The sequence below is a fragment of the Mustela nivalis genome, assembly GCF_964662115.1.
Source record: "Mustela nivalis genome assembly, chromosome: 15".
NCBI classification, from domain to species: domain Eukaryota; kingdom Metazoa; phylum Chordata; class Mammalia; order Carnivora; family Mustelidae; genus Mustela; species Mustela nivalis.
The window spans coordinates 31,242,520-31,386,698 of record NC_139034.1 but is presented as its reverse complement, the minus strand read 5'-3'; the positions used below and the strand labels follow the sequence as shown (position 1 = coordinate 31,386,698).

At 38.6% G+C, this 144,179-nt stretch overlaps 2 protein-coding genes and 2 long non-coding RNA genes across 8 annotated transcripts in view; 2 read left to right on the top strand and 2 right to left on the bottom strand.

The window, feature by feature from the left end:
* The window catches only part of LOC309849253, a 323,232-nt gene extending 304,289 nt beyond the window's left edge, over positions 1–18,943 (bottom strand). For all 3 annotated transcript variants that reach the window (XR_014303616.1, XR_014303617.1, XR_014303618.1), the window contains exons 1-2: positions 18,846–18,943; positions 7,130–7,208 (exon numbers count right to left, since the gene is read on the bottom strand). This is a non-coding gene — a long non-coding RNA (uncharacterized lncRNA). The remainder of the gene's footprint in view (positions 1–7,129; positions 7,209–18,845) is intronic.
* A 39,807-nt stretch (positions 18,944–58,750) lies between these two features.
* Positions 58,751–125,273, bottom strand: SUCLA2 (succinate-CoA ligase ADP-forming subunit beta). Of its 3 annotated transcripts, XM_082701620.1 has the most exons (12): positions 125,155–125,273; positions 122,694–122,839; positions 107,426–107,606; positions 94,945–95,044; positions 94,374–94,536; positions 83,488–83,616; positions 80,489–80,627; positions 75,665–75,826; positions 75,428–75,570; positions 69,006–69,126; positions 68,243–68,331; positions 58,751–59,540 (listed from the first exon to the last, which is right to left on the bottom strand). In XM_082701620.1, exons 2-12 carry the CDS (start codon positions 122,808–122,810, stop codon positions 59,466–59,468), a joined length of 1,419 nt encoding a protein of 472 aa, XP_082557746.1. In that variant the 5' UTR covers positions 122,811–122,839; positions 125,155–125,273; the 3' UTR covers positions 58,751–59,465. The 3 variants fall into 3 exon arrangements, with proteins under 3 accessions (XP_082557746.1, XP_082557745.1, XP_082557747.1); XM_082701619.1 differs by lacking the exons at positions 122,694–122,839; positions 125,155–125,273 and adding an exon at positions 113,105–113,296; XM_082701621.1 differs by lacking the exons at positions 122,694–122,839; positions 125,155–125,273 and adding an exon at positions 113,052–113,221.
* Positions 81,115–82,056, top strand: LOC309849254. The gene is made up of 2 exons (XR_014303619.1): positions 81,115–81,245; positions 81,512–82,056. It is a non-coding gene; the product is annotated as an uncharacterized lncRNA (long non-coding RNA).
* A 259-nt stretch (positions 125,274–125,532) lies between the features above and the next one.
* NUDT15 (nudix hydrolase 15) lies at positions 125,533–135,101 on the top strand. Its single transcript, XM_082701622.1, has 3 exons — positions 125,533–125,730; positions 129,205–129,401; positions 134,719–135,101. Exons 1-3 carry the CDS (start codon positions 125,573–125,575, stop codon positions 134,877–134,879), a joined length of 516 nt encoding a protein of 171 aa, XP_082557748.1. The 5' UTR covers positions 125,533–125,572; the 3' UTR covers positions 134,880–135,101.
* Positions 135,102–144,179: the final 9,078 nt, after the last annotated feature.

Below are 144,179 nucleotides of genomic sequence, written 5' to 3'. Positions count from 1 at the left end.
GTGATGGTCGCTGCTGCCCAGTATTCCAGCATAGAAGGACAACAAATTCTGCACACTCAGACTCTCAAAGCACCACAAGGGATGCTTGTATGGGACTTAGACTAAGGTAAGATATTTTCTGAACCTTCAAGCAAGGTCTTAAGACAACATAAGCTCAAAGGAAGAAGAACCTGGTGTCTGGCTGATGGGAATACCATCACCACAGTGATCACTCACCATCTGGTAGGCCATGAGGACTCAGTGATTAGTGGTGGGGCACAAACAGTCTGGCACAAAGTGGGGATCCAGCCGTTAAAAGTTTCACTACTGATGAACTGGGATTGTGTACAGGAAAGGCTTTAGCAGGCCAGGTGTAGGAGGTAGAGGGATCTGAGATGTATAGAAAAAATAGTAGCCATAGGATAATGATCAATCAGCATGATTGGTGTTCTGGAGAAAGATGAACACCTGAAAGCCAAGCATGAAAGCCTGAGGGCCTCTTTGCCACACAGAAAGAAACTCTCATGTCCTATAACAGAAAAGTCTGAGAGCTAAACTTCAAAGATGATTAAGGCCCAAGCAAGGCAGGTCTGTTATGCCAGGGTCAGGCCCTCACTGTAAAAACCTGGGATCCTAAACATGGGATAGGGACATGAGGGTGGATGACCTTGATGATTTTCACACCCTAGACTAACCCTCTGAAAATACAGACTTAATCCCTTCCTCCCTTTTGGGAGCTACAACGCACTCCCCTACCCCCAGCCCTGGAGGACGATACAGAGGCCTCTCCCTGGCTAGGCAAAATGTACCTCTCTCAGTGCCCACATCCCTCCTGGCCAGAATTAGAGTAGGAATATAGGGGACTAGGTAAATAGGTGAGTCTTGGCCAAGATACAGCTTATATTATGTCCACTGAGTCCATGAACCCAAACAGGTGCTATTTCCCCAGTCCCAGAATATATATTTGGGATTGATATAGAATCAATTCTCATTTTTTGCAATAGTTGCCCTCTGCAAAGTCACTGCAGATGCTGAATTAGTGAATACTGAACAATCACTCCTCAGGGAAATATAGGACTAGGTTCCCACAAGTGTCTGGTCACAATATTTTCATCAAGCAATATATAACCTTGTTTTATGTGTGTTTCTGTTTAAAATATCTTATTTCCTATATACTTTTATTTCATTAACATTGAACTCACAGTCAATAGCACTGTAACTCATGCCCGAAGGAAACTTATCTAACACTCACTTTCTCTGTAAGAGACATCAAGTCTTCTTGCTCATAGGAACCCTACACAGCACTTCAACATTTCAGCACTTCACCTGGGGGGCATTTAAACAGCAGCCATCCCATAAAAGCACAACAATGCAAAAACGTGGTACTTTACAGACTACAAAAAGAACATTTACTTACAGTCTGAGACTTAAAACAAGAAGAGAGAACATCACCTTATCAACAGGCTGTGACCATGCCTGTTGGGTGACCTGAATTTTTTACAACTTTGTCAATGTCCAGTAATGACCATAAAAGCACCATAAGTATTGATTTTGGACTCAATAAATTTTAGCAAGTAGGTGAACTTACAAATATGGAATCCATGAATAATGAAGGTGGACTGTGCATCATTAACGAATGGCATTATCTTCACAACCAAAGTGTAACTTGGTTAGCTATGTATGCTAAAGCATACTTAGCTAACCCTGGTCTGAAGAAATCCCTGATTCTACACAGTTCTGCTCTGATTTGCATGGAGAAAGCATAGGGAGGTACCAACAGCTGGACCAGGTGCTTGCAAATCTAAACACTGCATGACGGTGAAGACTCTTTCACCAGTCCAGGTGTGCAAAACACCAGTCTGAGTGATGACTCTCCCATACACTCACCCCATCTAGTGAGAACTCACAACAGGATTTCTCTCTTTTTGCCTTCCCCTCATCACTTACAACAGTTAGAGCATGTGAAACACAGAGGGTTTTAATCTTGAGACAGGACTTCCACCCTAGGAGGATTAAGAACACAAGGAGTTGCCAAAGCTAACCTTGCATGTCTCCCAAGACAGGAGCATCAATCAAACATAACTGCAAAGGAGAACACTGTTTGATGCAGACAGGGAATTAAACCCAGGTACAGGAAGACCAGAAAATCTAACCTGGATCCTACCCAAAATATCTTGCTGAGAGAGACTAATTTTGACCTCCAAAGCATAAACTATTTATTATCTGGCCCTTTACAGAAACGGTTTGCCAGCCCCTATATTAGATTATGCAGTCAATGATTTGGTAAATGCATTCGTTTCTATCTAATCTAGAGAAGAGGGCCAGAAAGAGTTTGCTCTTTTTTTTTTTTTTTTAATGGATAAGAGGATACATTTACAGTTTTGCCCCAGGACTATGTTAAGTCTCCTGCCCTCTGTCATAATAAAAGCCAAAGAAATGTGGGTACCTTGCCAAAAATCACATTAACCCATAAAATCAATGATGCTATGTTGATCAAGCCAGATGAACAAGAGAAGACCAGCATAATATATGGATATGGACTCCTGGGCTTGAGAAAGAAACTCAATGAAGATTCAGGGGCAAACCAATTCCATAAATACTTCAGAGGTTTAACAATAAGGAGTGTGCTGAGTCATTCTTTCAAAATAACAGTCAAGATATTGGAGCACCTGGGTGGCTCAGTTCCTTAATCATCTGCCTTGGGCTCAGATCATGATCCCAGAGTCCTGGGATCCAGCCCCACAATGGGCTCCCTTCTCAGAGGGGAGTCTCCCCCCACCTCAGCTTGTGCTCTCTCTTTCAAATGAATAAAATCTTAAAAAAAATAGTCAAGTTATTGTTCTTTGTTCCCCCTTCCATGAAGAAAGAATACTTTGTGAGCAACTTCAGGGTTTGGAGGCAGTATATTCCAAATCTAGAGTTACTGCTCTAGCCTATATGCCAGATGAAAAAAAGTTGCTTTGGATGGAGCCTCAGGTGGCTCAAGCAGTCCTATCACTTGGGCCATATGACCTGGCAGATTTATGGTGATTGATATTTTAATGGTCAGACGAGGTGTCATATAGAATTCATGGCAAAATTTGGTGAGAAAAATCACAACTCAGTCCCTAGGGTTCTGAAACAAGATCATGTTATCTAAAGTGGAGAATCATAAACCTTTTCAAAAAACAACTTCTGGCAAGATACTGGGCCTTGTACTAGCATGGAACACAAATGGAAAAAATGGAAAACTTGGTAACTAGCATACCAAATGACCATATGGTCAGGATAACCATCATAAGATAAGTCCCGTTAGGCTGAACAAGCCCTTAGATAAGGCAAATCCAGCAACTGTCCAACTAGAGATAAAAATGTCATTAGGGATGGATGCCTGGTGGCTCAGTTGGTTAAGCATCTGCCTTCAGCTCAGATCAAGATCCCTGGGTCCTGCGTTCAACCCCCACATTAAGCTCCCTGCTCAGTGGGGAGCCTGCTTCTCTCTCTGCCTGCTGCTCCCCTTGCTTGTACTCTCTCTCTCAAATAAATAAACAAAATCTTCCCCAAAAATGTCATTAGGGAGTTATAAGTTAAAACCACAATAGATACCATTACATAATCAATGGACTGGCCAGAATCACAGACACTGAAAATACCAAGTTTTAGAAAGGATGTAGAAAATCTGAAACCCTCATATGTTGCTAGTGGCTATATAAAACAGCACAACCGCTCTGGAAAATTATTTTTTTTAAGGTTTTAGTTATTTATTTGTCAGAGAGAGGAAGAGCACAAGCAGGGGGAGCAGCAGGCAGAGGGAGGCAGGCTCCTACTGAGCAAGGAGCCCAATGCAGGATTCAATCCAAGGACCCTGGGATCATGACCTGAGCTGAAGGCAGATGCTTAACCAACTAAGCCACCCAGGTGTGCCAGGTTGGTGGTACTCTTTAAAAATTAAATATATACTTAAAATATAACTACTCATTGTTATAAAATATTTCTCTTAATCCCCAGTCATATTCCTAGTATAAAGAATACTCTACATGATATTAATGTAACTTTCTTAAATTTAGTGTTTGCATGTTTTTATCCTTTCTACCTTTAACCTATATGTTATCATATAAAAAATGGGCTTTTGGTAGAGAGCATATAATTGAGTCTAATTTTTTTTCCCAGTCTGATCATCTCTACCATTTAATTGAGAATTAGACCATTTATACTTAATGTAATTATCAATATCATTGGTTTTTAAATCTACCATATTGCTATTTATTCTGAGGGGTTTTTTTGTCCATTTTCTTTTCTGACTTCTAGCATTCATTGTTTATGCACCACACCCAGTGCTCCATGCAATACATGCCCTCATGTTACCCACCACCAGGCTCACCCAACCAACCCCTCATCCTCCTCCCCTCCAAAACCCTCAGATTGTTTCTCAGAGTCCACAGTCTCTCATAGTTTGTCTCCCCCTGTGATTTCCCCCAACTCACTTCTTCTCTCCAACTCCCAATGTCCTCCGTGTTATTCCTTATGCTCCACAAGTAAGTGAAACCATGATATTTAACTCTCTCTGCTTGATGTATTGTACTCAGCATAATCTCTTCCAGTCCCATCCATGTTGATACAAAAGTTGGGTATTCATCCTCTCTGAGGGAGGCATAATACTCCATTGTATATCCATTTATCTGTTAAAAGCATCTCGATTCTTTCCACAGTTTGGTGACTGTGATCATTGCTGCTATGAACATTGGGGTACACATGGCCCTTCTTTTCACTACATCAGTATCTTTGGGGCAAATACCTAGTAGTGCAATTACAGGGTCATAGGGAAGCTCTATTTTTAATTTCTTAAGGAATCTCCACACTGTTTTCCAAAGTGGCTGCACCAACTTGTATTCCCACCAACAGTGTAAGAGGGTTCCCTCTTCTCCACATCCTCTCCAACACATGTTGTTTACTGTCTTGTTAATTTTGGCCATTCTAACTGGTGTAAGGTTGTATCTCAATGCTGTTTTGATTTGAATCTCCCTGACAACTAATGGTGATGAACATTTATTCATGTGTCTGTTAGCCAATTGTATTTATTTTCTATTTATCTTAACTCTTCTTTGGCTATTATTTTCCTTCCTCTGGCTTAATAGAAGGGTTTTTTCCTTCTATATTTATGAGTCTATTTCTGGTTGTTTATTCACTTGGTTTTTTAGATTCCACATATAAGTAAAATCAGATAATGTTTCTTTTTCTATGTCTGACTTATTTCACTTAATACCCTTTAGGTCTCTCCGTGTTGTCACAGGTTTTTTGTTAAATTTGTTTGCTTTGGGGGATTCCTTTTTATCTCTACTATTGGCTAGTTATCTATTTCTCTTTGTTTTTGGTTTTTAATAGTAGGCTTAGGACTTAAAATATACATCTTTAACCTGTCATATTCTATTTTCAAATAATATTCCACTTCAAGTATAATGTAAGGTCCTAACAGCATTGCCCCATACATTTCACTTCTACATGTTATAAACTTCACAATTTATTTTTTACTTTAAACAGTTAGCCACAATTTTAAAGAATTTAAAAGTGAGGATAAAAGTTATTTACGTTCACCCAAATATTTACCATTTTCATATCTTTACTTTAATAGACCCAATTTTATATCTAGTATTATTTTTCTTCCCCTTAAGTCTTTAAAATTTCTTATAATTCTTGTCTGCTAGTAATAAATACTCTCAGCTTTTGTTTGAAAATATATTTATTTCATCGTCAAATTTTAAAGATACGTTCTTTGGTTATAAACTTTGAGGTTGACATTTATCTCCCTGAATTTTGAAGATGTTGTTCCATTGTCTTTTGGCTTTCATAATTCCCCAACAATCTGTTAATTTTTATTTTTTTTCTCTTTAGACAGAGTTTCCCCCCCCCCCTAAACTGCTTTTAAATTTTTCTCATCTGTGGTTTCAGGAAATTGATTTTAATGTGTTTTGGTATAATTTTCTTTGTGCTTATCATTTTTATACTTTAAATTTCTTAGATGTGTCAAGTTATAGTTTCATCAAATTTAAAATTTTTCATTCATCTTTTCTTCAAATCTTTCTTCTTCCCCATCCATCCCCTACCCTTCTTTCTAGGATTCCAAGTTTATGTATGTGCAAAAACTTGACACTGTTCTATAAGTTTTATAGGTCACTAAGGCTCAGTTATTTTTATTTTTCTTTGTTGTCATTGTTTTTCTCTCTGTACTTGAGGTTGGGTATTTTCAATTGTTATGTGTTTGTATTTACTGATATTATCTTAGACAATGTTTAATCTGCTACTAACACCAACCAGTAAACTTTTTATCTTAGATACCAAGTTCAGTTTTTCATCCCTACAAGTTTTTATTATCTTCCATTTCTCTTTTCACAATATTTATTTTTTAATATATTGATCATAGTTATAATAATAGCTGGATTTTTTACTCTTTCTGTCCATTAATTCAATCATCTCTGTCGTTTCTTACCCATTGTCCTGGTGGAGTTTTCTTCTTGTTGTGTATTACATTTTCCCATATCTTGCTATGTTTAGAATTTTTTCTTAGATCTTAGTGTTTTTTTTTATTAGACCTGAGTTTTACATTGTGAGAATTTGTATTTTGTCCTCTTCCTTTAGAGAGTATTGGTCTTTGTTCTGGAAGTTGATTAAGTTAATTACACTTTTTAGGCTTTTATTATTTTTAAGCTTTGTTAGGGCCAATCTAGAAGAGTCCTTACTTTACAGATAATTTATCATGCAAATAAGGTATGGTCCTTCTAGAATCTCTGTTGAATGGGCCAAGTAATCAACAAGGATTCTCCAATCTTGCTAGTCATAATTCAGAAGGCTCCCAGTACTGTATGTGGTTTGGAAACTCTTTAGTTAACAGCAACCTGGGCACTCTTTGCCCTACTTCATGGAATTTTGCTCTGTACATACCTATACATCTTAGTATACAGCAAAGACACAAGAGGACTCCATGCAAATATATAGTTATTTTTCTGCATAGTTCTCCAAACTCTAGCTTCCTTAGCCTTCGTCAACTCCAATCACTGTCTCCTGAACTCAGCAAAATCATCATAGCCTGCTTAGGAGCAATATACAACCACTCAGCTTTGTGATGGGGAAAGTAACTTCAGGCAAAGAACTACAGTGACCACAGTGTTTATCTCACCCATTTCCCATATTGCAAGAATCACAGCCTTCTGTCTCCTGGCTCTGTCTTCTGTCTCTTACAGTCTTCTGTCTAATGGCTGAAAATAAATGTTTTTGTTTTTTTAGTTTTTTCAATATTTGGGGAGATAGTATCAAATTCAGTTCCTCCATCATGGTCAGAAAAGAAAGTCTATGTGAGGTGCATTAATGGTTCAGTCAATTAATTGTTCAACTCTTTATTTCAGCTCAGACCATGATCTCAGGGTCAAGGGATCAAGCCCCATGTCATGCTCCATGCTCAGAGTGGAGTCTGCTTGGGATTCTCTCTCGCCCTCTGCTCCTATCCCCACTTGCTCTCGCTCTCTCTCTCAGTAAATAAATAAATAAATAAAATTTTTTTAAAAAGGAAATGAAGTATATGAATGTATTTTGATAAGTTATAACCTCCATTTGTGAATGCAAAGTTTCATGATTATTTTATTATGCATCATTTTCAACAAACATTCACCAAGCTTCAACTATATATAACAACACTGCAATGTACTATAGAGAACACAAAGAATCTAGGGGGAAGAGATTCCTTATGTACAGAGGAAGTCCCAACAGAATAATGTCAGACCTGTCCACAGAAACCTGGCAAGCCAGGAAGGGCGGGTAAGATGTATTCAGGGCACTAAATGAGAAGAACATGCAGCCAAGAATACTTTATCCAGCAAGACTGACATTCAGAATGGTTGGAGAGATAAAGAGCTTCCAAGACTGGCAAGGTTTAAAAGGGTATGTGACCACCAAGCCAGCACTACAAGAAATATTAACGGGGGTTCTATAAAAGAGAAAAAAGCGCAAGAATATCATTGAACAGAAATTTATGGAGACAGTCTATAGAAACAAAGATTTCACATGTAACATGATGTCAATAAAAACGTATCTCTCAATAATCACTCTCAGCATGAATGGCCTAAATGTACCCATAAAATGGCACAGGGTTGCAGATTGGATAAAACGACAGAACCCATTCATATGTTGTCAACAAGTGACCCATTTTGAACCTAAGGATACATCCAGACTGAAAGCGAAGGGATGGAGAAGCATCTTTCATGCCAATGGGCCTCAAAAGAAGGCTGGGGTAGCGATTCCCATATCAGATAAACTAGATTTTAAACTAAAGACTGTAGTCAGAGATACAGAAGGACACTACATCATTCTTAAAGGGTCTATCACCAAGAAGATCTAACAATTGTAAATATTTATGCCCCCAATATGGGAGCAGCCAACTACATAAGACAACTGTTAAGCAAGATAAAGAGTCATATTAATATGAATACATTAATAGTAGGGGATCTTAATACGCCACTCTCAGTAATAGACAGATCATCCAAGCAGAAAATCAATAGAGAAACAAAAAGAGCATTGAATGACACATTGGACCAGATGGACCTCATAGATATATACAGAACATTCCACCCTAAAACAACAGAATATTCATTCTTCTCAAGTGCACATGGAACCTTCTCCAGAATAAACCACATACTGGATCACAAATCAGGGCTCAACCAACACCACAAGACTGAGATTATTCCCTGAATATTCTCAGATCACAATGCTTTGAAACTGGAGCTCAATCACAAGAAAAAGTTTGGAAGGAATTCAAACACCTGGAAGCTAAAGACCACTTTGCTTAAGAATGCTTGATCGGCCAGGAAATCAAGGAAGAACTTAAACAATGCATGGAAACCAATGAGAATGAAGACACTTTGGTCCAAAACCTATGGGATAAGGCAAGGGCAGTCCTAAGGGGGAAATACATAGTCATCCAAGCCTCTCTCAAAAAAATTGAAAAATCCAGAATTCACCAGCTGTCTTTACACCTCAAAGAATTGGAGAATCAACAACAAATTAAGCCAACTCCACACACAAGAAGGGAAATAATCAAGATTAGAGCAGAGATCAATGAGATTGAAACAAAAGATATAGTAGAATGTATCAATGAAACTAGAAGCTGGTTTTTTGAAAGGATCAATAAGATAGATAAACCATTGGCCAAACTAATGCAAAAGAAAAGAGAGAAGACCCAAATTAATAAAATTATGAATGAAAAGGGAGAGATCACAATTAACACCAAGGAAATAGAAATAATCATTATTATTAATCAACAATTATATCATGAAATTATTATCAACAATCATATCAATATTATGAAATTATTATCAACAATTATATGCCAATAAGTTAAGCAACCTAGATGAAATGGATGCAATCCTGGAAAACTATAAACTTCCAAAACTGAATCAGGAAGAAACTGACAACCTGAAGAGACCAATATCTAGTAACGAGATTGAAGCAGTGATCAAAAACCTCCCAAAAAAACAAGAGCCCAGGACCTGATGGATTCTCTGGCGAATTCTACCAAACTTTCAAAGAAGAAATAATACCTATTATTTCTAATAGGTACCTAATAATTCCTAATAATATCTGAAGCTGTTTCAAAAAATTGAAGCAGAAGGAAAACTTCCAGACTCTTTTTATGAAGCCGGCATTACCCTGATCCCTAAACCAAGCAAAGACCCCACCAAAAAGGAGGATTTCAGACCAATATCCCTGATGAATATGGATGCCAAGATTCTCAACAAGATTCTAGCTAATAGGGTCCAACAGTACATTAAAAAGATTATCTACCATGACCAGGTGGGATTCATCCCTGGGTTGCAAGGGTGGTTTAACATTCGCAAATCAATCAATGTGACAGAAGAAATCAATAAGAGAAGAGAGAAGAACCACATGGTCCTCTCAATTGATGCAGAAAAAGCATTTGATAAAATCCAGCATCTGTTCCTGATTAAAACACTTCAAAGTATAAGGATAGATGGAACATTCCTCAACTTCAAAAACTCTATCTATGAAAAACCCACAGTGAATATCATCCTCAATGGGAAAATGCTGACAGCCTTCCCTTTGAGATCAGGAACACTACAATGATGCAACATAGTATTAGATGCCCTAGCAACAGCAATCAGACAACAAAGAGAAATAAAAGGTAATCCAAACTGGCAATGAAGAAGTCAAACTCTCTCTCTTCACAGATGACATGATACTTTATATGGAAAACCCAAAAGACTCCACGCCCAAACTACTAGAACTCATTCAGCAATTCAGTAATGTGGCAGGATACAAAATCAATGTACAGAAATCAGTTGCTTTCTTATACACTAACAATGAAAATACAGAAAGGGAAATTAGAAAATTGATTCCATTTACTATAGCACCAAGAACCATAAGATTAATAAGGCTAGAACTTGCATTTGATGAGATTCTAATCTCCTGGGGGTGACATACTGCACACTGGTGTCTAGGTAAAACATGTTAAGTATTATAACTTAAGTGTTAAAACAGTATAGAAAAAAGAAATAATATTAACAGGATTAAAGATGGATTCAAGGAAAAGGTGGCATGTGGGCTGATCCAGAAAAATGAGTAGAATTTCAATAAGAAGTCAGATCAACAGATAGTAGCATAGCAAGTGCTTGGAGGACAATGACTGGCGGGCAATGTAGCCAGGTCTTGGAGAGAAGAGGGAGAACAATTTAGGAGATGAGCCTAGATTAAAGAGTCTAGATAAAATCTAGATAGATAAAATCTTTGGATTTTAAAAGCTTTGGGCTACAAACATGTCAGTGATATATAAGGAGTGGCAAAGCAAGAATACTCATAATTTTAATATTAGATTCCTAAACCCTGATATTATCCACTCACCACTCTTCTCTCTTGACAGGTTCAATTAGCCAAACTGCTGCCCACCCTCCACTTATGCTTTTCATTTTTCTTAAACTTCCACCTCAGTCATTCTTGACAGGTGACTATTTCCATCAACAGTCTGCCAAAAAAACAGCCCATCCAGCTTGAGTCACTTCCCATGACAATGTCCTTGGTATGTTCATTCATTCATATATCATTCCATATTTAATTAGCAACTATTAAATTCCAGGCAGTATTATAGACATGCAGTAGATACAATAAAAATTAAGACTACCTTCATAGAATTTGTATTCGGTGGGGGAGACATAATAAACAAGCAAACAAACAAATAAGCAACAGAACTCTGTAATATGAGTAAACACGATATTACAACAGATAATAAGAATAATTGAGGCAACCAACATCAGGACATGCTCACCCGAGAGTTTGTTAGAAATGGAGAACCATCCTAAACATATTAGAGCAGATATTGTATTTCAGTGAAAAGCTAAGACAGACCTCCCTGGGCCTGCTGCATCTGCACTAGATCCCACACACAACTAACTAATATAGAAACAAAGGGGAGGAGAGGTTTGCAGACAAAACCTAGATCATGATCTTTGCTGTGAACAAACATGGGCCCGTAACTCAGGAGGGAGCCCAGAGCTAAAGCCGTAGATGTGGTAGCTAACATCTCTAAAATGAAGTCTGGTGCAGAATTTGTGATCTTGAGATCATAATATGGCTGTATCATTTTAAAAAGGAACTAGCAAACAAAATACTGGTAATTAAAGTCTTCAATCTGAAGAATCTTTTTTTAGGGAATTCCTGTGTCACCAAATGGGGGCTGTGATTTGGCAATCACAGGCAAATAGAACTTCTAACAGCAACTACTTGCAAAATGGATCTATACAGGAAGGAAAAAAGAAGAGGAAGAAAGGAAAGGAAGGAAAGAAGAAGGGAAGAAGGGAGGATGAAAGCTTAGAAAATCATTTATAATGCATGAAGAACAGCTGCCTTGATGCAAAAAAACGTATCAGAAAGAAAAAAGTCATACAGTTTATCTCTCTATTCATAACACCACTAAAGCAACTGCATCTACCTGTACAAAAAGACTCTTAAAAGAAAAGAAAGCTCCCCTTTAAGTAGAAAAGCTCTCTCTCTCTGGGTCTTGGTATCTTTCTCTGTTAGAATGGGAGCATCTTCTAAATCTGGAAACTATTAAATGTAATGGTACCATGTAGTATAATTATAAAGTGACCCTTGGTTATCAACCACCCAAGGGTGAGCAGCAAAATAAGGGGGAAAAGTTACGAAGACTTCCAGGACCTGTCTCAGCATCTAGCCAGGTGGGTGGAGGAGGGGGCACAGTTTAAAAATCTAAGCTTGTTTTTTTTTTTTTAAAGATTTTATTTATTTTATTTGACAGAGAGAGAGATCACAAGTAGGCAGAGAGGCAGAGGAGGAAGCAGGCTCCCTGCTGAGCAGAGAGCCCAATGTGGGGCTCGATCCCAGGACACTGGGATCGTGACCTGAGCCGAAGGCAGCGGCTTAATCCACTGAGCCACCCAGGCGCCCCTAAAAATCTAAGCTTGTAATCTAAATACAGAACTGCACTTCTGAAGGTGTAAATTTTTATTTATTAAATTCATAATATATGCTGATATAAAAATTTTAAAATTTCAAATGCAACAGAGTGAAAGACAGATCTCCTTCCCATCTCTGTGTCCCAGTAACCCTCTAGATTTTGTTTGTGAACTTCAGAAATAAACTCTACATCTGCAGCCAAATATGCATATGTGTGCATACTACGCTGGTAACACATTTTTTTTCTTAAGATTTTTATTTATTTATTTATTTGACAAAGAGAAAGAGAGATCACAAGTAAGCAGAGAGGTAGGTAGAGAGAGAGGGGGAAGCAGGCTCCCTGCTGAGCAGAAAGCCCAATGTGGGTCTTGATCCCAGGACCCTGAGACCATTACCTGATCCATCCAGGCACCCCAGTAACACATATTCTTAAAATGGAAATATACTACACAAATTGTTCCACACATAATTTTTTATTTCCCCTTAATATATTTTGACGTGTATTCCATATCTGTATATAAAGATCTACTCCATTTTAATGACTCTGTAATATTCCATTACACATTTGTAATATTTTATTGAACCCATCCCCTCTTAGTAGATATGTAACTCCTTTCAATATTCTCTACTATGCTGCAATGAAAGATTCCATATTTCAGTCATCTTATAGTTGTATAACTATAGGATAAAGTTCTAGAGGTGGCAAGTACCGGTCAAAAGGCACTCACATTTGTGAGTGCAATGCTTGCAAATGGGTCCCTATGGAGTTATCACTCCCACTATCACTCTGGAAGAATGTCTATTTCCCATGCTCCCTCTAATAGTGTTAGCAAACATTTTCATATCTTGCTGTTTAATAGGTAAAAAGTGATGTCCTAGTGATGTTTCCACTTGCATTCTCTTTTAGGAGTAAAGTTGGGCATTTATTCATATGTTTGAACCACTTCTACTTCCTCTACCTTAAACTATTAGTTTTTTACCTTTGCCCATTTTTCTATGGATTTGTTGCTCTTCTTTTGAATTATAGGAGTTCTTCATATACTAGGGACATCAGTAAGTCTAAGATAGGTATTACTGTGCAAAATGCTGTGCCAAAAAAAATCCAAATTTCTTTTTTCATTTGTTGTTTGTCTTTTGACTTTGATTATGTAAATTTTGGCTTACAGAAATTTTGTACTTTCATTTATTTAAATACGTGAATGATATTTCTCTTCAGCTTCTGGGTTTTGTGCCACCTTAAGTCTTTCCCACCATGATGAGTTTTTAAACATTCTTCCATAGTTTTTTTTTAATTTAGTTTTCATTTTTTTATTGAGGTATAATTGACATACAACATTCTGTTTCTTTCAGGTATATAACATGACTCAATATTTGTATATATTGTGAAATGATCACAATAAGTCTATTTAATATCCATCACCATACCTAGATACAGAATTATTTTTGTGACCAGAACTTTAAGACCTACTTTCTTAACAATTTTCAAATATACAATATAGTTTACTAATTATAGTTTCCATACCATACGTTAAATCCCTAGGATGTAATTAATCCCTATTTATCTTATACCTGATGGTTCTTTTTTCTCCCCCTACCACAACCCATCTTACCAATGTCCCCACAACTTTTTGCCTCAGGCAACCACCAATCTGTTCTCTAGATCTATGAATTTGGTTTCTTTTTCAGTACTTCTATGATTTCATTGACCAAGTTTAAATTGATCCATTGTGAAATTATTTTTAGTATAATGATGTGTTCCAACACCATTTGTTGGATTATCTACCTCATCTCCACTGATTAAAAATACTTACCTTTTCATATTATAAAAAGTAACAGTTAATATTTTCTTAATTTTATAAGTATTTTAGGATAAAAACTATATTTTCATGTCTTAAGACATTTCTTTATGGGACAATCCAACTGGAAGATATAACAATTGGAAATATTTATGCACTCAATATAGGAACATCCAAATACATAAAACAGTTAACAAAAAACTAAAAGGATAATTGATAATAGTAAATAATAGCCAGAGAACTTAACACCCAACTTACATCAATGGACAGATCATTTAAACAGAAAATCAACAAGGAAACAATGGCTTTGAATGACACACTGGACCAGATGGATTTAACAGTTACATTAAAAAAACTTCCTCTTAAAACAGCAAAACACACATTCTTTTGAGGTGGACATTAGACATTCTCCAGAACAGATCATACATTAGCCTATAAAACCCACATTCTTTTGAGGTGGACATTAGACATTCTCCAGAATAGATCATACATTAGCCTATAAAACCAGCCTCAACAAATTCAAGAAGTTCAAACTCATACCATACATCTTTTCTGACCACAGTACTATGAAACTAGAAGTCAGCCACAAGAAAAAAACTGGAAAGAACACAAATACATGGAGATTATATTACATGCTAATAAACAATGAGTGGGCCAACCAGTAAATCAAAAAGAAATTAAAAAGTATATGGAAACAAATTAAAGTGAAAACACAACAGTCTAAAACCTTTGAGATGCAGCAAAAGCAGTCCTAACAGGGAAATTTGAAGCAATAGAGACCTACCTCTAGAAGCAAGAAAAATCTCAAAAATCGACATAACCTTACGTCTAAAGGATCTAGAGAAAAGAGAACAACAAGTAAACCTAAAGCCAGCAGAAGGAAGGAAACAACAAGAATTAGAGAAGAAATAAATGATACAGAAACTAAAAAGCAACAGAAGAGATCAGGAGCTGGATTTAAAAAAAAAAAAATCAATAAAACTGACAAATGTCTAGCCATAATTATCAAGAAAAAAAGAAAAAGGACCCAAGTAAATAAATCACAAATGAGAGAAGAGAAATAACAGTCAACTTCACAGAAATACAATCAACCATAAGAGAATATTGTGAAAAACTATATGCCAACAAACTGGGCAGCCCAGAAGAAATAGGAAAATTCCTAGGAACAAATAAACTACCATAACTGAAGCAGGAACAGAAAATTTGAATAGACTGATAACCAGCAGAGAAATTGAGTCAGTAATCAAAAAATTCCCAAAAAGCAGAAGTCTAGGACAAGATGGCTTCACAAGTGAATTCTATCAAACATTTAAAGACGAGCTAATAGTTAATACCTATTCCTCCCAAACTTTCTCCAAAAATATATGAGGAAAGAAAACTTCTAAATTCATTCTATGAAGCCAGGATTACCCTGATACCAAAACCAGATAAAGATATCATCAAAGGGGCACCTGGGTGGCTCAGTGGGTTAAGCCTCTGCCCTCGGCTCAGGTCATGATCTCAGGGTCCTGGGATCAAGCCCCACATCGGGCTCTCTGCTCAGCGGGGAGCCTGCTTCCCCCTTTCTCTCTGCCTGCTGCTCTGCCACTTGTGATTTCTCTCTCCCTCTGTCAAATAAATAAATAAATAAATCTTAAAAAAAAAAAAAAGAGGATACCACCAAAAAAAAAAAAAACAAAAGAAATATAAACTACTATCTCTGGTGAACATATATCCAAAAATCCTCAATAAAATATTATCAAACAGAATCCAGTATTTTTTTTAAAAACCATCCACCACAATCAAGTGGGATTTATTCATGGGTTGCATGGGGGGTTTATATGTGCAAAACAACATGATACATCACATTAATAAAAGAAAGGTTAAGAACCATATGATCATTTAAATAGATACGGAAAAAGCATTTGAGAAGTACAACATCCATTCATGATAAAAACCCTCAATAAAGTTAGAAGGAACATACCTCAATGTATTAAAGGCCATATATGAAAAACCCACAGTTAATATCATTCTCAATGGGGCAAAACTGAGAGCTTTACTTCTATGGTAAGGAATAAGAAGGGTGTCCACTCTCACCACTTCAATTCAACATAATACTAGAAGCCCTAGCTACAGCAATCAGACAAAAAGATCATTCAGATCGGTAAATAAAAAGTGAAACTTTCACTATTTGTGGCTGACATGATACTATATCTAGAAAACCTGAAAGACTTCACCAAAAGCTGCTAGAATTGATAAATGAATTCAGCAAAGTCACAGTATAAAAAAAATCAATATACAGAAATATGTTGCATTTCTATGCACCAATAATGAAACAGCAGAAAGAGAAATTAAGAAACCATCCCATTTACAATTACACCAAAAATAATAAGATAACTAGGAATAAACCCAACCAAAGAAGTGAAAGACCTGTACTCTAAAAACTATAAAACATTGATGAAAAAAATTGAAGATGACACCAGGAAATGAAAAGACATTCCATGTTCCTGAATTGGAAGAAAAAATATTGTTCAAATGTCTATGCTACCCAAAGCTATCTACACATTTAATGCAATCCCTATCAAAATACCAACAGCATTTTTTACAGAACTTGAAAAAACAATTCTAAAATTTGTACGGAACCACAAAAGACTCCAAAAGCCAAAGCAACCTTGAAAAAGAAAAGCAAAGCTGGAGGCATCACAATACTGGTCTGCAAGCTCTATTCCAAAGCTGCTGTAATCAAAACAGTATGGTGCTGGCACAAAAACAGACAACACAGGTCAACAGAACAGAACAGAAAACCCAGAAATGGACCCACAACTATACAGTTAATTAAGCTTCAACAAAGCAGGAAAGAATATCCAATGGTAAAAGGATCGCCTCTTCCACAGATAATGTTGGAAAAACTGGAGAGCAACATTCAAAAGAAATTGGACTACTGGGATGCCTGGATGGCTCAGTTGGTTAAGTGGCTGCCTTTGGCTCAGGTTATGATCCCAGGGTCCTGGGACTGAGTCCCAAATCTGGCTCCTTGCTCAGCGGAGAGCCTGCTTCTCCCTCTGCTTGCTCTGCCTGCTGCTCCCCCTGCTTATGCTCTCTCGCTCTTGCTCTCTCTGACAAATAAATAAACAAAATCTTTTTTTTAAAACTCTGGACCACTTTCTTATGACACACACAAAAATAAAATTAAAATGTATTAAAGACTTAAATATGAGACCTAAAATGATAAAAATGCTAGAAGAGAACACAGGCAGTAACTTCTTTTGACATCATCCATAGCAACTTTTTTCTAGATAGGCCCCCTGAAGCAAGGGAAACAAAAGCAAAAATGAATTATTCTGACTACATCAAAATAAACAGTTTCTGCACAGCAAAGGAAACAGTCAACAAAACCAAAAGACAACTGACAGAATGGGAGAAGATATTTGCAAATGACATATCTGATAAAGGTTTAGTATCTAAAATATATTAAAAACTTACAAAATTCAACACTCAAAAGACAAATAATCCAATTAAAAATGGGCAGAAGACATGAATAGACATTTCTCCAAAGACGACACCCAGATGGCCAACAAACACATGAGAAGATGTTCATCATCAGGGAAATACAAATCAGAACCACAATGAGATATCACCTCACACCTCTCAGAATGGCTAAAATCAAAAATACAAGAAACAACAGGTGTTAAGGATGCCAAGAAAAAGGAACCCTTGTACACTGCTGGTGGGAATGCAAACTGGTACAGCCATTCTAGAAAACATTATGGAGGTTCCTCAAAAAGTTAGAAACAGAACTACCCTATGATCCAGCAATCATACTACAGGGTATCTACCCAAAGAATCAAAAAACACTAATTCAAATGAATACTTTCACGCCTATGTTTATAGCAGTATTATCTACAACAGCCAAGATATGGAAGTAGAGCTGGTGTCCATCAATTGATGAATAGATTTTTAAAAATAGGTGCTATATATGTAATGGAATATTACTCGGCTATAAAAAAGAGTGAGGGGCACCTGGGTGGCTCAGTCGGTTAAGCATCTGCCTTCGGCTCAGGTCATGATCCCAGAGTCCTGGGATCGAGGCCCTCATCAGGCTCCCTGCTCAGCAGGGAGTCTGCTTCTCCTTCTCCCACTCCCCCTACTTGTGTTCCTTGTCTCTCTCTCTCTGTCAAATTTAATTGAAATCTTGCCATTTGCAATGACATGGATGGAGCTAGAGAGTATAATGCTAAGCAAAATAAGCCAGTTGAAGACAACTACCAAACGGTCTCACTCATATGTGGAATTTAAGAAACAAACAAACAAACAAACAAAAGCAACAGGAAAAAGAGACACTAACCAAGAAACAGTCTCTTAACTATAGCAAACAAACCTAGGGTTACCAGAGAGGAGGTAAGTGAAGTGGGTTAAATAGGTGTTCGGAATTAAGGAGGTCACTTGTCATGATCACCAGATGATGTATGGAATTGTTGAGTCAGTACATTGTACACCTAAAACTAATACAACACCTTATATTAACTAACTGGAATTAAAATAAAAACTTTAAGAAAAAATTCAAGAAGATATTTCCTTATTACATTAAAACATGTAAACTATACCACAAAGTTCAATATCCCTAACTTGGCATTTCCTCACCTTTAAAATACACTAGGAACCTCAAACAGGAAAACTGGCCAAGATTTTTCTTAACTGTGAGAGGCCCCTAGGAAATAAGGCCAGTTACCTGGCAGCTCCATCTGTATACGATCCCCTAAATTCCGCCTTCCTCCAGAGACTTTCAAACAAAGATCAAGATGTTCATGTCACAAAGGCAATGGTGATGGTGATCTCAGAGCCAGTGATGGCATAGAGAGGACTGAAGGGGGCCATTAGAACACGTAACCTGCTTACTACTATGCCCAAGACTAGAAAGTCCTCAGAAGTCACTGACATAAGAAAGGAGAGAAGTTTCTGCCAAGCAAAAAAGAGCCTGACATAGAAAGCATTCTTCCCAGCTACCGGATGGGCAAGGGGAGAGCTGGGTCAGGGCAGCAGGGATGGCGGGCGAGTGGAGGGATGGTTAGGTAGACGGAGCTTTTTGTTTGTTTGGAGGCTGGTTGTGATTTGGGTTGTGATTTGGTTTTTTATTTTGCTGTTTGTTGCATGAAGTGGGTTCTGCACCTGAATGTCTCATTACCCTGAGTTGTTTTGATTGGATCCCAAGATGCTTTCCCCAGGGTATGTTTTGGGAAAGAGCTTAGAATAGTTACATTAGATCTAGTTCTGATTATTAAGTGACAAGGATAAGATAAGCTTGCTTTTTATTTTTTGCTCCCTTGAATCTGAAACAAGTTTACTGCAGAAATGGATGCAGATAAAAATATATTTAAGTGACTGGGACTTGGAATCGCCCACAGAAAAGGTTCTCCTATTTAACATCAGAACGCAAAACAAGAAGGATGTTGGTTTTTCTATAACTGATGTTCAGCTGAATTATGTCTGTTCCCCATGGGGGTAGGTGGGTGGAGAAAACAGGATAAATACTCCAGTCCCTCCACCCCCGGAGCAGTTAACATATATGAGACACCAGTGAACAAAACAGACAATGCCCTAACCTCCTCTAGCCTACAGTCTAGGGCCGCTTAGACCAGAGGCAGAGAGAAGAAATGCCTTTCATTTCACATAGCGTAATAACTAGAAGGGACATTAAAGAGTATACAACAGAATGGGCTCATTTTTATCAGTGAGAAAACTAGTACCATCCCAAAGTCATTCACGAGAATGATGAGGCTCCCTACTGAGTGCTCTTCTCACTTACTCCTCATCACAACCACATGTAGCAGACAACACAGTTACATCCATTTTCAGAAATTTTCAGAAAGGTTCAGTCAATAGGTCATCAATAAATAATTGATGAATGAATGAAGAATTCTAATGCACTTACTCTGCTGTTACAGTGTTGCTATGCTCTTTCCGCAGAAGCTCTCCCTGAGCTCTTCCCCACCAAACCTAGTCCTTTTCTGGGGCTCCCCGTCTCTGTAAATGACCCACGTGCAGCATCAGCACAAGGCAGAAACCGAGGGGGTCTCCTTAATGTCTCCCTCCCTCCACTTACCTTGAGAATCCTTCACCGGGTCCCATTGGCTTTAACTTCGAAGATTCTGATGAGCATTGGGCGTTACACACAACTAATGAATGGCCGAACACTACATCAAAAACTAATGATGATGTACTACCTGTTGTCTAATTGAACATAATAAAAATAAATAAATAAAATAATAAAGTCACCTAAGGACAAAAAATAAAAGGATGAAATAAAATAAATTAAATTCTCCTGAAGCCATCCACATCCTTCTACCCTCTCCAAACTGCTATCTGTCCTCTCCCCTCGTCCAAATTGCTATCATCTCTTACCTAATGACCACAGCTACCTCCTAACTGGGTCCTCACATACATTCTAGGTTCCCTTCAATATGCCTTCCTGTGCCTTCTGGCAAGAGTGACCTGTTCAAAAGACAAGTGTCTTCACTCTCTTCCTCTTCCTTTCCTTCCTAGACAGTTGGGGCCCACAGCCACTACACAGCTCGAGATCTAAGAAGGGGCCTAGATAGGAACCTCCAGGATGCCATATATACTAACAAGTACATAGGACCCAAACCAGCTGCACTCTGATCTCTAACCCACCAGACAGGGGATTAAATATCATGAATTTCAGTAGCAATGGAACCTGCTGTCAAGGGTCTCAGAGAAGAGATAGCAGAACCCAGCCAAGGAAGCAAAGTCTCTCCAGACCAGGTGTTTTTCAGGCTCAGCTCCCATGTCTTCCATAGCACCATGCCTTGGTTTTCGCTTCTTGCCCTTCCTGCTGAGCTCATTGAAGACAGTCTTACCATCATCTTTTCATTCATCACAGAGTCAACAAAGCCCACAGTAGGCAGCTACATCTGTCCTCTGCCCCGCCCCAAGCACAGATATTAGAAGACTATTGAGTAAAAGCTTACATAGTTTATATTCTCAAGGCCTTAGTCATAGGTGAGGGCTAGTGAAGGAGGCAATACACACACACTCTTTTACGTCTTCAAATACTAAAGGATTCTCTGGAGGAGTAAACAGTAAAATGACAACGCCTGCCTCAAGGAGTGGAACTGATGGGCTGGGAAACGGACATCATTCAGCTGAACATCCCTTACAGAAAAACCAACAGACTGTCCTGTGGCAAACTGCCAGCCAACATTTGCAACATTTGCATTGCAAAAATTAAGACAACTCTGGCTGGTTTAAGTGGGAAGGGAGATTGTTGGAAGGATGGTGGATGGCTTAGACTGCCCAAATCAGACTTGGGGGACTAAAAAGTCAAGGACAGTGTCCCCAGAAAATTCTACCTTCTTCGGTGAGAAGCAGGAAGGCAGGAAGGGAGAATCCTTTGCCTCAGAAAGAAAGAAGAATCCTCCAGCACTGCACAGGGGCTCAGGATCTAAGCAGCCAGGGTGAATTGCGGTTGGGTAACTATACTTGCACATATATATTCAAAAGCACTGAAGGCAAGAACTCAGGTATGTATACTAATGGGCATAGCAGCATTGTCCACAATAGGCAAAAAGTAGAAACAACCCAAATGTCCATTGCTAGGAGAATGGAGAAACAAAATGTGATGAATACATACCATGGAATATCATTCAATCTTAAAGAGAAATGAAATTCTGATACCTACTAGAATATGGATGGATCTTGAAGACCCACTAACTGAAATAAGTCACTCACAAAAGGACAAATACCGTATAACTCCGGTTTTATAAGTAGGCAAATTCTCAGAGACAGAAGGTAGAGTGGTGGTTCCAAGGGCTGGAGGGAGGAAGAGGAAATCATTCGCTAATGGGTACAGAGTTTTTGTTGGAGATGCTGAAAAAGCTGTGGGTATAGTTGGTGGTGATTATTACCCAACCTTGTGAATGTACTTTATGCCACTGAATTATATATTTAAAGATGGTTAAGATGATCGATATTATGTATTTTTCACCACAATAATAAAAAAAAATAAGGATTGAAAACACCCACAACACTCATTTTCCCCCATAGGTTCTTCTATGCATTTATATTCATGGGCATGTATTACCTATTTAAGGCAGATTTTTTAAATCAAGGGATTTATACAGTTATAGGATGTGCTTTCAACTATGCAAAAGTGAGTCTACTATATCTTAGAAATGGTAAATTATTGAGAAAAAAACTGCAAAAGCCAAAAACTGCATCTGTGTGTAAATATATTCATCAATGTAAATAAATTCACTCATTGCTGTTGCTCCCACAGACGCAAAGAACAGACTCTCTCCCTTTCTTCCCTCTCCTCAGAGCCCAACCCGTTTCCTGTCACACGCATCAAGAATTTCATAATTCTAGCAATCTCTCATCCAAAAAAAAAATTCTTGGCACAAGATTTATCACTCCCCAAATCATAATGCAAATTATATTTTTAATGCCTGGAGTATTAATTTGAGAATGTGAACAATAATTGCAGGACTGTCACAAAAAGACTTGAAGTCTTTTATTTTTTCTTCCTAAAATAGAGAACAATGGAGGATGTGGGAGCTGTGAACTGGCCTGGAGAGTGCAGACAGCCAAAATGGATTTCCAGTAGCATTCAGGTGATCCACAAAAGATCAGTTTAATCAGCCTCTATTTCTTGGCTGACACTTTGCACCACGATACCATAGTGTTCTTCCAACATAGTAGAAGTACGCAAGTCAAAATAACTTACCAACAAATCTTGGGAAGCCTGGTGTGTGCCCAGCACTGTAACTTCAAGTCTGTATTCTGCCAAATCTATGACGTCAAACAGAAAAGGGAAACTGTCCAGCTCTGCTGTGTCCCACGTTGAACTTCCCAAGAACACGAAACATGTTTTGTTCATCACCCAATACCTGACACACAGTAAGCCTAAAAGATGTTTGAAGGGATGCCTGAAGGAGGAGATGCCGACCCGGAGCACTTGTCTCCAAAGCTGGTATGGCAAATAAGCGATGGCCTCACCTCTATAGACTGACAGCGAGCCGGTCACCAGCCCAAGTCTAGCTGTGATCGGCTGAGCAGTGGTCAGGAAATTAGGGACTTCGCTCGTTCCAGAAGCACTGATTGAATGACTACTCTATTGCAGACACTGTACCAAACTCTGAGGATACAAAGGAAAAGGAGATGCTGCCCCTGCACTTTGGCCGCTTTGGTTGATGTCAGGCTAGAGGGGAGACCAACATGTCTGCTGACAATTACAGTGCAGAGTGGGAAGTGCTACCTACGCAGAAGGCAGCGGGAGCCCAGCAGAGGGAGCAATGATGGGGTGGGGGTGGGGGGAGGGCATGGAAGATCAGGAATTTCAAGCCAAGCCAGGACAGTCAGGCTGTGGTGGAGAAGGAAAGGCAGGAGGGATGCTCAGGAAGTGCCCAGAGAGCAGACCTGGAAGGGACATCACAGGGAAAGGGGGCTGGACAGGAAGGAGCCAGGAAGAGAGCTGGAAGAGTTAGAAAATGAAAAAGATAATGTTGCAGTGGGTAGGGGAAACTTGTCTTCTCTGTTTTCCCTGGAAGAACGCTAAAAGGAGGTTGGGCAGGTTGGCTGGCTGTTTGGTGGGTGGGGTAGCACATCAGCAGTGAGAGAAGGCTGGGGACTGTGGGAAGCTTTATTGGAGCCGAGAGGAGCATCTGTAAGAAGAAAGGAGTTAGACACCATTGTCATCCTGTCTTTGGCACAGCATTACTCTGTTACTCGGAGGTTTCTGACTGACTGTCCTCTATCCCCGCAGAAGCAGGTAGGGCCTGTAACTTCAGCCCACACTGGAACCAAAAGAGGTTGGGTTATGCAGGAAGGAGGTCAGGGTCCTCGATTCTTTTCTAATCCAGAATTTCCAGTTCTGCTTCTTGAATTCAGGTTCCTCATCTTCCAGGTGCGTGGAAGGATCACGTATCTAAAGCCCATGCCAGTCCTGAGAGTCTCTGACTCCTTGACTCAGGATCCATCCCAGTTAGAGAGATATATGGTGCTATGGGCTGAATTATGTCCTCCAAAATTCATATGTTGAAGCCCTAACTTAACACCTCAGAATGTGGCTGCATTTGGAGGCAGAGTCTTTAAAGAGATCATTAGGGCTGAACAAGTCAAATGAGCGGTCCTAATCCAGGCTGATTAATTATTTTGGGGGAGAGGAAATTTGGATGTACGAGAGATACGAGGAACACACAGATGCACAGAGAAAAGGCCACACGAGGCGATAGCAAGAAGGCTACTATATGCAACCGGAAGAGAGAGGCCTTGGGAGAACCCAAACCTGACACACCTTGACCTTCGACTTCCAGCCCTCAGAACTATGAGAAAATAAATTTCTGCTGCTTAAACCACCAGTCTGTGATATTTTACTACGGCAGCCCTAGCAAACTAATACATATGGCAACAGACCAACTTAAAAGGTTAAATTGTCCAGGAAGAGGGCTTCCTCAAGCAAAACAGCCTCTGGTTCTTTTGACATTCAGCCAGTTTGCCTGGGGCCCTGTGCCATGACTAATAAGATGCAATTCAATATAACAAGTGTTTACGGAATGCCAGCCATAAAGAGAGGCACTGGCAGTACACACCTAATTCTCCAAGGTCTTGGGATTAAGAGGGGATGGAGAAAGATCAATCAAAAATCTAACACCGGCCAAAAATATTAAATCTCTCCTTTCTCCATATGTGACCTCCATCTTCAAGAACTGATGGATTCTCCTCTCCTGGGGCTAGCCCAGTCTCTCCTACAGGTCGCCATCAGCCACAAGTAAGCATGAGAAGAAAGAAAAGTCTAGAAATCCACAGACTTGGATTAGCCATTGTTACAGAAGAGAAGCTGAAGCAGCTCCCAGAAAGGGACTCCTCTGTTCAAAGGGAGAAGACAATTGAGGGAGGGAAAGGATCTAGAAAACTTGCTGGCATTTGTGATCACTAAGGCAGAAATCTGCTGAATGGGAAAGAACGGGTTGAAAACATGTCCATGGTTTTCTCAGCTGTGCCTAGAAAAGTGTGTAAAAGAGAGAAATCTCACAGCTGAGCTCTTTCTTTGGATAAAAATATGTTAGAAAAGGGGCACCTGGGTGGCTCAGTCAGTTAAGTGTCTGCCTCCGGCTCAGGTCATGATCTCAGCTTCCTGGGATTGAGCCTCATATTGGACTCCCTGTTCAGCAGGGAATCTGCTTCTCCCTTTCCCTCTGCCTGCTTGTGCACTTGCTATCTGTCTCTCCCTGTCAAATAAATAAAATCTTAAAAAAAAAAAAAAAAAGCTGGTATGGAAGCAAAGAGGACTGGAAAGTGACAAGAAGGAAAAAAAGATCTGGAGCTTGTTTTATTTTTATAATTAATATCTGGCTGGAGATGAAGATCTTTGGAAGCCATCAACAACTTTTGAAAGAGAACACAGAGTCTAAATAGACAATCTCAGCATCTTCAAAAGCTAAGTTGCACACATCACCCTGAAGGATCCCAGCACATCCACTGCGAACCTAAGCTCCACCAAGATCTCAGAAAGGTGACCTCTGCCCATGAGAGCCCAGAGATCTCGCTTTTCAAGTGACGAAGTTCTTAGCTCAATTCCTGGACCCTGGTCCTTACAAAAGAGCAGAGCATGAAGATTCATGTTTCTAAATGTTCCTCTTGAAATTCTCTCTCTTTATATCCTTCCCCATCAGAGAAGGATGGGGCTATCCTTCAGAGTCCTCGCTCTTTTCTCAAGAAAAGCTAGCAATTGCTTCCGGGACCTGACTCCGCAGACTCCACCTTCACCTTCCCCTGCCCAACCCACCACCCATCCTGGGCCAGGATCTTGGACTAAGTCTTCAGAGTGCTCAGCAACCCTAAACCACACTGTACCCACCACCATCACTGCCCCGAAGCCCAAGGCAGGAAGGGTTCACCTGCCTAAAACTGGGCTAGGCAGCAACAACTGGTCACTTGGAGGCTCTGGGGACAATCATCTTAGAGAATCAGAAGCAGAGTCTGAGATTTGCATAAATGTGAAGCTGGTGTTTGCGGTCAAATGCTCTACCACTGAGGTATACCACCATGAAGCTGATGTTTGGACCTGAAAGAAACCTGATTGTTAAAGGAACGTAACGCAGATACCATGTGCTGTAGAAGGAAGAACACTGGACTAGGAGGCTCTGGGGTCTACCTTCATTGTTGCTATGTGACCTTGGACCAGGCACCTAACTTCTCTGGACCTCTGTTTTTATCACTAGAAGAAAGCAAGTATTAGAGCAATCTCTAAGGATTTTTCCAGCCCTAAAATTGTCATAGCTTTAGTTTCTTTGATCATTTTCATTAATATTCATAGAAAATAATCTTCAGCCCACATAAGGTCCTGACTCTTATCAATAGTAAGTTATTGGGGCGCCTGGGTGGCTCAGTGGGTTAAGCCTCTGCTTTGGGCTCAGGTCATGATCTCAGGGTCCTGGGATCAAGTCCCGCATCGGGCTCTCTGCTCAGCAGGGAGCCTGCTTCCCCCTCTCTCTCTGTCTGCCTCTCTGCCTACTTGTGATCTCTCTCTCTCTCTGTCAAATAAATAAATAAAATCTTTTAAAAAATAGTAGCTTATTAAAGTGTCACAGATTGGAAATACTATTTTCTGAATTTATAGTACATGTTTTTCATTCTTTTTGGGCTACCTTTCCTGTGTCAAAGGAGTCTCCCACCATATGAGGTATTATGGATTGAGCTATATCTCCCCTAACACTAAACTTTTAACCCTTAGTACCTTGGAATGTGGTCCTCTTTGGAAATAGGTTGTTGCAGATGTACTTAGTCAAAATGATGCCATACGGGAGTAGATCAGCTCCCATCCAATGTGACTGGTGTCCATATAAAAAGGGGGACTGTGACTCAGAGACACACACCCACAGAGAAGGCTGGGTGAGGCCTGGAGCGTGTTGTCCTATGCCCAGAACCCACCAGAAGCTGGGCGGGGCCCAAAATACATGCTCCCCTCTTGCCTTCAGAGGGAAGCCCTTGATCTCAGTCCTCCAGGCTCCAGAAGTGTGGACAGTAAATTCCTGTTGTGGACGGCACCAGAGCAGGGTTTTTATTAGGACAGTTCTAGCAAACAGAAGAGGTAAACCCACTTGCCAGTACAGTTAAGAATGCCAGCTGCTTACTTTCCCAGCCATGCCTGGGGTTGGGCAAGGATTTGTGATCTGGGTTCTACTGATGGGACACACCTGCACAGCTAGTGAGGCAGAGGCAGGAACTGGGAAATCCAATCAGATGGCACACGGTGGCAGTGGTGGCCATACCACACAGCTCCAAGGGGTAGTTACAAGGGCAGCTGGAGCAGCCAGCTGGACCCTGGAGCACCAGCGGTGACGGCCACACCTGAGAGCAAGGACACGGGAATCTCTGTAGCAGGAGCTCTGCAGCCTGGCTTAGGGGGTCCTCTGAGCCTGCTGGCCCTTCTAGGGCTTCCTAACTTATGCAGTACTTTCTCACAAATTTCCTTTCCAATTCAATTAACCAGAGGATGCTTCTGTTGCCAGCCTAAAACAGCTTAACCCAGAGTAGGTCCCTGGTATTTCTCAGTATTGAATAAACTCTGAATTAACAGAAGTGGTCATACATAAGCCACATATTTTTCTAAAATAGTTCAATATAATACACATATACTTGGTGAATATCCAAATAATAATTACTCCCATTTAATAAACATGGGCCACATACTCTGACCAAGCTCATTACCTGGTACCTCAACACAACAGTGCCCTGATCTAGCAGGCCCTCCTGACTTGCACAGATGGGGAAAGCCATGTTTGGAGACTTACCAAGCCATGGTGATAGCAGATGGCAAATACAAGAGTTGAACCCAGGCATTCTGACTATAATATGTGTGAACAGAACACTCTGGAACAATACCGTAAATACATTTTTTTAAATGAGATAGCAAGGAAAAAATGCAAAGTTTCTGATTCTGAATGAGTTACAGAACAATATTTAAAGTTTGCTTTGATGTCCATTTGTCTGGAAAAAGAGTCACATATGCCTTTTCCTAAAAGAAGAGAAATGAACTAGACACCTTCTGCTATTCTGGTAATGGCCTGAGGGAAATTGATGTAAATAGCTACATAACTTAAGGCACAAATTATTGAGGCAACAACCAAACTGGGAAATTAATTTATCTGATAAATTGTGTTGTATCAGCTTGACTTTATAAAACTAATTTCATTTTTTAAAGTGTTAGCCATTACAAATTCTGAGATACTTCGTAAAGCTTTCATTTGGCAAATGAGAACAGCTGGGAAAATAAATCTGTACAGTGAAGAAAGCTAAAATATCTTGTTCAAAAAAGAAATTACAATAGCTGTGAAAACCAAAGTATCAGAACATCGTCCATGTTCAAGTTCACCATCAGAATCAAAGCATTATTTATTATTTTTGAAAAAAATGTTGATAAGAAGCTCAGGGAACAGGTGACAATAAGAAATATCTGTTGTAGCTCCCAAAGCAAGGATTGGCTAGGTCAGTGGGACCCTGACTTCCTAATCTTAAGGAGAAGCTCTCAAGATTCACTGTGGGAACTAGGTACTTCCCTTTGTGTTCATGGAGAATCATACTAAGTTTCATTGATTGATCTGTTCCCACACTAAGATTGGAATTAAGTCATTGGAACTCTTTCTGGACTGTCCCGGAGAAGATACATCACTTCTCTGGGTCTTCACTGTCTCACACAGTGTAAGGACCACCTGCTTTATCCTGTCTGACCTTGACTGCTGTCAGGGGAGACTGGAGCTCCTGAAATCCTTGCAGGTTCTTCACAGACCTTCCAACAAGGCTCCATTTAGTGCCTAGTTATTCCCTTCCTATCCTTTCTCCAACTTCTGGACTCAGAAGTATCATGGAGAAGTTGAGGGTTCTGAGGCTTGCCAAGGCAAAGGCTTAAAGTTCAAGGTTCAAATGAGGTTCAGAGAAACTGTTGAACTGAAACTACTAAAGCTACATGTATGATTAGTCCATGATTTAGCAATTCTACCACTAAGTACATACCCATAAACAGTATGTGCATTTCTCTGCCAGAAGATGTATGTGCACAATGGATGAAACCTGGACCAGATCCAAATGTACATCAACAGTACAGAGCATAAACTACAGTATATTCATATATCATTACACAGCAATAAAAATAAACCACTTTCATACTCAACAATATAGATAGATATAGAATTGAATGATGAGGCTAGATACCAACACGTGTACTGTAGGATTCCATTTACATGAAGATCAAGAACAGATAACACAAATCTGTGGTGAAAGAGGTTGGAACAGGGGTTACTTCTGGGGAGAGGATAGATACTGCTTGGGAGGGAACATACAGGAACCTTCTGGAATGCTGTGAATGTCATAGATATTTGTCCTAACAGTGATTACATGAATATATACATAGGTAAAAATTCAAATAACTTTTATACTTTTATACATATATGCATACTTTTATACATATATTATCAAAAGTTTTAAGAGAGAGGTTTTTGAGAGTCAGGACTTCAGTCTCTTTTTTTTAAAGATTTTATTTATTTATTTGACAGAGAGAAATCACAAGTAGATGGAGAGGCAGGCAGAGAGAGAGAGAGGGAAGCAGGCTCCCTGCTGAGCAGAGAGCCCAATGCGGGACTTGATCCCAGGACCCTGAGATCATGACCTGAGCCGAAGGCAATGGCTTAACCCACTGAGCCACCCAGGCACCCAGGACTTCAGTCTTAAAGTGGAATATATGAGTATAGGAGATTTCAATGGGAAGTGCTCGGGTTGGAGCCTTCAGGCTTCAATGCTCAGCATTCAAGACAGCTCAAGATTCAGAGGGTAGAACTTAAATATCTGCAAGCAAATAAAGATAATCACTACCATCTTGTTAAGTACTTTCTAGGTGCCACACTCTAGACCAAGCATTTTGCAAACACGACCTCACTTAACATTTACAACTTTATAAGGTAGGTCCTGTTATTATCTCCCTTTTACTGAATAATGACATATCTCGCTCAAGGTCATGCTGCCCTGAGTGGGAAAGTCAGGACACTAACATAGATCTGTCCAGGATGAAGGGACAGAATGGTGTCAAGGTGGAAAAGAATGGTTTCCAGGCTCCTCCACTCTAAGTATTTACTTTTTTTGGTAAGAGACTAATCAAAACTTCAGAGACAGAAACTACTCTTCTCCCTTAGCCAACCAAGCAATCAACACGTTAAAGTGAAGAATGCTCTAAGGAAACAAATCAGGTCCAGGTGGAGTGGCTTCTGCTTTTGTCAGCCAGCACTCCTCCTCCCTTTTTTCTGGAACAGGAATAGAGAGTGACCTAGCAGGGGCCCAGGACTGTCTCTCCCTTGGGTACATGAAGGTCCAGTACTAACCCATGCAAGTGGAAGGAGGCAGACCCAGTCACTGAGCAAGAGCCAGAAGCTCCCATGGCCAAAGCCACAGGGCGACCTGCTCCCTGCCTTTCCCATACGTCTTGTGCCACTTTTCTTTCCCTTTTGTGAATTGCCCCAGGGTCTTTTCAATAAATCCTGTGTTAGGGTACCTGGGTGGTTCAGTCAGTTAAGCGACCAACTCTTAATTTCAACTCAGGTCATGATCTCGGTGGTGGGGTGGGGCACAGTCGAGCCTCAGAAATGGAGACTTTTGAGATTCTCTCTTGAGAATCTCTCTCAACCTCTCCATCTCCAACTAGTGTTTTCTCTAAATTAGTTAATTAATTCAATCTTTAAAAATAAATAAATGAATCCTGTGTTATTTAATAGGGTTCTTTGCTACAATAAAGGAGTCCAGAGATACCTGGGTGTCTCAGTGGGTTAAGCATTTGCATTTGGTTCAGGTCATGATCCCAGGACCCTGGGATAGAGCCTGCATCAGCAGGGAGCCTGCTTCTCCCTCTCTCTTTGCCCTCAACCTGCTTGTGCTGTCAAATAAATAAATAAAATCCTTTTAAATAAAAAAAAAGGAGCCCAATTTGAACCAGCTTGAGTGAAAAGAGGAATTCATCAGTAAGACCCATTGAGTCTCACAAAAATCAAAGATGGAAACACAACCTCCAGAAGAGAGCAACATCCTTGAGCCCTGTAGGGAAGGAACTTGGAGGTCTCTCCACATCACTCCCTCCATTTTCCCAGTACATCTCCTTCCCTAGTCCAGGCTACCACAGACCGGGCTCCTCGGCTCCTCTAGACACACTATGGCATGTGACCAGGATTTGTACATTCCATCTCATACACCCAACAGCAAGCTCATCTCTCACCCTTATTTCCAAAATCAAAACTCAAGGTCAAGGACTGATTGGCCAACTTAGATAAAAGGGCCCAGATGAGGCAAACATGGCAGGGGTTCAGGATCATATAGAAATGTGGCAACTCCTCCCATAATCATGTGGGCAGATGAGGGAAGAAGAAACTAGTGGAAAAAAGATGGTGGGTAACAATTTGATGGGTGTCCACCACATGGCCTCGCTTAAGCAAGCCTTTGACTATAGTGAAAGCATCAGCTTCAGAGTTAAAAGGACTAGCTCCACCATTTACCAGCTGTGTGATGCTGGGCAAGCCTCTGGCTTCTCACTTGCAAAGTGAGGGTAATAATACATACCTCATGGTGTCACTGAAAAGATCAAGCAAGGAAGAGTATACAAAGCACCTACAACACTACCTGACACAGAAGAGTGCAATGCTCCTAATTTTATTTTGAAATTGAAACAATCACAGGAGGACTAAGTGTGCCTTGCATATATACTGAATTGTTTTTGCTAACACGGAGATTTTCCCATGCCATGTAGCTTGCTAACTTACAGCATTTCACTGGGGTGTCTCGTGCTTTCAAAAAATTTTTTAACAAAATACAAATGTTCCTTCGTGCTTGCTGCAAAAAAGTGAAAGGCAAGAGGGTGCCATGGTACAAGCACCCAAGCTAAACCCTCTCGGTGAGGCAGATGGTGGTAACTTGTCTTAGGATGTTTGGATTTGTTCATAATGAGCAGTACTTGTGGAGAGTTATCAGTGAGAGCTATAAATAAGAAAGTTCTAAAGAGGCAAAAAAGCTGATGAGACTATGGGAGGACTTTCTAGTTGTCAGGAAAGGCAGGTGGGAAGTCCCTCTTTCCTTTTGTCTCTTTTCTTAGAGAAAGAGAACAAGGTACTATTTTAGGAAATCCATCTAGGCCTGATTTAACACCTTGAACAGTTGGCTTCATGCTATCAGCATCAAGGTGATATTTTCAAAACACAAAGACAACAATACTGGCTGTGATCACTAGGTCAAGGCTTTGGGAAAGTGTCTAGTTAAAAAAAAAAAAAAAAAAAAAAGCCCAGTCTCTTGAAGTTTATCCGTTTGACCTATCATGGTTTAGGATTCCCAGCCCAGGGAGCAAGTGACTTCTGGTTCCCTCCGGCATCTGAGAGAACACTCATTCCCTGAAGCAGAGCGAAGGTCAGAGAAACTGCCCATTTACAGTGCTTGCTGGCAGGCAGCGCTGTGTGTCTACAGCGTTCATATTTAGAGCAGCATTTTGTTTCTAGAAATTTATAAACAATAACCCATGCATCATTCACATCTTATATGGAATTATTGCTCCTCAGGTAAACAAAGAATTTATGTGTGACCTTAAATTTTAGAAAGGACTTGAGTCTTCTTTAAATTAAACCATTTTGTATTTTTTCATTTTTTATTTAAATTCAATTTAATGAACATATACCATATTGTTAGTTTTAAAGGTAGAATTCAGGGATTTATCTGTTGTATAAAACACCCCGTGCTCAGCACATTACATGGGATGCCCATCACCAGGTTACCCCATCCCCCCCCACCCACCTCCCCTCTAGAAATCCACAGTTTGTTTCCTAGCGTTAAGAGTCTCTTGCGGTTTGCCTCCCTCTCTGTTTTCCTCTTACTTTATTTTACCTTCCCCTAGCTTCATCTGCTTTGTGTCTGAAGTCCAACATATGAGTGAAATCCTCAGGCAAACAAAAAATTTATGTGCAACCTAAAATTTTAGAAAGGACTTGAGTCTTCTTTAAATTAAACCCATTTTATTTTTTTTAAGATTTTATTTATTTATTTGACAGAGAGAGAGATCACAAATAGGCAGAGAGACAGACAGAGAGAGAGATGAGGAGAAGCAGGCTCCCTGCTGAGCAGAGAGCCCAATGCGGGACTCGATCCCAGGACCCTGAGATCATGACCTGAGCCGAAGGCAGAGGCTTAACCCACTGAGCCACCCAGGCGCCCCTATTAAACCCATTTTAAATTGAAAAAGTTCTCTTTAGCAACATGAAAAATACAATATGCTCACATGAGAATCATGGTAAACCTCCCAGCAGAGGAAACCCCTTTACAACAGTCCTGCAAATGATCACCCAACCTCTCACTCAATACCTTGAGATGAGCTACTCCCCAGCTTGTGGCGTGTTCCTGCCATCATTTGCCTTGTTTATGTTTGTACTCATTGGTACTTATTAAGCTCTGCAGCAAAGCAGAATCAGCCTGTCTTTGAAACTAAAATATCCTTTCAGAGATAGGACAGTGGTCATCACGCCCACCTTTATCTTCTTTCAACCCAGCTAAACTTTGGGAATACTCTCAACAAGACATTTTTTCCCTGGCACATTAACTGAACTGAACAACATAGCACAAAATATGGAGGAATTTTTGGTTGTGGGCTATAGCTAATGGCTTCGAGGTGGCATGAACTTTCTTTGGACGCCACATCACATCATTGACTATTGCTTTAAAAACATCAGAAAATGAACTGCTGCTTTCTCTAAGATGTTTTTCATTTGCAATCTTATACATTATTTCTATTTTCTTTTAAAGCTACACTTACAGAAGTCGTTATAGGCCAGCACTGACCTTAAACCAAACTGATTGCAAAGGGGCCGATTGCTGATGCTGGTCAGCAGAAAGGTTACTAGAGGGCTTTTATAATAGTAAACTAAAAAAATGTCTTTAAAATTGGACATTCTCTAGGAGAAAGAGAAAGAATAAGAAATGATGTGGGCAGCAGTTTCCTACACTGGAGGAAGAATAATGAGCCATGAATAGAGGGAAAGTCACACAAAATTACCTTTTTTGTGTTAATTAGGTGACACACCATGACAAACACTGGATAAAATGAAAAAGAATGAAAAGCAACATGCCATTTCTGAACCTAACCCACTGATTAAAGGTGGGGGCAGCCCAGTCACCTGCTCACCCAGAAGATTTGCTGAAGGGGAGTTGCAGTTAGGCAAACTGGTTTTCTAATCAGCCTCTGGACAACATGGCTGACATAATGCTGTGAATGATGTACAGGGAGAACCGTGTTCCTAGAAATGGTCTCTAATTTTTAAAAAATCTCAAAACATTCTCATTCCTTTTATTTATTTTTCTTCGAATAGAGCTCAGCTACAGTTGGTGGAACAGGTAGGTAGCAGGATAAGAACCCCTCGCCAAGGAAGAATAACTGACAAAACATGAGCATATGGCATGAAAGTCAGAAAGACTGTTTTTACGTGATAGTCGGATATTGAGTACTTCCTAGTGATGATGTGATAACCAAATGCTTGTGCCCATCCTCACAAAATTTCTTGTGTTGAATCCTAACCCCCATTGTGATGGTGTTGGGAGGTGGGGATTTTAAAAGGTAATGAGGTCGTGAGGCTGAATGAGGTCATGAATAGCATTAGTGCCCTCATAAAAGAGGCACCACAGAGCCTCCTGACAAGTGAAGACACCAAAAGAGCTAGGAACCATGAAGTGAGCCCTCACCAGACCCCTGACTCTGCCAGCACCCTGATCTTGGACTTCCCAGCCTCTAGAACAGTGAGATATAAATGTGTGTTGTTTGAGCCACCCTGTCTGTGGAACTTTTGTTAGAGCAGTCCAAACTGACAAAGATACATGATAACCTAGTGCGCTATGGATATATTCCAGAAGAGAACCATGAGGCATGTGTTCTCACCAAAGCCACTCCCCTCAGAAATAAAGACAGAGTCTCTTGTATGGATTCTGATTAGTGTAACTTCACGTGAACTTCCTCAAATTTGGGAATACCTTTGCCCTCTCCCCACACACACTCAAAACCACTCACTGTTAAACTTTAATTATTCCCAGGACTGTTAAAGAAGAACATCTGTACCTGAGTGACTTCAAGAAGCATAACCCTAGAGCCCATTATTTGACATGGATACTAAGCATGAAGTACCTGCTCTACATCTGCTCTGAGAATTTCTGGGCCATCTTGGCAGTTACTGTCTTCTCCTACCATTTTCTGTCCCAAATATCACCACTCTGTCACTTTCTATCAGCTTTCAGTCACCTCCACTCTCCTCTGGGACTAATCTGGCTGTCTGCCTGTATCACAGAGCATTACCTGAAATTTTCTGTTCCTGCACAGACCCTATAATGTTAAACACAGGTATCCCTAGCTGTATTTCTAAAGCTATGGATTTTAACCCCAGCTGCACATCAGAATCACTTGGAAAGATTTTTAAAAATACAAATGCCAGGGGAGGAATTAAGAAGGCAGAGGAGTCGGGAGACCCTAAATTTGTCTTTTTCCTCGAATACATGTAGATGGTTACCAAATCATTCCAAACACCTAAAAAATCAATCAGAGATTTGAGAAAAGAAATGCTGAAGTCTAGAAGTAGAAAAGCAACCACTGTTTGGAAAGTAGGAGATGCAGGCACTTGAACCTGGTGTGACATACCTGAGGATACAGTGGTGGGGAGAGAGCCAACTTAAGGAGGATACTGCAACGTATTATAAGAAGCAGAGCACAAAATCAGAACTTTTAGAAGTCTGTTACGTTGGGGGATGTCCCTGGCTTAAAGGTACACAGGTGGTGAAGCAGGACAGAATCCCAGGTATAACAGGGATCCCTGGTATCACAAGAAGAATGGGTGGCTCCTGAGTGAGGCAGAGTTTCCGGGCACAAGAGCAGGAAAGCTGGCTGAGAGCAGGAATTCTAGGTACTGGCTCTCTGCTCTGTGTTGCCATTACCTGTGAACCACCGTGCATTCATGCAACCACTTTCCTGGGACAGGTCCAGCAAAAAATGCTTTTGCATGGTGAGCCCCCCTTTCTCCCTGACCCAGGGAGGAACAGTGCTAGTCCACACCACAGAAGTCCATAAAATTTGGAGTTTTGTAACTCAGTCATGTGCCAGAGATAAAAATGCTCAGTCACAGGCAGGGTGAACACAGGGTGAAAAGAAACTGAGAAGACAGGAATGATTGATTGCTTTTCTGTGAGCACTGAAGAGCAGGGGCAGGAGTTACCAGCTCTGGGGATAGCTAGCAGGGTGGAGCCATGTTCATGCCACCCATCAGTGCTGAAAGCCTTCAGAGAGCAAAACAGCACCACCTAGTGGAGTCTCGAGCCACATACACCAAGCCCTGCCTCCCTGTGCACTGGAGGCACATTGCCACTAGGGCAAGTGCAGCTAAAAATCACTGGAACAGGCCTTCCCCAAGAAGACCAGCACAAACAACTCACTCTCACCAAATTTACTGATCTTAAAGGGCTGTTAAGCTTCAGCTCTTGGGGAAAACAGTATATAGCATTCTTTGTATTTTTATTTTTTAGTCTTTTTTCAGTTATTTTCTTATTTTTTCAATTTTTTTATTTTTTAATGTTTATTTTTATATATACTTTATATTTTTTTATTTTTGTTTCCTTTAATTGCATTTTATACATGTGTGTATTTATGTATATATACATACATATATATATATGTATACATATATAAAATATATATAATGTGTATAATATATATATACATAAAATTTCCTTTCTTATTTTGGGATCTAGTTTCTTTTATTATTTTTAAAGATTTTATTTATTTATTTGTCAGAGAGAGAGAGAGAGAGAGCACAGGCAGACAGAGTAGCAGGCAGAGGCAGAGGGAGAAGCAGGCTCCCTGCCGAGCAAGGAGCCCGATGTGGAACTCTATTTCAGGACGCTGGCATCACAGCCCTAGCCGAAGGCAGTGGCTTAACCAACTGAGCCACTCAGGTGTCCCTGGGATCTAGTTTCTTTTAAAAAGCAGACCAAAACACACCCAAAATCTAGTTTCTTTCTTTCCCTGTTGTTGTTATTGGTAGTGGTGGTGGTTTTGTCATTTTTTTCTCTTCTTTTCTTCTTTCCTTCTCTAAACAAAATGATGAGATGGAGAAACTCACCCCAAAAAATAAATAGGGGTAATACTCACTGCTAGGGATTTAATCAATATGTATGTATGTAAATGTCTGAACTAAAATTTAAAACAATGATTATAAAGATACTACCTGGGCAAGCAAAAAAAAACCAGAAGACACTAGAGAATCCCTTACTGTAGAGATAAAAGAACTAAAATCTAGTCAGGCCAAAATTTAAAATTCTATTACCAATATGCAGACCCAAGTGGAGGCCATAAAAATGAGGACGGATGAATCATAAGAGGGAATAAGTGATATAGAAGATAAAATGATGGAAAATAAGGAAGAAAAGAAGTAGGAAAGAAAACTATTAGAACATGAAGGTAGACTCAGGGAACTCAGTGATTTCATAAAGTGAAATAATGTCCATATTTTCAGAGTCCCAGAAGATTAAGAGTGGGAAAAGGGGGCAGAAAGTTTATTTGAACAAATTGTATCTGAATACTTCCCTAATCTGGGGAAAGAAATAGGCATTCAAGTCTAGGAGGCACAGAGAAACCCCCTCAATATCAACAAAAATAGGTCAAACAACTTGATACATTTTACTGAAGCTTGCAAATTACAAAGTTAAACAGAAACTTCTGTAAGCAGCTTGAGACTAGAGGTCCTTAACCTAAACAGGTAAACACATAAGTAGGCTGGAAGCAGAACTGTCCACTGAGACATGGAAATCCAGAAAGGACTGACATGATATCTTCAATATGTTAAATAGGAAAAATATGCAGCCAAGAATACTTTATCCAGCAAGACTGCTATTCAGAATAGGAGAGATAAAGAGTTTCCAGGACAATTAAAAACTAAATGAATTTGTGAACACTAAACAAGCCCTGCAAGAAATAGTACAGAGGATCCTTTGAGTGGAGAGCAAGCCCACAAGTAACAAAGACCAGAAAGGTACAGAGAAAATATACAGGAACAGCAACTTTACAGGTAATACAATGGCACTAAATTAATATCTTTCAATAGTTATTCTAAATGTAAATGGACAAAATGCTCCAATTGAAAAACAAAGAGTATCAGACTGGATAAATAAAACAGACTCATCAATATACTGCTTATAAGAGAATCATTTTAGACACAAAAACACCACCAGATTGAAAGTGAGGGAGTGGAGAATGATTTATTATGCCAATGGACATCAAAAGAAAGCTGAGTAGACATCCTTATATCAGACTAACCATATTTTAAGCCAGAGACTGTAATAAAAAGGACACTATATCATAATAAAAGGGTTTATCCAACAAGAAGATGTGGGCACCTGGGTGGCTCAGTCAGTTAAACATCTGCCTTTGGCTCAGGTCATGATCCCAGGGTCCTGGGATGAAGTCCCACATTGGGCTCTCTCATCAGTGGGGAGTCTGATTCTCCTTCTACCCTTCCCCACTGCTCATGATCTCTCTCTCTATTTCACTCTCTCACTCTCAAGTAAATAAAATCTTTAAATAAATTAATAAATAACTATTGGCTTCCACCTGTAATTGAAAAAAAAATATGATATGATCTGACAATTATAAAAATGTATGCCCCTAACTTGAAAGCAGCCAAATGCATAAACCAAATAATAATAAAATTAAAGAAACTCATTGATACTAATACAATAATAGTAGGGGACTTTAACAGCCCACTCACAGCAATGGACAGATCACCTAAGCAGAAGATAACAGGAAAACAAGTGCTTTGAATAACACCTAAACCAGATGGACTTAATAGGTATATTCAGAGCATTTCATCCTAAAGCAGTAGACTACATATTCTTCTTAAGTACACAAAGAACATTCTCTAGAGCAGATCACATACTGGGTCACAAATCTGGTCTCAACCAAGACTGAGAGCATACCATGCATATTTCCAAAACACGATGCTATGAAACTTGAAATCAACCACAAGATAAAATTTGGAAGGACCACAAATACATGGAGGTTAAAGAATATCCTATTGAAGAATGAATGGTTCAAACAGGAAACTAAAGAATTAAAAAAAAAAAAAAAAGACATGGAATCAAAGGGCATCTGGGTGGCTCAGCCAGCTAAGCATCTGCTTTCAACTCAGGTTATGATCCCAGGGTCCTGGGATCATGTCCCACATCAGGCTGCTCGGTGGAGAACCTACTTCTCCTCCTCCCTCTGATGCTCCCCCCTGCTTGTGCTCTCTCCCTCACTCCATCTTTTTAAAATCTTTTAAAAAGGGATGCCTGGATGGCTCAGTAGGTTGAATGGCTGCCTTTGGCTCAGATAATGATCCGAGCATCCCAGGATCGTGTCCCACATCAGGCTCCTTGCTCGGCAGGGAGCCTGCTTCTCCCTCTGCCTCTACCTGCCACTCTGTCTGCCTGTGCTTGCTCTCTTTCTCTCTCCCTCTCTTTCTGACAAATAAACAAAGTCTTTAAAAAAAAAAACTTTTAAAAAAATGTATGGAAGAAGATGAAAATGAAAACATGACAGGCCAAAACCTTTGAGATGCAGTAAAAGTCATTATAGGAGGGAAGTATATAGCAATACAGGCTGTCCTCAAGATGCAAGAAAAGTCCCAAATACACAATGCAACATTACACCTAAAGGAGCTGGAAAAAGAACAGCAAATAAAGCCTAAATTCTGCAGGGAAGAGAAATAATAAAGATTGATTTCTACTCTAATGATATAGAAATTTTAAAAACTAGTAGAACAGGTCAACAAAACTAAGAGCTCATTCATTGAAAGAATAAGATTGATAGCTCCTAGCCAGACTTACGGAAAAGAAAAGATAAAATACCCAAATAAATAAAATCATGAATGAAAAAGGAGATCACAACCAACAATAAAGAAATTCAAATAATTATAAGGGAATTTATGAGCAATTATATGCCAACAAATAGGGCAATCTGGAGGAAATGAATACATTCCTAGAAACATAAAGTACCAAAACTGAATGAGGAATAAATAGAAAAGCTGAACAGACCCTTAACCAGCAAAGAAATTGAATCAATAATCAAAAATCTCCCAACAAACAAGAGTCCAGGGCCAGATGGCTTCCCAAACATTTAAAGAATTAATATTGATTCTTCTGAAACTGTTTCAAAAAATAGAAATGGAAGGAAAATTTCCAAACTTGTCCTATGAGATCAGCATCACCTTGATCCCAAAACCAAAGACACCATCAAAAAGGAGAATTACAGATCAATATCCCTGATGAACGTGGATACAAAAATTCTCAACAACATACTAGCTAATAGGATCCAAAAGTACATTAAAAGGATTAGTCACCATGACCCAGTGGAATTTATTCCTGGGCTACAGGGGCCATTCATATTCACAAATCAATCAACGTGATACACTACATTAATAAAAGAAAGGATAAAAATGATAGGATCCTCTCAATAGATGCAGAAAAAGCATTTGACAAAATACAGCATCCTTTCTTGATAAAAACCTGCCATCATGTAAGAAGAGAAAGAACATACCTCAACATCATAAAAGCCACATGTGAAAGATCCACAGTGAATATCATCCTCAATGGGGAAAAACTGAGAACTTTTCCCCTCAAGTGAGGAACACAGCAGGGATGTCCACTTTCACCACTGTTGTTCAAGTAGTCAAATAGTATTGGAAGTCCTAGCCTCAGTGATGGATAGGATAGGATTAGATAGGACAGGAAAGACAAGGAAGAGAAGGAAGAGAAGGGAGGGAGAGAGGGAGGGAAATAAAGAAGGAATAAAAGCATCCAAATCAGCAAAGAAGTCAATCTTTCATTCCTCACAGACAATATGATGCTCTATGTAGAAAATCCAAATGACTCCACCAAGAAATTGCTAGAACTGATACAAAAATTCAACAAAGTGGCAGTATATAAAATCAATATACAGAAGTCAGTTGCATTTCTATACACTAACAATGAAGCAGCAGAAATATAAAGGAATCGATCCCATTTACAATTGCACAAAAAAGGGGTGCCTGGGTGGCTCTGTGGGTTAAGCCTTGGCCTTCAACTTGAGTTATGATCTCAGGGTCCTGGGATTGAGCCCTGCATCAGGCTCTCTGCTTGGCGGGGAGCCTGCTTCCCCCCACCCCCACCCCCGCCTGCCTCTCTTCTACTTGTGATCTCTCTCTCTTTCTCTGGCAAATAAAAAAATAAAGTCTTTACCAAAATAATCGCACCAAAAACCATAGGATACCTAGGAATAAACTTAACTAAAGATCTGTAAACTTAACTGAAAGATCTGTACTCTGAAAACTATTGAACACTAATGAAAGAAATTGAGGAAGACACAAAAAAATGGAAAAACATTGCATGCTCATGAATTGGAAGAATATTGTTAAAATGTCCATGTTACCCAAAGCAGTCTACACATTCAATGCAATCCCTATCAAAATACCATCATCATTTTTCACAGAGCTGGAACAAACAATCCTAAAATTTGTATGGAACAATGGAAGACCCCAAATAAAGGAATGTTGAAAAGCATCATAATTCTAGACTTCAAACTATATTACAAAGCTATAATCATCAAGACATACGGTACTGGCACAAAAACACACAGAACAATGGAACAGAATAGAGATCCCAGAAATGGACCCTCAAGTCTATGGTCAAGTAATCTTCAACACAGCAGGAAGGAATATCTAATGGAGGGCGGGGGACAGTTTCTTCAACAAATGGTATTGGGAAAATTGGACAGCCCTATGCTGAAGAATAAAACTGAACCACTTTCTTATACCATACAAAAAAATGAACTCAAAATAGATGAAAGACCTGAATGTGAGACAGGAATCCATGAAAATCCTAGAGAAGAATGCAGGCAGCAATGTCTTTGACCTCAGTCACAGCAACTTCTTGCTTTGGAGACACCTCCAAAGGCAAGAGAAACAAAAGTAAAAATGAATTATTGGGACTTCCATCAGGATAAAAAGGCTTTGTACAGCAAAGGACACAATCTGCAAAACTAAAAGACAACCTATGGAATAGGAAAAGATATTTGCAAATGACATATTAGATAAAGGGATAGTATCCAAAATCTGTAAAGAACTTATCAACACCTCCCCCGCCAAAAAAACAAACAAACAAAAAAAAAAAAAATCCAGTCAAAAAATGGAGAGAAGGCATGAACAAACATTTCTCCAAAGAAGACATACAAATGGCCAACAGATGCAGCAAAAATTGCTCAATATCACTCATCATCAGTGCAATACAAATCAAAACCACGATGAGATACCACCTCACATCAGTCATAATGGCTAAAATGAACAAGTCCAGAAACAACAGATGTTGGCAAGTATATGGAGAAAGCAGAGCCTAAATACACTGTTGGTGAGAATGCAAACTGGTATGGCCACTCTGGAAAGCAGTGTGGATGTTCTTCAGAAAGTTAAAAATAGAACTACCTAGGACCCAGCAATTGTACTACCAGGTATTTATCCAAAGGATGTAAAAATCCTGATTGAAAGGGGTACATACAGTCCAATGTTTATAGCAGCAATGTCCACAATAGCTAAAATATGGAAAGAGCCCAAATGTCCACTAACTGATGAATAGATAAAAATGTAGTGTATGTATATGTGTGTGTGTAGATATATATGTATCTATATATACAAATATATAAAATGGAATATTATTCGTCCATCTAAAAGAATGACATATTGCCACTTGTGATGATGTGGATGGAACTAGAGGATATTATGCTAAGCAAAATAAATCAGAGAAGTATCTGTTCATATCTTCTGCCCATTTTTTATTATAGAGGGCATGGATTGCATGGAGCACTGGGTGTGATACAAAAACAATGAATACTGTTATGCTGAAAATAAATTTTTAAAAATTTTAAAAAAATAAATAAATCAGAGAAAGACAAATACCATATGGAATTTAATCATGTGGAATTTAAGAAGCAAACCAGATGAACATAGTAGAAATAAAAGAAAACTATAAAATAGGATAAAAATGGAGAGGGAGGCTAACAATAAGGGACTCTTAACTATAGGAAATCAACTGAGGATTGCCGGAGGGGAGTTGGGTGGAGGTAGGAGTAACTGGGTGATGGGCATTAAGGAGGGCACTTAATGTAATGAGCACTGGGTGTTATATACAACTGATGAATCCCTAAATTCTACCCCTAAAAGTAGTGATATAGGATATGTTAACTAAATTAAATTTTAAGATTTTATTTATTTATTTGACAGAGAGAGATCACAGGTGGGCAGAGAGGCAGGCAAAGAGAGAGAAGTTGGGGAAGCAGGCTCCCTGCTGAGCAGAGAGCCCAAAGCAGGCCTCGATCCCAGGTGCCTGAGATCATGACCTGAGTCAAAGGCAAAGACTTAACCCACTGAGCCACCCAGCTGCCCTGAATTGAATTTTAACAAAAAATTAAAAACCAAAAAAATAAAAATTAAAAAAAAGGCAAATACGAATGCCAAGACCTAAACCTCAGGAATTCTAATTTAATGGAGGGTATTGACACCAGTAATTCTTAAAAGCTTTTCAGATGACTCTAACATATAGCCAAGGTTAAGAATTACCATTTTACTTCTCCAACATACCCACAAGCTGTGATGTATAACATCAATAACTGCAGTTATTTATGGGGCATGAGAAGGAAGATTCTTAGAGATAGCTTCTAACAATGAGTCCTAGAACCCTTCAAGAATAAGGAGAATTGAACATTAAATGTCAGATAAAGACAAGCCTAAAATTCACATGGAAAAGGAAGCACACACGAATGCTTAAGAGAACAGGGACAGGAAAAGTTCTAAGGACTTTAAACCAGACATTAAAACATGCTACAGAGCTTCTATAATTAATGTATTATTGGCATACAAATAGACAAACAAATCAAGGGAATAGACTGGAAATAGATACAACTACATAAAATAAACAAAGCATATGAGAAGATATTTGCAAATGACATATCAGATAAAGAGCTAGTTTCTAAAATCTATAAAGAACTCTTCAGACTCAACACCCAAAAAAACAAATAACTCAATCAAGAAATGGGTAGAAGACATATACAGACATATCTCCAAAGAAGACTTCCAGATGGCTAAAGGGCACATGAAAATATTCAACATCACTCATCATCAGAGAGATGCAAATCCAAACTACAATGAGATATCACCTCGCACCTGTCAGAATAGCTAAAATCAACAACACAAGAAACAGTGGTTGGCAAGGATGCAGAGAAAAGAGAGCACTCTTACACTGCTTGTAGGAATGCAAACTGGTACAGCCACTCCAAAAAACAGTATGGAGTTTCCTCAAAAAGTTAAAAACAGAACTACCCTCCCATCTGGCAATTACACTACTAGGTATTTATCCAAAGAATACAAAAATACCAATTCAAAGGGATACATGCACCCCAATAGTTTATACTAACATTTTTATCGTAACCAAAATATGGAATTAGTCCAAGTGTCCATCAATTGATGAATGGAGAAAGATGTGGTCTATAGATATATGTATACATACACAATGAAATATCACTCAGCCATAAAAAAAAAAATGAAATCTTACCATATGCAGCAACATGGATGGAGCTAGAGAGTATTATGCTAAGCAAAATAAGTCAGTCAGAGAAAGACAAATACCATAATGATTTCACTTATATGTGGAATTTAAAAAATGAGCAAAGGAAAGAAGAAAAGAGAAAGAAACAGACTCTTAACTAGAGAGTGTTAACAAGCATGGTTATCAGAGTAGAGGTGGGTTAGGAGGATGGAAAAGTCGGTGATGTGAATTAAGGAGTGCGTTTGCTGTGATGAGCACGCAGGTATAGAACTGCTGAAGCGCTATAAGGTTCACCTGAAACTAATAGTGCACTGTATGTTAACTAACTGGAATTTAAATTTTTTTTTAAAAAGCAAAATGCAAAAAAACCCACACATTTAGTATGTCACCTTCTGGGTATTTTTTTTTTTTTAAGATTTTATTTATTTATCAGAGAGAGAGGGAGGGGAGAGAGCAAGCACAGGCAGACAGAATGGCAGGCAGAGGCAGAGGGAGAAGCAGGCTCCCCACCGAGCAAGGAGCCCAATGGGGGACTCGATCCCAGGACACTGGGATCATGACCTGAGCCAAAGGCAGCTGCTCAACCAACTGAGCCACCCAGGCGTATTTTTTAAATAAGAAAAATGCATATTTTCCCTCACTATTAATATCAGCAAAAAGTCAGAACTAGTAAGCCAGTAAGCAATGAAATTGGTTCCCTGCAAGGTGCAGGTGAGAAAGAAATATAAGACTCATGCTTCCAAGCATAATTTTTTGGTATAGTTTTTACTTTTGAAAGCATATTGATCTCTTGTTCAAAAAGAAACACTGAATCAATAATAACGGGAAGAGGAAAAAAAAAACCCAAAATTGAAAGCAAACTGAAACAAATGAATCTAATTGTATCTCAAATGAAAATTATAGCCACACTGAAGGGGAAAAAATAAACAAGGAATGCAGGTGATTTATGAACACAATCTAATAAAGTATTTGTCTATAACCCCTCAGTAGGGGGTAGGTTAGGATACCAGGTGAGGAAAAAGAAGTGCAAATAAATCCTAAACTCTTTCTAGTAGCTTTGCTTAATGGTAAGGGCAAAACAACAGGGGAATGATTTGGGATATATTATTAGACTCAGCAGAAGAGTAAATATGTTCATATTGTTGAAATACAGGATCCTCATTGTGAGGAGAGACATACAAATATTGATCTGGATTTGTAAAAGGGTTCTGCGAAATGCTCACCAATCATTCCTTTCTGTTGTCACCTTTAAGATGCACATTTTGTTGGGCTGCCTGTGCTTTTCATAAGTCACTTGATCTTGATGGTGTCATTAGACCTCTAAAATCTAAAGCTTTCATCTAAGCCTACACCTTCCCTGAGGTCCCCCAGGGCAGGGAGGCACTGCCCACCTTACCATACCATCACTTCTCCGCAGTTCCCTAACCAGAGCCTCATCACTGGGACAACTACATCCTAGTAAGAGCAGCAATTTTCCCCTCTAAGCTCTTAAAAATGGCAGAGACCTTAGTCATATCTGTATTCTCAGGTCCCACTAAAAAAATCTAGCACTTGATGAATGTTGGTTCAACTAAACTGAATTGCACCTCTTTTGCTGTAGGCCACCGAAATCCTTCTGTGGGAAGAAGCGTATAAATAAATCTGAAATATGAAATTCAGTGGGGAGTAGATGCTACCTCTCAGGAAAAGGAACAATCCTCGCAAATGCCCTTTTGTGGCGCAGCAGAAGATAAGGGAGGGACCTCTCACCGATAATGAACTAGCTGGTTTGACTTTCAGAAAACAAACCGCTGGTGCTGTCTTTCAGGGTGACTGAGATTTTCATGTGAGAAAAAGCAGCTGATTATTGGCTGCTTAATTACAGCATTCTTGGCAGAGAAATGGAAAAAGCAGTATAGTGAGCTCTGTTGACCTATGGTGATAGTTTACAGGAATATTAAAGCAGATTTTAAACACAAATCATAGTCTCTGTAAGTTATTTACTACCCAGACTTGTGTTCTTTGTTGATTAAATGTACAGCAGGAGTGAGCTGCCAGAGTCACTTTTAGCAAAAGACAGAAAAGATCTCTTACCCTTGCAAATTAATGCGTGAGATGCTCATTTAATTTTGCCACCTCTAAGGGGTTCATGCCTCGTTCCTTCTCACAAGGTCTGGTGTTCTTCCTACTCCTATGCAGTGTTAGCAGCTTTTGGGAAATGTGATTATAAAAGCACTATCCAATTTTACATTTGGTATCCATGTCCTTAACTAATACTCCAGCTTTGCTGTAGGTTACCAAGTATCATATTTTCCTTTGTGTGAGTTTTTCTCACCGCCTCCTAACTTTGGGCATAAAAATCTATTGCTGGAACAAATACATTTCAATTTGGAGGCTTGAGGAATGTATTTATCATCCCCCCGGGCCCCTACAGATTCAGACATACTTAGAAACTGCTCTCAGTTCCTGCCAGGGTCAGAGGATGCTTTAGCTCTGAAGTCACAGACCTTTCCAGTCTGGAAGATTCATGTCTGTTCATCAATGCAAGAGAAGAGCAAAAAGAAAGTTAAAGAATAGAGGGGAAAGGTAAGTCACCAGAAGGGAAGAGTAGAAAGGGGGCATGCGTACACAGGAGCTGCCCCTGCTCAGTCCTCCTAATAATCAGGTGGAGAATATTTCTGAACTGAATTTAGGGTTCTTCCCAAAACTTCTTTCAAATGATGGAATATCCTAAAGCCTAGCATCACTTCGACTTTAAAACCAGCAAGGAAGAGAGGAGCTATGTAGTGGTATGAAAAACATGGATTTTGATGTCTGAAGACCCAGTTCATGGAACAGTACTCTGACATCTTATTAAGCCACTCAGCCTTCTTAGAATCTCTGTTGTCCTCATCTGCTAAATGGGGATAACACTTGCCACCGATATTGCAGTGAGCCCCAAATGACTATGCATAGAAGAGTATTCTGGAAACTATACACTGAGCAACGGTTAAGTTTTCATTTCAACCATGGGTGGAGGGATGGTTACCATACCTGTATTTCAGGGATTCAGGGAACTAAAGAACAAATACAACAAGCAAGATCATGATGCCACTGATTTGTATTGTTAAGTCACGTCCACATTCTCATGTATCTCTGCATATTTCTACACATTTCCACACTCTGCATATTTCTACACCGAATAACAAAATGGGGAGCTTAAAAGGAACATGAGCATTTCTCAGATATTTGAAGGACAGCCTTGTGAAAGAGGGTTTAAACAGATCTAGAGCAGCTCAGCGATAGACCCTCACACTAGCAAATAAAAGCTACAGGGAAACAGATTTCAGTACAATATTGATATCAATACTGATATTCAGATATCAGTACAATAGAGATCTTTCAAGTATTTAGGACTATTTGAAAATGGGATGGCTCCCAGGAAGGGAGGGACCTCCCAGCTGGTGAAAATACTTAAGTTGAAGGGAACATAAGTGGGCAGGGACTCATATTGCTTTGTTCACTCTTGCCCTCACCAGTGACCAGAACAGTGCCTGACACACAGAAGAAACTCAGATGTGTTGAATAAAGGAATGAGCACATCCTGTGATCACTTTGACTCAAAGACTACAATTTTTTGATAGATGTTCAATAATAATTCTCAACTCTGCTGAGTTTAAGTCAGTTCAGCAGCTCAGCTGGGAGTTTCAAAAGCCATAATCATGTAAAGATTTTCTTCAGGTCAATTTCACAAACCCAGAAAGGCAGCTCCACATCTTCAAATGGCTACCAGCAAGACCTATCTCATCATTATACTTAAAAGTATAGGACGAAAAGCAGATAAAATAGTCAAGCCTACACAAGTCAACCAACAAAATCAAAGGGGATGTTATGTGATGTTATGCAGGTACAATTCCAAATGGCTCTGCAGTCAAGAATGCTCTCCTGCCCATCTCTCTAATACTCAGCACAGATCAGTGTCTGGTCTAATACTCAAAAACCATCTGCTGCATTCAGTTGAACTGAAATTTATATCTGACAACCACTAAACTGTCCTCTCTTTTCTCATTAGGTTCACATCCATTCTATGCTTATTCTTAGCTTGGTTTGATTTAATTGCATGTCCCGCTCCCCGGCTACCTTGTGAACACCATGAGAGATCGTGCCTCTTCTTTATCACCGTATAGACCAGGGCACCCCAGGACATTATATAGCACATAGAGGTGCTCGATTAATCTTTGTTGAATGAACCTTGATTAATATTTGTGGAGTGAACCAAATGAATACTGGAAGTAGATCCCTGAAATAATCATGTGGGTGAAGAATTCTGGAGTCACAGAATCTTTCAGTTAAAACAGACCTTAGCAAGCCTTTCAGTTACTTATTGTTAAGTATTCCCATTTAGACTGAACAATTTAAGAAGTGAAGCAATTTAATCTACATAAAATAACAGTAAATCCAATAGTGATATCAAGGATGTTTCTTTTTTTTAAGATTTTATTTATTTATTTGACAGAGAGAGATCACAAGTAGGCAGAGAGGCAGGCAGAGAGAGAGAGAGAGAGGAGGAAGCAGGCTCCCTGCTGAGCAGAGAGCCCAATGCAGGACTCAATCCCAGGACCCTGAGATCATGACCTGAGCCGAAGGCAGCGGCTTAACCCACTGAGCCACCCAGGCACCCAAGGATGTTTCTAATAAGGAGATTGAGACGTAAAGAAATAACCAGTTTTCATACAAAGAGAAAATAAATTGGTGAGGAATTAACAGGATAAAGAAAATGGATACTTGGGAGGTGTGATCAGTAAGGAATTTGAGCAGGATTTGGGCTGAGGTAGTAGATTAGTTGAAAAAAAAAGTAACAAGGTTTGTTTCTATAGCTTTCTTGGCTTTAAAGTTCCTATCTCCCATGATCAGGGCATCTTTTTACTTCTTAGTTCAGGGAGGGTCCCTTTCACATGGGAAATGAGTTTTCACTTTGGAGGGACAAAGGAAGGTCTGTATTTGCACTGGCTGTTTCTCAAGTAACTTTTATTTAAAATAATATGCCAAGGCAGCACATTCTGGGGCAGCCTGCCCTTCACCCCTGCAATGGTAATTGCCTGGCCTATGTTTAACTGCCATTAACCTCACAGGATTTCTGACACTGGGCAGCCCATTTCTCATTAAAATACTGAATTTTTAGCTATGTTGACTTGAGGAACAATGGATCTTTTTTATTTTTTTTTTAATAGAACTTGCTCATCTCAGAAATAACCTGGATTTCAATCAACCTTTCTTTCAATGAGGAAATTTCACAATAATGGACTTCATTCAAAGGGGCTTTCTTTTACAGGTCCCCTAAAGGACTGGCTTGCTAAACTCTGCCCAAGTAGGCAGGCTGAGTGACACGGCTAGAAGTCCAGTCACCTGGCACTGTTTCACGGGAAGTCAATTTTTAAATCTTCTCACTACACTGTGTCATCAACAATGATATTTCTATAAGATGGGCACTAGGCCAAATGCTGTACCATAAAAATAACATGTGTCTGTGGTAGCATTAATACTCAGCCAAGCAACTGATCTCAGTGTACAGTCAAGTACACCAGCACAGGCCTCAAGGAAAGAATTTAACCACAGGGGTGAACCCCAAGGAAAGGCACCATAACAAGCACCAGAGGTCAGGAATGCTGGGTCTGCCAGGAGAGGAGTCACATACAGCGCCCTGTCTGTTCAACGGTCTCCACAGGCGGAATGTTTCACACTGACTTCACACGGACTTAGGATACCAAACACATGAGAACCGACAGCCTGGGCAAGTTAAGTCTATGGTTTTGTGGTTTTTTTGTTGTTTTTTGTTTGTTTGTTTTGTTTTGTTTTTAAGATTTTATTTATTTATTTATTTGACAGACAGAGATCACAAGTAGGCAGAAAGGCAGGCAGAGAGAGAGGAGGAAGCAGGCTCCCTGCTGAGCAAAGAGCCCAATGCGGGGCTCGATCCCCAACACCCTGAGATCATGACCTGAGCTGAAGGCAGAGGCTTAACCCATTGAGCCACCCAGGTGCCCCAAGTCTATGGTTTTTAAAAGGTCAACTCATAATGAAAAGGCTCTCACAAGCTGAAAAAATGGTCCTTGTCAGTTGAATCACACTTTATCAGAAAGCCATGACCAATTTGTTCAAACTGCTCCTCTGGTTATACTCTTCAGTATCCCTCCCAGAGTAAATGTCAGTTCGCAAACTCACTCCCAAACACAGAGGGACAAGGAGAGCCTGAAGAAAGGGGCAGGCCACTCCAGACTCTCAATAAGCAAGAGAACTTACTTCCGAGGCTCATCTTGGGCAGCTGAGAGCCAAGTAGATGTCCACATCCACCCGCCAGGATCTTGCAAGTTGACCTAGAGGCCTGCGCTGGTTTCGGTCCCAGTATGTTGTACCGATAGTCTCGACTTCACGCTGCGCTCTCGAGGTGGCGTCCTTGAAAATGGCTCCGGCTGTGGGAAGGGCCGGTGGGCAGAAGGTGCGTTTCAAGAATGGGGAGCAGGTGAGGAGCTTCTGATTGCCTGGTTCTAGGTCAGAGGTCAACCGGTGATCACCTGCTCTGCATTCATAACTCAAGCTCGAACTAACACCAAAATTAAGCCTTTCAAAGTAATGAAAACCAGAAACTATAAATATCAGTACACTTGATTATATTAAAAATTATATTTGTAAATAAATACTGTATGATTCCACTTATATGAGGCATCTAAAATAGTCAAAGTCGGGGCATCCGAGTGGCTCAGTTGGTTAAGTGTTTGCCTTTGGCTCAGGTCGTGATCCCAGAGTCCTGGGATCCAGCCCCATGTCGGGCTCCCTGCTCCATGGAAAGCCTATGGCTCCCTCTCCTACTGCCTGCACTCTCCCTGCTTGTGCTTCCTCTCTCTCTCATTCTGTCAAACAAACAAAATCTTAAAAAAAAAAAAAAATAGTCAATGCCCTAGAAACAGAGATTAGAATGGTGGTTACCAGGGACTGGGGGAGGGGAAAATAAAGAGTTGCTATTCAATGGGTATAAAGTGTCAGTTATGCAAGATGGGTAAGTTTAAGACATCTGCTGTACAACACCATGCTTATAGTAAACAATACTGTATGTACAATTTAGAATTTGTTAAGAGGCTAGATCTCATGTTATATGTTCTTAACATGATTTTTAGAAATCATGTAAGATAAAATATGTAATATATAATAGACAAATGGCTAATCTCAAATATGCAAAAACTTCTTAAGTATCAATTAGAATGAAGTCAATAGAAAAATAGTCAAAGAACACGGAAATGTAAGCTACACACATGTGCTCCTGCGCAAATGACTAGTAAACAGATGAAACCTCATCAGTGTTAAACAGGGAAGACATGTCTTTGGCCCACTGCAATTATCAATGCATTGTTGTCAAAGACATGGAAAACTGTCAGACACTGTGAGAGGGAAACTAACCAGGACAGACTTGCTGCAAAGCAGCTGCTCAGCGACTGCCATGAAAATGTTAAGTGTAGTTATGCTTTGACACAGCTAATCCACCTCAAGGTGCTTATCCAAAAGACAATTTATGCAAATGGGCATTTACCTCTTTTATTTAGAATGTTAAAAATGTAGCCAACAAATGTCAATAGTGTAAGACTTGGTATGTAAAACAATGGTGCATACATTCTCTTGTGTGTGCAGTCATTAAAAATGATGTAGACCTATACTGGACACAATAGAAGAATGCCTAAGTGTTTACTGAAGAATAGAACGGTATCTAGAGTTCGACCCCACTTACATAGAGGGATATTCATATATCTGGGCACATATGCTCATGCATAGAGAAGACTGGAAGAATATTACCAAACTGTTAACAGTTGTTATCTCTGGGTTGTGGGGCTGCAAATGAATCTTCCTTGTCTTGGTACTTCCTGTATCAATGAGGTTTTTACAGTGAGTATATATCATTTTCACTGAAACAAAGGCCTCTTTTTCTAAAGGCTAGTTTCATCAAACACGTCAGAAACAGAAGAAAAAGATGCTTTTCTGTTTTTAGAACTCACCATAGGAATAATCCTGAACCATTCAAGGTTTGTCTAGAGTTCCCTTATTATGAAATGACCATCTCATCACCCTGGAACTGTCAACCTGAACAGTGGGACTGCAAGGTTTCAACCAGTGATCAGTCATCTCCTACCAAAGACACTGATGATGTAAATTAGCAACATACAAACCAGACATGAAGCTCAGGCCATGCCTGGCCCTCTCCCTGCATACCCCAATTTGCTCAACTGATTTTCTGTATCAGCACTGACTGGACTCCGGGACACACACCGGTCTGTGGCTTTGTTGACTGATGGCAACTGGCTCACAATTTTACAAAGCTGTGAGTACCATCATATTGACTAGAAACTATTCAATGCTGAGCCTCTCAACAATGGATGTTTGTTTATACCCTACTTCCAATTTTTATATTCACATTCTCATAATTGGATGTGATGGAGCTTTTCTCCATCCTACTCAAAATGTGATCTGTGGACTGATGCTGATCCGATCCACAAATAGTTCACAAATCTGCAAGAGTTAAGCAGATATTTAAGAGTAAGCATTTAGAAACTTTTATAGCAATTTGAAACTTTATGCTGTTGAATAAAAACAAAAGTATTGGAGCTCATATTTTGTACACTTTTTTAAAAAAGCTATTTCTTGTCATTGTTTTGGTTGTATTTTATACAAGGATTAGTCCATGGCAGATTACAAAATTTTAAATTTCTAATTTTTACAAAATGGCCCTTCACTTCAGTTTGAGATAAATTGGCTTTCGTAACTAATAAACAGTAGTGTGGATATATTAGTATATCAAGTTTCCTCTTGCCGCCATAACAAATTACCACCAACTCAGCAGCCTAAAACAATACAAATTCATTATCTCACAGTTCTGTGGATCAGAGGTCCAGATAGGCCTGTCTGCTTTCTCTGCTCAGAGTCAAGTGAAACCAAAATCAAGGCATCAGCCGGCTTTGCTGTCATAAGGAGGCTCTAGAAGGAAGCCAATCCAAATGCATCCAATTGTTTGCAACACCTAGTTCCTTTTGGCTGTAGGACTGAGATCTCCATTTCCTCACTGCCTGTCTGCTGAGGGCTGCCCTCAGTTAAAGGCCTCTCTGTGATTCTTCCACATGAACTTCTGCATCTCAGAAGCAGCAGCAATAGTATATTGAATTCTCCTCATGTTGTAATCTCTCAGCTTCCCCTCTGGCCACCTCTCTCTTGCCTCCACTTGGGAGAATGTTCTCTGCTTTTAAGGATTCATGTGATTAGACTGGGCCTTGCTATAATAGTATTTGTCCTTCCAAAATTCATACACTGAAACCTGATGCCCAATGTGTTTAATAGTAGGAAGTGGTGCCTTTGGGAGATGCTCAGATCTAGAGGGTGGAGCCCTCACGATTGGGATTAGTGCTCTTACAAGAGACCCCAGGGAGCTCCCTACCTCTTCTACAAGGTGAGGACACAGCGCCTGTCAACCAGGAAACAGGCTCTCACCAGACACTGCATCCACCAGTGTCTTGAGATCTTAAGAATTCCCAGCCTCCAGAACCGTGTGAAATCAATTTCTGTTGCTTATAAACCACCAGTCTACAGTATTTTGTTACAGAAGCCCAAACAGATCAAAACAGGCCTATGGGGATAATCCAGAATCATCTCCCTATTTTAAGATCTCCATAGCTTTATCACATCTGCAAAGTCTTTTGGACATGTAATGTGACATATGCATTGTTTCCAGGGAGCAGGTGTGGGTATCTGTGAAGGGGCCATTATCCTGCCTAACAGACAGGGTAAGGTGAATGAGTGCTCACATAATCTGCTTGTTCATGTAGGGAACCTAAAGGCTAAAGCCAAAGGCATGAAAACAATAATGATGGAAATGACAGAGGTGATGTGGGAAGTAACAAAATGGATCTCTGGGAAGTAACAAAATGGATCCTGGTAGGGCCAGCCCATCCATTTTCATGTCCCAGGATAGCTGCTTACGGATGAAGTTTGCTGCTGACTGCACAGCCAGTGAGAGTATCCCGAGAAGGAAGTCAAGTGGGGGTGGCACCCATGGTGGGGCTCCCACCCCACTAACCATGAAGAGGAGGCAACGTACAGGAAAACAACAATGTACACACAAGATTGGAAGAAATGAAAAATAGAAGCTGGTTACTTGTAAAGAAATAAAAGTTGTTCACAGTCTAATCTTGTGAGGCAAGTCATGAATAACAAAGATGCTCAAATTTCCTCAAAGTGGAAAAAGAAGCTGACAGAGCTAGATTTTTGAAAAAGAGAACAAAGACTGCCATTGCTTCAATGCTGAGAACATTCAGACAGGGGGCAAAACCCTGGCACCCGAGGACTCTGTAGCTTCATTATCTCAAGTCCCTCTGGGTCACCACAGCCCTCCCTTTCTCCACTCCTCTCTCTGGCTGTCACTTCAGACACCAACTTTTAAAAAATTATTATTTTATTCTTTCACTTTCACCTCTTCATTTTAAATCACACTTCAGACAAAAACTGATTTACCAACCTTTTGCCTTTCCTCATTTTATAGTGCAAACCTCTAAATCTTATTTTGATTTTTTACCACCACACAATAAATCACACAAATCTGAAAATTGATTTTTCCACAGGTCCTATCTTACCTCATTACGTTTCAACAGGACAAAAGAACGTGACTATAATTGTAGCACACCTGCTAATATTTATGCCCGTTATCTTAAAATTTCTTTAAATAGAATTATTTGCCAGACAGAAACAACTCACCAAAATATTTTAAAAATATTGACTGCTTCAATGTCCTGCTGGGGTTACTGGAGCTTCAATGTCCTGCTGGGGTTACTGGAGTCGTACAACCTGCCTGCCTGCCTTCATTTGCGCTTTCCTTCCTTCTTTCTTTTCTTATTTTTTCTTTTTATTTTTCACTCCCTCCCTTTGTTTTTGTTTTTACATGTTTTCCCCCCTAACGTGTGGTTTTCTAAAATCCCATCTGGTGCAAAGTATGATTATCTATCAGGCTTGGTGTCCTGGATTCTGCAAGCTGTTATCATAGTCAGAATTGGTCATATTCTATGCAGAAAGAGTTGTTCAGATGGATTTACTCAACTGTAACAGAGAGAATTCAGACGTTAAGTAGTTAAATAGGGGTTTTTTTTGGGGGGGGGGGGGGTTTGGTATTTTTTCCCCCACAGGAAGCAGGCAGGGCTATAGGGACAGAAGTATCAAGCCCGTAAAAAGAATATTCAAGGGTGATAGTTGTCTTTCTCTGCTTGACTTATTATCATATGATCTCCCTGATATGAGGAAGTGGTGATGCAACATGGGGGCTTAAGTGGGTAGAAGAATAAATGAAACAAGATGGGATTGGGAGGGAGACAAACCATAAGTGACTCTTAATCTCACAAAATAAACTGAGGGTTGCTGGGGGGAGGGGGTTTGGGAGAAGGGGGTGGGATTATGGACATTGGGGAGGGTATGTGCTTTGGTGAGTGCTGTGAAGTGTGTAAACCTGGTGATTCACAGACCTGTACCCCTGGGGATAAAAATATATGTTTATAAAAAATAAAAAATTAAAAAAAAAAAATATTCAAGGGTGAAAGCGTGTTTGTGGGCTGCAGTAGGAGGGTGTGTAAGTGGCTACCAGGCCATTGTTTCCATTCTCCATTCTCCACAGAAGTTCTACTTCCTGCCCACAGCTACACCATCATGCTTACCAAGTTGTTGTGCCCTATTTCAATACCACCAAATACTTTTTGGTCCTTATGTTTCTTGACTTCTTAACTATATTTGACACCATTGATCACTTTAACCTTGAAACATTCTTTCCTTACCTTCCCTGATAAATGTTCTTGTAGTTTTCCTGGGCCCACCACTGAAGAAGCCAAGGCACTCTCCTCCTCAAGGCTGCAAGCTTTTGAAGTCTTCCCACCTCCCAGATTGTCCCTACTACCTCAGTCTCAGCAGTTACTAATCTCTGAGTTAACTCAGCATCCAGTTTGCTCTTTTAGCTTCCAAACATGAGTTGTGATGTTTTAAAATAGGTCAACAAACTGATACTTCTCCCTTCAAGAATGGAACTGACAATGTCCACAATAACTAAACTATGGAAAGAGCCCAGATGCCCATCAAAATATGAGTGGATAAAGAGGTTGTGGTATATATATTCAAAGGGATATTACGCAGCCATCAAAAAAACTGAAATCTTGCCATTTGCAATGACGTAGATGGAACTAGAGGGTATTATGCTAAGTGAAATAAGTCAATCATAGAAAGACAATTATATGATCTCTCTGACATGAGGAATTTGAGAGGCAGGACAGGGGGCTGTGGGGGGATAGGGAAGGAAAAAAATGAAACAAAATGGGATTGAGAGGGAGACTCTTAATCTCACAAAACACACTAAGGATTGCTGGGGGGTGGGGGAATAGGGTGGCTGGGTTACGGACATTGGGGAGGGTATGTGCTATGGTGAGTGCTGTGAAATGTGTAAGCCTGATGATTCAGACCTGTACCACTGGGGCAAATAATATATTATATGTTAATAAAAATAAGTAAGCCTGGACTCAATGAGTCATGTCTAACGAAGAACGTGGCAGAAGTGACAATGAAATGAGAACACAAAAGGCAATGTCGCTCCTCCCTCATTCCCTTGGATCCCTGACTCTGGGGGAAGCCAACTGACATGTCACAAGAATATTCAAACAGCCCTGTCGACAGGCCCACATGGGCAGAAACTGAGGCCTTTGGACAACAGCCATGTGAGAGAGCCATCTTGGAAGTAGGTCCTCTGGCCCTAGTCAAGCCTTCAAATGACTGTGGCACCAAAACCAGCACCTAACTAAACTGCTTCCAAATTTCTGACCCACAGTAACTATGAGAAAATAACTATTTGAAAATCATTTAGTTTTAGGGTAATCTATTATGCAAGAATAGGTAACTGAAACACTAGTATTACCGATAGCCTATATTATACCCTCCCTATAATACCAAGTATTGTTTTAAATTCCTGACTACACCCCAACTAATACAAAATGCCAATCTTTTTTGAGTTTGTCATTGGCTGGCAATTTTTGGAAATTTTTTTTTTTAATGAAAAGCCAAAGGCTTGGACTTTTCATTATAACTTTATCATAATTTTCAATAGTTTAATGGCTCCAATTTAGTATTTTAATACATAAGCAGGAAGCGCAGACTGATAGTTAGATAATGATATATGTATAGTTGGTTTAAATATATATTTTATATATTCTCTTTATAGAATGTCTCTTCCTCTCCCCCAACCCACTCCGTCCCTGGCTGTCCATCTCTATCTCCCTCTCCCTACCCAGTAACTCTAGTCAAGATGAGAAAGGAGCTAAGGAAACAGATGCACTGAAATTTAAAGACTTGTCCAAACTCATATAGATAGTAAGTAGTGGAGCCAAGATTCAACTACAGAGACCACTTTCAAATTCTATGCTCATAATCACTATGCTATGCAACCTATCAGAGTATATATACCTGATCACAAGTTATGTACATCAAAATAGGTAACAAGTTCTGATATTTATCAGTACGGTTACAGAGCCTACCACTTGGCTGGTATTTCCTTCCATGGTATTCACACTGTTAATAGTTAAATATCAACTGTTCTAAGCAGTGACCAAAATATTAATACACACATACATATACACACCAGAGGGACACAAAAGAAAACATGACTGTTTTAAAGAAGGTACCAGAAGGTACACACACATAAACATCAAAATTCAAGGGAATTATTTGAAAGTAGCTCCAAAATACAGAATGTCATACCCCAGTACATGATCTACAAATCAGTTCTTGAAGATATTTAGTGTAATCATGAACACATCACCTTCTACTATGTTTACTTAGAAAAGAAATGAAAAGAGAAAAAACATTAATCCAAGTCACATTGTGAGATTTTTATTAACTTAAATTGACACTGTAAATTTTGTCTGCCAAGTCCTTACTGAATATACCTTTATTTGATACAAACCTACCCGTTCTTATCAATACCACAGGATCATGAAGACTTACAGTAATCAGTGTTTTATGATGCTTAAAACAATGTTCAAATAACAAGTTATTTCACTGACATACTTAAAAGAATATTTTGGGGAGTGTTTGAAAGCTCTTTTTATAAATAGTAATTGATATATTTAGATAGGTATTTGGTGTTGAAGATAAACACTTCTAATATAAAACATTGTTTTAACACATTGCTCTGCTAATGAGACTAGTTATCAGATATAATATATTTCTAACACTAAAGAATAAAGCTTTATCTTCATATTTATTTTATTCATAGGACTCTCATCAATGAAGAATGTTGAATCTAACAATAAACTGGCATATTGTGAGTGACATTCTATAGAAGTGAAAAAGAAAGCTGCAACAAAAGAAACTAGATCACTGCATTATACATTCTTTATACAAACAGCCCACTCTGAACAGTAGAATTAAATGCAGACCAAATGCTTTTAAAAGTTTTTGTGCCTAGCTGGCAATTATAATCTCCGTACACTAAAGAGAAAAGGAACAATAATAATACAGAACACAGTATTTTTAACAATTATCGCACATTTAACACCTTCAGCCATCCACTGGGTTCTCCAATCAGATTGGCAACTGAAATTTCACATCCACCTGGGCTTGTTTGGCTAAGGTCACTATTTCAGAGAGCTTTACAACCTGGAAGGAAAAAACAAAGCATCTTTGTTTCCGATTTCCACAAAACCGTAAAATCAGAACTACCAGTAAATGTGAAATTAATGCACATTCAATCTTTCTCACTTAAAACATCTGGGCTATTCTGACATTTTATAAATCACTTCACACTTACAAGCATTTGCCACTCTTGAAGGATAGTCAAATCTGAGACTCTTCATAACTCACACCTCAGCTCAATACCTTCTGTATGTATGTATGTGTGTGTGTGTGTGTGTGTGTGTATACCTACTCTTTTTTATTGCCTAAATTTTATCTATTTTAAAGACAGAAACTGTGTTGTCTTAATTGGACACCATACAGTGCAAAGTACATCTAATCAAAAGTCTGTTTAATAATATGTATATAATCCTAACTTGCAATATCAGGATAGGAGCTTGAGTCTAGAAGTTAGTATTTCATATTTTGCCAAGCTGAATTCCAATGTTGTGTCTATAATCTGTGTGAGGATAGCCAGCTGGTACCATACAAAAGATTAAAATTAAACATGTCTAAAACAAAACACAAATTCAGCTTCTGTCCTCCCCAGGTGAGTAGTTAAGAAGAGGTTTCAAAGTTAGGCCCCCTGAGTCTAAATCCCATTCTGATGTTTATGACATGTGATCCTGATGAATAAGTTAATTTATTTGGCCTGTTTCCACATCTATAAAAATAGAAATTGTATAATCAAATATAATGAGATAATACCTGAAGAAAAAGCTTAGCATTGCAAGCACAATAAATAAGTGGCAGCAGTTGCTACTATCATCATCATCATAATTATTAATATTGTCATACTTCCATAATCTCACAGTCAGTAGAAAAACAATGCAATTACGATTTAATCAGCTGTTCACTTTTGTCTTTTATGGTCTACTTGATCAAGAGTTGATCAATACTTGACTGATTCTTCTCCTTTTTTCCCATGTCCACAAAGTTTTCTGAAATACTTTTGCTCTACCATTCCCTTGCTCAAAATCTTAATCTTTAAACTTGGGATTGAGGGGCACCTGGGTGGTTCAGTCAAAGTGTCTGCCTTCAGCTTAGGTCATGATCCCAGGATCCTGGGATAAGAGTCCCGCATCCAGCTCCCTGCTCAGGAGAGAGCTTTCTTCTCCCTCTCCCTCTGCTGCTCCCCCTCGGCCCCATTCTCCCCCTCTCTCCCCCTGTCAAATAAACAAATAAAATCTTAAAAAAAAAAAGATAAAAAAAAAGTCAGGATTAAGTATAAATCTGTCACTAAAGTGCAGCTGATTTTTATTTACTAGTGTGTACTTTCCCAAAGAATGACACTAGACCTTTATTATTTTTATGAAATTATATCACATTAATTCAGCAAATCTCAAAAGTCTACTGCTGATTAAAACAGACAGCCCAGAGGATTCCATGAAATGACCATAAACAACAGTGGGAGAATCAAAGTTCTCATTTAAAAACACCTCTATGTCTACTATAGAGTGTGTTCCAAGACAGATTACTAGGTAAAAGAAATGACATAAAATATGTTATCATCATAAATGTGAGAAAGTGGAGATACAGATATATATGTGTGTATATGTGTATGTGTATACACAAAAACACACATACAAATTACTTGCGTATTATTTTTGAAAAGTGAAAGGATGAACTAAAAACTTCTTTTAAAAAGTGGTTATGTATGGGTAAGGAGGAAACAGGCTATATTATAAAAGTATAAAAAGTTTAAAAGTATAAAAGCTAGATTCTCTGAATATACCTTGGTTTAGTTTCAACTTTGGAACCACATAATATTTACATAAAACAAAAATTCCTTTAAAAATAAATGAGGGGGGAGGGAGGAGTCAAGATGGCGGAGAAGTAGCAGGCTGAGACTACTTCAGCTAGCCGGAGATCAGCTAGATAGCTTATCTAAAGATTGCAAACACCTGAAAATCCATCGGCAGATCGAAGAGAAGAACAGCAATTCTGGAAACAAAAAAACAACCACTTTCTGAAAGGTAGGTCCGAGGGAGAAGTAAATCCAAAGCGACGGAAAGATAGACCCCGGGGGGAGGGGCCAGCTACCGGCAAGCGGCGGAGCAATGGCGCACAAAATCAGGACTTTTAAAAGTCTGTTCCGCTGAGGCACATCGCTCTAGAGGCTACCCGGGGCAAAGCCCACACGGGGTCAGCGTGGCCTCAGGTCCCGGAGGGTCACAGAAGGATTAGGGGTGTCTGAGTGTCGCAGAGCTTGCGGGTAATGGAACGGGAAAACCGGCTACAGAGACAGAGCCGACAGTAAGCTCGCAGCTCGGGGTGACCTTGAACCAGTCACAGGCTCAGTGAGCTCAGAGCGCGGCCGGAGGTCAGGCAGACAGGAGTAACTGGGCGCTGTTCTCTGAGGGCGCACTGAGGAGTGCGGCCCTGGGCTCTCGGCTCCTCTGGGCCGGAGACCAGGAGGCCGCCATTTGTATTCCTGTCCTCCGGAACTCTACAGAAAGCACTCAGGGAACAAAAGCTCCTGAAAGCAAACCCAAGCGGATTACTCACCCCGGCCCCGGGTAAGGGCGGTGTAATTCCGCCTGGGGCAGACACTTGAGAATCACTACAACAGGCCCCTCCCCCAGAAGATCAACAAGAAATCCAGCCAAGACCAAGTTCACCAACCAAGGAGTGCGGTTTCAATACCAAGCAGAGCAGAATTCCAGAGGAGGAGAAAGCCAAGCACGGAACTCATGGCTTTTTCCCTGTGATTTTTTTTAGTCTTGCAGTTAATTTAATTTTTTTCTTTTTCATTTTTTGTTTTTTTTTCTCGCCTTCAGGTAAAAATTTTTTTATCTGTTACCTTTTTCCTTTTTAACGATTTTTTACTAGTTTATCTAATATATATATTTTTTCTTTTTTATATTTTTCTTAGGTGTTTTCTTTTTTTTAAATTCTTTTCTTTTTTTTTTCTTTTTTCTATTTTTTTTCTTTTTTCTATTTTTTTTCTTTTTTCTATTTTTTTTCTTTCTTCCTTTTTGAACCTCTTTTTATCCCCTTTCTCTGCCCTCACGATTTGGGATCTCTTCTAATTTGGTTAAAGCATATTTTGCTGGGGTTGTTGCCACCCTTTTAGTATTTTACTTGTCCCTTCATATACTCTTATCTGGACAAAATGACAAGACGGAAAAATTCAACACAAAAAAAAGAACAAGAGGCAGTACCGAAGGCCAGGGACCTAATCAATACAGACATTGGTAATATGTCAGATCTAGAGTTCAGAATGACAATTCTCTAGGTTCTAGCCGGGCTCGAAAAAGGCATGGAAGATATTAGAGAAACCCTCTCGAGAGATATAAAAGCCCTTTCTGGAGAAATAAAAGAACTAAAATCTAACCAAGTTGAAATCAAAAAAGCTATTAATGAGGTGCAATCAAAAATGGAGGCTCTCACTGCTAGGATAAATGAGGCAGAAGAAAGAATTAGTGATATAGAAGACCAAATGACAGAGAATAAAGAAGCTGAGCAAAAGAGAGGTGCAATCAAAAATGGAGGCTCTCACTGCTAGGATAAATGAGGCAGAAGAAAGAATTAGTGATATAGAAGACCAAATGACAGAGAATAAAGAAGCTGAGCAAAAGAGGGACAAACAGCTACTGGACCACGAGGCAAGAGTTCGAGAGATAAGTGACACCATAAGACAAACAACATTAGAATAATTGGGATTCCAGAAGAAGAAGAAAGAGAGAGGGGAGCAGAAGGTATACTGGAGAGAATTATTGGGGAGAATTTCCCCAATATGGCAAAAGGAACGAGCATCAAAATTCAGGAGGTTCAGAGAACGCCCCTCAAAATCAATAAGAATAGGCCCACACCCCGTCACCTAATAGTAAAATTTACAAGTCTCAGTGACAAAGAGAAAATCCTGAAAGCAGCCCAGGAAAAGAAGTCTGTAACATACAATGGTAAAAATATTAGATTGGCAGCAGACTTATCCACAGAGACCTGGCAGGCCAGAAAGAGCTGGCATGATATTTTCAGAGCACTAAACGAGAAAAACATGCAGCCAAGAATACTATAACCAGCTAGGCTATCATTGAAAATAGAAGGAGAGATTAAAAGCTTCCAGGACAAACAAAAACTGAAAGAATTTGCAAACACCAAACCAACTCTACAGGAAATATTGAAAAGGGTCCTCTAAGCAAAGAGAGAGCCTACAAGTGGTAGATCAGAAAGGAACAGAGACCATATACAGTAACAGTCAGCTTACAGGCAATACAATGGCACTAAATTCATATCTCTCAATAGTTACCCTGAATGTGAATGGTATAATGCCCCTGTCAAAAGACACAGGGTATCAGAATGGATAAAAAAACAAAACCCATATGTTGCATCCAAGAAACTCATTTTAAGCCCGAAGACACCTCCAGATTTAAAGTGAGGGGGTGGAAAAGAATTTACCATGCTAATGGACATCAGAAGAAAGCAGAAGTGGCAATCCTTATATCAGATCAATTAGATTTTAAGCCAAAGACTATAATAAGAGATGAGGAAGGACACTATATCATACTCAAAGGGTCTGTCCAACAAGAAGATTTAACAATTTTAAATGTATATGCCCCCAACGTGGGAGCAGCCAACTATATAAACCAATTAATAACAAAATCAAAGAAACACATCAACAATAATACAATAATAGTAGGGGACTTTAACACTCCCCTCACTGAAATGGACAGATCATCCAAGCAAAAGATCAGCAAGGAAATAAAGGCCTTAAATGACACACTGGACCAGATGGACATCACAGATATATTCAGAACATTTCATCCCAAAGCAACAGAATACACATTCTTCTCTAGTGCACATGGAACATTCTCCAGAATAGATCACATCCTCGGTCCTAAATCAGGACTCAACCGGTATCAAAAGATTGGGATCATTCCCTGCATATTTTCAGACCACAATGCTCTAAAGCTAGAACTCAAACACAAAAGGAAGTTTGGAAAGAACCCAAATACATGAAGACTAAACAGCATCCTTCTAAAGAATGAATGGGTCAACCAGGAAATTAAAGAAGAATTGAAAAAAATCATGGAAACAAATGATAATGAAAATACAACGGTTCAAAATCTGTGGGACACAACAAAGGCAGTCCTGAGAGGAAAATATATAGCGGTACAAGCCTTTCTCAAGAAACAAGAAAGGTCTCAGGTACACAAGCTAACCCTACACCTAAAGGAGCTGGAGAAAGAACAAGAAAGAAACCCTAAGCCCAGCAGGAGAAGAGAAATCCTAAAGATCAGAGCAGAAATCAATGAAATAGAAACCAAAAAAACAATAGAGAAATCAACGAAACTAGGAGCTGGTTCTTTGAAAGAATTAATAAAATTGATAAACCCCTGGCCCGACTTATCAAAAAGAAAAGAGAAAGGACCCAAATAAATAAAATTATGAAGAGGAGAGATCACAACTAACACCAAAGAAATACAAACTATTATAAGAACATACTATGAGCAACTGTACGCCAAAATTTGACAATCTGGAAGAAATGGATGCATTCCTAGAAACATATAAACTACCACAACTGAACCAGGAAGAAATAGAAAGCCTGAACAGACCCATAACCAGTAAGGAGATTGAAACAGTCATTAAAAATCTCCAAACAAACAAAAGCCCAGGGCCAGACGGCTTCCCGGGGGAATTCTACCAAACATTTAAAGAAGAACTAATTCCTATTCTCCTGAAACTGTTCCAAAAAATAGAAATGGAAGGAAAACTTCCGAACTCATTTTATGAGGCCAGCATCACCTTGATCCCAAAACCAGACAAGGATCCCACCAAAAAAGAGAGCTATAGACCAATATCCTTGATGAACACAGATGCGGAAATACTCAACAAAATACTAGCCAATAGGATTCAACAGTACATTAAAAAGATTATTCACCATGACCAAGTGGGATTTATTCCAGGGCTGCAAGGTTGGTTCAACATCCGCAATTCAGTCAATGTGATACAACACATCAATAAATAAAGAACAAGAACCATATGATACTGTCAATAGATGCTGAAAAAGCATTTGACAAAATACAGCATCCCTTCCTGATCAAAACTCTTCAAAGTGTAGGGATAGAGGGCACATACCTCAATGTTATCAAAGCCATCTATGAAAAACCCACCGCCAATATCATTCTCAATGGAGAAAACTGAAAGCTTTTCCGCTAAGGTCAGGAACACGGCAGGGATGTCTATTATCACCACTGCTATTCAACATAGTACTAGAGGTCCTAGCCTCAGCAATCAGACAACAAAAGGAAATTAAAGGCATCCAAATCGGCAAAGAAGAAGTCAAATTATCACTCTTCGCAGATGATATGATACTATATGTGGAAAACCCAAAAGACTCCACTCCAAAACTGCTAGAACTTATACAGGAATTCAGTAAAGTGTCAGGATATAAAATCAATGCACAGAAATCAGTTGCATTTCTCTACACCAACAGCAACACAGAAGAAAGAAAAATTAAGGAGTCAATCCCATTTACAATTGCACCCAAAACCATAAGATACCTAGGAATAAACCTAACCAAAGAGGCACAGAATCTATACTCAGAAAACTATAAAGTACTCATGAAAGAAATTGAGGAAGACACAAAGAAACGGAAAAATGTTCCATGCTCCTGGATTGGAAGAATAAATATTGTGAAAATGTCTATGCTACCTAAAGCAATCTACACATTTAATGCAATTCCTATCAAAGTACCATCCATCTTTTTCAAAGAAATGGAACAAATAATTCTAAAATTTATATGGAACCAGAAAAGACGTCGAATAGCCAAAGGGATATTGAAAAAGAAAGCAAAGTTGGTGGCATCACAATTCCGGACTTCAAGCTCTATTACAAAGCTGTCATCATCAAGACAGCATGGTACTGGCACAAAAACAGACACATAGATCAATGGAACAGAATAGAAAGCCCAGAAATAGACCCTCAACTCTATGGTCAACTAAACTTCGACAAAGCAGGAAAGAATGTCCAATGGAAAAAGACAGCCTCTTCAATAAATGGTGCTGGGAAAATTGGACAGCCTCATGCAGAAAAATGAAACTGGACCATTTCCTTACACCACACACAAAAATAGACTCAAAATGGATGAAGGACCTCAATGTGAGAAAGGAATCCATCAAAATCCTTGAGGAGAACACAGGCAGCAACCTCTTCAACCTCAGCCGCAGCAACATCTTCCTAGGAACATCGCCAAAGGCAAGGGAAGCAAGGGAAAAAATGAACTATTGGGATTTCATCAAGATCAAAAGCTTTTGCACAGCAAAGGAAACAGTTAACAAAATCAAAAGACAACTGACAGAATGAGAGAAGATATTTGCAAACGACATATCAGATAAAGGACTAGTGTCCAGAATCTATAAAGAACTTAGCAAACTCAACACCCAAAGAATAAATAATCCAATCAAGAAATGGGCAGAGGACATGAACAGACATTTCTGCAAAGAAGACATCCAGATGGCCAACAGACACAGGAAAAAGTGCTCCATTATCACTCAGCATCAGGGAAATACAAATCAAAACCACAATGAGATATCACCTCACACCAATCAGAATGGCTAAAATCAACAAGTCAGGAAATGACAGATGCTGGCGAGGATGCAGAGAAAGGGGAACCCTCCTACACTGTTGGTGGGAATGCAAGCTGGTGCAGCCACTCTGGAAAACAGCATGGAGGTTCCTCAAAATGTTGAAAATAGAACTGCCCTATGACCCAGCAATTGCACTACTGGGTATTTACCCTAAAGATACAAATGTAGTGATCCGAAGGGGCACGTGCACCCGAATGTTTATAGCAGCAATGTCCACAATAGCCAAACTATGGAAAGAACCTAGATGTCCATCAACAGATGAATGGATCAAGAAGATGTGGTATATATACACAATGGAATACTATGCAGCCATCAAAAGAAATGAAATCTTGCCATTTGCGACAACATGGATGGAACTAGAGCGTATCATGCTTAGCGAAATAAGTCAAGCAGAGAAAGACAACTATCATATGATCTCCCTGATATGAGGAAGTGGTGATGCAACATGGGGGCTTAAGTGGGTAGGAGAAGAATCAATGAAACAAGATGGGATTGGGAGGGAGACAAACCATAAGTGACTCTTAATCTCACAAAACAAACTGAGGGTTGCTGGGGGGAGGGGGTTTGGGAGAAGGGGGTGGGATTATGGACATTGGGGAGGGTATGTGCTTTGGTGAGTGCTGTGAAGTGTGTAAACCTGGTGATTCACAGACCTGTACCCCTGGGGATAAAAATATATGTTTATAAAAAATTAAAACTTAAAAATAAATAAATAAATAAATAAATAAATAAATGAGGGGGTGCCTGAGTGGTTCAGTAAGTTAAGTGCCTGACTCTGGTTCAGGTCCTGATCTCAGAGCCATGGAACTGAGCCCCACATTGGGCTCCCCGCTCAGCAGGGAGTCTGCTTGTCCCTCTGCTGCCCCCCACCTCATGCTCTCTTTCTCTCTCAAATAAATAGAATCGTTTAAAAAAAATAAAATAAAAAATAAAAATAAATAAATGAAACTAACTTAGACTCTAAAATGAGCCAGCTCATATTGCCAACAATGAGTGTTTCTGCTAAATATTAGGAGCACTGAACTGATTATACCTATCATCCCATCTTATACACTTTGCAAATTTGCCCTTAGATATGTAATGTAGCATGTTTACCATTTTAGCAGCTTCATCCAAGTCATCACAAGCAAGAATTTTAAGTCCACTGTCTGCTATCAGTGCCTTAGCATCATCAACTCTTGTACCTGGAAATGATTTATACAAATATAAAGATGTTTTAAATACATGCTTAAACTCATTTAAAATGCAGGTCACAATATGAAATTTCAATATAGGAGTACTTTCATCATCTAAAATAAATGCTTCTAAAACCAAAGAAACTACTGTAAGATTCTGGAGCTACCTCAGGAAGTATCTTGCCTTACCATGTCCATGGTAACTTAGGCACGTCCGAGTTTTAAAAAAGCACAACAAATAAATAACATAATAAATTATACCAACTAAAACTATAAGCAATTTCCCCCAATATAAGAAATATTTTCTAAACCCACATCTTAAAAATTTCCTATTATAGGGGTGCCAGGGTGGCTCAAGTGGGTTAAGCCTCTGCCTTCAGCTCAGGTCATGATCCCAGGATCCTGGAATAGAGCCCCACACTGGGCTCTCTGCTCAGCAGGGGGCCTGCTTCCTCCTCTCTCTCTGCCTGCCTCTCTGCCTACTTGTGAGCTCTGTCAAATAAATAAATAAATAAACCTTTAAAAAAAATTTTTTTAAAAATTCCTATTATATATTAACATTTTCACTTCAAAGATAAAGCTATTTGAAAACTCCATTTTAAATTTATTAAACTCCTTGGAATTAGGAACTTTTAAACAATCAAGAGTTCATGGAACAACCACAAGGTATCTTTTACACTCACCTTGTAACCGTACCACAATAGGTATTTTAATTTCCAAATCCTTTACTGCCATAACTATACCCTGTGCAATAACATCACACCGCATGATTCCTCCAAAAATGTTGACCAGAATAGCCAGTACCTGTGAATAAAATGGTTTTTGTAGATTAAAATTTAAAAGCAAGGAGTATGGGTCCTTCCTTCTCAAGAAAATACTAGTGCCTGTGCCTTATGATACCAATTAATTTCATGGTAATAATTTTCAACCAAACCATCACCTTCTCTGCAGCTCCCACCACTGAAGTTTATGCAGTCCACCACGTACCAGAACTTACTCTCCCCAACATGGGTGATTTCAACACCTGGCTTATACAGCATCTTCTCTCCTAGCCCATATGAACAAGATTCCCTGATCCTATTTACTCGTTTTCTATGAAACAGCCATTCACCAACATGACTGCCCCAGATCATGATATAAGATAACATTACATGCAAGTTCTCCAATTTAATATTTACCACCTATCATTCCTTCTTCATTTATCCCCACCAACTCAACCAAATTCTCACACACAACTGAACCTCAAAATCACTCAGCTTCTCCTGAATACCCACTCCTAGCTACACTTCACATCCAAATCTCAAGGCCTGTTTGGATCAGCATTCTCACATCATCACTGATAGTCTGAATCACTATTTTTCTATCATTTCCCCCAAGAAATCTTTTTCTATTTTTTAAAAAAGAGTTTTAGTTCATTTACCTACACCAGAGCTTCCAACTAGCAAAATACAAATGGGTTATAGACATACCAAGATATTGTTCCCCTCTACCCACAGAGCAGTTAGGAGGATTCTAGGACAGCTAGCACCTCTGCACCTCTGGGCCAGTAGCCTCTGTCTACAAGCAACCTGCTCCATCTATCTTCTATACCCCACTGAAATACCATTTTCTGTGAATGACAGGACATTAAAAAGACTGAAACACATTTAACTACACTATGCATTCCTTATTTTTACCAGTATTATTTCTAGACCTTTAAGAAATGAAGGAGTAGACTAGAATTCACAGTGACCTTGGACGTACCCTCCTCTCCTCCCTCCCACCTCATTCTGGGTAGCTTCGATACATACCACAGGCATCACCTAACACGCGTGCCTTAAAGTGTCTCTACCATGTCACTTTTATCTCCGGTTCTCCAACTAATGATCACCAAGGCTAAATCGTTGACTTGACCAGAATGAATGTTTCTAGAATATTAAGTGTACAAAGCCCACTCTCTGCTCAACCTCCTCTCCTCTCACCTCCAGCTCCATCAGACCCAGTCTTTTCCTCTTAAAACCTTCTAGTCTCTCAACCTTGATCTAATCTCCCAGATTCTCAGCAGCTCTGGCTTTCTACACTACAGAGCCTGGATCCTGTGGCTCAGTGATCCAGTGACACTGTCACCTGCATGCTCAACTTCCCCATACCCATTCCTCTCAAGACCAGTCTGCCTCTGCCATCCCTTCAAATAATGCACTCTTGGATGATTCTAGTCAATCAGTTTACTCATTGCAACTTCAAGGAAAACCTAAAAAGTTAAAACAACAATAACCCGAAACATCAGCATAACCTAAAGAGCAGTACAATAATGACTCTTCATTAACGATCATTTCTTTAGTGGTCTGCCTCATATCTCTCACTTTCTTCATAAGCCTCCTATCTCACCTTCAAGCTCTCTAATTGTTAGATGTGATCTTCCTTTCTCCAGTGACACCTTGAGGAAAAAGTTAACCCCCCCTCTCTAAAGCTAATCTCACTATCTCATTAGTGTGTTGTATCTCCTCCAGGTCTTCATTCCATTAGCTAAACTCACTTTCTTCCTCATCCTCAAATCTCTTCTCTCCTTAGATAGAAATACTCATATTCTTGGTCTTCTAAATAAACAAGAAAGTAAACATACACTAAACACTAAAGTTCTCCTCAACCCCACCTCCATTCAACTGCTAACACTATGTCCTTCTATACCCCCGAGGGTTGCCTCAGTGGCTCAGTCGGTAAAGCTTCTGACTTTGGCTCAGCTCATGATCTCAGGGTCCTGGAATAGAGCCCTATAGGGTGAGCTCCACATTCAGCAGGGGGTTTGCTTCTCCCTTTCCCCCAACTCATGCTTGCTTGTTCTCTCTAATATATAAAATCTTAAAAAAAGAAAAAAAAAGAAAAGAAAAGAAAAAGAAAGAAAGAAAGAAATACCCTGAAAGGGTAATCTCTGCCGGAAGTCTCTACTCTCTCAATTCCCAATCAGAGCTAACCTATTACAACCTGGTCTCTGGCCCTTCTTCCCTATTGTTCTTGCTAGGGTTCCCAATCACTAATTCAGTCCTTACTCTACCTGATCATTCCTATAGATGGACACTGCTGCCTACCCCTTACTACTCAAACTCTCCACCTTGGCCTTAGATGTCATTGCTCTCTCCTGATCTCCAGGAGGTCTCTCCTGATCTCTTTTTCTATTTTGTTGGGCCTTCCTTCTCTCTTCAGTCCTTCAGCTCCAGCAGTGGCAGGGGCTCCCATTCTTGATTTCAGCCTCCCACCCTGGGTCATCTTACCAACTTCCTAACACTTCAAGAGACACTTCAAGAGAGACACCACAAGCCAAGTTCAACCCAGTCAGAAACACCTATTTCTCCACTTTGCCTCTGACTACTCGCCACCGAATGATCTCGCCAAACAGAAGTCCTTAATGTTAACCTAACCAACCCTTCTCTGTAGCTTCCCAACAAAAAAGGAAAAGATGAATTTAATGATTCTGTCTCAGAAATGCCTCTAAATTAGGTTTCTTTGTTTTATTCTTACTGACACTACTTCTGTCAGGGACCTCTTCATAGTTTTGCACAAGCAGGTATATAACAACTGAACTCTCTCTCCTGTCAGTGCCTCCTTCCACTCCATTTCATCCTCTACTAACCAGTTACCTTCTTTAAAAAAAAAAAGGAAAATAAATAAATAAATAAACAAAAAAGATAAGGGAGTTAAAATCCAAACTTCCTAACTAGATACAGAGGATCTCAATTTGCCGACTTTAATCATTCATTCCAAAAATGTTGTATTCTTACACATAAGCACCTTACCATTCCATAAACACAATGGTCTTTTTTGGATTCTATATAGCTTTTTTAAAATTTATTTGTCAGAGAGGAAAAAAGGGAGAGCGCACAAGCAGGGGGAGCAGCAGGCAGAGGGAGAAGTAGGGTCCCAGCTGAGCAAGGAGCCTAAAGAGGGTCTTGATCCCAGAACCCTGGATAATGACCTGAGCCGAAGGCAGACACTTAACCGACTATGCCACCCAGGCATCTTTGGACTCTACATATCACTCTATTTTCTTCTTCTTCCCTAACTCATTCAATTTCTCAAGACAGCTCAAGGACTCATTCATTCAGTGAAGGTCTCCTTGATTCGCCTACTAGTTACCAGCTCTGACTTCTATTCTTCCACAAGACTACATTCAGTTTATCACTCCAGTCAGACTATAAAAATGCCTTAAGCAAAGTAACCATGCATTCCCAAATCCAAGTACAGTGTCCAACACAAAGAGACATAATAAGTATACAGCTATTTCAATGCTATCCACCTTGTGTCCCTGGGTTCCTGGCCTGTTTCCAACTCCAATGCCCTTCCTGTCAGTCCACAACACTGGAATTCTTACGCTTTTCTCTATTCTTGTACGTAGACCCTAAAAGCTCTACTTAGAAGAATAGTTAAAATTCTAGCTCACCGTAGTAAGCACTCAACAGTTAAATAATTAGATAATGCTCTGCTTTTAGAGTTTACCAAAAGAAGCTACAGAAATACAGTTCCAATAAGATTTGTTTTTTGAGTAGTTATTAAACAAGGAAAATAAAGCACTGTTATTTCTCATTTCAGTTCAATGCTTTTTGTAAAACAAAATATGGCAAATAATTCCAGAGGCTCAAAGAGCGGTAAAAAAAAAAATTTTTTTAAACAATTAATTACTTTAGAGTCTAACACCATAAGTAAAAAGGCACATTGTCAGCAGCATCAATAATACTTATTAATGACTTCTGTATGCACTGAGCATTATGCCAGCCACAGGAAGAGGCAACAGTGAGTAAGAAATACTCCTCACTGGGGCACCTGGGTGGCTCACTGGGTTAAAGCCTCTGCCTTCGGATCGGGTCATGATCTCGGGGTCCTAGGATTGAGCCCCACATCGGGCTCTCTTTGCTTAGCAGGGAGCCTGCTTCCTCCCTCTCTCTGTGCCTGCCTCTCTGCCTACTTGTAATCTCTCTGTCAAATAAATAAATAAAATCTTTAAAAAAAAAAAAAGAAAGAAAGAAAGAAAAGAAATACTCCTCACCAATGAGGAATTCTCGGTACTGAATTCAGTAAAACTAGGTCCACAGAAGCCACTATCTTATTTTTCTATAAGTCTTACAAAACTCACAAGGGCCACACAGTAGATATACCTCTTTAAAAAATCATTAATAATATTGTATATCTTTTGGATCATTATGCTTCATGTCCCTTGTATTCTGATAATCACTTACAAAATCATAGTTCTAATTTATGGCCTATCTACATATGAAAGATTAATACAAGCATTAAAATGAGTGTTTTAGAAGAACACCTTATATAAAAAGTGGGTCAAGGTATGCTAGCCAAAGAAGATAGGAACAGACATTTCTGCAAAGAAGACATCCAGATGGCCAAAAGACGTATGAAAAAGTATTCCACAGGGGCACCTGGGTGGCTCAGTGGATTAAGCCGCTGCCTTCGGCTCAGGTCATGATCTCAGGGTCCTGGGATCGGGTCCCGCATCGAGCTCTCTGCTCAGCAGGGAGCTTGCTTCCCTCTCTCTCTCTCTCTGGCTGCCTCTCTGTCTACTTGTGATTTCTCTCTGTCAAATAAATAAATCTTTTAAAAAAAAAAAAAAAAAAAGTATTCCACATTACTCGGCATCAGGGAAATACAAATCAAAACCACAGTGAGAATACCACCTCACACCAGTAAGAAGGCTAAAATTAACAAGTCAGGAATCGACAGTTGTTGGCAAGGATACGGAGAAAGGGGAACTCTCCTATATTGTTGGTGGGAATGCAAGCTGGTGCAGCCACTCTGGAAAACAGTATGAAGGTTCCTCAGAAAGTTGAAAATAGATCTACCCTATGACCCAGCAATTGCACAATGGGTATTCACCCTAAAAATACAAACGCAGTGATCTGAAGGGGCACATGAACCTGAATGTTTATAGCAGCAATGTCCACAATAGCCAAATTATGGAAAGAACCTAGATGTCCATCAACAGATGAATGGATAAAGATGTGGTGTGTGTGTGTGTGTGTACACACACACATATATACAATGAAATACTATGCAGCCATCAAAAGAAATGAAATGTTGCATTTGCAATGACATGGACGAAAATAGAGGGTATTATGCTGAGTGAAATAAGTCAATCAGTGAAAGACAATTATCATAGGATCTCTTTGATATGAGGCATCTGAGAGGCAGGGCAGGGGGTTATGGGAGGGTAGGAAAGGAAAAAATGAAACTAGATGGGACTGGGAGGGAAATAAACCATAAGGAACTCTTAATCTCACAAAACAAAGTATTGCTGGGGGTGGGGAGGGGTAGGGATAGGATGGCTGAGTTACGACATCGGGGAGGGTATGTGCTATGGTAAGTGCCATGAAATGTGTAAGCCTGATGATTCACAGACCTGTACCCCTGGGGCAAATATTATATGCTAATAAAAATAAATAAATAAAGGGAGAGAAAGATAATACATTATATGTTAATAAGAATAAATAAATAAATAAATAAATACGGGGGAAAAGATATGCTAGCCAAAATACTCAAACTATGTGTTTTGACATATATTTACAAATGGGTGAACTAGATAGCATGTGAATTATATCTTAATAAACTGTTTCTCTAAATATATATATATATATATATATATATATATATATGCAAACAGAAACAGAGAAAGGGAGTGTGAGTGTGTGCGTATGTGTGTGTATGTGTGAAATATACAAGCATTAGCAAATTTAAAAAATCGTAAGTCAATAGTAACAAAAATAATCTCTGGATAGAATTAAAGGTAATTTTAATTTTCTTCTTTGTAGCTTTATAGATTTTCCAGATCTCTGGGCTTTTGTGGTCAACTACCATCTCCAACAGTTTTTCATAGGAATGGCTCCCATACTAGATCACTACTATTCAGAGTATTAATACCATCTAATATACCTTCATCTTGTTTTCTAAATTACAGCAGGAAACTACCTTTTTTTCTAGTCAACTTTTATTGCATTGATTTCAGCAACTCTTCTAAGCTAGTTAGGTCTTCTGAAATTTAATGCTCTACTACTGTAATGACCACATCTACTAATTAATCAAGTTACTTCTTGTCATTCAAATTCTAAAACATAAGCCCGGCCCTTACCTTTTTATCTGAAGTGATAAGCTTAAATGCCTCTGTTACTTGATGGACTGTGGCACCACCACCAACATCAAGAAAGTTCGCTGGAGTCCCTCCGTGAAGTTTTATTATATCCATTGTGGCCATCGCCAAACCAGCACCATTTACTGTCAAAAGGGAAAATGACTTGTATAAACAACAAACACAAAGAAAATAAATTAAGTTCAGCCAACCCACCTTTAACATAACAACACATGGTACCTAGACAGCCTATATTTCCATCAAGGCCAATGTAGTTGAGATCTGCCTTAGCTGCACCTTTCTCCCTTTCATCTTCCTGGGTCCAATCCTGTAAGTCAAAGATTTTCTTCTGGCGATAAGCTGAATTAGAATCAAAGTTGATCTTTGCATCCATGCACAGCACTATGAAGGAAAAAAAAAGAAAATGATCTGAATTTCAAAACAAACACAATAAACCATCCAATAGTGAAATGTTCTTAGTTTAGGAGAGAAAGGTTTTGTATTGAAAATATTTCAATTTATGTTCACAATGTATTCAAACTGTTTATTAAAAAAGAGTATTTGGGAATTAAAATTGCTTTATCAAAGTTACTAGTTATACATCCATCCTAGCCAGATAGTAACGGATAAAAGGGGGAAAAAAAAAAAGAAACACTTTAAAAACCCTTAAAATTTGTTTTAAAGTTACTAAAAACAAAACAGTCAAGCACCTAGCTATCCCCCTTCTCATGTGCCTTGGACCCCACTGTCTCTTACCTACGGAAGGACACTGCTCTAGCAATTCCATCCTTCTTGCATTATAAACTGCCCCCTTTTTGCTACTGGCTAAATGCCAATGATTTGCAAAAATGCTGTTATTTCTCCCACCATAAAAAGAAGAAAAAAATAATTTGCCATCTCTTCCCTCTTACTCTTCTCTTCATATACAGCAAAAGTCCATGACAGACTTGTCTATATAAACCAAGGGTCAGCAAAAAAACCAATATGGCTCAGGGGCCTGACTGAGACTATGCCTATTTTGTATTACCTGTGAGCTAAGAATAGGTTTCACATTTTTACATATTTTGAATGGGTTGTTAAGAAAGAAGGGGAAAAGGAAGACAAGGAAGATGAACAGGATATGAAGAAAAGCAGCAGGAATGAAAACCATAAGTGGGCCACAAAACTGAAAATACTTACATCTGCCAACTACTTTGCCTAAACTCCCATCATCCTCCCTTAAATCCACTCGAATGAGGTTGTACCTCCAGCATTCTTCCAAAATGGCTAATTTGAAGGTTACAGCTACCAACTTCATCTTTCAGTGCTTTATTCCTTCCTCACTCCAATATAACTACAACATTCTCCTTGCTATCCCTGATAAAAGGCTGAAAGACTGAGCCGCTTAAGCCTACAAGGCTACCCAAAACAAGAGACAAAGTTTGAAATCCAGCTAAGTTAACTACTAATAACAACAAAAAACCAACAGTCAACACTCTTTCAGAGGAAGATAAAAGAATTCTGTCTCTACACTGCATCTCCCAAAATATCCAGTATAAGACTAGATCCGTGAAGGTAAAACAGGAAAATATGAACACTGATAAAGAGAAAAAGCAGCCAAGAAGAACCAAACCCAACACAACCCAAATTTGGAATCAGAGGACTCCAAAAGCTCTTTTAAATACTTTTAATACTTTTCCCTTTGAAATAAAACTATCAAAAGAAGCCTAGTGGAAAAATCTAGAACTAAAAAGTTCAACACCTAAAATGAAAAGTTCTCTGGATGTGCTTAACAATGTATTTATTGGAGATGGATCAATGAACCTGAAGACAGATAAACAGAAGTTACCCAATCTGAAAAAAAAAAAAAAAAAAAAGTGACCTGTTAATATTAAGAAGTTATCCAACATGTGATACTGGGAAGAGAAAGGAAGGAGAATGGGGCAGGAGAAAATATTTGAAGTGATGAAAAAAGATATATCAAGCTAGATTTCTATGTCCAGTAAAAATATTCTTCAAATCATGTAAATAAATTTTCAAAAAATAAAGACCTCATCAAATTAATAAGAAAAACTATCCATGTTTCTTTTTTTTTTCATGTTTCCTTTGAGTACTGTAATAGGCTGAATAATGCCACCCAAAGATAAATAGGTCCTAATACATGTGAATGTTACCTTATATATTAAAATTCTTACAGGTGTGATTAAAATAAGGATCTTAGAGGATTATCCTGGATTATCTTGAAAGGCCCTAAACTGCATCACAAGTATCTTTATAGGAGAGAGGCAGAGGGAGATTAGATACACATAGAAGAGGAAGAGGCAATGTGACTCAAGAGGCAGAGACTAGAATGAGGTGGCCACAATCAACAGAATGCCACCAATAAGTTACAAAAGGTAAGGAATGGAGGCTTTCCTGGAGCCTCTAGAGGGAGCACCTTGATTTCATGTGACATTGATTTTGGACTTCTGGATTCTAAAACTCTGAGAGATTAAGTACCTCTTGTTTTAAGCCACCTAGTTTGTAGTAATTTGTTACAGAAGCCACAGGAAACTAACACAGTTACCAAAGGACATCAACAGAAAATCTGCAGTCTACCCAATGTATGCCCAATAAACATGAAAAATTCTCAACATCACAAGTAACCAAAGAATTGAAAGATAAATTAAGACATTTCCTGATTATTAGTTTGACAGTTTAAACCCAATATAAAACTTACTTCTGCCACAAGTAGACAATGAAATGGACACTCTGTATGTTAGACTAACTTTTCCAGATGACAATCTGGCAAAATACATCTCAAAATGTTATTATCATGACCCAATAATCAAACATATGTGAAAATATTATTCTTCTTTGACCCCAAAATTCCCCTTCTAAGAATCCATACGAAAGATAATGAAGACTGCAAAGATTTATATACAAATAATATACAAGCCTTTAAAAACTGAAAAATATTTAACATCAAAATATTCTATTATATAGGTTTTTGGTTTTTTTTAAGATTTTATTTATTTATTTGACAGAGAGAGATCACAAGTAGACCGAGAGGCAGGCAGAGAAAGAGGAGGAAGCAGGCTCCCTACCAAGCAGAGAGCCTGATGTGGGACTCCATCCCAGGACCCTGAGATCATGACCTGAGCCGAAGGCAGTGGCTTAACCCACTGAGCCACGCAGGTGCCCAATATTCTATTATATAGTTTTAAGTTTAAAAAAGAAAAGATACAAACTGAATAGACAACATGATCCTGATTACTGAACAGACTGAAATGAGCTACTGAAATATTAAAATAGTGTTAGGTAATGAGGCTATATAAATTTTTTATTGGTGCAAATTTTCTAAAGTAAATATACAATACCCCTTAACCAGAAAAGGAAAAACAAAAAATCAAACAACAACAACAAAAAACCCTCCTTCAAAATATATAGAAATACATACAAAGAATAGAAACTAAATACAAAGAGATAAATATACAATGCCCTTAACCAGAAAAGGAAAAACAAACAAACAACAAAAAAAAAAACCTCCTTCGAAATATATAGAAATACATACAAAGAAGAGAAACTAAATACAAAGGGAAAAAATGGTTTTTAAGAGAACAAAGACATTCTCTTAACAAGAGAATATGGCTGCAGAATTCCACTGCTGAAAATAATTCAGGAATCTTGCTTTCAATGTTTGGAATGTTTCCATGAGGAAAAAAAAAAAAAAAAATACCTGTTCTATACAAATAATTCTCCTTCACTGAACATTCATTTTTAAAATGTGCCTTTACTTTCTAAAAAACTTAATTTTTTAGCTTTATAAACTACCCATATGATCAAAAGAGAATTTACTCATTCTTTATACAACTATATAAATGACCAACCAAAAATCAATTTCTATAATAAAGAATATAACTAGAAGTATAAAAGTGAAAGATGATCTACAAATGCTTAAGAGATTAAAATGTCCAAAGTGACTTGAAACAAATCCAATAAATTACAGTAACAAAGGTTGTTAATATAAAAGATCAAGAAAAGGGAGGAATGGGGTAACTGGGTGATGGGCATTAAGAAGGGCACATAAGAGGCGCCTGGGTGGCTCAGTGGTTAAAGCCTCTGCCTTCAGCTCAGGTCATGATCCCAGGGTCCTGGGATTGAACCTCACACCCGGCTCTCTGCTCCACAGGGAGCCTGCTTCCTCCTCTCTCTACCTGCCTCTCTGCCTATTGTCAAGTAAATAAATAAAAATATTAAAAAAAAAAAAAGGGCACATAATATGATGAGCACTGGGTATCATATGCAACTGATGAATTATTGAACACTACATCTGAAACTAATGATGTACTATATGTTGGCTAATTGAATTTAAATAAAAACAAATAATCAAGAAAAACTTAAGCTACAATAATGCAACTTATATTTTTATATCTTATATATAACATATATATAACTTTATAATTTTTATAACAATAAAACAACTATACATGGAAACTGTAATAATTCAGAATCTTTAAACATATGCAAAAGAAAAGGTATCAAAGTAACAAGCTAATCTTACTTCTCCAGTGAATAAAAATATTAAAAGGACTCAAGTATCAAAATCTACCCTCTGTATAATAAAGATCCATGATGACTCTAAAGTCTAAAACTTGTGAGAGACTAAGATGGCTAATTTCCATAACTACAGCCAATTACTCACTACCACACCAGATACTCTAATCAGCAATGCCCAAAAGAACTTTCTGCAATGATGGCAATATTCTATATGCGTGCTATCTAATGTGGTAACCACATGCAGCTACAGAACAGATGAAATGTGACTAATTTGACTGGGGAATATTTTAATCACATATCATTTTAATTAATTTTAATTGCCACATGTGGCTAAGAGCCCCCATAAGGTACAGTATAACTTTTTAACACCCTCCCCGTGTATTTTAATAGGTATCTTTAATATTTGTTCACACTCATTCTATTTATTTTAAAGTAGTTTCTACATAGGAATGCATTCACTCCATTATGAGTTAAACTTCCCTAGTGAAAAATATGATTGGTAAATAAATATATCATTAATGTTTGATTAAAAAAAAGATACCTTACCAGATCCATCTGAATCCTCTACCATTGGATTTATTTCTACCATAGTTGCATCGTATTTCAGGAAAAGGTTGTAAAGCTTGACCATATTTTCTGCCGCAGAATCCACAATATTAGGTGGAAATCCCATCTTCTGTGCAAGCTGAAATTCATTTGTCTCTTTATTAACAACATCAACATTAAATTCTTGTAAATAAAAAACCTTATAATTCATCATTAAAATAGTAAGCATGAATCATTTGTAGTTCCCAAACATGAATGACTGAAATAGCAGCTACTACTACTAAATGGTTAAACAAAACTTTTTATTCAAAATTCTCACAAGGCAAGTAGTATGCCCATTTTACAAATGAGGAAGAAATTTAGAAAGGTCAAGTGACTTGCCATTTGCCTAGATTCCAGTTCCAGTGTTTATTCCATAGCCTCCATACTGCCTCTAAGCCTTATGGTAAACCTAAACTGAAAGAAGAGGCTTATATTTTATTAAAACGACATATGAAATGTGGACTGACAATCCCAATAGTCCAAATGATAGCAATATTAAATCACCTGATCTTACCTTTTAGGTAATTTATGAAGAATATCTACCAAGCAATGAGAACACAAAATCAGTGTAACTGCATTCATTCAAAAAATCTACTAAGCACCTAATACAAGTGAAGCAAGTAGTATGCCCATAGATATAGGTACTTTAGCTATGAATCTAAAAGAAGAGTTTATAGTCCTGAGCAGAAATCCCTAACTAGATATACCTGAAGAGGTTTTTTTTTGTTTTGTTTTGTTTTGTTTTAAATATTTTATTTATTTATTTGACAGAGAGTGCTCGCTTCGGCAGCACATATAATATTTATTTGACAGAGAGAGATCACAAGCAGGCAGAGAGGCAGGCAGAGAAAGAGGAAGGGAAGCAGGCTCCATGCTCAGCAGAGAGCCCGATGCGGGACTCGATCCCAAGACCCCGAGATCATGACCTGAGCCGAAGGCAGCGGCTTAACCCACTGAGCCACCCAGGCGCCCCCTGAAGAGGTTTTTTAAAAATACATATCCCAAGGTCATAAGGCCATAACTGAGAAGTTCCAGTTCACAAGTTCTATAATGGACCAAGCCATCTGTAACTTTTGAAGTTCCATAAGCAATTCTGAACCACTGGTATGGAAGTTCCATGTTTATTCTAACTGCTGCCACTGCTCAAAAACACTATGGAGGATGTTCACCTTTTTTCCAACTGCTATCCAAGGCTGCAATACATTTGAATTTTAATTACAGAAAATCTTAAATTCTTTAAGGGTGAATATGGTTTTTGTAAAAAATCAAATGCCAATAAAGCAGATAATCAAGCTAAGAAATGTCATTTTCTATTAAGACTTATTTCAGGAATGCCTGGGTGACTCAGTTGGTTAAGCATCTCTCTTCAGCTCAAGTAATGATCCCAGAGTCCTAGGACAGAGTCCCACATTCGGCTGCTGGTTTAGCAGGAAGCCTGTTTCTCCCTCTGCCTGCTGCTCCCCATGCTTGTGCTCTCTCTCTCTCTCTGACAAATAAGTAAAATCTTAAAAAAAAAAAAAAAAAAAGACTTATTTCAAATAAAGAATAGTAAGAAATAAATGAGAAATAATGAAATTTTATTTCATTAAGAAAGATTTTCACTAGGTCATAATCCACCATTTTAGAGCTAAACATATGAGAATTATGACAGAATCTGATCAACCCAGAATGACATTAATTTACCAAATGCTATGCTTGGTACTATTTCTGTTCATCACTCAAAAAGCTATAATCTTAGTAGACTATGTCTTCAACTACTCTTGTAAATCAAGTATTCTTTCTCATCTAAATTTAGCCATCCAGTCATCACTCTCACATAACTACCTAATGAATCTCTCTGTCCCATTTAAAGATTTATACCATTCTTTTGTCTAAATGACATTATCAAGGTAATTTCTCTATCTCTTTTAAACTTTTGTGCAGGTCAAAAATTTCTGTCCTATACTTCAGTATCATAAACCTATTTTGACATAGTTTCCCACTAATAGATGGTAATTTCATTCAAACTTTAATATTCAAACTTTTTTTTAAGATGGCACTTATTTTTCATATCCAAACTAAAAACAATTTAATTCAGTAGGAGTATTACCAACCTTACCAAGCAACTCTCACAGGCCATGGTATTAAACTTCATGGTTGGGCTTTTTTTTGGCGGGGGTGTTGCAGGGGATGGGGAGTATTGATGGAGAGGTGGAGGGAAGATGCATACAAAAAGGACAATATAGAATACTAGTTATAATGTGGGCAAAATTTATTCTGTATGTGCAAACACTAAAAGTCATACCTGTCATTAGGTTCTGAAAAGCATCCTTAAACCCCCCCCCCAAAATAAAACCACTGACCTATCATAGGGATACATAAGACAGTGTCCGTACTATTCCATACAATTTTATAGGAAATAAAGGGGAGATTGAAACATATCAAATGCTACCATGGGAATGTAAAATCCAGACTGTGATAAACAATAATCACTCCAGTGTCTTCAACAAATGAAAGAAGACAAAGAGAGTAAGGGAAAGAAAACCTATAAATTAGAAAAAGACCCATGAGACAATAACCAAAAACTCAAAGGAAGACCTAATATGGATCCCAACTCAAACAAATTATAAAAGAAAAAAAATGAAAAACTTGAGACAAGGGGATGTGAATGACTGGGTAAGTAAGTAATGATATTAAGAAATTATTTTTAATTTTACTAGTTATAACAATGGTATAGTGCCTATTTTAAAAGAATTCTTACCTTTTAAAGACAAGTAATAAAATATTTATGGAAAAAAGGATATATTGTAGATACTTCTAAAAGTTTCAATTTCAAACAAAATAGTCAAAATTTTTAAAAGTTTCGTCAATCACTTCACTTACTCAAAGTTAATTCTCTTTCTTTCTTTCTTTCTTTTTTTTTAAGTATTACAATTATCCAATAAAGCTAGACAGAAATTTTTCAGAATACAACATACCCGGACAGCTTGTTCCTTCTTGATGCCTTCTACAATATCAATAGGTTCTTTAAATATGGCCTCAGGAGTCTCAGCAGCAACATCTTCAATGTTGACACCACCTTGAGAACTTCCTATTAATACAGGACCCTACCAGGAGGGGGAACAGACAAAACATCTAGATTTTATTATGGACCCTTCATTAAATGTTAAAACCTATTTATGCACACTACCAGACTTATGAATTTATCACTCCCCACTCCTATTTTTAAATTTCCCAGAGAATTTCTCCTTACACTTCCTGCACAGTGCCCCTTTATAAGTATTCATTTGAAATGAAGGCAAAGAAGTAAAAAAAGTAAAGGAAGACAAGAGCTCACCTGTGAAGGAAAAATATTAAAAATATACACAAAACTCACACCAAATAAGTTAATATAAATACATATATATATAAAATATAATCCGTGCATTATTTCTTAAGAACTGAAGGGCAATTAAAATATTATTTAAAGAACATTTTTAAAAGATCATAAAAAAGATACTGATATTTAAAAAGGAAAGTCTAATGAATTAAAGATTTTATAAGCTCTAGACATTCTGCAAGTTAATAAAAAAGAAAGTTACCTACCTTGAAAGAATAATTCTGGCTATTATCATGGATAATATAGAAGGTAAGATACAAATACTAAAAAATTAAATTAACTTTTAAGTCCTCTAAAACCTAGACAAGAAAAATCTTGGGAGCAAAATAATCTAATAGATTTGTTAATTCACACACAAAACTGGAAATAACCTTAACATGCAAAAAAAAGGAAGTGATAAAATCGTATTACTGAAGATTATTTAATGATATAGGAAAACGATCTCAGCAGTGTTACATGGGAAAAAATTAAGAAAAACTCTAGATTCTATTCTCAATTGTTTGGGTTTATTTTAACATAAAGTATGTCTAAAAGTGCCCCTACTCACTAATCACATAAACTGAAACCATTAAATGTTAAGACTTTTATTATTTTGTGTCACTATTCCATACCCCACCCCAATCTTTTTTTACAGTGAACATAGTATTCTTAATGGGGGGGTGGGGAGCGGAACAAGGTGATTTTCATGGGAAAAAGGCAAAAACAAAAACAAAAGACTATTTTCACTTTTCTATCCCAGCAATTAGTGTGCTTAAGTAACAAAATCATCTCAAGACATAATATAAAGGAATAGTATTGTATTCATTACTGTCTGGAGAACAAAACAGTCCTTCAAATCCTCAAAATAAGGCAATAGCCAGAGGAAAAGAAATAACCTATTACTTTTTAAGAGAATCAACTGTTACTTAGGTGAAAAATGACTTAAAAAATAGTACCAGTGTCCATGGAGAAAAACTGGGTGGCTGAGAAACAGGTGGATAGGAGATTTATACTTCCTTGTATATCTTCATACCCTTTAAATTTTATATTATGGGATTAGAATTCAATATGCATGTATAATAGTTTGGCTGGCCTTTGTCCCCAGTGTCTGGACAACCTTTAAACCTTCCACTACATCTCACAGTTTATGCTAATGAAGTGACTCATGGTCGGCCCCTAGTTAATACAAAGGAGATGACTCAGGTAGGCCCCAGGCTTGGACAGAAAGACAAATGCTGTGATTAGAGGTTTTGGAGCTTTGAACCACATGATATCTGCACACCCTTCTGGGAGGAAAGGGGATATTAAGTACAACCAAGCAGCCAATGATTTAATTAATCATACCTACTTAATAAAGCATCCCCCTAAAACTATGGATATCAGCATCAGAAAGATGGTAGATTAGGAAGCCCTAGACCTCATTCTCCCACAGAAACACAAACTTAACAATATATGATCTGAATTTTTATTCCCTTCTATGAGAAGAAACCTCTTTATGAGAATACCAGAAACCAATTAGGAAATTGTAGTACCTCAAGTTCAAATGCAATGAAACAGGTAAGAAAAGTCATTTCATTTCATCCAATTAACCACCCCCCTAGGTTGACACAGCTAAAGATCAAGAGAAATAGCCCAATGCCATTTCTTCCTTGGGGAGAAAAGGGGGAAGTTGAATGCATATCTAACATTCCTGCTTTTCAGGCGGCTATGAAAACTACTAATCAATATCATTGATGAGTATTGATGCAACAACTCTCAACAGAACACTAGCAACCAATTTCAGTAACACACTAAAAGGATTATACATCATGAATAAATGGTTTCTGTCTCACCTGACTTGGAAGACTGAATGGGAAAAGACTGGTGGTGGGGAAACATGACACAACGAGAACAAAAAAAGAGCTCCCCATCTTAGGATGCTGTGGAACTTGTATTACTGCACCATAGAACTTGTAATACTGCAGAAAGAAGTCAACATAGCCCTCAGAAGTTGGGAAAAAGCACCCAGCTCAGGGATTTTCTTTTTTTTTTTTTTTTACAACTCAAGGAACTAGAAGAAGAACCTAAACTCAAAGTTAGCAGAAAGAAGGAAATAATTAAGATTAGAAAATAAATAAATAAAATAGAAAATAGAAAAAATTAATAAAACTAAGAATTGGTTTGTTTAAAAAGATCAACAAAATTTACAAACCCTTGGGTAGACTAATTAAAAATAAGAAAAAAACTAAAACAACGAAAATTAGAAATGAAGAGAAGATATTACAAACGGATACTACAGAAATAAAAAGGATCATTCAAGTCTACTGTTAATAATTACATGCCAATGAACTGGATAACCTAGAAGAAATGGAAAAATTCCTAGAAACAAATCAACCAAAAATGAGTCCTAAAGGGAAAAAAAAAAAACCTAAAGAGACATATTAGAAGGAGATTAAATCAGTAATTAAAAAACCTCACAACAAAGAAAAGCCCATGACCAAAGGGCATTACTGAAGAATTCCACCAAATATTTAAAGAACTAACAGCAATCTTCAAACTTCCAAACTCAAGAGAACTCAGCATTGATCCGACAAAGATACTACAAGAAAACTACTAATTGATATCGCTGATGAATACTGATGCAAAAACTCTCAACAGAGCACTAGCAACCAATTTCAGTAACACACTAAAAGGTTTATACATCATGAATAAATGGGATGTATTCCTGAAATGCAAGGATGGTTCAACATTCAAAAATCAAAGTAATTCACCACACTAACAGATTCAAGTTTTTGATGCAGAAAAAGCATTTGAAAAAAATTCAGTATCTTTTTATAAAAACACTCAACTAGGAATAGAACGAATTACCTCAACATAATAAGCTATACATAAAAAACCCACAACCAACATACATTCAATGGCAAACAACTGAAAGCTGCCTTCTAAGGTCAGGAAAAAAGTCAAAGATGCCCACTCTTGCCATTTTCTTCAACATAGCATTTGGAAGTCCTAGCCAGAACAATCAAGCAAGTAAAAGAAATAAAAGGCATCCAAATAGGGAAGGAAGAAGTAAAATTACCTCTGTTCACAGATAACATGATCATGTACATAGACACCCTGAAGAACCCACAAAAAAACTAAGAACTACTAAATGAATTCAGCAAAGTTAAAGGATACAAAAATCAACGCACAAATATGTCTTGCATTTCTATATACTAACAATGAACAATCTGAAAAGGATATTAAGAAAATGATCCCGTTTATAATAGCATCAAAAAGAATAAAATACTTAAAATAAGCTTAACCAGAAAGATAAAAAACTTGTACACAGAGAATGATAAAACAGTGCTAAATGAAACTGAACAGGACACAAACAGAAAGACATCCTGTGTTCATGGATTGGAAGACTTAATATTGTTTAAATGTTCAATACTACTGAAAGCAATCTACAGATTAAATGCATTCCTTATTGGCACATTTTCCCAGTGCAATCTTGTGTCCATCATCCATTATCTGCAAAAATAGGAAAAAACCTTAAAATTCATATGGACTCTCACAGGACCATGAAAAGCCAAAATAATCCTGACGAAGCAAAACAAAGCTAGAAGCATCATACTTCCTGATTTCAAACATATTATAAAGCTATAGTAATCAAAACAGTACGGTTCTGGCATCAAGATAGGACATAGAGACCAACGTAACGGAATAGAAAATCCAGGAATAAATCCCCATGCCTATGGTCAAATGATCTCTGACAAATGTGCCAGGCTATACAATGAGGAAAGGATAGTCTCTTCAGAAAATGGTGTTGGGGAAACAATATCCACATGCAAAATAATGAAGGTGGACCCTTATTTTACACCATATGCAAAAATTACCTCAAGATGGATTAAAGGTCTACATATAAGAGCTGAAACTGCAAAACTTCTAGAAGAAAACATAAGGGAAAAATTTCATGACCTTGGATTTGGCAATAATTTCTTAGCAGTATTTCTTTGGCAATAATTTCCTTTGCCCATTTTTAAATTGGGCAAAGGACTTGAAGAGACATTTCTCCAAAGAAGATGTAGATCTTCATCAGCTTAGGATAGTGTAACAAAATGCAGTAAACTCGGTGGTTTAAACAACAGACATTTATTTCTCACAGTTCATGGTTCCCACTCATACTAACCTCCTTATCAAATGGTTATTCAGCCACACCCTCCATATTCTTTTCCAAATAGCTTTCTCATTTTTTGCAGTATAGGCAGACTGAGAATTTTCCAAATCTTTTTAAACTCTGATTCCTTTTTGCTTAGCTAAGCAATTTCTTCTTCAATTCATTTCTCTTTTCTAACATTTTACCAATAAACAGTCAGAAGAAACCAACCTGCTTCTTCAATACTTTTCTTTATAATCTCCTCAGCTAAACATTTATCCCTCCCAATTCTACCTTCCACAAAACACTAGAACATAAACACAATTGAGTCAAGTTCTTTGCCACTTTGTAACAAGGATCACCTTTTTTCCATCATTCTTTATTTCAGGCTGAGACCTCAAAAAAATGGCCTTTACTATCCATATGGATATTTATACTAACATTCTATTTATGAATATTTATATATTTTCTAATAAAATGGAGGTTTTCTCTATAGCTCTTTTCTTTGCGCTCTCATCAGAATCACTTTTAACAGTCCCTTCATGATAATCCCAGCTTTTTCTACCACATACCTCAAAACGCTTCCAGGTTCTACCCTTTACTGAGTTCCAAAACCACTTTAGTGTTTTTATGTATTTGTTATAGCAGCACCCCACTTCACTGTATCAACATCACCTTACCTAAACCTAATTACCAAAGGAATCACCTCCAAACATATCACATTAGGGGATAGAGCTTCAACATAGGAATTGGGGTGGGAGATAAACTTCAGTCTGTAACAAGAGCCAACAAGTATAAGAATGGGTGCTCATTGTCATTAATCATTAGAGAAATGCAAATCAAAACCACAGTGAGGTATCACCTCACACCCATAAAGGATAACTTCTGTTTTTAAAAAAAAGGCATTAGATGGGGCGCCTGGGTGGCTCAGTGGTTTGGGCTGCTGCCTTTGGCTCGGGTCATGATCTCAGGGTCCTGGGATAGAGCCCCGCATCGGGCTCCCTGCTCCGCAGGAAGCCTGCTTCCCTCTCTCTCTCTCTCTCTGCCTGCCTCTCTGCCTACTTGTGATCTCTGTCTGTCAAATAAATAAATAAAATCTTTAAAAAAAAAAGGCATTGGTGGATGTAGAGGAATTGGAACTCTTGAACACTGTTGGTAGAAATGTAAAATAATGGAGCTACTGTGGAAAACAGTATAAGGTTGCTCAAAAAATTAAATACCGTATTATCATATAATCCAGCAATCCCACTTTTAGGTATATCCAAAAGAACTGAAAACAATATCTCAAACAGGTATCTGCACACCCACATTAACTGCAACATTATTCAAAATAGCCAAGAGGAAGAAACCTGAATGTTCATCAACAGATGAAAAATAAAAGAAAAATTATATATACATACAATGGAATATATTCAGCCTTTTAAAAAAAGGAAATCCTGACACATGCTAAGCATGAACTTTGAAGACTATTACGCTAAGTAAAATGAACCAGTCACAAAAAAGACAAATACTGCATGATTCCACGTACATGAGGTTTAACTACATCTAAAACAATCAAACAAACTCTTAAAAACAGAAAGTAAAATGGGATTGCCAGGCGCTAAAAAAAAGCAGCAGAAGGGGAACTGTTCAATGGATATAGTTCCAGTTTTGCAAGATGAAAAAGTTCTAGAAATTTGCTGCACAACAATATACATAAAGTTAACACTACTGTACTGTTACTTAAAAATGATTAAGACAGTAATTTTAATACATATATTTGACCATAATTTAAAAAAAAGAAAACACAACTCTAGACCAGAAACTTGATGAGGTCCTATGGTTGGCAATATTTTCTTTCTGTGCACTGTCATATATCAATATTCCAGAAGAATGACAGGTACTTGAGGAAAATGGAAACTTTATGCTTGGAACTCTCCCAGACCTTGCCCTGTGCGTTTTCATTTGGTTGGCTGGTTCTGATTTGTGTCCTTTGGCTGTAGTAAAACTATAATCATAAGTATAATATTTCCTAAGTACTGTGATTCACTCTAGCAAATTATGAAACCTGAAGGGGTACTAGAAACCCCCAAATTTGTAGCCAGCTATTAAGCATACAGGTTACCTAGGGAAGCGCAAACTTGAGGCTGGTGTCTGAAGTGAGTGAGCACAGGCATGTGGAGGCTGTACGCTTAACCTGTGAGGTTTCGCCCAATTCTGGGTACATGGTATCAGAATTCACTATAATACACACAGACAAAATTTTTAATGAAAGAATTCGTTGTGCCTCCTGAGACACAAAAAGAGAAAGAAAGCTACACTAAAGAGAAATGATCAAAATTATAGTCTAATTTTTAGTTCCCCTATAAATTTCAAATGAAAAGATATTTTTCACTTCCTTTCTCGAAAGGCAGTTCATAATTATAAGCTTTTACAAAGAACTAAAAGGGGGGGGATACAGATTTAAGAAGACCATGTATGACTAGTATCATGCTATTGAAGTAGAATATAGGTAAATTAATGTACAGATAACCTCAAAATATAATTTTATACAACAAATGAGGTAGAAACCAACAAACTTTTAAAATATTTTAACATTTTTATTTTATTTTATTTAAGATTTTATTTTATTTATTTGAGAGAGAGAGAACAGAAGAGGGAGAGGGAGAAGCAGACTCATGCTAAGCAGGGAGCCCAATACAGGGCTCAATCCCAGAACCCTGGGATCGTGACCTGAGCCAAAGGCAGATGTTTAACCATCAGAGCCACCCAGGCACCCCTGGACATTTTATTTTTGTTTTACCTTTTTAAAAATATCTATTGATAAGAACAATTAAGAGCCACAAAGAAGGCAGCACTATTAAAGGGGAAAAGATACTAAATTCTCACTGAAGTAATGATTAAGTCTCCAAGAGTTAGCTGTAAGTTGGGAAAAAAGACAAAAAAACAAAATATGAAATAATAGTATAGAAAAGAAAGTAAACAGATTCTCTGTGTATTAATTCCCTAACCGGTTAGAAAGAAAACCCAAAATTATAAGCAGCTGATCAGAAGAAAGCTTACATAGGTAAATATGTATCAATTAAAACAATGACTATAGTTTTGCATTTGGTCATAACTGCTGAATGCATGCTGTTTCTGTTTAAACAACTGGTTTTAAGTTTAAATTTTAGTAATAAACTTTCAGAACTACTTAAGTTCTAGCAAATAGTTGTAAATTCAAATAAATTAATAATGCTATTTTCTCCTTCTTAACCTAAATTCTTCTTTTCTTTGGTCCTACAAAAAATTTTGCCTTAAAATAAATCTGAATTTTAGGGCGCCTGGGTGGCTCAGTGGGTTAAGCCGCTGCCTTCGGCTCAGGTCATGATCTCAGGGTCCTGGGATTGAGTCCCGCATCTGGCTCTCTGCTCAGCAGGGAGCCTGCTTCCCTTCCTCTCTCTCTGCCTGCCTCTCTGCCTATTTGTGATCTTTCTCTGTTAAATAAATAAAATCTTTAAAAAAAATAAAATAAAATAAATCTGAATTTTAAATATGACAAATAAGCCACTTAATAAAAATGTCTTCTGAGAATAATAAAAGTGGGGTGTCTGGGTGGCACAGTTTCTTAAGCATCCAGCTCTTGGTTTCAGCTCAGGTCGTGATCTCAGGGTCAGGAGATCAAGCCCCACGATGGGCTCCACACTCAGCACAGAGACTGCTTAAGACTTTCTCTCCCTTGGGCACCTGGGTGGCTCAATGGGTTAAAGCCTCTGCCTGCAGCTCAGGTCATGATCCCAGGGTCCTGGGATCAAGCCCTGCATTAGGCTCTCTGCTCAGCAGCAAGCCTGCTTCCTCCTCTCTGACTGCCTCTCTGCCTACTTGTGATCTCTGCCTGTCAAATAAATAAATAAAATCTTAATTAAAAAGAAAAAGACTTTCTCTCCCTCTACTTCTGCCCTGACCCCCTCACTCTCTCAAATAAATCTTAAAAATAATAATAATAATAATGATAATAAAAAAGTATGGAAAATAAAATTTGCAATTCTTGAAGCATTTGTTATCTATTCCAGGCAAAGTAAAAAAACTCTATCCGGTTAAATGCACCACTCATTTATAGCAGATTACAATGTTTTACTAGACAAAAAATATTAAAATAGCAAATGTAATTTGCTAAATTAGATTTGTTCAGCCCAAAAGTACCCAGTAGGTACTGGGAAAACGTTAAGAAATATAATTTTGAAAAAGTGCCAATACAGAGTAGGTACTTAAACTGATTTTTTTGATATACCATCCCTATGGTAAATATCTACCCAAGCTTCCTGATGTAACACATACAAGAAGACCAGTAGATCCTATGATATACTCCTAAAAAGAAATAAGGAACAAAAACAATTTTTAATCATCAGCTGACTTCTATAAACAGAACTTTAATTCAATCAAAAATGTTTCTTTTTAAATAGACTGATTTTTTTTTTCTTAGAGTTCCCAAAATGCTTGCCATATCCCAAAAGGCAACATCAACCAACACTACATTGTTTTAATGCAATTAACATCAAAGAACACTTGGCCAAATGGTTTTATTGGTTCTATCAAATTTTTATTTTTCTAATTTTTTTTAAAGATTTCATTTATTTATATGAGAGGGAGGGAAAGAGGGAGCTAGGGAAAGAGAGAGAGCAAAAGTTGGGAGAAAGAAAGCACAAGTTGAGAGAGAAAGAGGGGGAAAAGCAGACTCCTGGCTGAGCACAAAGCCCAACACACAGGGTTCAATCCCATGACCTGAGTCAAAGTTAGACCCTTAATTGACTGAACCACCCAGGCACCCCACTGGTACTATCAAATTTTAAGTCTCAGTTATTACAACCCAGTGGTCATTATATTTTTAATGAAGTATTTTCAGTGTGTTATAGTTGTATCTTTAATAACACATAATCAGTTTGCCATATTTACTCCAATCAAAGTGAGGTACTCTGAATGTTTAATATTATAGGACTCATAACTCTAAAATAAAAAGTAAAAACATAATAACTAACAAAATGAAACATGTTGATAGACAACCTCAATAGAAAATACAGTGAAAATAAGTGAATTTGTAAAAATATGGTTTTTGTAAATGTGTGTAATATATAAGTTTATTGTCATGAAACTTCTAAAGAAACTAACAAAACTGAATTCTACCACATAGAGAAACCTATATTGGTAAAGACATCACTTACAAATAAAACAATGTCTTTTATCCTATATATTCTGAGTGGGTTTTTACTACCATCTAGTGTTATATCTTAAGAAATACTTTCTTGCAAAAATAAGTTACAAAAGACACTTTACAATATTACTCAAACATTTCTAGATTTAATTAACTGTAGGAAAAAAAATCACAGTATAGAAAATAGCTATTTTTAAAAAGCTGTCTTATGTAAGAAACCTATTTTCATTACTCTTAAAATTTTTGTTTTATTACTAATTGTGTAATTGTGTAATGTACATCAAATCCTTTCTAGGGCTTCTAAATACATACTCAAGTTGCTTCAAAAGACAAAGTAGCTATTACAAAGATTCAGCCCATTAAATCTAGCCAATGCATTCAAAAAGCCAGATACTTATAGTATAAAATGATTATCAATGTTCTCTCAATCCCAAGAGGTATATGAAAGGACTTCCTCCTCACCTGACACCTTAAATGCTAGCATTTTAGGTTCCATACAGAGAGAAAAGCAAAGGTATGGTTATGCTCCATAGAATCATATTGTTTGCTATTGAATGTCAGTCATCCTTCAACTTGCCAAACACCAAAACGCCTAGTGAAATAAACCCCAAACCAAAAAAAAAAAAAAAAAAAAAACCACCAAGAGGTTGAAAAGGAAGAAGATGAAGCCATGGAAACACATTCTTTTAGTGGGTTCAGAAACTACCTTTGTTAAAAGATTTTACTCTGCTAGAAATTATTTTCTCAGGCACAGATTCCGGGAGTCCGGGGATCAAGTCCCGCATTGGGCTCCCAGCTCCATGGGGAGTCTGCTTCTCCCTCTGACGTCCCCTGTCATGCTCTCTCTCCCTCAAATAAATAAATTCTTTTAAAAAGGAAAAAGAAAAAGAAATTATTTTCTCAGTCTATGGAATCTAGAGATAAATCCAAAGGATTTAAGCTGCTTTTAGTAAATTAACAATTAAGAAGTCCTATAGATTCTATTTCAGCAAAGTTTTGCCTACAGCTATTTTTACCACAATATTACATATTAAATTTTATATCATTAACCATACAGGGTTTGTTTTTTTTTTAAATGACACAAAAATATTGTGCTCATGACATATACAAATAAGATTATGGATCATACCTTTTAAATCCTTCCCATACAAACAGAAATAATCAACCTTTGAAATTGAATGTAATAAAATCATCCTGAAGGTATCATGTCTACATTACTCACTTGAAATGACCTTTCCATTGTTATTGCAAAGTAGTATTCTCTCCGGGGATATCTTCTCTCACAAACCAATACTTGATTGCATATTCTGCCTTTTTCTCCTGTTTGCTTGGTAAACAACTTTTTCCCAATCATTTGTGAGGAAACAGCTTTTGCTTCTTCTGGACTGAAAAAAAGAAAAAGAACTCAAATTTTTTTTCTCCTCCAACTGAGAAAAACAAAAACATATGACAACCAAAATTTTATCTCACTTAATATTTATTTTAATTTTTTTTAAAGATTTATTTATTTGAGAGAGAGAGAGAAAATACAACAACGGGGGGAGAGGCAAGGGAAGAGAAACTCAAACAGACTCTGTGCTTAGTGCGGAGCCCCACTTGGGTCAATCCTAAGACCCTGAGCTCAAGAACTGAGTCAAAATCAAGAGTAGGACACTCAACTGACAGAATACCCAGGAACCCACTCATTTAATATTTAAATTTCAGTATTTTCACCAATTCAATAATAAGGGATAATTTTTAAAATACATTTTTTCTTTAATACTGATGATTTTTCTTTAAAAAGCAGGACTTACGAGAAAACTATCTTCACTCCTCCTTTGAGGCCACTCTCAAATGTTCCTTTTCCTCTACCACCAGCTAAAACCTGTGCCTTTATCACAACGTCTTTTGAACCTAGAAGAAAAACACTTCCATTAGATAAACAGCATGGAATAGCATGCAAGATGTTACTGTTATTAAGCATATATATTAAGTGATGTTTTTAAATGCAGTAAAGACTCATTTACCCACAATGTCAAAAAATGTAGTCCACATATATAATTTTTCTAGATTAGAACACTAAAACATTCACCATCTAAAGATCCACAAGTTAAAAAATTAGCCATTCATATGATACCATTTCTTAAAGTAGACTGAAAATAATTTTACTTTTCCTTAACACTGAATATCTAATGCTTTGGAAGATATTAAAAGTATAAAAATTAAGACTCAAATGACTTCCCAACATTACCCTCCCTTTCTGTTCACATGTAAAATTGCTATCCTGTGAAAATTTGAGTTAAAAATGCTACTCTGAGCATAATATACACGATAACTTAAGGGAAAACTGCCAGTACTGATACCAACTTACATTGTTCTAGTAACAGAAAGACTTGTTAATACACATTCTTGAGCTATACTGTTATGAGGAGTATTATCAGAAGTTAAACTATATTTATCAGAAGATTCAGGGATGTTACATTTATAAGTCTTAAATTTTTAATTTTTTATAATACTTTAAAAAAATTTTTTAATGAAATTTTTAAAATAAGTATCCTGAATTTTTCTTCTTTAACAGGTAGACTGATCTCTCTTCTATCTTCCTCTTTCTTATGTGCTGAAGAAAAGCAGCAAACCAGCTGGTTAACCTGGGTACCCTTCATCATTCATGGTCCAAGGCTACTCCTCCTTGAGGGGCATTCTCTGTCTCCCCAGACACAGAGAATTTCAGAATCTCCTCATTTTGCCACTTATAGCATTTTGCCTATACTAGCAGTGCAACACTTATATTACATTATGGCAAAATAATAACCTTATCCTTATTGGTCACAATCCCAAAGCAGTCCCTCGTATGTAACTACCAATCCATGCACACACCATGCAGAATGTGGGGACTCTCACCTAATCAGATAAACCAACAAAATCAAAGAGGTAACAAACACAGTTTCTGATAAAACCAATAAGAACTGACCTAAAGTTTACACCTAAACAATTATTTAAAAAGAATGTTTAGAAAATTTATGATGTAAGGGTGCCTGGGTGGCTCAGTGGGTTAAAGCCTCTGCCTTCGGCTCAGGTCATGATCCCAGGGTTCTGGGATCGAGCCCCGCATCAGGCTCTCTGCTCAGCAGGGAGCCTGCTTCCTCCTCTCTCTGACTGCCTCTCTGCTTACCTGTCAAATAAATAAATAAAATCTTTAAAAAAAAAAATTTATGATGTAAATGAGTCTACATTTAGAAATTAGAAGAAGACCCTTAAGTCAGTCAAGGATGTTTTTTAAAAAGCCATCTTTTTCACACCCCATACTCATCTTTAAAATTTACACAGAATCTTGACCACTCCTCATCACCTAGTTTGAACCCTGGTCCCAATGACCATTCTATCTCACCTAGATTACCCCCGTCCCTGACAGTATTCTCAAGGCAGCGAAGAGAGCACATCGCTCCTCTATTTAAAACCTTACAGTGAATGCCCATTTTACTCAAAGTGAAAGTCATACTCCTTACAATGACCTACAAGGACCTATATAATCCTCCAGTACCCTTACTATTTGTATCTCCTATAACCTCCTCATCGTTCACTCCACTCCAGCTACACTAGTCTCCACTGTTCCCAGGCATACTTCTGCCTTCGGGATTTGGCTCTAATGCTCCCTCCGCCTAGAATACTCTTCATCAGGTATAGGAATCCTCTGCTTTTCAAAAGTTGGCATTACACCACTTCACTTTTACAGAAGACCTACATCAGTTACCTGCTTTCACTAACCAAAAGAAATCCAAAAGTGATCTTTACTTCTGCAAAAGTATCACTGTTGATTTTGCAGAGAGCCATGAGAGGTAACACAAAAGTGGCCAAGCTCTTTACCCACAACTATATTCAGCATCCAGCCACCAAAGCTTTGAACTGTGCCTGTGAGCATCTGTGCTTTAGCCTCGGAAGGGTCATTTACTGGGTCTGAAAATGTCTGAAATTTTTTCCTCATAATTAATGCTAACTTCTTTCACTTTATGCCATTTTGGCCTACAAAAGGTTTCACAAGAATGCTCTGCTTTCAGATACCAGAAGACACCTGTAACCACTTGAGAAAGGTCCACATTCCTTTCAAATTTTTCTTCTTACATCTCATTATCCATTAGGCTTACCCTGATCATTTTATTTAATAGTACAACCTGCCCACCAGGGACCAATCCTCTTTACCCTGCTTATTTATTATCCATAGAACTCATCACCTTCAAACACAATATATAATTTTCTCATGTTTACCATTTATTGTTTTGCTCCCCCACTAGAATACAGGCTCCAAAAAGGCAGAATCTTCATTGTGTTTACTGATGTTCTCAAGCTCCTGGGAGCGTTCCTAGCATATATTTTCTGAATGTTGAATAAAAGAACGTGTAAAAATGGAAGGAATTCTTGCATACCTTGATTTTTCACTGCTCTTTTAAAAACTCAGAACTGGAAATACTGGGACCTACAACTAAAGCTGATTAGAAATGCCTGGTTTACACAAGACAGACCCTTTTCTACCTGCGACAGTCCCCACCATTCCCAGGTAAAAACAACTAATATTAGATGAAGAATAGACAAAACTTTAAAAATGTCCTTAAAATGAACAATAATTTTCTTATTGGAAAGAAAACAGGTAGCCTCTGGGACAATGGCAAATTACAGAGTTCATGCCCAAACTAAAAGGAGCAACCACTAGTCATTTTACCTGTTTCTGGTTACCTGGCTTTTCCCATACTTTAGAAATATTCTTTTATATCCAAAGAGAATAAATGTAATCCCAACAGTGTAAATATAGCATAAATGGGCAATAGTTAAACTGGTGATTTGCTGGGCTAAATTCAAACATTCCTAACATTAAACTGAGAACTTAAAACACTGACCCATTAGAGTAATAAAGCTCTACTTTTTCAAAATACATTTTACAAAACAAGAAGTCTCTTCCTCCACAAAGTGTCAATTTCCTTTCTTTAGGAATATAAATTCCTTAAGGGCAGAGAAGATTCCTCAAAAGTTCCTTCTAAAAAAGCCCTTCACAACAAAAGAAATACCAAAAAAATTTAATGAATACAGTTTCATCAAGACAAGAGGGATTACAAGAGAAATCTGAGGACAACTGATTGAAACAAGAATTTTATTCAATTCCATTAATTCATTCAACAATTACATCTATATACCAGTTACTTGCTGGAGCCACAGATCTACCAATGAGCAAGAGAGACCTACCTGCCCTTAGAGAGCTTACAGTCTTACTAGATTTGGCCCTTTGCTCTAGTCAGACAAGACCTTTAATGGATTCCAAAGTTGTCTTTAAAATATAGTCAATACTCTCCTAGCTTTAGTTAGTCATAAATGTCTTAAACATTCTTCATTATATATAGTCATTAATAAAGCACTGAGGAGAAAAAAAAGAAGGCAAAGTCCTATTTTATGCCTTTGGAATCTCCCTCCAGGCTGTTATTCATTAATTGGCAACCTTTGCACATGTTTAATCAGTCAGACAAAAATTCCACCGTAATTATACTAGAATCCTATACATTAGGACTAAAACACAGAACGGCTGAGTAAATAAAAAAACAGACTAATCTATGCTGACTGTAAGAGACTCACTTTAGATCTAAGGACACAAACAGACCGAAAGTGAAAGGATGAATAAAGATATTGCATGCAAATGGAAACCAAAAGAAAGCTGGGGTAGCTATACTTATATCAGACAAAATCAACTTTATAACAAAGACTGTAACAAGAGACAAAGAAGGGTATTCCATAATGATAAAAGGGTCATTCCAACAATGGGATGTATCAAGGGTGTTACATAATGATAAAGGGGTCAATCCAACAATGGGAAATATCACTGGTAAATATTTATGCACCCAACATAAGAGCTCCTAAATATATAAAGCAAATGTTAACAGACATAAAGGGGGAAACAGACAAGCAATACAATTAATAGTAGGGGATTTCAATACCCACATATATCAAACAATAGATCAGACAGAAAATCAATAAGCAAACACAGGCCTTAAACAACATATTCAACCATGGTCTTAATATATATATACAATGTTCCATTCAAAAGCAACAATACATATTCTTCTCAAGTGCATATGGAACATACTCTAGGAGAGATCACATGGTAAACCACAGAACAACTCAATAAAATTTAAGAGGACTGAAATCCCATCAAGCATTTTTTTCAACCACAATGGTATGAAACCAGAAATCAATTAAAGGAAGAAACCTGGAAAATTCACAAATATATGGAGACTAAACTGCATGCTGTCAATGGGTCAAGGAAAAATCAAAAAAAATTAAAAAATACATTGAGACAAACAAAATGGAAATAAACCAAAATTTATGGAATCAGCAAAAGCAGTCTAAGAACTCACAGTAATAAAAGCCTATCTCAAGAACTAAGAAAAGTCTCAAACAAATTAACTCTGCACCTCAAGGAACTAAGAAAGAAGAACAGATGAAGCCCAAAATTAGTAGAAAAAAGGAAATAACCAAGGTTAGAACATAAATAAAATAGAGATTAAACAGACAATGGAAAAGATCAATGAAAGTTAAGAGCTGCTTCTTCAAAAAGATGAACAATATGACAAACCTTCAGCTAGACCTACCAACAACAACAAAAAAAGAGTGGATTCATAAAATCAGACACAAAAAGATATTACAACTGAACAGTCAGAAATACAATACAAAGGATAAGAGACTATTAAGATCAATTACATGACAACAAATTGGACAACCAAGAAGAAATAAATTCCTTGAAACATACAACCTACCAAGAAGAAACATACGATCTTAACAGATAACCAGTAAGGAGATTGAATCAGTAGTAAAAATCCTCCCAACAAATGAAGGTCCAGATCCAGATGGCTCACTGGTGAATACTACGAACATTAAAAAAAGAATATCAATCCCTCTCAAACTCTTCCAAAAAATAAAAGAGGTGGGAACATTTGCAATTTGTTTTACAAAGCCAGAATTACCCTGATATCAAAACCAGACAAGGATGCCACAAGCAAAGAAAACTACAGACCAATATCCCTGATGAACATAGACATAAAAATAGTTGATAAAATATTAGCAAACTGAATACAACAATACATTAAAAGAATCATATGTACCTTCATCAACTGGGATTTAATCCAGGGATGAAGACTGATTTAACATCTACAAATCAGTCACTGTGATACACTTTACTAATAAAATGAAGGGTAAAAAATATATGATCATCTCAAGAGATGCAAAAAAAAGCATTTGGCAAAATTCAACATCCATTTATATAAAAACCTCAGCAAGGCAGTATAGATGGAACATACCTCAACATAATAAAGGCATATATGGCAAGCCCATAGCTAAATATCCAACTCAACAGTGAAAAGTTGACAGCTTTGCCTCTAAGACCAGCAAAAAAAGCAACAGTTCTGCCATTTAAACACAGAACTGGGAGTCCTAGCTATAGCAATTAGGCAAAAAAAAAAAAAAAAAAAGAAAGAAAGAAAGAAATAAAAGGCATCCTAACTGGAAAGGAAGAAGTAAAACTGTTCACTATTTGCATATGACATGATATTATATATAGAAAACCTTAAAGATACCATCAAAAACCATTAGAATAAATGAATTCACTAATACTGCAGGACACAAAGTCAATACACAAAAGTCAACTGCATTTCTATACATTAATCATGAACTATCAGAGAAATTTTTTTTTAAAAGTCTCATCTACAACTGCAGCAAAAGAATAAAATACCTATGGATAAATTTAACCAAGGAGGTAAAAGACCTGTGTACTGAACTGTAAGCATTAAAGAAATTGAAGAAACTGAAGAAATTAATTAAAGAAATTGAATTTCTTTAAAGATTAAAAAAATTGATTAAAGAAATTGAAGACAAAAATAAATGTAAAGATATTCCATACTGAAAAATTGAAATAATACAGTTGAAATGTCCATACTACCCATAGCAATCTACAGATTCAATTCAATCCCTATCACAATTCCAATGGCATTTTTCACAAAATTGAACAATCCTAAAATTAGTATGGAACCAAAAAAACAACCCCAAGTAGCCAATGCAATCTTGCAAAAACAGAAAATAGCTGGAGATACCACACTCCTGGATTTCAAACTATATTACAAAGCTACAATAATCAAAACAGTATACTACTCACATAACAAAACAAAACAGAGAGCCCAGAAATAAATCCATATATACATGGTCAATTAATTTATCAAAAAGGAGCCAGGAATATAAAATGTAAAAAAGATAGTCTCTTCAATAAATGGTGTTGGGAAGGGGCGCCTGGATGGCTCAGTCGGTTAAGCGTCCGACCCTTGATTTTGGTTCAGGTCATAATCTCAGGGTCCTGGGATCAAGCCCTGTGTTGGGCTCCACACTCAGCAGGGAGTCTACTTGGAATTCTCCCTTCCTCTCTCCCTCACCCCACACTTGCTCGCTTTCTGTCTAAAAATAAATAAATCTTAAAAAGTTTTTAAATAAATAACTAAAAGAAATAATGTCAGGAAAACTAGACAGCCATATGCAAATAGCATGAAAGTCAACCACCATCTTACACCATACAGAAAGATTAACTTGAAGTGCATTAAAGACTTGAACGCAAGACCTAAAACTACCCCATAAAATTCGAAGAAGAAAATAGACGTGGCAAGCTCTTTGACATTATGTCTTGGTGATAATGTTTCCAATCTGACACCAAAAGTAAAAGCAACAAAAGGAAAAATAAGTGGGATATGTCAAATTAAAACACATCTGCATACCAAAGGAAATCATCAACAGAATAAAAGAGCAACCTACTGAGAGAAAATATTTGCGAATTATACCATAATCATAACTCTGACAATATGGATAGTGTCAATATCCATATATCCAAAACATATAGAGAACTCAAACAACTCGATTATAGGAAAAAAAAACGTGATTAAACAACAGGCAGAAGATGTGAAGACATTTGTACAAAGACATACAAATGGCCAGCATACATATAAAAAAGATGCTCAAAATCACTATTTATCAGGGAAATCCAAATCAAAACCAGAAAAAGATGTATCTCATACTTGCTACAATGGCTATTATAGAAAAAAGACAAGGAATAACAAGTGTTGATGAGGATCTGAAGCAAAGGGAACATTCATGCACTGTTGATGGGAATATAAATTGGTGCAGCCTTGTGGAAAACAGTAGAGATTCCTCAAAAAAATTAAAAATAGAACTACTATATGACACAGCAGTTTCACTTCTGGATATTTATCTAAAGAAAACACTAACTTGAAAAAATACATGTATCCCATGTTCACTACAGCACTATTTACAATAACCAAGATATGGAAACAACATCCCTTGATGGATGAATGGGTAAAGAAATTATGGTATATGCACATGGGGTGTGTGTGGGTGTGTGTGTGTATGTGTACTCAGCCACAAAAAAAGAGTAACACTTTGCCATTTGCAGCAACATGGATGTGGATCTGATGGCTAAGAAAGCCAGAGAAAGACATATTCCATATGAATGTAATCTTATATATGAATTGGAAAACAAAACAAAACAACTAAGCCCATAGATACAGAAAACAGATTGGTAGCTGCCAGAGGGAGGGGGTAGGGAATAGGAAAAATGGATGAAAGCAGTCAAAATTAAAGAAAAAAAAGAGAAAGATGGGACTTAAGACCCATTTCAAACTTCTAACCTCATGAAAGAATAAGTTTATGTTTTAAGCAATTAAATAATATGTAGCAGATATAAGTACTATTATTCATGAAATTTAGAATTTGGCAATTCAAGTCTATTCTAAGGATCAACAAAATATGCAAAAAAAGACAGACTAGTCAGGCAACATAAATTTCACTAGGCTGAACAATTTTCAAGCAACAAAATGATTACATTGTGTCGATTTCAAACATGGAAAGTCAATTCAGTTGCAATTCTATTTAGGGTAACAGAGAAACTAAGATGTATTTGTAGCTGAACTATGTATTACGGTTTCCCCTTTTAAAATTCTGTGAAGCACAGCTTTTAATAGTTCCTCTGAAAATTAGAACAAAAATGGGAGAAACTTCCCAAGCCTAAAAGATATTATTCTTGGCAATACAGAATCATGAAATCAATGAGATGTCTACTACAGACTTATCATTAAAAATGGATATGAGGGGGTAACCTGAGTGGCTCAGTTGGTTAAGACTGCCTTCAGCTTTGGTCAGGATCTCAGGGTCCTGGGATCAAGTCCCACATCAGGCTCCTTGCTCAGCGGGGAATTGGCTTCTCCCTTTGCCTGATGCTCCCCCCTGCTTGATTTCTCTCTCTCTCTCTCTTTCTCTCTCTCTCAAATAAATAAATAAATAAAATCTTTTTTTTAAAAAAATGGTTATGAGGGGACGCCTGGGTAGCTCAGTTGGTTAACTGTCTGCCTTCAGCTCAAGTTGATTCCAGGGTCCTGGGATAGAGTCCTGCATTGGGTCCCTTGCTCAGCAAGAAGCCTCCTTCTTCCTCTGCCTGCTGTTCCCCCCACCTGTGCACACACAAGAGCACTCTCTCTGACAAATAAATCTTTCCAAATAATAAATAAATAAATAAAATGAAAATGGATATGAAAAGGGGAGCCTCGGTGGCTCAGCTGTTTAGACCTCTGACTCTTGATTTTGGCTCAGGTCATTACCTCAGGGTCCTGGGATCAAGCTCTGTGTCAGGCTCCATGCTCAGCAGGGAGCCTGCTTGAGATTCTCTCTCTCCCTCTACCCCTACCTCTGTGCATGCTCTCAATCTCTCTCTCTGTCTCAAGATAAATAAATCTTTTAAAAAATGGATATGAGAAAACCAGTCTATTAAAACACACACACACACACACAGGAAAAGAAAAGAAACTATAGATTTCTTCCCAACCATTCTTCCATCCCTAACTTCAATTATTCACAACAGGCAAAACTAGCCTCCAGGCCAGTGTATCCAACTTTTTTCACATCACAATATACACAGAAAATTATAGAATTTGTAGGGAATACTGGGGAAGGAAGCCAGGGCTATTTCAGGAAGAGTCACCAGTTGTAGTCTCAGTGCCCCCAGACCCCATGCTCATGGAAATGAGGGCAAGCAAGTTTGGCCCACCTATAATGCATTTATATCTCACTGTTTCAGCTGCTGATGTAAGAGTTCTAATAAATGGGAATTAATACTTTGTGAGTTGTTCAAAAATTCAAGAAGCAAAGTAGCCAAAATCAAAATTAGAAACTGCTAGCTAGATGGACAGAGCCAGGTATATTTCTAAGGCACCTTATACCATACCTTATTAGATCCTATAAGCAACATTTTCTGACATTAATGACTCCCAAACAAAAGACAAAACTGTCCTCAACATCTTCATAGTAGCTGCTAAATATATCTTTTAAAAGTGGCATTTCAGGGCGCCTGGGTGGCTCGGTAAGTTAAGCCTCTGCCTTCGGCTCAGGTCATGATCTCAGGGTCCTGGGTCCTGGGATCGAGCCCTGCATCAGGCTCTCTGCTCAGCAGGGAGCCTGCTTCCCTCTCTTTTTCACTGCCTACTTGTGATCTCTGTCTGTCAAATAAATAAATAAAGTCTTTTAAAAAAAGAAGAGACTAAATATTTATTTAAAAAAAAAAAAAAAAAGTCGGGGCGCCTGGGTGGCTCAGTGGTTTGGGCTGCTGCCTTCGGCTCGGGTCATGATCTCGAGGTGCTGGGATCGAGCCCCGCATCGGGCTCTCTGCTCCGCAGGAAGCCTGCTTCCCTCTCTCTCTCTCTGCCTGCCTCTCTGCCTACTTGTGAGCTCTGTCAAATAAATAAATAAAATCTTTTAAAAAAAAAAAAAAAAAAGTAGCATTTCTGGAGCACCTGGGTGGCTCAGTGGGTTAAAGCTCTACCTTCAGCTCAGGTCATGATCCCAGTGTCCTGGGATTGAGCCCCGCACTGGGCTCTCTGCTCAGCAGGGAGCCTGCCTCTCTGCCTACCTGTGATCTCTGTCTGTCAAATAAATTTTAAAAATTTAAAAAATAAAAAAGTAGCATTTCTGAGTCTCTGAATTTAAGACCTCCTTAACCACTAATCCCACTTGCATCCTATAATCATCATCTGCAGTGTTACTTGACAAAAACATACTCTCCAGATGAACAAGATACCTTCTGTTCCAAGGGGCTCAAAATCAGAGCTGTCTACTTGCTCCTTACTTCACATAAATCCTGGTCCCACAGACCTTCCCAGAAATACTCATTATTAGAGTATACCCTGCATACGTTAACTATCAAATAAATCCTACTTGTTTTATGAAAAAGTTCCTACACAGATCTTTTTTTTGACAAAACAATGAATTTTGATTAAATGAGCAAATATATGGAAAATACAGAAAAATGAATTATAGTGATTCAGAAATAGAAAACAATAATTTTTACCAAATTCATTTTATATAAATCAGGCCTTACTGACACTGACATGAAAAACATTTTAAGCTTCAGCATTACAACAAAGGAAAGAATTGGTAAGCAAAAAATCATCAACGCGAGGGATTAGATTAATAAAAATAAAAACAAAGTCAAAGGTCTAAATTTCATTCTTAAGGACAGAAGGGCAAAATAAGAAACCTTATACTTTCTCTACTGCACTTCCAAGTTTTCCTTCCCACTTAGCTGACTCTTCTTTACAAATTAAAGCTTAGGTCATACAGATAAGATCAAATCTCAAGGGAATAGTTATTAAGAAGTAGCCTTTGCAAGAAATAGTACAGAAATACAATCACGAGTTTTCTTTACACTTGACCTTTAAGAGCCTCTACCATACAGTGTATTGAAGGTTAAAAGCGAAGCACATCTTTTACCATGCACAAGTTCCAGCTACAGGTCATTAATTAACAAAAACTTCCCCCCAATTAATATCAATTTACACAAGGCTTTCAACGAATAAAAAGAAGTGTGCTTATAACCTGAATAAAGAGGACTTTTTTCTGATTAACAAAAAATTAAACTGTCAATGAAAAATCATGTTTCCAAGTAAACATCTCATTCAAAAATATAATATATGACATATGTCTGAACTTGTACATGCCCTCACTTTTAAAGAAAAACTCATTCTAGAAACAAATAAGTACAAAACGAGAATAAAACTTAAAAATTTTAAACATTTTTAAATGTTCCACTGTCTTCTTAAAATACTAATAAAAGCAAAGTCTTCACCAAAGCACATTCAAAGCCTTATTAATAAAGTCTACATACAACAGAGATTGTGCTAATCTACGTAAAATTGGTGGAATTTTAAATATTGCTAAAAATAAAATGCAATGTATAGCTCCTACATTACTCGTTGTTATGGCCTCATATTAAATCATTAAAAATGTAAGGGGCGCCTGGGTGGCTCAGTGGGTTAAAGCCTCTGCCGTCAGCTCAGGTCATGATCCCAGGGTCCTGGGATCGAGCCCCGCATCAGGCTCCCTGCTCAGTGGGAAGCTTGCTTCCCCCCTCTCTCTCTGCCTGCCTCTCTGCCTGCTTGTGATCTCTGTCAAATTAAAAAAAAAAAAAAAATCCTTAAATCATTAAAAATGTAAAGTGAAGGATACCTTCTAAAGTCAGTATTTTTTAATTATAAGATTAATATAAATTAACAAAATTCAAATTAACAAAAGCTATTTAGTTTTCTGTTAGCAATAAAAGACTTGACTAATAAACATGAGCAAGTACTTAATTCATTTAACAAATATCAATAGTTCTTGATTATGTAAGTGTCAGGTACTCTTCTAAGAATTTAGGATATATCACTGGACAAAATAAGACAAAGAAACCCTGCTCTCATGGAGCTTACAGTCTAGCACTTAGCTTCGCCCCTCCCTCCTACCACCCTGGTTCCATACTTTTCCTATCAAGAGAAAGCTGGGGGAGTTTTATTAGACCTCTTTACAACCATATAAACAGCTAAGATTTTCTTCACTATTTTCTTAAAGAAGAATCATCACAGACACCAGTCTTTTAAGCTTTAGAATATTAAACAGAACTTTCTTCCCATAATTATACTCCAACTAAAGACAGGACTTTAAAGGCTTCCTAATGCCAATATAATTGGTTCTTAAGTTACTAGCTCTATGGGAGCTCAAAATAATCTCATAATTGCAGAATGTCAACAATCATAAAGTTCTACCTTCCCTTTTAAGTAAATAAAATTTATTTTTTAAAAAATAAAACAAAACCTATAAACTGTTATAAACTTAAGTAAAGTTTACATCTTATCAGAAGTGCCCATGTCAAAGTGGCCTAAGTTTTTCTTAAGTTAGTACCTAATTTTTTGGCAACTGCATAAGCTTCATCTGGTGATTTTGCCACATGTCCTTTGGGAATGGAGACACCAGCTTCTTGCAACAATTCCATACTCATGTATTCATGTAGTGAGAGATTCCTTTGTTGCTGCTGCTGTATTTGGAGTCCATGGTTGTTAAAAAATCCAGAACTTCCCAGAACCTAAAGAAATTGGGGACATATTATATATGACAGTAATTTAGAACTTATTAAAAACACCTCAAAATACTTTTTTATATACAATACTTGGTTCTTCATAACTGTAATAAAACTGTTATGTTAAACCATCAAAGAATAATATTCAGAATACCTACTAAATTATAACCTAAGAGCTAACCTACCAGCTAAATATCAAATGTTACCCTTGTAGTTTTAACTATTTTCTCATCACGTTTAGTCTTACAAAATCTCTGGAATGGGCCATATCCCTAATGACCTACAGAGCATTTCTACCTCAATGCCAAATTCAGCAGATCTAAAACCAACCTCATCTTTTCCAACAAATCAAAAATCCTTCCCATTTTCTTCTCTCCATCATTCTTCCAGCACCTAACAAATTGCTTGGCACTAGATATACGGTAGTTAGTTGAGTGATAGTTGAGTGATTCCTCTTTCAAACACATAAGACTAAACCTTGGTTTCATCTGTAGTGATCACTGTGGTGTGCTACTCAGATTCCCCTTTCATAGCCCAGCTGCTGGGAGTGCTGGCTACTGACAGCTCTCTACTGAGTCCTCTCATTGGCACTTCCTTGCCCAAAGTCACACCTTCCCATTGTCAGCCTGCATCCAATGACTGGTCGATGGGGGTTTAAGGAAAGGTTATAAAGTCCTAGCACCTCACCCCAATTTGGGATAATTCTGAAGGACCATCTTAGTTCAGGATCTCCCAGAGGAGGCAAAAGTTCCTACTGCAACTGCACCACAGTTCTACTTCTCCCACTTCTCAAGCCTCATTCCTTCACTGCCACAAGTGTTGATCCAGACACCACTTTCCAGTTGATTTCCTCAATGAAACTCTTCATTTCATAGCCTGTAAATATCAAAATTCCTCAATCCTATCAACTTTATATGACAATATGTAGAACAAATTAAGTGCTATGAAAGCCCTAGAAGAATGAATTGAAATAACACATTTAAGTATTATCCATACATTTTCATTCTCTAAACAAGGAATGCAGAATACTGAAACACAGCTCATATGAAACACATAGTAGCATAAGAATTGAATTTAAAGGCATCATATATAGAGTCTCTTTCTTTTTAATATAAAATATTGGAAACCATTTACTGATAGTCCATGTTATAGACAGTTTAGAGGATTAGAAATGTGCAGTTCTGGACTATCAACTATTGCTTTATTAAACAGTCTTCTTGAAGGAAGTTCATGAGCCATCTGCATCAAAATTACTGGGGATGTTGTCTAAAAACACAGATTCTGGGGCCCCACTTGAATCTACAAAATCTCTGGAATGGGCCTCAGGTAATCTGCATTCACAACAAGTCATTCACCTGATTCTTAAGCACCCTACAGTTTGAGAACCCTAGTCTAAAAAGTCAGTCACACCAAGTAACAACTTGTTTCTGTTTCGCCTGGTAAGCTAAAATCCTGAATAACATTTCAGCAGAGAAACTCAACTCCATGAGTTACTGTCACTTCAATATTAAAAACCAGCAACATCCCAAACCGTTCATTATACATCTACTTTCTGAAATCCCATTCCTGGGTATATACCCAACAGAAATTAGTGCTTTGTCTACCAAAAGGCATATTCATAAGAATATCCATAGCGGGCTTATTCATTAAAAAATAAAAATGACTCAATCACCCATCAACAGAAAAAAATACAGCATATTCACATACTAGGATCCTACAAAGCAATTTTTTAAAAATCCCTGTTGTTCACAAAACAATGGATTCATCTCAAAGACATAATTTTGAGGAAAAGAAACCAGATACAAGAATACATATTTAGGGCACCTGGGTGGCTCAGTGGGTTAAGCCGCTGCCTTCAGCTCAGGTCATGATCTCAGGGTCCTGGGATCGAGTCCCACATCGGGCTCTCTGCTCAGCAGGGAGCCTGCTTCCCTCTCTCTCTGCCTGCCTCTCCATCTACTTGTGATTTCTCTCTGTCAAATAAATAAATAAAATCTTTAAACAAAAAAAAAAGAATACATATTTATATTTTTTAATATTGTTCAAAACCAATCAAAAATAGTGATAAAGTCAGTCAGAATTAGTGGCCACCTTCTGTTGGGGAATACTGATAAGGGGAGAGGACATGGGTGCTTCTGAGGGCTGAAAGTATTACATATCTCGATCTGAATGGTGGCTACAAAGATGTATACATATGTAAAAATTAATCTAGCTACCCAAAGTTGTATACTTTATATAAATTATACCTCAAAATAACAATAAAAATAAGGGGGGAAGAGGTGTACCGAGCAGAGCTTGGTAAAAACAGTTATACATTCAGACATTATGCCTGTTTACCAGACACTGTGCAAGGGATGTTAAAAGAATAAAACTGACTTGGTCCAGCCACAGAATTCATTTAATGGAAATGAACATGTAAATGAACACCTACAACAAACACATGAGCATTCAGAGTCATTACGTGGCACCTAATTAACTGGACAGACTAGAAAAAATACTACAGAGGCCTGATCCCAGCTTGAAAATAAAACAACTTGGGGCTATTGAGTGGCTCAGTCAGTTAAGGGCCTGGCCCTTAGCTTCAGCTCAGGTCCTGAGCTCATGGTGCTAAGATGGAGGTCCCAGCAGTTCCAGGCTCAACTGTAAGTAGGCTTCCCCTCTCCCTCTCCGCCTGCCGCCCCCACTCACAGTTGCACTCTCTCTCAAATAAATAAATCTTTTTAAAAATCAATAAATAAATAAAAATAAAATAAAACACCACCTTGGGAACAACTGGGAAAATCTAAAACTAAATTTCCAAAGTATGATAACTACAAATTTCCTAAATATCATAACTATGTTGTGGTTATTTAGGAGAATGTCTTCACCTTTAAAAGGCGTGTACTATGGGATGCCTGGGTAGCTCAGTCAGTTAAGCATCTGCCTCAGGCTCAGGTCAAGATTCCAGGGTCCTGGGATGGAGCCTGAGCCTTGCATCAGGCTCCTCCCTCTGCCTGCAGCTTCCCTTGTTTGTGATCTCTCTCCCTCCCTCTCTCTGACAAATAAATATCTTAAAAATAAATAAATAAAAGCCGTGTGCTAAAATACTATCTAGAGATAAAGCACCATGATATCTGCCAGCTAGTCTCAAATGGCTGAACAAAAATAAATGAATGTTATTTTATACATACATGCATATATAAACATGTATATATGCACATGAATGTAGTTTTTTAAAGATAAAGCAAATGCAGCAAAATGTTAAATAAAGATGAAAGCAATATCTGTGCTCACTGTACGATTGCTGGAACATTCTATCAGTTTGAAATTTCCCCCCAAAAACTTCAGGGTAAACCAATGACACAAAGCTCTAAGTATATTTTTGCAGTTTCTTTCAAATATCTATATTCACAAAGAATCAGTAGTACTCATAAGGTAATGCTGCTAACTTTTATACCCCTTTAAAGGTTTTGTAATATCTGAAGTGTGGCTAATCCTTTCCTTGCACCCCTAGAAGTTATGACTTAAAATACGCTTTTTTAATTATGCTGGTAATAAATATTCCTACAGAATCACAAGGATTCCCACATTTAAGTCTTTGTCTTTCTCCACATTATCACTTAGAAGATTCCTACTGCCAAAAGGCCACCAGTACCTGGCCAAATTCCTATAACACCAGCCATTTAATCATCCACCCATTTAATCATTCACCAATTCAAAAGGGGAAAATATAGTTACTGAAAAATTTGATTCACGACGAGAAAATATTTAAAATTAGTTCATCTGGGGCTCCTGGGTGGCTCAGTTGGTTAAGCAACTGCCTTCTGCTCAGGTCATGATCCTGGAGTCTGGGATTGAGTCCCACATGAAGCTCTCTGATCGCCAGAGAGTGTTTCTCCCACTGTCCTCTCTCCTCTCATGCTCTCTCTCTCATTCTCACTCTCAAATAAATAGATAAAATCTTTAAAAAAAAAAAAATTAGTTCATCTGCTCATAACCTAAACTATTTTATCAGACATACACTGGACAAAAGATACAGAGAAACTAGACCAGGGTTAGAGAACTAAACACAATGTTTAAGAATATTAGCTAAACTCAATGTGTGACCTTGAACAAGTTTCCTAGGATCCTGCACCTCTGCGTCCTCATCTACAAAAGCAAGGGATTAGATTAAGGGCCTTCCAAATTCTAAAGCTGTATTTTTTAATGTGTGGGTGGAAAAGAAGAGATGTTCTAAGACAATAAACTAGGCACCTCCATATGGAGAGACAAGAGCTTTTAAAAGAATTTACAAAAGGACAGATGAAAACATATTTGTTCACCAAGTCTTCATTTTCTAAAAACAAGACAGCATTCTTTAAGACTCATAAGAAGGAAGTTCAAGGCCAAAAAATTATCACTTCTCCTATTGAGAAGCATGCTCATGTAATTCACTGCCTCCAGATTTAGAGTATTAAAATCAATTCATTTTTGTCATGTCCAAGGAGTTAATTTCAGAACGTAATCTAAAACTCTGGAATTGACTTATGAAGCAATCGTGCCCTTCCAACAAGTTTCTTGGTGTCAACACTGGAAAGAACAGGCCAAGTCTTCCGGAAAAAAAATGAAGAGCCGATTCGAGCACAAAGGCTTTGGAGCCGGACGGTTCTGGAATTACGCCTTAGCTTTGCCCCTACCTGCTTTGTGACAGAGCCCGAAATACTAGCTCTCCAGGCCACAATTTCCTCATCAATGATGAGGATATTGATGACGCCCTTATAGTGCTGCTGAAAAGCCTAACAAGAAACTACAAGTAAAATGCCCAGCTCAGTACCTGGCCCACGGTAAACACTCCAAAACAAAAAACCAAAACAAACAAACACTTGTGATTATTATGCTATAATATATGCTATTTAAACGAAGGGATCCAAAAGATAATTGTCTTCCTTCCCCAACTGGTAAGCTGGTAAACCTCATCTTATTACCACCCTTAACAAACAGAACAGGTGGGAAACTTCCCTGCCTCTTCCCAGAACAGACCAGTCAGCAAGCTGATCCTGTGAAGGCATTCCCACCTATGACAGCTCCCCAGGGACATAAAAGTACATCTGAAGGGCATTTTCCCCCCTCCCCAAAGAAGGGCCGCGGAAGCCTCTGCCCACTACGCTGGGTGAGGTGAAAGCAGCAGAAACTGCCTAGGCCCCCACACCTCCACTTAGAAGCTCCCCTCACCCGCCTCCCCTCCGGCCCTCAGAAAGTGAGAGGGCAGCGGCAGCCGAATGGCCCGACTCCTCGCGGGCTGACGACGAGAGCAGAGCGGCGCAAATATGGGCCCGCTTACAGCCACAACCACAGGCGGGCAGTCCTCCAGGGCAAGCCGCCCGCGGGCCCGGCTGGGCAACCCCAAGTCACCCAATGTCACCTATTGCGAAGTGACCCCGAGCCGGGCCTCACATCCCCTCACACCTCACCCACAGGAGCCACGTCTCCCACCTCGCCCTTCCTCCTGCCGACCCTCGAAGAGATAGCGGGCGGGGCCGCAATACCTGGGCGGCGGCCCGCAGCGCAGGCCGGGACCCGCGGCTCCTAAGGGCGGTGGTAGCCAATAACCGGCTGTAGAACATGGAGGCCGCCATTTCTGAGCCCGACCCCGTCCCCTCGGCGCCGTACGCAGGCGCAGAAGCGCGAGACGCCCGGCGACCCAGCTGCTCCTGACGCGGACTCCAACCCGTGGCCCCACCCATGGCGGGCGGGACTTCTGGTTAACTCTGCGAATGCGGATTCCCTTAGCAGAGATTGCCAGTTCAAGCAAAGTTGGGCTTGACAGGCACAGAGCAAACTTTGACCTTTGGAGCTAACCTCCGCAGCCTCAATATGCGACCTGAGACCAGAAAGCAACCCGAACACTTCCTAGTAAAGTAGTAAGATGTGGTATTGGAGAGATGACCAGCCTCGCCATCTGTGTGATCCCAACTTCTCTGAGCCTCAGCTGCCTTAACCGTAAGATGGTGGTCGTTGAAAAAATAAGCACTCAGTGTCTGCTTTGTGCCAAAGTCTGTGTTGATACAGCAGTGAATAAAACACCAATTCTACCTTAAAAAAAAAAAAAAAAAGACGATCAGCCACTAGTTACCAATCCAAATGGCACAGAGAATTGCCTAGGAAGCTTTAGAAAAACTTCCTTCACCAGCCCCATCTGAGGATGGAGTCAGGAATCTATATTTCTTAGAGCTCTCAGGTGAATGACATACACACTGAGCATTGAAAGCCCTGAGATGAGACGTGTGCCCCATCCAGACTTGACCACTGGACACACGGCGCCTATTTTCCTCTGGATATGTGGTTTTAAAATGTGTCGAAGAGTTTTCAATGTTAAAGATGTTAACCCAGGAATAGATTGGAGGGCCTGACTAGCATTATACAGGCTCTGGTAGCTGCTTCTGAAGTACAGTGGCCCAATGCCCAGAACAGCACTGTATAAAGAAAAAAAAAAAAAAAAAAGGAATCTAAAACAGCCTATCAACTCAGGGAACAGAAAAGGGCTTTCTGCAGTCCTCCAAATCTCTGAGCTCTTAAAGACAAAACTTTCTCACGGATTTTTTCATTTCACTGCACTTAGGCAGGACTGTCCTTAAAGCTCGCTTCCTCACTAAAAGATAGGTACAGTTAGAAATAGGCAGAGTGGGAAAAAGCCATTGGTAGTTCAAATGTCTCTTGCTCTACCCTTCTACTGTCAATCATTGCCAGTCAAATAAAATCTAGATATCTGCCCAAAAAGCTGGGGCTGGGACCTACCAGCTTCTGTTGGAAACACCTATCCCATCAGATATGAATAGGACATACTTCTTTTCAAGCCATTTTTTTTAATTGCTAGTAAACACAGCAGTTGAACAACCAGGTACAACAAACCATCTGAGTCCAAGGCCAGTTATTTAAAGGGCACACGGGTAAACTCAGAATAAGTCAATGTGCTAAAATAAGATGTAAGGCTTTACCCCTGGTAGGAGCCTGAGAGGCTCCACACCTTTCAAGTCTGCATCACAGGTGAACCATTACACATCTCCCCTGTTGTGCCCTCTTCCACCCTAGCTTAAAAACAGGGAAGGCAGCAGCAGAAATATGGAGTAAGTCAAGAAGTGAGAAAGAGAACATGCAGATTATGTGGGACTGGCTCCTTTGGAAACCTAAGCAAGAGGCAGAGGTGCATTCCTTCAGCACTCCTTGACTGTGTTCAGAGCTCTGTATGCCTGGATACCTCATTAAAAGAATTCAGTGAGGTAAAATGATGTGACTCCTACCTGCTAACCTTGTTTCAGCATCAGGCAATCAGTCTTAGAAAATGAAATTTCTTTACTAAGAAACTACTTTTTCCACAACAAACATTTTTATCATTTTGTTCTACAAGTATCTCAGAAACTAGTAGGCAGAATGTATTAGGTGGAGGGTAGGGGAGAGTATATGAGGAAGGGGGGAAAAAAGAATTGTACTTCATGTATAATGCTATTCTTATGCTCAACCTGTAGTCCCCCACTTTGTGTATCTCTGCCTCTACCTGGATATTAAGGATGAGCGTGGTGTGCAGGAAAAAAGAGGAAAAGAAATTTCCTAGGGAGAGACTTTAATTTTTTTCACAGTTCTTTCAAATCATTAAAGGATATAACATCTGATGTAGCAAAATCATTGAAGGTATAATAATACCCCCCCCAAAATTTTACTGCCTAGAGCAAAGACTTATCTAAACTGTCCTATTGGTTAGGTGATGGGGATTGAGAAGTGTACTTGCTGTGATGAGCACTGGGTGATGTATGGAAGTGCTGAATCACTATATTGTACACCTGAAACTAATATAACACTGTATGTTAACTAACTGGAATTAAGATAAAAACTTTAAAAAATCTTTTAACTCACTTAACAAATATAAATGGAATTTATATTTGAAACAAATATAAATGGAATTTTAGAGGAAAGAGCTGACTTGGAAATGTTAGCAGTGCCTATCAGTGTTAACACCATCTAGATTCAAGAGACTAAATATGTAGCCAGTTAGTGGGTGCAGACTTACCAACACAGGTGAAAAAAGTGGCTTTCATGAATGACATTGAAAATGCAATGGATAAAATGATGGAGACTGATTCAAACTTAGAAACAAGTATGACAATTCACTAAGGTACAGAAAAGATGTTTGGGTTGTATTGTAAGTCATACAAAAAGAAGGAGGCAAGTTTAAAATGTAGTTCAAATTATTCTTGCTAAATTTTTTTAAAGATTTTATTTATTTATTTGATGGATAGAGATCACAAGTACACAGAGAGGCAGGCAAAGAGAGAGGGAGAAGCAGGCTCAGCCTCTCTGCTCAGCAGAGAGCCTGATGTGGGTCTTGATCGTAGGACCCTGAGATCATGACCTGAGCTGAAGGCAGAGGCTTAACCCACTGAGCCACCCAGGTGCCCCTCTTGCTAAATTTTGTTACAGAGAAATGAAACACTTGAAATTCTCAAAAAATAATAAATTGTCCTATTGTTAACTATAGAATTAATAGAATTACCAAGTGCTGCAGAAAAAACTTCCAATATATCTGCTTAGCCTGAACTTCTATTGATGGCTGAGTGAATAACGGTGATTTACTGAACACTTAGTTTTTGGTGCCAGATAATTACATATTTTTTTTCTATCCTTTATTTTGTCATGAGACATTTTCAGATTCTCTGGTTTTCAACTTATTCCATTTTACCCATCCAATCTGTGCCAAAGAAAGAAACAGTTACCAGATTTATACAGAGTATAAGGGTGAAGGAAGAGGACATACAATGTTTACACAAGATTTCTCTTAGTTCTCTTAACGCCTCAGAAGTAATAGTAGGAACACTTATCTAGACCACCCTAGAATGGCAGTAGCAAAAGACAGAGAGAAACACATCTTAGTAATCCTCACAATCCTGCATTCTACAGGGAAAACGGAGGTTCGGAAACAGTAACTTGCCCAGAGTAAACAGCTTTTACTTGATTGCTCCAGCACAACATCTGAACTGGTTCTGTATGGCAAGAGCTGGTTCCATATGGCAAGAGGAGAATTCGAGAAAATAACTTAAGATTCATATCATCTTATCATGTTCATTAACCTTTTACTTTTCACTCCATTCACTACCTAAAGGAAAGAATGATGCTGCAGACCATCAGGGGACAGGTTCTGAGGTGTAAATGCAAGGGTTGAGAACTGCAAAAGACTGAACTTCAAGTTTCAAAAGCCAGAACGAAGAAGGACTCAAGGAACGTTTATGCCTCAGAATTAGAACTGGAATTTCCTCTCTCCTAGAGAATATGGAGAGAGGAAATTGGGAGAAAGTAAGACACTCTGGTGGTTTCTTGAGGAGGGCCCCTGTGTTTTATACTTTCCAATGCCACTGTGTCCCAGATGAAGGGTTATTCCACTCCCAAAGAGTTTTGGGGATCTAAACAAGAGATACTAGAAGAAGATACAAAATCCCCTGATCACACTGGTGGCACAGAAGGAGTGGAAACTTCTGACAGTCAGGTGTACCTTTGCAGATGGAGCTAAATCATATTCCCAGGATTGTACCCATCCCACCAAAGATGGGGAAGCCTGCAAGGGCTTCCAGAACCATTGACAGCTATGTAGACAAGCATGGAGAGATGGCAGATGGAAACATGTAAGGATAGACCTGTAAGGAACAATGACACAGAGCATATGGGAAGAGGAATTTGACAATAAATGTCAGCTTAGTTATCTAGCAATACCAAAGACTAGATGTTCCATGCTCATCTGTCACTGCAATTATCTCCTGGATCTAAGGAGGAGGGAGGGAGATAGCTCCTAATTTACCAGAGGTTAATTTTCTGGCAGTTGATGTAATCAGGTTAATAACAGAATTCAACTCTATATGTACAAAAAGAGTCGTATCTCTCCTACCTATGAAAATATGAAATGAACTTGGCATCTCTGCTCCACTGGGAGCAATACTGAAGGCAGAAAATTTGTCCTGCCCCAGTCTTGTCACACTTCCACCTTGAGGCTCTGAGGGAAAGTTGCCTTGAAGAATCTCCTGAACCAAAAGACACTTGATAACATGGTATAGTCAGACAGGTGGGCTCTCAGCCACCCTTGGTTTTTATGTGAGGACTCCAGATTTCTTATCTGCCTGATTCCAAGGCACATGTTAAGTCCACATGGATTCAAGGAAACTATCTTCCAAAAGTGTTACAAAATGTCCAAGCCATACCCAGCTTCATATATCTGGATGTCTTCAGTAAAAATAACAGGGAGAAAGGGGACTGAAAGGCCAGCTGTTTAAACCAAGATAGACTGAATGTGACTTAACGGTCCTGACTAAATTATTAGACTGGACTGTTTTGAACCAGATTGAATATTTAATGAATTCTCTACAGACCCATATGCAAACTAGTGACAAAGAGTTTGGGGAGAAAAATGAAAGGAAGGAAGGAAGGGAGGGAGGAAGGGAAAAAGAGAAAGTAGGTCATTATTTCTGTGCATCTGAGTTGTGATGTGAGTTAAATTTGTTAAATTTAAATTCTGCCTTAATGCATACAATACCATGCTGTGTAAAACCATAAGGAGGGTACACGAGTTACATACACCTTTGAACATCAAACACAGGACAGGCTGGAAGGACAACACCGCTCTCCCAATAAAGTCCTAGAATTGGGCAGGGGAGGAATCCTTGTGCCTGGCTACCCTACCCTTTAACTGGGAGTCTGGATAAACTGGAAAGGAGGTGTGGCAATACAAAGCTCTGTTAGGTTCTAATGCTGCAGGGACTGCTGGTATACCTTGGTCAACTAGTTGGGAACCCTGCAAAAGGGAATTGTGTGGATTCTCTAGAACAGAGTGGCAACTAAGTGGGCTGATTTACACTTCTCTTGTATGATTCATAAACATCAGCTCGGTGTCTTTTTTCCTTCATCACTAATTGTATTTCGTGTGAATCACACCACCTTTTTCCATATGCATAAATATTCTAGGAAAAAATTGTTTTCTAGTTTGCTTAAATACAACGAAACTATTTTGTTACACGGATAATTGACATGAAATGCTGGGGTTCGGGAACGACCTGTCAAGAAGGATTTCTTGAGATGTTTTTCATGCAAAAGGGGTGGTTCTATTAAAGGTCAGGGACAGAATCCGAGGGCAGTAAGAGCTGCCCTGGGGTTGTGCGTGACTGATTACACACTTTCAAGTTGGGAGAGGGTTAGGGATGATATAAGTCTCTAAGGAATTTGGAAGAAAGGCATCTAGGACCTTGAGAGCCTAGCTGTTGTTAGGAGAAGGTCATTTACTACTGTCCTGTAAAACCTTAGTCGTGAGATTCTTCAGATGTTTATCAGTGGGACATATGCTTGGAGGATAATTGCTAACATATATCTTGCAGTAGGTAGAATGGGTAGAGATAAAGGGAGTTTCCAAAGGGATCTTCATATATTAAAGTAGACTTATAGAATCCTGGAGGTCAGGCTAATGTCAAGCTAAGCTTGCCTTTTGCCTTTAGCAAAGTATGAACATTGAGGCAGTTGAGTGCCTGGAGGAAGGTCACACAGCCTGTCCCAAATACTTGTCAATGAACTGTAAGTTTAAGGAAGTTTAATTTTTTTTTTTTAATTTTGCCTTTGTTCTCCACTTCAATAGTAAGGAGAGAAGCTTCTGTTCAGCTGTTCATCTATAGGGCACTTACATGTCAGTCACTGCTCCAAGTCCCCAGAACGCTGAGATCAAAGACTCTCCTTGACCTCAGTGCTTCTCTGGCCTGACGCTATTCTCTTTTCACATCTTTACACAGCCCTACAAAGCATAGGAAAGACCAAGCTACAACATGTAAACAGACTTTATTGAAGGCGTCCAGACAGTAAAATGGAATTATAAACCCAATAAAAGAAAACTTTAAACTGGCTACTAAATGTGACCCCTGAATGTCACAGGATGTCCTTGCCCACCACTCCCTTTAGACCCTGACTTCCTACTGTGTGTAAGGAGTAGCCTACTCCTTAACAGGATGTCTGTGACCTTGAACATGCTGTCCCCGTCCTCCCTTCCCTTCCCCCATCTCCCCGCCCCAGCTCAGGCTACAGCCTAAGGCTAGCTCCCAGGAAACACTATAATCTCCAGAGAACAACTCCACACACAAGAATGACAAATTTTAACATTGGTAAAATAGGGCAGTTTAGCTCTGGGCAACCTTAGAACTCTCTGCTGCGTAACTGCCAACTCAACTTTTTCTTTCTGCAACTCCACATTGCATTTTTCTTTCTTGGCTATTTTTTTTTTAAGTCAGATTATTGAGGTATAATATACATATAGTAAATTTCACCCATTTTAGTGTATAATTCTGCATTTTGAAAAACACATAGCTATGTTATCACTGCCACAATCCAGATAAAACACAGTTCCTTTATCCATATCTCTCATGCCCTTTTAGTCAAACTCCTCGCATGCTCAGCTCCAGGCAAAACTGACCTTTTTGTTATGTCTATAGTTTTGCCCGTAACAACATGGCATAGAGATGGAATCATACATATGGTAGTTTTTTAAGTTTTTTTTTTTTAGTTTTTGGTAAGTTTATCCATGTTAAATGTACCAAACTTTGTGCCTTTATATTGCTAAGTAATTTTCTATTGTCTGAATTTACCCTGTATGAATGTACTACAGTTGACTTATCCCTTCACCACTTGAAAAACATTTGAGTTATTTATAGTTTTTGATTATTATGAATAAAGCCACTAAAATATTTACATACAGGTCCTGAAGAGAACGTAAGTTTTCATTTCTTTTAGGTAAATATCTAAGAATGGGATTACTGAATCGTATGATAAACCGATGCTTAACATTATATGAAACAGTAAATTGCTTTCCAAAGTGGCTGTACCATTTTGCATTCCCACGAGCAATGTGTGAGAGTTCTGATTTTATGAACTTTTAAAAAAAAATTCTTAATTTATTTGACATTTTTTTTAAAGATTTTATTTATTTATGATTTGTCAGATAGAAAGAGAGCAAGCGAGTGCGCACACAAGCAGCAGGAGCAGCAGGCAGTGGGACAAGCAGACTCCCAGCTGAACGAGGAACCTGATGCGGGACTTGATCCCAGAACCCTAAGATCATGACCTAAGCCAAAGGCAGACACTTAACTGATGGAGCCACCCAGGCATCCCAACAAGAGATTTGTGTGAGAGTTCTAACTGGACTTCAGCATTTGGTATTACCAGTCTTTGTGGTTAAAAACAAATAAACAAAATAAAACACTAAAACTTATTCATTCTAAAAGATGTATACAGTTACCTCAATGTAGTTTTAAATTTTTAGAGACTCATCGTGTTGAACATATTTGCATGTGTTTATTTGCCACCCATATCTCTTTTTGATGAAATCTCAGTTCAATAATTTTGCCCATATATTTATTGGGTTGTTAGCTTTATTATTGGGTTTTGAGGACTCCTTACATATTCTAGAGCCCAGTCCTTTATCAAAAATGTGTGTTGCACATTTTTCTCCTAAGTCTGTAGCTTGTCTTCATTTTGAAAAATAGTTTATATCTTTGTTAGCTCAGGCTTCTATAATAAAATGTCATAGACCGGGCAGCCCTAAGCAACAGACGTTTCTTTCTCACAGTTCTGGAGGCTAGGAAGTCCAAGATCAAAGTACCAGCAGATTCGATTCCTTGTGAGAGCCCTCTTTCTGGTGTCCCACCTTCTTATGTCCTCACATGTTAGGAAAGGAGAGATCAAGCTCTCTGGTCTCTTGTAAAGGCACTAATCTCATCATGAGGATCCCACCTTTATGACCTCATCTAAGTCCACTTACCTCCAAGTCCCCATAATCAAATATATGTGGGAAGAGCACTTCAACATATAAATTTGGGGAGGGATGAAATACAATCCATCCTTAATTGTGTCTCTCAAAGAGAGTAAGTTTTAAGTTTTGATGAAGTCCAAATTATCAATTGCTTTCAACAGATCATGCCTTTGGTGTCCTAGCTAGGAAACCTATGCCTAACCCAGATAACAAAGATATTCTCTTATGTTTTCTTATAGAAAATTTATACTTTTAGGTGGTTTTATTTAGGTACAGTCCATTTTGAATGAACTGTTATATGTGGCACCAAGCATAAATGATCTTTTGTTTTTGTTGTTCTAATACCATCTGTTAAAAAAGTCTATTTTCTGGGGTGCCTGGGTGGCTCCGTAGGTTAAGCCACTGCCTTTGGCTCAGGTCATGATCCCAGGGTCCTGGGATCGAGCCCCACATCATGCTCTCTGCTCAGCAGGGAGCCTGCTTCCCCCTCTCTCTCTGCCTGCCTCTCTGTCTACCTGTGATCTCTCTCTGTCAAATAAATAAATAAAATCTTTTAAAAAAAAGATTAAAAATAAAGTCTATTTCTGGCTTCTCCATTCTGCTCCATTGATTTATGTGTCTATGCTTTAATAAACACCACACTCTCCAGGTGCCTGGGTGGCTCAACTGGCTAAGCATCTGACTCTTGGTTTCAGCTCAGGTCATGATCTCAAGGTCCTGGGATCAAGTCCTATGTCAGGCTCCATGCTGGGAATGAATGCTGCTTAGGAGTCTCTCTCTCTCTCTGTGTCTCTAAAATAAATAAATACATACATGCACACACATGCATACATATGTGCATACGTGCATATACACACAGGCACGCATATATACATGCATGCACACATACCACTCTCTTGATTAGCGTGGCATTATCCTGGGTCTTAAAATCAGGTTATGAATTTTCCAAGTTTTTCCATTTTAAAAATTGTTTTGATTATTCTAGACCTTTTTGCATTTCTATATAAATTTTTAAATCGGTCTGTCAGTTTCTACTGGGGGAAAAAGGCCTTCTGAAATTTTGGCTGGGATATCAAAATCCACATACATCAATTTGAAGAGATTTGACTGTTTAACCACATGTAGTCTTTTGATCTATCATAGTGGTATTTCTCTCCTTTCAGTTAATTTCCCGCAGTAACTTTTCATAGTTTTCAGTGTACAGGTTTTGCACATCTTTTGCTAAAGGTATCCCTTAATATTTTATATTTTCCATGATATTGTTTTTAAAATTCAGTTTCTGAATGTATTAAGTATTTTTTTTTACTATTACTTACTTTATAATAAAGCGTTGAAGATCTCATGTAACTTATTGAGTACTGTAGTGGAAGTGAAAAGCAGAATGATTGTATACATACTGGGAGCTGAATCCCGCTGTAGCTGGCCAGCATCATAAGAGAGTGCCATGCTGCATATCACTACCCTGGGAAAACATAAAAATTCAAAATTCAAATTATGGCTTCTGTTTTCACACTATCATAAAGTCAAAAAACTATAAATAGAACCATCATAAATTGGGAGACTAGCTGTATATGGAAATATAATTGATTTTGTGTATTGACCTTAATCCTTTGAACTTGATAAACTCATGTATTTGTTTTCGTAGCTTTTTTGTGGATTCCTTAGGATTGGCTGTGATTAAAGATAGTTACTCCTTCCTTTTCAATTTAACTATCTTCTATTATTTATTGATTTTATTGGTTGCACTAACTAGAACCTCCAGCTATGTGATGACTTCAAGTGATATCCTTGCTTCTCTCAAATCTTAGTCTTTCACCATTGTATTAGTCTGCTAGGGCTGCCATAAGGAAGTACCACAGACTAACTGGCTTAAATAACATTTATTTTCACACAGCTCTGGAATCTAGAAGTCTAAGATCAAGGTATCAGTGGGACTGGCTTTTTCTGAGGGCTTTTTCCTTAGCTTGCAGATGTCTGTCTTCTCCCTGTGTTTTCAAGTGGATTTTCCTCTGTCTGCGTCTAACTTCATCTCTTCTTTAAGGATACCAGTTATACTAGATTAGGATTCACCCTATTGACCTCATTTTAACTTAATTACTTCTTTAAAGGCCCTATTCTCTAAATATAGTCATATTTTGAGGTATTGGGGGTTAGGACTTCAACATACGAATTTGGGGCAGGGGAGCATGACTCAGCCCATAACAACCGTTAAATAAGATGTTAGTTATAAATCTTTTAAATGCCATATATAAGGTTGTTAAAATTCCCTTTAATCCTAGTTTGCTTAACTCTTTTTAAAATCATTAATAATTACTGAACTTTCTCAGGTTCTTTTCTGCATCTGTTTAGATGATTATATGAGTTGGGACACCTGCGTGGCTCAGTGGGTTACCTTCTGCTTAGGTAGGTCATGATCCCAGCATCCTGGGATTGAGCCCCTGCTTGGTGGGGACTCTGCTTCTCCCTCCCCAGGCTCTTGTGCTCTTGCTTACTCTCTCTCTCTATTTCTCTCTCCCTCCCTCTCAAATAAATAAACTCTTTTAAAAAATGATTAAATGTGTTTCTTTTTTCTCTCTTTTAATGCAGTAAACTACAAGGATTGATTTTTCAAATATTAACCTCACCTTGTATTTCTGGGAATAACTCCATTCAGTTATGATACATTATCCTGTCTATATGTTGCCAATTTTTATTTGGGAAAATATTATAGAATATCTTTGTGGTACATAACATATTAAAGGGTGTATTTCTGGGTGGAAGGAAAGATGCTGTACAAATATGTAGTCATTTACCAAAACATGAAGAAGAAACCTATTACTTGAAAGTATCAGGAATAATAGTTCAAAGAGCTAAAAGTGAATGGAAACCAGGACTAGTGGGTAAAGTCATCCCTACTCATCCTTACTTGTTTTTCTACCATTTGAGTTTTAAAATTGTAAGTGCATTAGTTCAGTAGAAGTAAAACCTGATTTATATTAATGAAAAAAGTAAATCCTCCCCAACCAAAGACTAGTCATTTGTTCTTTTTTAGTTCATTTTCATCACAACTCTAATTCAGCTGGGATTACTTTGGTGGGTGCATGATGTGCAAACAACTGGGACAAGTTCTTTCCTTCCCCCCAAACTAGCTTCTCCCAGCACAATTCATTGTCTTTAATTTTTTTCCATATTGTGTTAATACTTTCAATAATTTATACCAGGTTGTTTCTATACCATTTATCCTTGCCCTAATAACCATGCTGACTTGAGCTATAGATAGAATGAATTTATATAGTGGTGGAGAATCTCATCCAAACAAAAAAAGAAATAGGATATGCAAGGCGCAGAGGTTTATAAAGGCGGACAGCTGGTAAATGCGCGATTTGCATAATCTGAGAGTAGATATTGATGTAGAAATTGTTGGGGTTCGGGGCAAATGCTCAGGAAAGAATTCTTGAGATGACTTTGGTGGTTTTATTAAAGCAGGAAGACAGGACCTGTGGACAGAAAGGGCTGCCCTGAGGTTGTGATGTGTGACTGATTATGTACTTTCAAATTGGGGGGAGGTTAGAGACAGCACAAGCTTCCAAGGTATTTTGGAAACAAGGTTCCCGTGATCCTGACGGGCTGTTGTTCGGGAAAGGTCATTTATTACTGTTTAGTAAAAACTCAGTCCTGAGACCCCCTCAGAAGTATATCAGTGGGCCACATGCCTGGAGATGATTACCAACATACCTCTAGGGGTATAGAAATATAGGAAATTTGCAAAGGAATTTTTGTATGTTAAAGAAGACTTACAGGATCCTGAGGCAGGAGGTGGGGGTGGAATCCTCAGGTTGATTGCCTCTTGCCTTTAGCAAAGTCTTAACATCGGAGAAGCTGAGTTCCCAGCGGAATGTCACTCTGCCTATTTCAGGACTTAACAATGGGCTGTAAGTAGTAAGGAAATTTTATTTTTTCGTCTTGGTTTCCCTTATCAGATATGGATAGCAAATGTTGAAAGTGCAACAGTAAGTGGCATTACTTAAAACAAAGCCTTGAGAGGCAATCCTTAAGGGAGGAATCATTAGCTTCATAAACTGAGATAGCACCAAGGTAAGCCCCTCCACTCAGACTTTCCTTTTTGCGCCAGCGCAGGCACTGGGAGAAACTGCGGGCGGCCCAGGAGGCGGGGCAAACGTCACTTCCCCTGGCCTCTGCCGGGTCCTCCCGCGCGATGACCGCCTGCCCGGAGCCTCCCCAGCGGCGCCCTGGAATCGGGATAGGAGTAGTGATAACTAGCAGCGAGCATCCTGGTTGTGTCCTCCTGGGCAAGAGGAAAGGGTCAGTTGGAGCCGGCAGTTTTCAACTGCCTGGGGGCCATCTGGAGTTCGGGTGAGCAGTCACAGGGATCCCGTTAGAAAATCCCAAGGTGCAGCGGGAGAATGAACTCGCTCCTTGCGTGCGTCCGTGCGTCTTTGCGTGTGCGCTGACGCTGCGTCATCTCGCGCGTTTCTCTGCGCCTTCCCTGGGCGGATAAGCCCCGCCCACCCCAGGTGCGCGCTGGGAATGGGCCCTGAGCTGGGGAAGGGTGGGAGGGTGCTGCCTTAGGTGTGAGTCCCGCCGGTGTTGTCCCTTTCGGCAGGCGTCCGCTTGGTCACGGGCTGGTGTGTGTGCTGTTCTAGTGCATGCACTTAAGGGACGCATAGTGGGTCTTTCTAAACCTCGAGCAGTCTAGTTTTGCCAGTGAAGGCATTTGCACGGTTTGGCTGTGCTTTAAACTTCCATGCATGAACGATCTCTTTCCTGCCTCAGCAGATTTATTTGCACCCTGACCAAGCAGATGGGGTACTCGAACTCTGTGGGACTCAGTGTCTTCATCTTTACAGTCAGAAAGTTGGAACAAAGTACTCTTTAATGTCCCTCTCTGCTTTGGCATTCTGTGGTGTGAAGATAGATCCAACCAACAAAGGAAGTTGGGCAGTTAAGAGTCAGATCTACCCAAGGGTGTAGAAAGCCAGTAGTTGTGCTGAAAGGTGGGTTCTGAAGTGAGAACGGGCCTAAAGTCAACAGCAGATAAACAGCATCTAAAGCGTTCAGAGCCAGAGCTTGTTTTTCCATTAGTGTCAAAGTTCGAAACATGCATAAAAGTAGAGCACATAGCTGGTGAGTCCTCGTTTACCTGTTACTCAGAGCTTGTTCGTGTTTCATCTCTGTGGCTCCCTCTCAACGGACACACACATCCCTTCTTTTCTGCACTCTTCTAAAGGAAAACTCAGACATTTATTATACCACCCCAAATCCTTCAGTATGTATCTGTAATAGGCTTTTTAAGAGATGTAAACGTGTTTTCCCACCTTAACAGAATACTATTTTAACACATTAAGATAATCCTTTAATAACCTGTGATACTCAGTCTATACCGTTTTCCCCCAATTGTCTTGAAAATGTCTTTTTATTGTTTTGTACCAATCAAGATCAAAGGAAGAAGACTTATTACATGTACTTTGGCATTGATAAATTTCTTAAGTCTCCATATCCAACAGTAATCTGCCCCCCACCCTTCCTTTTCCATGCTATGTTGAAAATTTGGGTAATACGGAGAATTTCATACATTCTGACTATATGCTACTAAACTACCTATTTGTTGTAAACTGCTGGTTAGAAGTAGAGGCTTGATCCTAGTTCCCTTTAATCAGACTTTGTCTTTTATGAAACATGGAATTCTTATCTCATAGCATATGGAATTTTTGAAATTGTCTTCAGGATTTTAAAAGGCAACAATAAATCATTTTCATGTAAGATAAGCCATCAGTTAATAACTAATAAAATTTCACACACACTGTATTGAGCTTTGTCAATTGTTGGTAAGCATTAGGTCACAAACAAAGCACTAATTAGAATATATAATTACTGGAACAATGGCTAAAGATAGATTAATAATAACACAATAAAGTATTAGAATCTTTACTCAGATAGCCAATGATAATAGCCAGAATTGAACTTTAATGAGCTTTTTACTAAGTGCTAGATATTATGCTAAGCTCTTCACATGTATGCTTTCTCTTATCTTCATATGACTGGTACACTGGGCTAAGTTTGATGGGAAACAAATAGGAAATGGCTTTATTTTCTCTGACCATTGTCTTTAAACATGATTTGTCTTTCCCTTCTCTGGTGCTCTAAGACATTTCCTGCAAATTCGATTGTCTTCCTGTCACTTGATTGTAAAAATAAATCGCCCTTCAGTCAGTTATGATCCACTTCCAAGCATTTGTCTCTCCCAAGTAGTGGGGAAAAGGAGAAAGGAGGTGGGCCTCCTCCTCTTCTCACTGTTTCTGGTTTCCTTTCTTCTCCAGGCTGTTGGGGAGGGAGGGAGGGGGCCAGACTTTTTACATGACTAATGCTGCTGTGATCTACCCATGGGTACTCTCTGGATACAGTATTCATAGATGTGCTCTCTTTCTCAGTATATATTTGTGGGTTGTTTGGAAGTCCTATAAGGATGTCTATACTGCACAGTTCTCTGACATAGGTGACCGATTTAACTCTTGCTTAGCACACTGTCATGCATTTTCTTTATGTTGGGGTCCCCAGTAGTCTCTTGTAGCATCTGTTGGGCCCAGAGGAAATTCACAGTGGAAAATAATGCCTTCGCTGTCACTCTTTTTCCTTGCTCATTCCTCATGGGCTTCTCTAGCCAGTCTTCTCCTTTCCAGATTCTTAAAGTGGGATGAAACCTCAGCCTCTGTCTTCACATGCAACCCTAAACACCAAGGAACACATTTTAGATTTACCCAGACCTCTTACCTTTCTACCGCCTCTAATCTGATGCACAACATTTGAATTTCCACAGTTCTACATGTCTTTAGCAGGGGAGTAACACACCAGTATCTCCTTGAAAGTCACACCCAATCTCTGTGACCAGTTTTCTTGGAGTACCTCTCACTTGGCCTTGGGGCAGAGTTGTCCCCTCATCAGGAGGAAGGGGAACATTGCTACTATGCTTGAAAATTCGTAACTTTCCTCCTTCCCCCAAATCTCCTATCCTTCTTATTATGTAGCCTGGGTGGGGTGAGGTCAAAAAACTAATCAGGCCTTTGGATACCTTTGAGTTTAGATGGCATTTGTTTGCTCTTTTGCCATACTCTTTAGAATTTAAAGGTGCTTATTGCCTATTGTCCTCAATTTTGAGGTTTATAAAAAATTCTGAGACTAAAAAAAGACATCATCCACGTCTTGATACACTTAAAACAACTCGGTGAGAGAGTGGCATTATCTCTTTATTTGTGCAAGGTAGAAAGTAATGGACTTTGGAATCAAACCTAGGTCTAGCTGACTCCAAAGCCTGTGCTTTTTTCTTTCTTTTTTAAAGATTTTATTTATTTGTCAGAGAGAGAGAGGGAGCACAAGCAGGGGGAGCTGCAGGCAGAGTGGGAAGCAAGCACCCCACTGAGCAAGGACCCTGATGATGTGGGACTCGATCCCAGGATCCTGGTATCATGACCTGAGCCTAAGGCAAATGCTTAACTGACTGAGCTACCCAGGGATCCCAGCCTGTGCTCTTAACTGATACACTAAACTGTTTCCTGATTGCATACAGCTTCCAGGCATGTGAAGTAGTGCTGAATTGGCTAAAGGGTCATTAATTATTTTGCTCAATATGAAGTCCTTTTTGTCTTCAGATAACTTCAAGATTCCTTATACTTCAGATGAAGAGAATGTAAAAGACAGGGTTGTTGATTATTTTAAACATAAGCCAATTACAGTTCTTTTTGCTTTAAACTAGAAATTCCTAGCTAAGGTTCATGGCAGAAAAATAAGTCACATAAACAGAATTAAATACAGCGCCGTGCTTCTGTTTTCTAGTGAAACGTGGGAAGAATGTGCTCAGAGGGAAACCTGGGAAGAAGCAGCTCTTCACCTGAAAAATGTTCGCTTTGCCTCAGTTGTGAATACCTTTATGGAGAAAGAAAATTACCATTATGTGACCGTACTAATGAAAGGAGAGGTGGATGTGACTCATGACCCAGAACCAAAGAACGCAGAGCCTGAAAAAAATGAAAGTAAGAGAATTATATATAATCATGCATCATCTTAGAAAAGCGTATCATCTGGGTATTACAATATTATTGCCATGGGAAGAGAATTAGAGTCTCTTCGTATAGAAATGTAAATATACTTAAATCCTGAGAACATAAGGACACAGCAGGAAAGAGAATGGGCTCCCTGGCCATACTACTTGACTTGCATCCTGGTTTTCCCACTTAGAAATTTGCAACCTTAGGCAAGTTATTTAAAGTCTCTGGGCTTCTTTGCTTTGTGATGAGAGTAACCACCTCAGATGGGTTGTAATAAAGATAAGGTTAAAATGGTTAATATGCGTAAGGAACCAAGGGAACACCCTAAGAACTCAGTAAATCTTAGTTTTATTGTTAGTGTTTGATTTTACTTCAAACTGATTTTAAGGAAAAGATGTAAGGTGCCATTGTCAGTGTTCTCCCCTGTAGAAGGGTGTAAATTTCCTTGTACAGGGAGGGACTAACTGGACAAAACAGTTCTCCTCCGTGTTGGGTCAAGTGCTCTGAAAGCTGTATGTAACAAGTGGTATTATTTACTGTGTGCTAGGCATTGTTTTGAGGGCTTTGCCTGTATCACGTCTCTTCAAATTTCATAAAACTCCATGACAAAGAGTAAAATATAAAATTCAAACATCACATATATTATTTGCCATATGAAACCTGACCCCAGTGGTCTTGTGTCCAGAACCTACCCTGTAAACATTTAATTGATTCTCTAATATGGAAGAATCTTTTCATTCAATAATTAGTTCCTGGGTACTGTGTGCCCATTCCTGTTTTAGGCACAGAAAGTGCAGTGGTGGGCGAAACAAAGTCCATTTCCTCTCAGGCTTGACATTTTATTGAGCAGGAGGGATAGCAACAAATTGACGGGTGTGTTACCATGTAATTATAAGGAATAAGGATAAAAATAAAACCGTGGAAGGATAGGGACACCTGGGTGCTGCCTCAGATAGGGTGATCAGGAAGGGCTCTGAGAAGGGGGATATATGCAGAGACCTGGAGGAAGTGATCTTTCCAGAATGAATAAATCATCCCTGAAGTGTTCTGCAGATTGAATTGATTGAATGAACAGAAGGGTATGTTCCCCCCAAATGTCTGTTGAGTCATATACAATTTTTTTAAATAAAACAGATAACTACATGAAATCATCTAAAGTGAACTAGCAAAGTCTGACTTTGACTTGAAATCATCCAAAGTGAACTTACTATACTCTAACACCAAATGTGTGGCTTTTCTCCTCACTCCAGATAATTCTCCAGACATCAGTTGGGTGTCTTACAATTCAGTCAAATTCTTAACAGTGTCTGGAGTTAGTCTGAGAGCCCCAAAGTTAAGGAGCTCCGTCCCACAACAGTGCCCCCCCCCCCAAATGCCAGTTGCACGTCCTGGCCTCCTGTATTTCTGACTGCCTGGCTATCCATCGGGCTTCCCACCACCTCTTCCTCTGGTGGAGTAATTTGCTCAAATGACCTGCTGAACTCAGGAAAACATTTTGCTTACATTACCAGTTTATGACAAAGGAAACAACTCGGGAATAGCCAAATAGAAGAGAGGAACTGGGCCAGGTAGGTGTGGAGAGGGAGGCAGAGCTTCCATCCTCTCAAGGAGCATGACACCCCCCTGGCACCTTGATGTGTTCATCAACTTGGAAGCTCTCTGAATTCTGTTGTGTAGAGTTTTCATGGAGGCTCCTATGTAATGGGACTATTGCACATTATTATTTTTGCAATTGACTAAATAATTGTCTGCTGGTGATGAACTTAATCTCCAGCTCCTCTCCTCTCACCTTAGGTGGGATGTGCGTGCCTGGGAAGTCTTTCTGGTCACCAGCCCCCATCCGGAAGCTCTCTAGGGGCCTCCAGCAACCCGTCAGCTTATTAGCATAAACTGAAGTATGGTTGAAAGGGGTTTATTATGGGTAACAAAAGTTGTCCCTCTCATCCCTATCACTTAGGAAATGACAAAGATTTCAGGAACTCTGTGCCAGGAAACAGGGAGGAAGGCCAGATATATATTAATCACATCACAGTAACATACATAGAAATACCCCAAAAGTATCCAGAAGTCTTCGGTTGGCCTAGGGTAACAACAAAAATCATTCATGCCTTAAGAGAGGAAAGCAGGACACTTTTAAGTGAGAAATACCAGTTTCCCTGGGGGAGCTCTACAGGTTCTGCTCTCACACCCTAATTATCCTGGATAAGTTGAGGACGAGGAGAGTCCAGGACAGTAACAGTGGGAACAAAACTCAATAGTCTTGATATCCTGAAGCTGTGGGGAGGAGCAGTTGATTACTTGGCTTTTTAACATCAAGCTGAAGTGTAAGTATGCAAAATTTCCACTGGAACACTTTTTGCAGGACTCCATTTCCTACAAAGCAGAGTATATTTCATATAACTGAAGCAGAATATATTTCATGTAACTGAATTTTAAAAAATTCGTTTGAGGCGTCATTTATTCAGGTAATAAATAAGCGCAGATTATTGTTGTCTTAAAACAGAACCCTAAACTTGGAAGGAATGACCATTTCCTTATTTTTATCTCTGCTACAGGCAAAAAAAAACCTGAGACAAGATGAGACAAAACAATGGAATAGTTCAGTTTTGCATTCTTAGTGTCCTTGGTAAGAAGCAGACAGGAAAAGTGTTAATTTGTAGAGAAAGCCTGGGGAGAAAACACAGGAGTGACTGGCTATCGCATCAGCTCTGACCTGTCACCAGCCAGCTGCCTGTGTCTCACAGGCCCCCATTCCGCCTGGCGTCAGCAGGGATTTGCAGGGATTTGTAGAGATTTGTGGAGCTGAGTGCCCCTACCCAGGTGCAGAGTGCTGGCTGGCCTCTATTTCTAGTTAACTTCCCCTGATGTTCAGAAGGCATCTCAGGTTCAATTCAAGTGTTCAGCTTCAAATCATACTTAATGTTTTCCCTTTACTGAACTGTGAATACATAAAGAGCAGAATTTGGGCTCATTCACCTTTGCCTGGCTCCTATTCAGAGTACTTTCAGAATATGTTAAAGGAAGAAGGGAGGGAGGGAATGAGGTTCTCAAATCTGGTATCTAGACTGGCCTACTTTTTAACAACTTCTAAAACACTATTCTACTTTATGAAGTTCTATATAAGGGTTTTTGTTACTCTACTATTGTATGTATTGTTTTTCTCCTCCTAGAATATGGTAGGTTTGGTTCCTTTTTACATGCTTTGTGATTTTTTTTTCTGCATTTCTGTAACTTTTTTTATTTTTTATTTTTTTAAGATTTTATTATTTATTTGACAGAGAGAGATCACAAATAGGCAGAGAGGCAGGCAGAGAGAGAGAGAGAGGAGGAAGCAGGCTCCCTGCTGAGCAGAGAGCCCGATGCGGGACTCGATCCCAGGACCCTGAGATCATGACCTGAGCCGAAGGCAGTGGCTTAACCCACTGAGCCACCCAGGCACCCTGTAACTTTTTTTTAATTTAGTATGTCTCCTTTCATTTGGTTGACCCTCTCACATGCTAATAAGCTGAAATCAAACAGTATGATTTTATAAGGCCCAAGTTTACTAGCACCAAGTCAGATTTGACCAGAAGAAAATCATTCGACTCTGTCCCTCAATAACAATATAACGGACATTATTTTCACTGTTTTGCCAGTTGAGAGCCCTTGCTGATGGCCAGCTGCACCATAGCCAAGGTGCAGTGGCTCAGTGATGGTGGTTTTATTTATAGTATAAATATGCAGTCTCTCTCCCATGCTCACTAGATCCTGGATCTGGATCACCCACTTCCGATTGCAGGTTAGGACATCTTTCCTCCTGCAGCCAGTTATACTTAGGAGGACCAGCCAGATGCTTCATGTTCCCCAAGACAGGATAAACTTTATAGACAGCTCTCTTGAGGCTCTGGTAATTCAGCAGCTGTCCTGACATTGTTCAGTGACACCTCTGTCTCTCTCTCCCTCGTTCCTTCCTTCCCTATTTCTTTTAGTCTGTGCTCACAGGGGCTGATCACTCCTTCCTGAACTTGTTCTAACTTCACGGATTCTCGATCCCCTGCCTTCTCAGAGCCAAAGTACATGCCTGTATTTTATAGGGAGAAAAATACTTAGTGGAAGTAACTACATTTAATTAAACATAAGTATATGCATGTGATCATGAGGAAATGTAGTTTGAACATGGAGTGTACATCTGAATATAATCTCTATATATTCACCTTTTAGGAGCATCTGTCCTTCCATGTTATTTACAACTAAAGATGTAATTTATTTGAGAGAGAGAGAGTGCACTTTCATGTGAGCAGGTAGGGGAACAGAATGGGAGGGAGAGAGAGGGAAAGAATCTTCAGGAGATGCCATACTGAGCTCAGGGAGTCCATTCTGGGGCCTTGATCGCACAACCCTGAGATCATGACCTGAGCCCAAACCAAGAGTCGGTTGCTCAGCCCTGCCACCAAGGCGCCCCTTATGTTATTGACATTTGAATCATCAAAGAAGGGGTGCCTGGGTGGTGCAGTCAGTTAAGCAGCCAACTCAGTTTGGGCTCAGGTCCTGATCTCAGGTGATGAGATGGAGCCCCCCGTCCGGCTCTGTGCTCAGCGTTGGAGTCAGCTTCAGATTCTCTCTCGACCCCTCCCACCTATGTTCTCTCTCTCTCTCTCTCTCTCTCTCTAAAATTAAATAAATAAATAAAAATAAAAAAGAAATCATCAAAGAAAATACTGTTCTCTAGAATGGTTTTCTAGAATTTCATGGATTTCACAACTGGTAGATGCTGTGAAATCTTTCCTCTTTCAACGATTTTTTAAAAATCTGCCCCGTCCATACTGTCTTTCTATCTAAAGTATACCACAACACAGAGAATACTTCTTATTCTCTGCACGGCTCCCATTACCTTTTAGAAAGATGGAGCATAGCTTAGAAATGTTGTAATTCTCCTTATTCTATATGTAACTGGTTTATTTTAATGTAATGTTGTAACCTGTCATATATAAAGTTCTGTGCATTTTGTTTAGCCAAATATTTAAGCAAAAATTGAATGGTCCTCAATCTGGGTTTTACCATAACAAGGTCCTTATAAACTTGGCTTCATGTTGAAATAACAGCATGTTTTAAATGATCACCATTCTGTTAAGATGATTCTAAATGCAAATTATGTTGGTACAGCAGAGCTAATGCATAGCATCACTATAATTAGTAGCATGCTATTATTAGTAGCAAGCCATTTTTAAATTTAATTAATTTTTTCTAAAGATAGGTTAACTTGCCAAATTAAATATTGTTTCCATCCAGCTAAATTAATTGATTTGGTATCTTTCTTTTCTAGGTTGGGAGTGGGTTCCCTGGGAAAAATTTCCTCCACTGGACCAGCTTTTCTGGGCACTGCGCTGTTTAAAGGAACAGGGCTACAATCCATTTAAAGAAGATTTGGATCATTTGGTTGGATACAAAGGACATCATCTTCAGGGGTACAAGAAGATAACCTGATTTATATTTAAAAGACAAGATAAGGTCCTGTTAGAGAGTGAAAAGTATCGGCATTTCACAACAACTCCATTTTGTCTAAGAAGTTCCATATGATTGTCAATTTATTTGATCTCTCTTAATACATCTATCACCCTTTCAGCCAGTACTTGTGAAATATCTTCTGGCATTATGTCATGAAGTGCACTGCAGACTCAGTGTGATTAAATGGTGGTATTGCGGAAATTCTGCTTTCTGTATTTTTCTGTGATATTTACTGTGCAGTTTTTTGATACCAGCTTGCATGGAATGGAGGGCAATAGAATTTGCCTTAGTGTTTCCATTCAAATAGAGATCCTCGTTCAGATGCTGACACAGTATGCCTGCTGCAGAATTTACCCTGTTTGATTTTCCTCTTCTGCTTTATTTAAAACACACTTTTTGGTACTGTATTGTGACAGTCCTTGCAACTGCAGCAACAGGATAGGTCATTAGGGTCTATTTCCCAAGGTTCTGATTCAGAACCTACCTCAAGAGAAGTGAGACTAACTGCCCCAGATATTATCCCGTCATTAACAGGCCATGTAATTTTGGGTTTCTCACATAATCTCTGTGAGATCTAACTTCCCCATATGTAAAAAGAAGATAAGACTAAGGCAGTGGTTCTCAAGGTGTGGTCTGGGGAGGTCTGTGAGACCCTTTCAAGGGCCTTCAAGGTCAAACCTGCTTTCATAATACTAGGACATTATTTGCCTTTTCCACTGACAATCACTCAGAGGAGCTATCCAGATGCTGAGGGGCAATGATACTGTAACAGACTGAATGCAAGAAGAAACCAGGCTAGCCTTATGGATTAAACTCTTCCATAGGTTTATCTCAAATATAGTTGATTGGGAATTCATTGATTCTTTTTTTGAAATTTAAATTCAATTAACATATAATGTGTTATTGGTTTCAGATGTAGAGGTCAGTGGTTCATCAGTCCTATATAACACCCAGTGCTCATTACATCACGTGCCCCCGCTTGATGTCCATCACCCAGTTACCACATCACTCCACACCCCTCCCCTCCAGCAATCCTTAGTTTGTTTCCTATGATTAAGAGTCTCTTATGGTTTGTCTTCCTTTTTGATTTTATCTTATTTTTTTCCCTCTTTTTCCCGTGATCCTGTTTTGTTTCTTAAATTCCACGTATCAGCGAGATCTTACGATAATTATCTTTCTCTTATTGGCTTATTTCCCTTAGCATAATACTCTCTAGTTCCATCCATGTCATTGCAAATGGGAAGATTTCTTTCTCTTTTTTTGATGGCAGAGTAGTATTCCATTCCATTCTCCTTATCCATTCTGCTGTTGATGGACATCTGGGCTCCTTCCATAGTTTGGCTGTTGTGGGGAATTCATTGATTCTTTACACTAGTACTTATTACCAAGTAGAATGTTATAGCTTCAGAGACTTACCACAAACCTGTAGAGTTTTTCCACATCAGCTACTTTAAATTTTTAATAGACTCATTTGGAGCTCGTGAGGTTATTTTAAATTCACCCAATTAGACATAACGGTTTATCTCGATGGAAATTAAAACTAACCTGGGCTCTTATTTATAGGAATAGGTGAAATGATAAGTTTCATATTAGAGGGGGATTGTATTTACCTCAGCACCTAATATGCCCAGCTGGCATCCCATAACCACTCAGTAAATATTTCTCTAAATAAGCAGATGAATGGAGGAGGATTTAGAATTCTTATGTAAGAGGTTAATTCTCAGATGGTTTGAGAATTGCCTTTAATGGAAAAAAACTAATGCTGACCACTAGCAGTATTCTCTTAAGATTAAAGGTCAGCTGGAGTTCCTGAGGTACACCTCACGCTGCTAGGATGGTGGGGAACCTGAAATATCTCTTCTTCTATTTGCTAGATCGAGCCCTGAGTGTCCTGTATCCCCAGAGAAGCAAGTGCAGTATTCTCGCAGAAGCATTCCCAGTAGAGCATGATGGGAATTCAGCCTCCCTTCGCTCCACTTGGAAGAGACCGTTCCCTGGTAGCTTGACTGCTAGCTTTCCAAATAAGGCAAACACTTTCAGATGAAATATTCTCTTTGGGGCAGTAAGTATCATACTACCTGGGGACTGTGGAGAAGGAAAGCTCAGGGAGTCATCTGCACGGGAGAACACAAAGTCTTCTTCCAACATAAAATCAATCACATATCAATGCTGCCTTCTAAAAAAATAATAATTAGACTATTTATGTTGTATTGAATTTGAGCCCATCACACTTAATCTCAAATTCCCATTTTAGATGTTTTCCCATTTTTATGTTTAAAGAGTTTAAGTATTTGGTTTTTTACATACTAATATTGTTCATTGTTCAGGATAAATATCATTAAACACCTATCACAGTACTTGGCACACCTCTCCGGTTGGCTAACTAACTGACTGAGGTAAAACACACATGACAAAATTTACCCTCTGACTTATTTTTGACAGCATACCTGTCAAAGTATTCTCTTTTGAAAAGAGAGACTTTTCAAAAACTTGAATCTAATGGTCATTTGGCTTGTTTCCAATTGAGGCTGTTACAAATAAAGCTTCTGTGAAAACTTATACATGCTTTCTTTGGGGTTCACATGTGTATTTAATTCTGTTGGATGTAAACGGATGAGTGGAAACGCTGGGTCAGAGAGTACATATGTTTCCCAAAGAAATCTTAATGTGTGTAATTTATAAGGTGCCTCTTCAGACCTTGCTGGGGGTATTATATAACATATTATACACACACACACACACACACACACACACATATATCCTGGGTATATATGTATAATCCTAGATATAGAATATAATTCTAGATATATAATATAATATAATATAATATAATATAATATAATATAATATAATATAATATGCACTATCCTATTAACTTTCTAGAATATTTTTTAAAGATTTTTTAAAAATATTTTATTTGTGGGGCACCTGGGTGGCTCAGTGGTTTGGGCTGCTGCCTTTGGCTCGGGTCATGATCTCAGGGTCCTGGGATCGAGCCCCGCATCGGGCTCCCTGCTCCGCAGGAAGCCTGCTTCCCTCTCTCTCTCTCTCTGCTTGCCTCTCTGCCTACTTGTGATCTCCGTCTTTCAAATAAATAAAGAAAATCTTAAAAAAAAAAAAAATATTTTATTTGTTTATTTGACAGCTAGAGAGAGAGCACAAATAAGCAGAGTGGCAGGGAGATGGGGAGAGAGAGAAGCAGGCTCTCTGCTGAGAGCCTGATGCGGGGCTCGATCCCAGGACCCTGGAATCATGACCCGAGCCGAAGGCAGACGCTTAACCAACTGAGCCACCCGGGCGCCCCTTTAAAGATTTTATCCATTCATTTACTTGAGAGAGGAAGAGAAAGAGAACATGAGAGACGGGGGAGGGTCAAAAGCAAAAGCAGACTCCCTGCTGAGCAGGGAGCCCAATGCGGGACTCTACCATCAGGACCTGAGCTGAAGGGAGTTGCCTAATCAACTGAGCCACTTAGGTACCCCAACTTCCTAGAATATTTTAAGAAATCCAAATTCTGAAATACATTTAGACCCCACGGTTTGGGGTGAGGGATTGTAGAGCTATATATATAAATGCAAAGTGAACGTGTACATTGCAGTTTGATTTCTTTAAGGTACATGTGAAATTCCCTTTTCTTTAATCCCCTGCCCCATCAGCCCTCATAAGGAATCTATATCCCTTCATCCTCTCTATTTTACTGTTTGGGTTTATTTGTTCTCATGTTCTTTGTCTGTGTTGGTTTGTGAGTGAAAACACAGGCTTTTCTGAGGGAAAAGAACTAATAAGTTTGTGAAGAATTGACAAGACACTGGAATGGGATAAAGGGGAGGGGAGTTAGCCATGGGGCCTCTATACTACATTACAAATAGCAAATATTCCCTCACACCGACCTCATGTCAGTCTAGGAGGCTTTTTCAACACAGTCAGAAGCACCAGTCAATGCGAGATGAACATAGTTGAGACCTATTCCATGATGGCTAATGCTTTGACTTTATATATCAGAAGGTAAAGTAGCTAAGACATTTAAAATGGAGGTTTCCACAAAAGATTTATAAGACAGTATGCCTTATTTCAGGAATAGAAGTACCCATTTTGTGGCAACAGATTTCATTTAAATGGCCATAAATTCTGTTATTACAAAGAAAATCATTTTCCCATATAAACATTGTAATTAGGAAGATATATCCTGCCTAAGATTTGGTCTCATAAAAGCTGCTGAAAAAACTATGTGTTAAAATGATTCTACAACATCAACATATGCAAATCAGTCAATGTGATACAATATATTAATAAAAGAAAGAACAAGAACCAAATGATACTCTCAACAGATGCTGAAAAAGCATTTGACAAAGTACAGCATCCTTTCTTGATCAAAACTCTTCAAAGTGTAGGGATGGAGGGCACATACCTCAATATCATCAAAGCCATCTATGAAAAACCCACAGCAAATATCATTCTCAATGGGGCAAAACTGAGAGCTTTTCCGCTAAGGTCAGGAACATGGCAGGGATGTCCATTTTCACCACTGCTATTCAACATAGTACTAAAGGTCCTAGCCTCAGCAATCAGACAACAAAAAGAAATTAAAGGCATCCAAATCAGCAAAGAAGTCAAACTACCACTCTTTGCAGATGATATGATACTTTATGTGGAAAACCCAAAAGACTCCATGCCAAAACTGCTACAACTCATACAGGAACTCAGTAGAGTGTCAGGACATAAAATCAATGCACATAAATCAGTTGCATTTCTATATACCAACAACAGGACAGAAGAAAGAGAAATTAAGGAGTCAATCCCATTTACAATTGTGCTCAAAACCATAAGATACCTAGGGAATAAACCTAACCAAAGAGGCAAAGAGTCTGTACTTAGAAAATATAAAGTACTCATGAAAGAAATTGAGGAAGACACAAAGAAATGGAAAAATGTTCCATGCTCCTGGATTGGAAGAACAAATATTGTGAAAATGTCTATGCTACCTAAAGCAATCTACATGTTTAAAGCAATCCTATCAAAATACCATCCATTTTTTTTTTCCCCGAAGAAATGGAACAAATAATCCTGAAGTTTATATGGAACCAGAAAAGACCTTGAATAGCCAGAGGAATGTTGAAAAAGAAAGCCAAAGTTGGTGGCATCACAATTCCACACTTCAAGCTCTATTACAAAGCTGTCATCATCAAGACAGTATGGTACTGGCACAAAAACAAACACATAGATCAGTGGAACAGAATAGAGAGCCCAGAAATAAACTCTCAACTCTATGGGCAACTAATCTTTGACAAAGCAGGAAAGAATGTCCAATGGAAAAAAGATAGTGTCTTCAACAAATGGTATTGGGAAAATTGGACAGCCACATGCAGAAAAATGAAACTGGACCATTTCCTTACACCACACACAAAAACAGACTCCAAATGGATGAAAGACCTCAATGCAAGAAAGGAATCCATCAAAATGCTTGAGGAGAACATAGGCAGCAACCTCTTAGACCTCAGCTGCAGCAATTTCTTCCTAGAAACATCGCCAAAGGCAAGGGAAGCAAGGACAAAAATGAACTATTGGGACTTCATCAAGATCAAAAGCTTTTGCACAGCAAAGGAAACAGTCAACAAAACCAAAAGACAATTGACAGAATAGGAGAAGATATTTGCAAACGACATATCAGATAAAGGGCTAGTATTCAAAAGCTATAAAGAACATATCAGACTCAACACCCAAAAAACAAATAATCCAATCAAGAAATGGGCAGAGGACATGAACAGACATTTCTGAAAGAAGACATCTTGTTAGCCAACAGACACATGAAAAAGTGCTCCATATCCCTCGGCATCAGGGAAATACAAATCAAAACCACAATGAGACACCACCTCACACCAGTCAGAATGGCTAAAATGAACAAGTCAGGAAATGACAGATGCTGGAGAGGATGTGGAGAAAAGGGAACCCTCCTACACTGTTGGTGGGAATGCAAGCTGGTGCAACCACTCTGGAAAACAGCATGGTGGTTCCTCAAAAAGTTGAAAATAGAACTACCCTACGATCCAGCAATCGCACTACTGGGTATTTACCCTGAGGATACAAATGTAGTGATCCAAAGGAGCACGTGCATCTGAATGTTTATAGCAGCAATGTCCACAATAGCTGAACTATGGAAAGAACCTAGATGTCCATCAACAGATGATTGGATAAAGAAGATGTGATACACACACACACACACACAGACACACACACACACTGGAATACTATGCAGCCATCAAAAGAAATGATCTTGCCATTTGCGATGACATGGTTGGAACTAGAAGGTATTATGCTGAGCTAAATAAGTTAATCAGAGAAAGACAATTATCATATGATCTCCCTGATATGAGGAAGTTGAGAGGCAAGTATGGGGTTAGGGGGGTAGGAAAGGAAAAAAGTCAAACAAGATGGAACCAGGAGACAAACCATGAGAAACTCTTAATCTCACAAAACAAACTGAGGGTTGTCAGGGGGAGTAGGGAGGGAGAGGGTGGTGGGGTTATGGACACTGGGAAGGTATGTGCTATGGTGAGTGCTGTGAAGTGTGTAAACCTGGCAATTCACAGACCTGTACCCTTGGGGCTAGTAAGACATTATATGTTGGGGTGCCTGGGTGGCTCAGTGGGTTAAAGCCTCTGCCTTCGGCTCAGGTCAGGTTCCCAGGATCCTGGGATCGAGCCCTGCATCGGGCTCTCTGCTCAGTGGGGAGCCTGCTTCCCCTTCTCTCTCTCTGCCTGCCTCTCTGCCTAGTTGTGATCTCTGTCAAATAAATAAATAAAATCTTTAAAAACAAAGACATTATATGTTAATAAAAAATAAAAAATTTTAAAAAATGATGATACAACAAAATAGTTAATTGATACTGATTAACCAAATTCAATAAAATGGTCTTAAGTGTGTATATATATATATATATATATATTATACAAGGGACTTTAGAAATGACCTCATATATGCCAAATTGAATCTAAAAAAGCAAATATCTTACTAGGATAAATATTCATTAAACATTTAGTTAATAAAGTTTATATAGGCCCTTGGGTGATGTAATGGGCCAAACTGTGTCCCCATATGCTATTGTGATTTTGGTCATCTGAATTTCTCATATATAATTTGTTTTTTGTCCACAGTTCCTGGTTTATAGCTTCCAAACCCCTTATAATTTCCTAAGCATGCAGAGTGATAAAAAGTGTCTTTTTTTTTTAATGTTAATATGGATTTGGGAAGGTGCCCCAGTTGGAGGCTGGTGCCAGTGGAGCCAAGTGATTACTGTGATTACAGGGTTGCAATCCTCCTCTGGAGCGGGGAGGGGCCTACAGCCTGAATTAATCACCAAATGTTAACAATTTAATCAATCTAGTCTAGGTAATGAAGCCTCCATAAAAACCCAAAAGGGCATAATTCAGAGAGTTCTTGGTTGGTGAACATATGATCTGGGGAGTGGCGTGCCTGGGGAGGGCATGGAACCTCAGCCTTTTCCCTATGCTTGCCCAGTGCATATTTTCTATCTGATGTTCCTGAATTCCTTTTGTAAATCAGTAATCTAGTGAGTAAACAGATATTTTCTGAATTCTGTGAGCCATTCCAGCACATTAACCAAGCCTAAGGAAGGAATCTGGGGAACTTCTAATTTATAGCCTGTCAGTCAGAAATACAGGTAATAACCTCAACTTGCGATTGGCATCACTGGCTTGACACATGGAGGGAGGAACCGGATTCTATGGCCAGGTAGTGTCAGAATTGAATTGAATCGTAGGACGCCTTGCCATTGTCCGGAAAATTGCTTGTTTTTTGGGGGAAACAAACACCCCCTCCCCCAACATACTGGGATTAGTATCAGAACCACAAATCCCAATGTGGGAACCCTAAACCCCAAGACCTCAGAATTTGACTATTATTTGGAGATAAGGCCTTTAAAGGATTAAGTTAAAATGAGGCCATTGGGGTGAACTCTAATCTAGTCTGTCTACTAGCGGAAATTTGGACCCACAGAGACACCAGGGCTGGCGTGCAGAGAAAATGTCATGTGAGGACTTGGCAAGAAGACAAGCCCAGAGATTTGCCAAACCTCCCAACACTTTGATCTTGGACTTCTAACCTCCACAACTGTGTGAAAATAAATTCCTCTTTAAGTCAGGGGTCTGTTATTTTGTTATAGCATACCTAAGAAACTTAACTAACAGGTGGCCTAAATATCATGGCTTAAAGAACTGTAACAGAACCCTCAAATGTTTGCTATTGTTGGTTCCCACACACCTTCCCTGCCTGCCATCCTTGAATTGAAGCCTCAGCAGCATCAAAGCCATCTTGCAGAACAGAGTCCAAACTTTTCTATTTCTTGGCATTTTAAAATGGTGTAATGTTACTTCTATTACAGAAAACAGAATGTTAACATGAAAAAAAAAATACCAGAAACAGGAAATAGTACAGTGAACTTCCATATACCCTACACTCAGATTCAGTATTTGCTCTATATTTGCTTTAGCTCTCTTTCCACCTCCTTTTCCTTGGCTGTGTGTGTGCGTGTGTGTGTATTTTTTAGACAACCAATATTTTCCTATACCACATAATACACGTTATGACTGTAATTTATGTATACTGGCATGCCATTGAATTCACATTAATAAAAAGTAAAGAATTTGAACTGTAAGATAATTTATACTTTGAATTCCAGACTAGGCTACTCATTCCATCCCTTGTTTTATTCAAGGTACCAATCAAAAATATAATTCTGTTTCCAGGAAAACTGCTTGAGTTGGAAGACCAATGTTTTTCTACAGAGGTCATTTCGTTTAAATGAAAAAAAAAAAAAATAGGAAAGGAAAAAAAGTTGGAAAAATTGAATTCTCAGTTCATTGCAAGGATGGAGATTAACAAAAACTATATAGAATCTCAGGAAATACACATTATTTCAAACTGTATACATGTGGATCTTTAAAATTAAAGATCAAGAACCTACTCAAAAAATGTTAATTGATATGATCTCTTGGTAGAAGGCTAGTTTTATTTTCTCCTTTGTAATTTACTATATTTGCTAAACACTCCCCTATGAATGTTGTATTACTTTTGCAATCTGAAAAAAAAAAAGTAAAATGTACACTAAAATAAATCAAGCTGTGGTTATATAAACATATTCTTTAAACATGGAGGTTAACCATCAGAAGTTAAAAGTGGTTAAGAGTGATTACTTCTGGAAAATGCAGTAAGAGAGAAGGTGAAGGCAAGAGACTGTGCTTTCCATTCTAAAACTTTTCAGAG

What these genes read in the sequence shown, in the direction of transcription:
- SUCLA2 (XM_082701620.1), bottom strand. Translation starts at nt 122,810, where the DNA reads ATGATGCTGGCCAGCTACAGCGGGATTCAGCTCCCAGTATGTATACAA. An exon ending in CAATGGAAAGGTCATTTCAA is followed by an intron (nt 83,617 to 94,373) that starts GTGAGTAATGTA and finishes CCCTCCTGGTAG; the next exon opens with GGTCCTGTATTAATAGGAAG. An exon ending in TGGATGAAGCTGCTAAAATG is followed by an intron (nt 59,541 to 68,242) that starts GTAAACATGCTA and finishes TTTTCCTTCCAG; the next exon opens with GTTGTAAAGCTCTCTGAAAT.
- NUDT15 (XM_082701622.1), top strand. Translation starts at nt 125,573, where the DNA reads ATGACCGCCTGCCCGGAGCCTCCCCAGCGGCGCCCTGGAATCGGGATA. An exon ending in GGGGGCCATCTGGAGTTCGG is followed by an intron (nt 125,731 to 129,204) that starts GTGAGCAGTCAC and finishes TCTGTTTTCTAG; the next exon opens with TGAAACGTGGGAAGAATGTG. An exon ending in AGAGCCTGAAAAAAATGAAA is followed by an intron (nt 129,402 to 134,718) that starts GTAAGAGAATTA and finishes TTTCTTTTCTAG; the next exon opens with GTTGGGAGTGGGTTCCCTGG.